This window comes from Homalodisca vitripennis, chromosome 5, assembly GCF_021130785.1.
Source record: "Homalodisca vitripennis isolate AUS2020 chromosome 5, UT_GWSS_2.1, whole genome shotgun sequence".
NCBI lineage: Eukaryota > Metazoa > Arthropoda > Insecta > Hemiptera > Cicadellidae > Homalodisca > Homalodisca vitripennis.
The window spans coordinates 115,747,185-115,861,478 of record NC_060211.1 but is presented as its reverse complement, the minus strand read 5'-3'; the positions used below and the strand labels follow the sequence as shown (position 1 = coordinate 115,861,478).

Below are 114,294 nucleotides of genomic sequence, written 5' to 3'. Positions count from 1 at the left end.
GTTCACATATGTTTTGCTTTGTTTCCGAATTGAGCTCTAAAACGATAACAATATTGATACTTACTAAATTACTTTCATTCTTTTAGTTATTTCATTATATTGCACTTGGCGACGATGCCTATAAGTAAATGGCAAACTAAATTCATTTTGAACCCGAAAAAATTAATTAAAAAACCATACATTACATAAACCTGTACAAAGATATTTGATAAAAATGCTGAATAATCGAGATTCTACATTCGATGGTTTGAGATTGAATTGTTCATACATGGTATACGGGAAGATGACAAGGTACGAGGACTACTGTCTTTGGTTAGATCGACCGTTTTCAGAACCCTAACTGAAATCTTTATCCATAAGAGGAATTGATAAGCAGGACCTTATCAATTTTTACAGTTCTTATAACTTATATTTTTCCAATAGAATTAAATTTGCCACCCGATTTAAATATGAAGGAGAACCATTAAGAGCGTACTTCAAAGAGAATTTGGGTGTAAATCTATCGCGAGTATATTTCAGTTTGGGAAATGTCTGGAAGGACATTTAATTTAACAAGGAGATCAAACTGTTGTAGGAATTAGTAATGCCAATTGGCAGGAGGAACTAAAAAGATAATTTCCTTCCAATGATATAACTTTTGATACTGAACGAGCTGCACTTTTTCTTGAACAAATTTCTGAACAACAGAATCAACTCAAAGATCTATATAAGATTTAAACAAACAAAGTAAATTTACATTTTTATAATCATGAAACGAAAAACCAGCAAGTTATGCTTTCTTTAAAGAAGTGTAAATTGTTTTCGCTGTGGTTTAAACTACATAATAACACTGATAATAGTCCAGCAGTTGAAAAATATGGTAGAGCTTGCGATAAAACAGGACATTTTGCAAGAGCATGTGTTGTGAAAGGAAGAATAGTCATAATCAACCGAACTTTAAACAGAAGGGAATCAATCGGTTCATAGGAAAGTATCAGGGAATCTGTTACAAATCTTAATAAAGTACGTTAAAGCGGCAATAAGGCTGATATTAAAATAAACGGCGTCTTGATAGCTATAGCTAAAGCTTTATGCTCCAGGAGCATCTAAAACGATTTAGGAAAAAAGATTGGAGGTCCAAAATTAAGGCAATCGAATAGGACTTTTGTTTCTTATGCTCATGTTCTCATTGAAAACTTGGGAAAGTCTACAGTTAATATTTGAGCATTTAATCTGCAACTTGCAATAAATTACAATTAAGAGTCATTAAACAAGATGACGTTCCTCTGTTTGGGTTTAGTTGGTGCCAAAGCTTCAATTAACCACTTCCGTCCGATAATCGTGTTTGCAATCTGAGTACAGAATCACGTTTCTAGACAATCTACAAAAAAGCTTGAAACGTTGTTTGATCAAAATGAGGTTTTGTTTGACGATGTTGTAGGAAATATCAGGGGTGAAACAGACATTGTTCATATGTATTCAGATGCATGTCCTAAAATTTGCTAAGCTCCATCTGTACCTTTTCCAATAAAAGTTAAAGTAAAAGAAATTGATAGTGTTTTAAAAGATAAAATAATTTAACCTATGGATACAATCAACGAGCCATTAGAGTGGGCTTTTGCTGTAGTTATTGGCCTGAAAGATGCGTATTTTCAATTGCAAGTTGCAGTACAGCCAAAGAAATGTTTTGTAGTTGCTTAAGAAATATTTAGGATATTTCTGTAATTGCTACCTATCTTTTGGGGTCAATTTTGCACCCGCATTATTAAACAAATTAATGAAATCCTGAGAGGTACTGAAAATTTTGGTTGTATGTTATAGATTATATTATAATACGAGGGAGAACAATAGAGGAACGTTTTAAAAATATTTGTGGAGTTCAAAGACTTCTGTAAATATAATAACGTTATTTTATTTTTGTCACAGAATATCATCCACGAAATAATGACGTAGTAAAGAATCCACAGGAATAAACGTTTTACAGGAGTTCCTAAAATGTTACAGACACGCACCTCAAGCCACCACTGGAAGATGTCCAGCAGAGCTGCTTCTATGAAGAAGACCAGGCCCGTTTTATACCCTGCCAGCGCCCTAGGCACAACGAAGAGTAGCGCCCCTTTTTATATCCCTGCCAGCTGATTACGCCCCCCTCCCACCAGCCCTACCATAACGCCTATACCCCGTAAATTTAGATTTAGTCTGAAATGCCAGTTTTGGTTCGGAAGGGACTTTAGATTTAATGTAACTCTCCTTTACAAATTATCCTGATTCTTTTCGAGAGCCTTCCCAGTATCCACCGCCGTGTCCCGGATTGGCAACCGTTAGCCGTGAGGTAGAAAGACGTGTAACATACCTCACGGCATCACGGACCACCCACCCTCCCTTCTTTACATTTGAAGTATGTACATTATTTACAGTATTCGTTTAATCACATTTTCTTTGGATTATTTTTGGTGTGTTGGCTTTCTACGAGACTGACTAGAGATTCGTACAATAGCTTTTTCTGGTTTTCCGTGTTGCAAAGTCGTCAAGAATGTTTTTGTAGTCTAATTTTAAAGTAATTTAAAATGTGTTTTGGGCGCACAGCAACAAAAAACCAATAAGCTTTTCATCAAACCATCGACGATCTAATTTCTGACTTCACTATTTTCACAGCTGTGCAGTTCGTCACAGGTAAGTTTTGAAATATCCTGAGAGCGACCTCCAAATTTGGGAAAGTGTTCTATAATATGTTTGATTTTATGTAGGCGTAAATTTCTTTGATCTTAGAAAAGTTCTTCAAAACCATGCATTCTTTGAAATGGTTACATTCCTGGGCAAAGTCTTGCCCATCAATATCGTTCTTGTAAACTTCTCCTAACAGTTTAGCTTCACAAGCCACCTCTTTGGAGTTTATTCTCTTCTAGATTTTGTAAGGTCGATATTTTTATACACATCCCTTCTTTCGTTGAGCTGCGAAGCTATGTTGTCAACAATGGCAATAAACACCCCAGTGTGAAATCTTTCTCGAAGAGATGTTTCTTCCATGCTTCTGTCCTTCTTTTCACCGGGAAATAACTTTTTTTTCTTACTTTGTCGTATATAGCTTCTTCTTTTTCTGCAAGTCTTAATGCTTTGGACTCGAAATCTCTCTTTTCACTAAAAAACGAGGATAGTGTTTCAAGTTCCTTTGTAGCACCAAATAGGTTTAAATCTTGATTTTGAAGAATCTTACTTGTTTTATCAACTCTCTCGAGAATTTCGTCCCAGATCACAGTTAATATAATCTCTAAATGGGAGACCTCTACTCAACAAAAATTATACAACATACACAACTCTTGTCAATATTTTCCGCCAATATTTCACTTCTTACTGGTGTTGGCTTTGAATTTGTATGGTAACATTACATGTGGTCTTTTATTCTTAAAATAAATTTCAAAACATTAGCCCTGTGGTCTTCAGATTTTTCATGTTTCTCAGCTAATGCAAAGGAATATTTCCAATCATTAAACCCTTTGCTCAAAGATGTGGATTTTCCCTCTGGTTGAAACATAAGGCAGAATTTACAAAATACCTGCCATATTGATTGCGAGTAAAAAAACCAGTCTCCATTGATCTTTTCTGTGATCGAAAGCGTGACAAAAAATAAGTTGACCTAGTTTTCGTCTCACCTTACTTTGTCCATCGCTGTGATATTCAAACTTTGAAAAAATCAGCTTGCAGAAGATTTTGATCAAATGCAGAAATTATTATTTTATTTACTTGCGATTCATTTTTTATATTCCATGATGCCGGGTCTTTAAGCTCAAAATCGCATTGGTCAACTGGGTCTTTGGGCTTCACACTTTCTACTATGAGGTTTGTATCTGAGTTTGAGTTACTGTCGTGCTCGTACACAATTGCAATAGTTGTATCTAATTCGGCCGATGTTGGAGAATGAATAGGGTTCTTCTTTTTAAGATCAAAATCATATTGGTCTTCAACTGAGTCCGTAGGCTTGGTTTTCGGAGGTTCTACTTCCAGAGTTTATTCTGAGATAGGTATGCTGTGTGCGATTGCAGTTGTTGAATCTAGTGCGGCCAACATTGATGGATGAATGAGAATTTCTAGGGGGTCATTGTTGACTAGATTACTTGAAGTGTAATATAGGCTTTCGGCAGTGGCGCAATAAATGCATGCAGATATAACCACGAAAATCTTTCCCATGTTTTTGCGCCCCCCCCCCCCCCCCCCCAACAAATGCCAATTGCCTAGCGCCCTGGGCACGTGCCTACGGTGCCTATTCGGTAAAACGGGCCTGAAGAAGACTCCACACTAGGCTTGATCTTCTCAGGTTTGATTTATTTTGAAAAATAGACAATAACCTGGTTTGTATCGTGTTTTGGCAGGCAAAAATAAGAAGGCCTAGGCATAGTCACACATTACATACACCGTAGAGGGTGCGTTACCTGGACGTCTGTTATGCGCTTGTGTGCTTGAGGAAGCAACGTAAGGGACGTCCAAATCGTTTAGTCTCATTTCGTGCTTTGGATCTACGGCGTTTCTACTCAAATATATGTCAAACGTGTGTTCTATTTACATTTTCCACACTGCAAGGTACTTTCCATATAATGCAAGGTGAATCGGGCGGGAGTCCCCCTAAACCGTAATATATTACACTGTGCAACCTTCCACATTTAATATTCATATACTCTGTCCGAGTATTCAACATTCCTCACCCCAAACGTTTTTGGAGCACATTCTGCATTTAGTGCCTTGAGTTTACAAGAATCTCTTTGTTGTGAGTCTGTTATCATATTTAAAAAAGTATTAACAATTTTTCCCGCCTATTTTTATGTTATCTACATGGGTACTTAAAATATGTGTTAAAATATGTAGCATATCTAACTATTACTGATATTAATAAAATAACACGAATGGAGCATTTATAAGGTATACCTTTATTTATATACAGTTTATTTTAGTATTTCTTCTTTCACTTATCATATATTTCTCACGAATGCTTTAAGGAATGTAAACTCACGTAATTTCAATAAAACGTTACTGCCTTATAATATTCTTTAATTAACTCATTGAAATTGCACTACAAATTTTCCCCATCCATTTTCTAAAGAAAAACATTACTTGTCGCGTGCTCATGGAGTATGAATTTAGGAAACACAACGTAAAAGTCGGCTAATATTACAATATTACCTCACATTTACAAACAAAACTATATCTGTTGGTAAATTTATAACCATAAAATATAAATGTAATAAGTATTAAATTTAAAAACAAGAATAAAACTATGCAACAATTGTAAAGCAGAACAATTTCCTGTGGCTGCGAGCGGGCCAAGTCAAGTCAAACCACAATATGTGCCTCCAGCAGTGGAATGTTACGACATCGCCTTCTCATGCATATTGCGTGACAGAATTTCCATTGTTCCGTAAATACCCTTTTATTTTTCGGTTTTAATAATATCTCTTCTATATTTCATCGGTATGAATGTAGGGGGACATATAAATCCATTAGTTTGCAATTCAATAAAAGATACAGTAAATTAATTTCACATGTTCCTCACTCTATATAGATATCTACCACTCCTCTGAATATTATTTACTTTTGCAAACAGTCAAGGTGTAGTCTGTCGTGCCGTGCCTGGCACAACTGGGCGTAGGGTAAGAATGTATTACAAAAACATTCAGTTAACACAAAAGTTTATTCAAAATTTGTCATAGATGGCAAAATACTGATTACAAGCGATAAAAGAGCATACAAGTTCAAAACAATAAAATTAAGATTATAAAGTTATAAAACTTACAACATACTTAAATAGTTCTACTAAAGAAAAACCTTTAACTCAAAGTATTAGATATTTAATAAAAGGCGCGCTTGGAAGTAGGGTCTTTGAGAGAGACTTGAGAATTTAGTTAAGTTATTATTATAAGTTAAATGTTTATACTTTAAACAACATGATGTCTTGGCAAAAAGTGAATGACGGCTATTTGTCTAACATCTGGGAGGGTTCACTTGTACTTGTTCATTACGTGCTGTCTCATCAGGAGCTCGACACCGAATCATATAAAATTATGCTTTTCGGCTGGGCTTGGGATCCTCCCCACTTCTATTACTCTACTTAGAGCTTATTGGTTAGTTCATGTGCGTCATGTATTAAATGCCCATAAATGGAAATGGTCAGAGTTGGACTTCTAGGATTGGTTCGTGGTTGGAGTGGGTTATTGCTCTACTTTTAGCGTTATCATTTACCCGCTTCCGTAAGGAAAGTTACTGAGTTATATTTTCTCATGGGAACAAATATTTTGCTCTAGTTTATAAATTATTGATAAAGAAAATATTAAATTATTTTAGAGAAATTTTATAATAATTAATTGGAGTTAAGTTAATTTGGGTACTAGGCAACAGCACTACAAGTCGAACTCATTTGTTAGTTTTCTAGTTCTGTAGTTTTGTGTGTAGTGTTTTATTGTATTGTAAATAATGAATCTTGCTGGTTTTACTCAATAACAGTTAAAATATCGGCAGATCTCTCGTCCAACAACAAATTCGTAAACAGATTGAAACGCCCTTTAATGGATATATTCTCAATCTCTGGAATACTATCTACGAGACTTCGAAGCCCGTTACGTGAAACCAGGCTTGCCAGAAATCGCTTTTTACACAACGTAGCGGTTATAGTAAAATGTTGAAAACAGTCTTTAACGTCATCAGCATATCAATGCCTCATCATTAATATAATACGTTTTAATGGAATTAAGAGCACTGAAGCAAGATAAACATAATATTAGATTTGAGTGTGAGGGCTGTCGAGGCCAAGAAACCAAACACATAAAAGTATTATAATAAATAATGGTTATGATATTGATAGGAAACAATTGCAATTATTATTACACAATGGATTTAAAATTTCCACAAACAACATTCCTAGTTATTGGAACAAGAACTGGGCTTACATCTTAAAATATGAAAAATTATATGCCCAACAGAAGGATTAAAGGTAACTCAGGTTCCAGTTCTGATTTAAAAGGTAAAATAAATAACGGAAATGTTAAATAAATTGATATTGATATTGTATATAAGACAGTGTCAAACCCTAACTTGTTTGATGACATTAAAAATAGTGTGCCACGTAATTTTGAGTTCAAGGAATTTTTGTAAGCTGTTAACAATCTGTAAAAAAGTTTTCCTTTCACTATTGTTGGTTTTAGAGATACGATAAAACCTTAGAAACATAAAAGTATTTTGGCCTTTAATTTTATGTACATATGGCTTGTTATTTAACAATTCTTACATATTTTGTGAAAATCTTCAAATGTTTAAAAAATCAAATTTAAACAGTTGGAAAAAGTGCCTTTATTTTGCAATTTATAAAAAGGCGATGTCATTAGGAGGACGTACGACAAAATAAAGTGTAAAAACAGTTTATCGGAGAATTATCAAATAATAACATTACTGTAGATGTTAAATCATATTGATTTGGGGTTAGACCTCTGAATATAAAAAGGAACGGCCTCAGCCATTCTTAAACATCCCGATTTCCTACTATAGAATTTTAATGTGGTTGTAACTACTAGAAAACTACATTTTTGTTGTTTAACTTTCAGATGGCTTAGAACAATGAAATTTGAAGTACGCGTGCTTTGTGCTCTCAACATACAAGGTAAAGATTTTACCTGGATGTAAACCACTTATAAGACGTGAAATATTTTTACCCTTAGAGGACTTAATTTCACAACTTTCCGATCATGTAGAAAGGTAAACATCCATGTTTATTGTGTCCTAAAACCGAAAAGAGATTATATGTCCAGAAGTACTCGCTTTTGAATGAAATATACTTTACAGATTAGCTTACGTAAATACTTTCCTGATCGTTACAACAAGACAGACGCTTCTACGACGGCATAAAATTCTTTAAACTGGAAGTAGATTAAAAAGTGGCCAGTAAATTAATACAATGGCCAGAGTACTTCCTTTTTTATGAAAGTAGGTAGACTTTTCAGTCCAACGGATAATATATTTTTTAATCGGGGGATCAATATGGACGCTAATACGACATAGGAAGTAAATTCAAATAGATGGAAGTAGTCCATTTTTACCAAAGTTGACTTTTTAGACTAAGATTTTCAATCAGGACAAGAAAAACGGTATTATGGAACCGGAAATACCTTATACAAAAGGTAGATTATTTTGAAAGTAAGTATAATTTTTCACTGAAGAATACTTTTCAGATCTATGTAACTACTGGCAGTTACCCGCTTCTTCGCACGCAACTTCGTAGGTTTTGCACCCTTGTGCGCACCTCTGGTTGTAGTGAATTTGATTTCCGACGCCAGTGTTGAGTTTGCCCACCACCACGATCAAGAAAATATGTTTGAAAGTGTATATTTATGGCCATTTTAATTTAATCCGGTCTTAGCATTTTTTGTTTCATAGTTGATTTTGACTTTTTCATGATCAAGAATATATATAAAGGGTGGGGCAGAGTGGACTCCCTAGTTTCAATCAGTCGCCGAAGAGCGCGCGCGTGAGGTAGCGGAGTGGGAGTGGTTTCATTTGGTGGGGGGAAAGACGTCATTTTTAGTAGTCACCATGCCGTGGACTGGCGAGCATCGTGGTTTTGTAGTCGAAACGTTCTTTAAAAATAAGGATAGTGTGGTGGCGACCCAGCGTGCATTTCGTAGACAATTTGGTTTGAATCGTCATGATAGTGTTCCTGATGCTAAAACCATAAGGAAATGGGATTAAAAGTGTACGGGCGACAGGATCTGCACTGCCTAGAAAACCAGTCGGACATCCAAAGAGTGTGAGGACACCAGAGAACATAATGGCGATGAGAGCGTCTATTGAACAATCTCCATCGCGCTCTGTGCGGAAACATGCTGCTGCTCTTGGAATGTCGGCCAGAACGGTGAGGCGAATTTTACACTCAGACCTTCATTTACACCCGTATAAGATGATGGTTGTTCAAGAATTGATGCCAGCAGATTTTGTTAAACGTACAGATGCTTGCAATGCAATACTGGCTTCTTTACAACCCGGCACTATTCTGTGGTCTAGTGATGAGGCACATTTTCACCTCTCGGGCACAGTAAATAAGCAAAACTTTCGTTACTGGGCAGCTGAAAACCCACGAACTCTTCATCAAAAACCTCTTCATTCACCAAAAGTGACTGTGTGGTGTGCTGTGTCCTCCATAGGCATAATTGGCCCCTACTTTTTTGAATCGGAAGGTGCAACCGTTACTGTGAACGCTGTACGCTATTGTGAGATGTTGGAGAACTTTTTTCTTCTCCAGAATTGAAGAGTATGGTGAGGAAAATAATATGGAAGCCTTTTGGTTTCAACAGGATGGTGCCACGGCTCATACTGCCCGTCGCTCTCGCCATCTTCTGCAAGAACGGTTTTCCCGGCCGCTTGGTCTCATTACGAGGGGATGTTTCATGGCCCCCTCACTCACCCGATCTAAGCCCATACGATTATTTTCTTTTAAGGAAGCAATTGTTGATGTTATCGCTGGAATAACGCCAGATATGCTGCGTAGAGTTTTTGAAAACTTCATTGAACGGCTGAATATGTGCATCGCTCGTCAAGGTCGTCACCTGGACGATATCATTTTTAAAAACTTAATAAAAAATAAATGGCATTGTATGAAGATTTCAGAAATAAAAAGCTTTTGTAATAATCTTGTATGGTTTTTATACAGTTAACCGATCAAATCAGGGAGTCCACTCTGCCCCACCCTTTATATACAGCTCTGAGAAGCCTACATCTGTCAAAAGGCGACTAAGAAAAGTTTTGTAACAGTTTTTTAAATTTATAGTGAAATTTAGACAACTTTGTTTTCTATATCTGCACTGCTAGCAGTTACCCGCTCCTTCGCACGCAATTTAGTATGTTTTGCACCTGTACGAGCACTTCTGATTCGAGTGCTAAGTATATATTTCCGATGCTAATGTTGCGTTTACCTTTTTGCCACGGATAAGAAAATACGTCAAAAGTACCTATATATTTATAGCTGTTGAAATTTACTTCGTTTTTAGTATTTTTTGTTCTATTGTTGATTTTTCCTTGTATCTTGATCAAGGAAATATATATCACAGATCAGATAAGCCTACTACATTTAAAAAGGCAAGTAAGTTGGATTTTATAACAGTGTACATTTATAGTAAAAGTTAGATCATAACTTTGTTTTTTATATCTAATACTTAATATTTGCTAAACATTTACAGTTAAAAGTTCATTAACAATTACACTATTTACGTGTTTGTTTCTCTCTAAAGTGACAAGTATTTCTAGTATTTTAGAACATTTAGAGCTTGAATTGGTCAAGTTAGTGCAAAAGCACAGTCTAACGAAATTTCTTGTAGCATAGTCCATGCCGAATGCTTCAAAAGGAGTCTTCTGAGTTAAATTCTGAACATCTGATGTTTAGATCATTTTGTAAGGCAGATGAGTAGCCTACCTACCTAATCGCTGAAATAATAAACCGCGTGGAAACTAATGGTTACTCCTTAGAGAATTTACACAATATAAATATAAACAACTTGAAAATAATGGTTAAATTAATTAAACGTGTTGTGACACTGTTCATAAAACAACGTTTACACAGAACAGTTGATAACGTTTGACAGGCTCTTTCAATTAATATTTGACAACTTTAGAGACGAAGAGATATGTGAACTTTGTTATTTTAAAGACGAGTGGAACGTAGTCAAGAGTGGTTTTTAAAATAAGAATAAGCTTATATTCCTCCCAGAGACCATAAGAATATCCATGTAAAATTTCAGTACAACCGGTTGAATAATTTACGCGTGAAAATAAAACAAACAAACAAAGGCACTTTCTCATTTATAATATTATTAGGATTAGGAAATATTTTCTTGATTAAGATATTATGAGATGTTGCAGATAAATGTTATGTATTTAATTGGTACTCATAGACGTAATTTTAGTGCTATAAAACACGATGCATTTTTAACGTAAAGTTAGATAATTCTGAAATGGATCGGGAGATAGGAAATATCTTTTAGTGATTATAACTTATTTTCAGATATTTTCAATTTACGCCATTTATTATGACGTACCTGTTGTTCAATAGGGAATCTCGTGTAAAGCCGCGGGTATCTGCTATGTTTATAATAAAACTTGTGTGTACATTATCCAGAAAACGTGTTCACGATCAAATTCTACTTCAGATTTACATTATTCGTATGTTTATACAATATAGGAATCCATCTGAAAAAAGAAACGTATACTGTTAGAAGATAAAACCTTACCAGGATTTTACCCAATCCAGAACGAGATTGTCCTCTTCTTCTCTTTGTCGTGTACTCTTGCATATTGCCAGCAATGGTGAACTCAGCTGTTCCAGTGGCAACCGATTGGAGTACAGTTCAGTCCATCCCCACCAAACAACCCCATTTCATTAGTCCGGTCTGCTACCGACAACTTACTTAATAGTTTGACCCTATAAAATAAACTATTTCGTAAACTATAATAATTAGAGTGTCTTGTTATTTTATTAATATCAATTTTTAACTATTAACCCAATCCAAACTAGATTTCGTTTTGGATTATCTAGCGGTCTCTAAGAAGATATTTCATCTAATGCTAAAACCTGTTGCCACTTGAAACGTGGTTGCGTGGGTAAAACGCGCTATGTAGTGGTAAACGAAAGAAAACGTAATTTTAAAATATAACAAAAAAATGATAAATATTATATTGAATAAACTCTAACATTAATAAAATAATACCCAACATTTAAAATACAATCCATAAAAATGATTTAACTACTAGTAGATTCAAATCTTTTAAAACATAAAAAATGGATTTGTAAGGCTCAATCAGCTACGCTCAAAACTAGCATTACAGAACAAAATTGAAATTACGTTAAAATGTAAAATTTCCGAAAACCAGTCTGAGTACGGGCCTGCGTAAACATCATACGATTTTGGATGCAAAGTATGTTCTTTTTACAGCCAAAGTTTGACGTACTATTTTTGTTTGTGGGGTTAAGCGTCAATTTATTTACATTTTTCTCTTGTTAAACTGTTACTTAATGTGAAGAATCTTGCGATTGGACATGGATATTCGCACTAAATTTGCAATAGGTCAGTTATTTCTTATCCAGGTTCAAAGTTCAAGAGTCATTAAATTTGTTGTTACATTTCCTACAACAAGCTATGTTTGTCATGTTTTTGTAAAATTAGTAATTCTAAATGTATGTATACATTACAAATATTTCAAAAAATAATATCTTTAAAAAGTCCTAATTATGCAAAAACACAAGAAACATACATTTTGCAGTACATGTATCAACAAATCAAGTGGTACTTTAGTTGTTGAAATCGGATTAATAAACGTATTTAGTAAACTATATTTGGTATATGTAGGGTATGTATAATGTTCATTGATATACTGTGAGTTTAATTTATATAATATTTATATAATATAATTACACTATTTTAACGCCTTAAATACTTGTATATTTGACATTAGTAGTAAAAAACCACAAACTGTATATGTATTCTACTGGAGTTAAGATGTAGGGAAAGGAATAGGAAGATACGTAGCTACATATACTGTGAAAGACAAATCTGAAGAGGAAATTACGGCAATAAGGCGGATCAAGTATCCGACTCCGTATACGCGTAGTCCAGCTACTTTTATGTTCCACCGTATACAAAACGTTCAGATACAGCTATTAAATGCTTCAAGTGATTTCTTTAGAGTGCTTCAAATGTACGAAGACTCGTATTAAAACTGATTTATATTTCCCAAATAAATATTGACTCAAAAAAGATCTACCAGCCGAAGAAATTTTACACAGCTTTGTCAATTTCCAAACATTAGACTATATAGGAAATGTTTATTTGGTTCAAGTGCTTATTACTCACATTACTAACAATGGAAAGAAATAATAACATTATTTGAATGCAACGAAATGGTCAATCCGAAAAGTAAACCTGTGTATTATATACTTTTACGAAATACAAATATAATTATATTCAATTTTTTATATTTTGTTACAGAAACCTTAGTAAAATCATATAGTTTAATTTCAATATTTCTTTATCTGTTAATTTGTGCAATACAGTTAAACTAAAACCGCGGAAAATAATTGAATTGTAAAGGAGCTGTTTATGGATTCCATCAGACATTCTGTCACGCTTTAAGAATGAAAGAATGGTAAGCAATTTGTGAAGCATTCTGGGACATCATCACTCCTTCCACTAGCTTCCCTCACATCGCGTACTGTAGCGTCGCCTCGAGTTAGTAGCAAGGTTTTTTTATGCGTATTCATACAATTTACCAATGATGAATAGTAAATATATAGGGTAATTTTAAATCCCTCCCCTTACTTTTTTCACATTTCTCAGATATCGGCTCCAGACTAACACTTATCATTGTTGAGTAGCTAGTACTTCATTTTGATTAAGCTTTTATTTGCTGTTATCTTAGATCCGCTATATTAGAATTAGAGCAAATGTAAAGGTTCTATGAACATGATCTTAATGTATTTTTTCAATAAACAAGATGCCGCAATCAGTTTATATATATATATATATCTTCAATAAGAATAGAAAAGAATAGAAGAAAAGATATATAAAAATTCTCTATATTTCGTCATGTTGCCAATAAACTCCAAGAGATATACCAATTTCAATCAAATTTCACAGCAAATATAGTCAACAAAGAAGACAATAAACAAAAGAAACATCATATGTCGTGAATATAAACTAATGAAGAAAAGTTTTCAAAGCGCCTGCAAATAACCTTTTGCAATTACGAGATAGATACGTAATATTAAACAGTGAAACACTATTTGATAAGTTAAAATTGTATAATTGTCTAAACTAAATTTTTGGTTGAACTTAAAGGTTAGTGGTAGACCACTTTGTATATATATATATATATATATATATATATATATAGCCTATATATCAGTAGTTATTCTCGATGTATCGGTACGTAAGTTATCCAAAGTCAGGTCTCCTACGATAATCCGAGAGTCTGGCGTGCGTTTAAACTGGTTATTATAATACAATATTTTAAATTATATTACCTCCTATCCCGTTCCTTTTTAATTTTTTGACAGTGGGAGTCAAAACAATACAATGTAGCACAGTTCAAACTCAGAGAAAATCACCATTTGTATTATAGCTGACTAAGAGATACGAAAGAAAGTTGAATTTAAAGACCACAACTGAACTGATATTGAAAGTTAAAGACAAGTTAAATAAAATGGGGAATAAAAGTTAGACGACAAAGTGGAATGATGATTAAAAATGAAAGAAGGTATTAGGAAAACTCAGTATATTAATAGGTAAGGCGATAACTTGAGTTATTATATAAAAGTAAATAAAGAAAGTGGCAAAAACTGAACTGAACCAACACAACGTGCCTCGTTGAATAGTTAATAATTTGTGATCAGAGATGCCTGACGAGTGTCAGAACTATAATGTTAATATTTCTTTAGCTTTCTAGGGTATTTTACGTTAGTAATTGTATTTTTACTTCAGAAAATTGTTTTTTTCAAAATATTTTATTATACTGTATTCTGAAAATTACTGTCTTATAATAATAATAAATATTGTATTCTAACTGTATCTTACATATACGATTTGCTGTACCTGCGAACAGCCTTTTGTATGTTTCAAGTCGAATTGGGGACTTCCTCTCAAGTTTCATACATCCTAAAAATATAAAACTTTTCGAACCGCAACTTTCAGCAACTTTAATTGGATCAGGATATGTTAATTGCAATTTTAAAACTAAATTAAGCTTAAAAATATGGATTTGCAAAAGAAAATAATTTGTAATATTCACCATAATTCTACTATTCGAACAGTTTTTGTACGAACACATAATAGGTATCTCACATTTTGGACTGAGAAATAAACAGGTCGTGAAAACTTGGTAATGAAAACCAATTAAAATAACTATAAATTATCATCTTCTCGGATCAAACTTCATCGTAAAACTGAAAAATGCAGCTAGATGGACGGTGGGTAAGCTATACCAGAAGTACGTGAAGGTACTCTTGGATAAAATAATTGAGATACCCGAGTTGAAAAGTTAACCATAAAGTAACTAGAAAAACTATCATAACAGGAGTTACATTAAATTTAGCTGTTAAATCAAACTTTAAAATTAGTAACTCGGAGACTTGTGATCCTATTAGAACCAAATCTGTATACAAAATAGGTATAAATGTAATGTTTTTGAAAAACACACACACACACACCGGGTGTCCCACGATGAGGTTTAAACGTTTAATTTCATATTACTTGCCAATTTAAGCATCGCACTTTTTCAAACTCTATACAATTCATTAAATAGGGTTTAAAAATATTCTGTGAAAATTTTAGCCCCCTAGCAAGTTTTGAATGACATTTGTTACATCCCTACCCAATCACCAACTCAAAAAAGTCTACGTCGAGTTGTCTCATATACCTTATTGTATGTATAAACAACTACAATATATTTTAATTTGTGTTGCACTTGTGGAAACGTTTAACAAGACAACCCATTTAGTTATATAAGCTAGTAAAACCATGCATATTGATCCAATCCTTGGACGCTGGTGAACTAGACACTCACTTGGGTCTGGGAGCGGTGAGATGTTAATGGAATAGCTATTACCTGTTACTCGTTAAGTTAAGATTTTAATGGTCGAACTGACGTTCACTCATGTGCAACACTGGGCCCACCATCTTTTATTTAGCAGTACGCTGGTTTGAGACAGCAGTTTAATCCTTCCCATACATAAAACCACAATCCTAAAATCCTGGTAGCAAGCACGCTTTGGTTGCTGTGAGAGGTCTCTACAAAATTTCCCCGGGGGAAGAGGACGCAGGCTGTTGAGATCAGAATAATCACGTTATTGCCATAACGCTGACCCAATGTTTAAGATTAGTATTTGCACTTGAACTCTTGAATGTTGGGTACGGCTGACAACCCCGAGATAGTACTAAAAAGGCCTAATTAATTGCTTGCGGAGTACAACGCAGAATTCATCAATAGAAGCTTGTTGCAACATTTACACAAACGAATCGGGTACTTCGCCCAAACGGGATGTGGTACCAGGATGTCGAAGCTGTTGAGAAAGTCGACAGTATTCAAAATTTCGCGTTATTCCTCGTTGGTATTGCAGGGTCATGTGGCTGTCATAAATATCCACAAGTTAAGTACCTCCTTACCTAAAATTCCATTCATTCCCTTATGGTTCTCTTTGTCTTTTCACAGAAGTAGGCTTTTTTTCTTTAGCCAACAATTTGGCAGCCTGGATTGTAGCAGACTTCTCAGAACTGATTATATCGTATAGACTTGTAACAAAAAACCACATGTTGCTGCTCTTTTCAATGATGTAAGTTTCATTGTTGCAAAGCGAAAATTACCTTCCGTATGATACTAAGAAATGTAGACAGTTTTTCTTTACCCTTCTAGCAATTAAGCGAATACTTTATAAGTTTTTTAAGTCAAGTGATGAGGAAATTTACATACATTTTGGGGATAGCTCAGTTCATAGGGAAGACGTAGATATAATTTTTGTCGAGGTTAAAGGTCTCGTTTGATAATTAAATATGTCATAGAAGTAGAAATGACAGCTTAAAATGAGTCGCTGGCCAGTAGGAGGATTAACACAAGGCAAATTGTATTGCATTCAGTTTTGATTATGAATTAGACTACCTTGATTGCAAGGTAACGATATAAATCGTTAATATATACATTAACATTTAAGTTTTATATTACATACATGATTCAGCTACATTATACTTTTGTTGTCAAGAAGGCTTAACTTCGAATGAACCGTGACTGATATCCGAGAATACAGTGTATTGTAAAAACGTACGAATCGAAAATATCTCACTTCTGAAATTTCAAAAGCTTTACGCTGTGTTTATAAAAACCGTTCATACAGACTAAACTGTGAATACTATTAATCAAAGTGAGGTTTGTTTTCGTATTGTGAAGCACAACACGTACCTATATACTTTGTTGTACCTAAAGTTTACAATGAGTTTAAGTTTAAGAGTTCCATAGAAGTCCATAGTCCAGGTTCAAGTGACCTCGTTTTTTATAATTTTCACAGGGTCTTAGGGTCTTTTGCGTTATAAGACCTCATTTCTTTAAACGTTTTCTACGTAATTTCTTTAGACACTGCGACTGCATTGGTAGACCGGGACCTGCGCCAATACCAGATAATAAAACCGGATTTTGCGATAAGATAAGGAACAATGATCACTGGTCACCGATCACTGATTACTGCTTACCTACTTTCATATATTGATGTAATACAGGTGTAAAAATGTGTTCATAGCATTATTGCATCAGAGAAACACTCTTATTAAACGTAAGAAACGTTTAAAGAAATGAGGTCGTATAACGCAAAAGACTCAGGTCTTATAACATCTAATATCTTAATTAATTGCTTGTGCCCCAAAATATCCTAAAATACATATTTTAGACACCTCTGGGTCCTAGTCTACTCAGCCCGTTTACTAAAGAAGTCCTACTTATTCGGTTAGCAAAGGTTATGTTCTTAGATTTCACAGCTCAGCGTTTCTAATGTAGCAACGACTGAAATTTTACCACGCATTCAATCTCATACCATGGAAATACATACCATGAATACAAATTTGGAAAAATAATATTTTAAGTCTCTATTATTCACATGTGTGACGAAGAACTCTGCATACACTCACATAATTACATAGCTAAACTTGAGACCGCATTCACATTGGAAGCACTCTTGGGCAAGTAAACTGGAAGCGCATGTTTGGCCAATCGTGTTTAAAAATTTGTAAATGTGCGTATAAGCTAGTAATGGCATGCCTGTGCGGTTCACATCGATCATCACTGCCAAGCGCATGTTTGGAAAAGCTCGCGTCACCTCTTTCAGGAAACAAAAAGATTGCTCTATAGGCTCACTTTTCTCCAGAATGTAAGGACTCGGCAGCTTTCTTTCCTATCGTTGAAATTCCAAACTTATTTGAAAACAACGATCGCATTATTCAATTTATAGTTCCAGGTTATAATCAAAACAATGTGATAAAAGTTTAGTTGGTAGGTATAAGATTAAAATATTTTGCGTGATATAGTGTTTACAAGAATAGTGTTATAGTAGTGTTAGTGTTTTTAGTTTTATTATAAATAGATTTTTGTTGAGTTTAAGTTGATCTAATACATCAATGATTGTTATAACTGCGCATAGTGCGACTGCACTCCTAGTTCAGTTATGCTTGGCTAATGATACACTTCCATTTAGTTTCTCAAGCGTGTTTCCAATGTTCGGCCTTATTAGTATTATTATCCAATGTTAGATCAGTATTATTTACACTTTGTCTAACAGTATTGATTACAATCATTGTAATTTATACAAGATTTCTTCCTCTATGATTTGTATTCTGAAACGCTTTCCCGCCACTTTCAATATAACATCTGTTTCCTTACTTATTTAACCTCAGCAGTCAGCATTCTATCTCAATTCGTCCGTGCTAAATAAACCAGAGAACACTAGACCAGTGATAGGTTATGTTGTGTGATTGAATGTTTCAAATGTTTGTTTTAGTGCTGTCAGTGTTGTGATTAAATCACTGGTGGATATCCATCAAGGCTGTGTCAGAATGTTATGTTATCTTTAGCAAAAATATGTCACAGTTATTGTTTGTTATTGTTATGAACTAATTACTTAGTCAACTATCATAATTACGCCAGTAGATTATAGTCTATTAACATACCTGGTATTGTCGAAATAGAGATTCTGCATTGACTGAGAAAACTATAGCTTATTTGAATAAAAATCAAAATGAATTCTGAAGAAACAGAGTCTTATCTATCTAGCATTGAGGATTATGTATTTGATGAGAAGAAAGTTGTAAGTATTTTACAAACTATGGCCTAGATAATAGCCTACCTAGTTTATACTAACTTATCTAAGTTTCATTCTTATCATTGTTAAATATTTTGTGTAGCAGTGTTGGGAAAGTATCAGTGAAGTTAATGGCTGAGTTATCAATTATAATTTCAAGTTTAACCATCTGACTGCTGATAGTATTTTCCTTAAACACCAAGCCGGTTTTTTTCCCAGTTTTGCAAGCTATTTTTCTATAATCTGAAAAAAAAAACGTGTTTTACCGCAAACATAACTGTATTTGGTATCATTTTTTTCCCAATGAACAGTATAATAGGCTATAAGGGGAGACTTTAATAAGCGGCCTACACTCGTTATTCGGTTGTTTTGTCGAATTGTTTGATATTATACAACTTCGATATAATAAACCGTACACAATAAGAGTGTTTGTGTACACAATACACAGTTTGAAATTGGCAGACGATATTAGGCCTACTTAATCATAACCATCGATATAATCAATCGATACTGATTAATTATTTTGAACAATTAACTTAAATAATCCATACCAACAGCTGTAAACACTTTTCAAATAATACTAGTAGGGTAATGTAATATTTCAATTTTATATAAGTAACATTTGATTATTAAAAATGGCTGCAAATTTTAGAAAACTACACGACATTGTTTTGAAAGATGATAAGACATGATTTTCATGACTTCAACATGTTGGACTCGTACCGAAAAAACCCATTATGTGAAATTTGTGGGAAAGAAACAACTGTAACTGTGAGATGGGCAAATATGGTCTTCTTCAGTTTTCCTAATTTTTGTCATAATAATTTGTTTGATCACTGTAAAATGTTAAATTCATATTTTAATTTAAAACATATGATTGTTTTTGAGGACTATAGATACTTTTATATCGATTGATAGTCTAGGATTGAGATGCGGAATATTAAGTATTGATGATTACATTCTTCGATATAAAAAACCGGGCCTACTTATCGTACCCTACCCGAATCTCGTTTATTACAATTTTAAAAAGATAAATTTAATACTAACATTACAAAACCAACTAAGGCCTAGACTTACAGATCAAAGAAACCGTACAATATTTATAACTTGCCCAGCTTGATAGAAATGAGTAACAGCTTTTTTTGTGAAATGGAGGAAAGAATTCTCCCCATTGGTTACCAGGAGCTAAACGTACATGTTGAAACCACTTAAACTAATCTCGTCACTTGTGAGAAATATCTCACAAATTTTCCTCATATTCATCGCCATTTTCAGTCTCAAAATATTAGTTACTTCTTGCTGTTTATTGTTTACATTAAAACTGCTATAAGTAATATGGTAGAATCATATGAGGCCTTCGGATAAAAAACATCGAACAATTCGTTAAAACAACTGAATACGAATGTAGGCCGCTTATTAAAGTCTAATCGGCTACAACAATAATAATACTTGGAGTAAATATTTTCATTTGAATTTTTTATAGTGAGTAGAGAATTTTTTTATTTGCATGTAACAAAAGGAGAGGGATGTGCTTGGAAAATATAATTCAGTATATAAATTTCAAATTCCAAGACAGCCAAAAGGTTACAAATTTAGTTTAATTTAAGAAAATGTATAGTTTTGTATTGGAGTCTTTGGGTACATATTTATTATTAGGGCATTATTTTTAGCGCAAAAAATGAAAATAGTACAAGAAGTATGGTTTTCGTGATTAAAAGCAGATAAATTTATAAAAATATTTATAAATTGTATTATCTGTTAGCCTAACTATATTTTATCTACAATAAACTAGAGAACTTTATAATAATAAATATTGTGAAATAACCTAAGGTTTTATTTTTAGTAAAAATCTAAATTTTTGTTATACATTTCTAAATAAAGGGATAATTGCCTGATAAAAATAGTTACACTAATAATGTTTTTGGATATTATAAAATGTTATGATAACCTAAAGGCCACAATTTTAGTATAGTTATACATAGCCTATATATGTAGGCTATAAAGTAATATTTTGTTATAAAACACTTACAAAAACAAAAAAAGTGGGTGGAACTTTTTTTCTGCAAAGACAAAAACAGCAACACCGTTCTAAAATTATTATTCAACAGAACAATAAAAAAACAGTGCTTTGTTCGTCAACTCTTTACCTTTCCAACAGTATATGAATCACATCAATACTTGATATATGTTATAAGAAATGAGATTTAGCAGGTGGTCCGGTATTTATTTACAATACCGTGACCATGAAAAATGGACTTTTTTTCATGGGTTGGGCATTTATAGCCAAGTATTATTATCACAGGTGCATATAAACTGGGGGGAAAGTATATCATTGTATTATATTGATGCCTTTCGGGCATTATTGCATTAAGGATGGAAAATAACCGACAAAATTTTGTCGAACAACACTTGGAGGGTTAAGGATCAGGGGCATCACGTGATCTGGGATTCGACTTTTGCAAGCTCGAGTTAATTTTTTTTCTAAAAGAGCAAGCACTGCGCAGCGGGCAGGCATCGTTGACAGGATTAACGTCATCATTTCAGTTAAAATTGCCAGAGGTACTGTCAAAAACAGAGTTTTCAGAGGATTTCAAAAAATCGTAACTCCTTTGATTTTCGTTGCCGACAAATTTTTTCTTCACTATTGTTTTCAGGAAAAAATTGTAGTTTTCAGGAAAAAAAATGAACATACCTTTCCATGGTCACGTTATTGTAAATTGATACCGGTGGTCCAAATTAACGTATAGCTGTTAATTGGCGTTTAGGGAACAAAAATAAACAATGGATATCCGTATATTTGAATAATTTAAATGGAAATGGTATTTTGGTTATACTTGTGTACTGTTCTTCTTGGCAATCTATAATTTTCAGTATTATTGTGACATATGATTTTTAGCATTATCTGTGTTTGAAAGCTTTTCTGAGTGTTCTGTGGTTAGGGAAGCTAAGTAGAGCACCGTCCAGTGTAGTAGCCTTCAAAAAATGTGTATGTATTATTTTCAAATTTCTTTTTATCCACACCACTAACCTATTGCAATTGTCCTCATGAACAAAACAATAAATAAATATTTTCTTAAAAGATAGTAGGAATTTATGGTTAGGTTAATTTACAATATTTGTTTGCTTTAAGTGGCGTTTCCTTATATATGCAGGGAGCTGGTGGTCCCTATGGGTCCGTATCCTACATTTTTTCAGGTGGAGGTCGCAGCCATTATGGAATGTGCTCGTGAGAATCTTCGTCTGCGATATAGGAGCAAAACGATCAATATTTTCACAGATAGTCAGACAGCACTGATGGCGCTGGACTCTCGTGTGTTCAAATCCAAACTTGTCTGGAATTGCAATCAAGTCGTTTCTTCCCTTGCCAGAATCAACAATGTGACTGTTTTTTGGGTTCCTGGTCATAAGGGGATCCCTGGAAATGAAAGAGCTGATGCCCTGGCCAACCAGGGCTCAGCGTCAACTATGACAGGCCCTCAACTCTTCTACGGTATTCCAAGGTGTGAATCCTTTGGGGCTGTCTCAAAATGGGTTCGTGCTGAATATGAGAGAAGGTGGAGGTTGCATCCGGACATGAGAATGAGCAGAATGGTACTAAAGTCGCTTTTCTCCAGAGTGGCGTCTGATCTTCTCTCACTAAATAGATCAATGTCTTCTCGGGTTATAGGTCTGATCACGGGACATGGTCACCTGAGGAAGCATCTTCACAGAGTCGGCATCCTTCAGGAGGATCCGCTCTGTAGAATGTGTGATGAGCAGGATGAATCTGCCGAACACTTGCTCTTTGATTGCCCTTCAGTAGCAAGGGCCATAGCGGTATGCCATCTTTAGTAGTTTGGACAAGGGTGGTGAATTTCCCCAGGAGGACCTGATAGGTTGTTTTCTGCAGTTTGTGGAACTGCTGAAATCATAGACTGGTAGGCCTCATGGTGTGCTTCCGTGGTGTGCAAAAGGCCCTTGAGGCTTAAGTCCATGGCAGTAGGCTGCCCCATAGAAGAAGAAGTGCGGTTAACCTCTGTGTAAAGCAGTAGGTCCTCGGATAGTGGTAGTCCTGAGCATGTGCGTGATATTCAAGTTGTTAGGTTAAAAGATAGTTCTTTGGTATCATCATAGAAGATAGCTGGAGTGACCAATCATAATTTCAACCTTATTAACATATTCTACTCATTCTCTTGAACAAATTTATTTATGGATATAGGAGGTTGAAATCACAAACAATGATGCTACTGGAAATGGAAATGTCATTCATTATATGGATATATTTGTATCTGTGTTATTCGGTGTTATATGTGTCCAATAGCTTATCTGTAGTCAGTTTATCATCTAGTATTATCGGACAATGTGGATAACAAGTTTCCTGATTGTTGAAACAAAATATGAAATACTGGGACTATTCCATGTTAAATCAACACACTCAATTTACCTCACCATTTTAGATTTTGCTAAAATTTGGTTTACTCATTGTAAGTTGCATTTTGGTATACCCAAATTGCAATGGTTTTTTTATACGTATATATAATATATTGCTCTACATTCAAGCCCAATGTGTGTTGTATCATAATAATTCCAGAATTATATTTTATTTGCTAAATGTAAATTTGTAAGTCTTGGTAAGAAAAATAGAAAAAATAATGAATTTAAATATACAAATTTTGTTTAAAATTTTGCTGATTTCATGTTGGTATTTTTTTTGGGAAAAAAGGTTTTGGCAATACGAATAATTCTATCACATAGTGTAGAATCTATGTTAAGTTTTTCATTGATATACATACATATTGTAAATATTCATTATTACCTGAATAAAGGATGTTGGTATATGATAGTCATACTTGGTAAGTTAGTCATGTTTGTTCTTGCAGGTTACATACAGCTGGCTCTCAAGAACTCTAGGACTCCATGTCAATTTGTCGAAACAGTGAGTTGATAAGATTTTTCTAAATAATGATATCTTCTAGTAGTAATATGGGTTACAAGCTCTTGTTTTATTTTCATTCTCAGAAGTGACTTAAAATTTACTTTATTATATTGTGTATTTTTTCTGAAACTCTTATTTACTACTTTTGTTTTCAAACAATTTAAGAATAATAGAAAACTAGATTTTGAAAATTGGAATCTATCTTCTTTTTTAGGTGTAAAAAATATTAATGTATATACAACAAAATCAAAAAACTAATCAATATAAACAAAAACCCGTGGACCCCTGATGCATGCTTGAGTTTTTTGACATACAACTTCTTCTTTTGTTTACGTTAACTTTAATTATAATATTGTTAGTTTGTTATGCCTAATCGTATGCCTACAGGTTTTTTTTTTACACCTGAAGTAAAGAATACATTCCAACCCTTTAAATGTACATTTCTTGTATGTAGTGATACAATGTACTAACTAATTATTCATACTCTTTTTCTATCATTGGACTTTAAATTACACATGCTTGCCCTTTGTTGAATTTGGTTTAGTCCAATGGTTTGTTGATCACTTTCATGAACTACCACCACCTCTTAAAATCTTCATTGCTCTGAAGTATAAATATAATTTTTAGGGCCCAAAATATTTGTAAACTTTAATTGTAATTTAAAATATTTTCCTAATTCCAAGTATTGTCAATTTTTTAATAGGCCTAATCATTTCATTTTGGAAAATAAAGTCAAATTAGTGTTTTTATAGATCAAATAAAAAAGTGTCTGTATCTTGCAAACTTTATCAACTCATACAAGCATCGTGTTTTGTTATTTGGACCAGTGATTAGCTAATCTATTGTCCCTTGAAGTGTTATATTTGACTTATGTAATAAATACTGTGTATAATATTTTTGTAAAAATTATTGTTATGAATTTAATTACTATAGGAATACAATGTAATCTGAATTTTGTGTTAATACTGTCTTTGTGTCACTTTTACAGATTGCTTTACACATTTTATGAAAATAATCCTAAGAAAGGCGAACTCTGTGCTACATATTTATTAATTGGAGTCTCAAATAATGGAGATACTAACCAAGTTCTGGTAGTTAAAGACAAGGATCTGGAAGAAATTGAGGGTTCACTCAAGTCAGTAACCTCAAAGCACATTTATAGTGTGCAAAAGTGTGTGGAGATTTCTGATTTAAATGTTCTGTACACTGCACAAAAAGAAGAAAACATTGATAACATTTCAAAAGGGTGAGTGAGAGTTATCTACAACTAGTACAAAAGCTTAATACTAGTTTTATGTACTAAGAGTATGACATGTCATAATATTATGACCTAAAAGCGTTCTATAGCCTACTTTCTTCTTATGTATAAACCTAACGTATTTAAAAATATATTCTGCAGTATAGTGTGATAGTATACAATTTTATCTGAAACATGCAAGGTTTCAATGTGGCAATAGCCAAAACTGATGTTATTTTTCACTGATATATCCTAATGGATTCATCAAAGTTAAAAAGTTGTTTTAAGTGGACAAGACAAAATCTAAAAAAGGAAACAAATATTCAGTATATGGGTGAATATAAAGTCAGGACCCCCCCTCTATTTTCTTCTTTAGGTAATATAAGGAGATATCCTTTGGGTAGTGGTGCAATGTGGAAAGGAAGTTTCATTTTATGACATTGAAAATTTTTTTTGTTCCCCAAAAATGCGAAATTTTGGGGGCAACCCAAAAATTTCAAATGTAAACCCCTATCAAGTGACCCCTCATTTTAAAGAGCATGAAAAAACTTAAATAGTAGTGAAAACCAGAGATTGCTATCTCATTCCTAATCCAAAATAATAGCCAGTATTACCAAAACAATTTTAATAACTCACCACGTCACGAAGATACGAAAGTGACAATGTTCCAGCTGCATGATCAGCTGTTGGTGTCAGCTCTACTGTCTATTATAAATAATAATGCATCAGCTGACTCATACTGCTTATTGTGTTCTGACGATTTATTTACATTGAGGTTATGTATACTGATGATAGTCCAGTTGATTTTGATGTGAATATTTCTTAATTTTTTGAAATTAAAAAATGGCACAGAGTGATTTAGAAAGTAATTCATCCAGTGATTTATTTGGAGATTTTTTTTTTTTTTTTTTTCAAAAATTAAGAAATATTCACATCAAAATCAACTGGACTATCATTTTCAAAAAGAGCTATTATTAATGATCAACTTGGATTGAAACAACTGTGTATGTGACATTTAAGTTGTCCAGTTCACATTGTGTCGAAACACAGGTTACACAATTTTATATTCTTGAAATATTTTGGCCTTGCTGTGGAGAGCCGTCTTCAGTCAACAGAATGTAAACAAAAAATTCTAAAAATAAGCATTCATCTGTTTGAGTGAGTTAAAAGGAACAGAGCTTTAATATGATTGCCTAAAGCTTAATCAACCAACTATAATCAATTTTTTTTTTAAAGGAGAAGCCGATCCCCTTTTAAGCCTTACTCTGCCCGTCCTCATGGGCCACTGGCCTGTGCGAGGATCTTATCAAGCAGAATAAGAGAGAGAGTCGATACAGTACAAGGTCGTTGATACTGATAAAAAGTGCAACGGTCACAGACAGGATTCGAACCCGCGCTATCTCTAACTCAGACACAAAGTCCAACGTCTTAGACCACTTTCTATACCGCCGTGTTATATGCTCTCTATAACAGGTTGTCAGCTTTTCTATGATTTCATGCTATCTTATCTGGTGTAGTTATTTTCTTTCTTGATTGTTTCAATGGTTTCTCTTATCCTTGGGTAATATTTGATTTTGTAAGTATTTTGTTTTGTCGTTTGTACTGAATGTTTGGTTTTGAGACTAGGTTCTGGTATAGCTGATTTTCCCGTAACTGGGTGATTTTTGTGACTAATGTGCTCACTCACTCATATAGATGATATCAAATTTGTCTTCCCACAACTACTTGGCATTTCATAGACTCCTGGTGTACACTGTGGAATGGTGTCCTTTACTGGTCTCAAACAGTTATTTACATTCTGAGCTGGCATGAATACAGTTTTGTTACTCAGTTTCCTCAATATCTTTCCCATTTTATTGGGCGTTCCTTGAATGTAAGAAAGATATGTCAGCTTTTGACGTTCTTTGTTTTGACTTTAATCTAAATAATATGGCACATTCTGACACATAATTTTTGTAATTCATTTCTTAAAAGATTTATTGATCTGTACCTGTTTTCTTATATAATATTTTGTATAATTTCCTGTTCTCTTTATTCCAGCTATCTTTATTTGATATATTGATCATCCGATTAATAAATGTATTCCGTACTCAGAATTTCCGGTCTGGATAGTGATGAGACTGGGTATTTAGATACATCTATTGTCGTGTGTTTGTTAATTGCCCATATTCCAAATGTCTTATACTCCTGTCTGGCTTCCGAGTTGTAATCATGTTAAAAATAGTAAACTTCTGTTGTTCTTTTATGGTAAATTTGATATTGGGATTTATGACATTTATATATTGTAGTTACATCAAAGCTGTCTTTCCTGTGACCATAATTTCCTGTAGCAAACATGTAATTTCTGCTTTTTCCATGCTTCTTTCAGGACTACTTTCTCAAAGTTTTCCATCTATAGGTTTACTGCTGTTATAGGTGACTAGCTTGAAGCCATTGTTACTCCATTGTTTGCTCATAGAAGATACTGTCAAAAAAGAAATCTTAAGTAGATTGGAGGCATATTTTTGGGAACTATTTCGATTATTGTCACTTTGGTAAAAAATTATTCAAAATCAAAACTGACAAGCATGTCATTTTCTTATGATTTTGATGAAATGTCTTAAATGTTGTTCATATGAATCAGTCTTTCCCACACAATCAGATAACAATTTAGATACATATTTGGTTACATTATTATGTAAGTGAGCAAACCGAGCTGACAAAAACTCTCTGTAGAAAGCCTTCTTTATGCACTTAGGCAAGCCATATAGTTGTGGTTTTGAGTCAGAGTTAATCAGACCTCTACGTCATCTTATCTTCTATATCCGTGTTGGATGTAACTACTTCTTTTACTAATGAGTTGAAACACTTAATAGGATTTCTAACTTTTCGTAGGGTCTGTCTTGTAGCTTACTGTTCATTTTCTCCTTATAACCACAGAATTATAAACCATAGAAATAATAAAGAAAGAAAATTACTTCAACAAAGAAAGTAGTGTGAAATTGTCAAACAGCTGGTAGCATGTAATAAAGAAGCCATATTGATCATAGTTAGTTGTAAATTGTTTTTCAGTAAATCACAATGATTCTCTGTCCCTTTCAACTCACCTATTATACAGATAAATGCTTGTGTTTAGCAATTTTGGTTTAACATATGTTGACTGAAGATGGCTCTCCACAGCAAAGCCGAAATATTTCAAGAATGTAATTGTGTAAGCTATGTTTGAACACAGTGTATGTGGGAAAACACGTCAGTCAAGACATATCCGTGTAAGCCAAAGAACTAACATATACTACGTATTTTAAGGTGAGTGTAGCAGGTGAATAAGACTTTGCCTTCTTACTAGCTACACTGAATTGAATTGAAGATTTCTTTATTTATTGAGTATGCATTTTGTATAAATCGAATAGCGTCATGAAAGCTATCTACTGGGTGAACTGGTTTCTCCAACTTGTTCTTAGTAAATAATATATTTAATAGTTCTTGGCTTACCAAAAACTTCTACCATTTTGTAATTATATATACATGTTGTTTGTTTTATGTTTGGAAATTATAGGCCAAAAATCAAAGAGATTATTGAATTCTTTCTAATTTTGTGATTACCTGCATTGTAATATTTTGCCACCAATGCCAACTGGTGTTCATAAATAAGATTTGCTCAACACGGTTTGATTTTTAAATTTCTTACACAGACTGTCCAATATGTTTTTGCTTTGTTAACCCTTCAAGTGGCAATCGCCTAAATAATACTGATCTGACGCATGCCCCTTGTGATATTTGTTATAATGCATAGTTATGTTATCATTCCTATCATCGCAATTCATATATCACTGTTGCAATCATAAAGAGTTGCTAATTTCAATAGTATATTTTGTTTTACTATATTTACTATAATGTCATGTTAAAAAAAAGAAATGGTTAAAGTGAAAAAATCGCATCAACTCATATCTTTTGTTTTAACAATATTTGGGCAATTATTTGATGAAATAATTTTTGTTATTATAAGTGGCTATATTTTCCATTTATATTACTTCTGGTTTTTTACTTCTAAATTCTTGATGTGAAGAAATATATGTAAAATCACATAAGTAGTACGCTAGTCCATTATAATATTGTGCAGTGTTATGATTTTTAGTTGAATGCGCTTAATTTATATGCATGTTATTTGGTATAACTTATACACGTGTAGTATTAACCCTTAAAGCGCCGTAAGCGCATATGCGCGCGAGGATCGACTTTGCTCTGAACGCCGTAAGCGCGTAGACGCGCAATATACTTGTTTTTACTATTTTGCACTGTTAGTTCAGAGTTTGTCCGCTAGACTGTGAGGGGTGTATGTTACAGTAGTGTAGCGGGGCTGTGCCACATCACGTGACAATCTTTGTGTTTAACGATCGATACTGAACAGGTTTTTGTTGAACAGCTGGCAGTTTGGTAGTATTGCTCAACGCCGCAAGCGCATTTATGCGTACGTCACTGCCTCGCCGCGCGCCGGGCATCTCTTGTGTTCTTCTTCATATCCTGTTGAAGCAGTGCGATTAGTTGATCGGTTAAACTACTGTGTAGTTTTATGTGTTATATGATCATCTTTTTATGAAAGTTATATATTTTATAAACTTTTGAAATAAACAGTTTCTTGAATGGCGATAAAAGTCTTTTTTCCTCGTAGAAATATTTTTACTCCTTATATTTATAATTATGTATTTTAGCTCTTGTTCCGAAATTCTACATTTATGTTTATTTTTTTTATTTAGGCTTGTTTTTACTCCAATAAGTGTTACAATATTTTATTTACTTCTATAAACATCTGAAAACCATTTTGTAATTATTATAAAAATAACACCCGTTAGAGGACTAAGAATTTGGAAAATTTTGGTTTTCAAATTTTTGGCATGTAAATTTAATTTTTTATTATAACTTTGTATTAAATATGTAATATACTTATTTTCTAGTTCTATTCTAGTACATATAAGCACGCAATGTCATCATTGATATACATAATAATAAAAGGAAACAGTAAGCATGGGGAAAAATTTATAAAGGAGCTGGAACGCTACATAGTAAATCATGTGTATTTTTGGCAATAAATATGATAAAAGATATTTTTTTGTAGTTTCTGTTTTATTTTGTAACCTAAAAAAAGAAATTAAAATTAGCGTTGAGAAAATCTAATTTTAATTTTTTATAATAAATGAGCGCTAATCCAGAGTTTAACTGAAACTGTTTGGCGCTTTAAGGGTTAAAATAAGGATTATGGTGAATTATAAAAATAAATACTATGGTGAATTGTTCATAGCAATTGTAAATATGTTAGAAAATTTAGCCGTTTTGTACTATTTGTGTTTGTGAATTAATATCAAATAGTTCTTCCATGAAACATGTACAATGTTATATATTTTATGAATCTAAATAAAATTGGCATATTTTGGCTACTCAGTTTTTAAATATTATTATAATGAAATAAAATATAAAATAAAACAAGTTGTAAACATTTAGTTGGGGGGGGGGAATTAATTATAAGAAAGCTCTTATACATCTTATTTATCTATATATTTTTTTGATAAAAGTATATTTTAATGTGTATAGCCTAACTAAAAATTGTCCAAATTTATAAATATTTTATTTAAAAATTTAAGATTCAAACACTATATTACATATTTTTACGCACAAATGAATGTAAGAAACAGGGCATTTATGACAGGAAGTTAATCTGATTAGCTGATAAACAAATAATAATATTCTACAGTTTCCTAGCTAATGTTTGTGGTTTTCTACATTATCCATGTGTGAAGCCATGCAATGTTTTATTAGTGTGTTTACTGTGGTTTAGCATTTCATTTTGAAATTTAAAAATAATTGTTACATTGTTTGTCTCATTACTAACACAAGTTGTAACGTTGTACCACAAATTATCCAGGTTTTAAATTGATTTTAACTGTTTTTATTTTTGAGTGCTATACATTTAACTTTTTTTCAGATTATCGTCAATAGATTTTAACTGCAATGAAAGAGACAGTACATTGATAGCAAAACTGAGGTTTAATGCTCTACCCGTTGTGCCTAATCAATCAACAGGATTTGGCAAGAAAACACAACCTCCACCTCCAGCAAACAAAAATAAAGTAAGTTTAGATAATTTAATGCTGGATCTAGCAGTTCTAATTCCTATAATGGCAGGCACTATTTTGCTAGTTATGCACACCTTCATTCAAACCTATGTAAAATGTTTATCATTGAAGTAAAATATACACTATTATATATTTTATTTTTAAGCACAAAACAAGAAACATTTATATGAAGTTGGATTTATTTTTTTTATTGAAATTTAGGTTTTTGTTTTACATTAAAGGTGAAAAAACAACAAGTAAAACAAACAGTATCCAAAAGTAAAGCCTTATAAAAAATAGAAATTTTTTTATTACTTTTCAAAATATACTTACTGTCTTAAAAAAGGTTTTTTTGCTAAACAAAATTCCGCTTTTTCTAAAATTTGTAAATTGTTTTTGGTAAATAGTCAAATGTTGTGTTTTTACAAAAAATTACATAATCACATTTTAACGTTTTTATATATTTTCTGTATGCTTATTATATTTTGAGCACTTTTCTATATTCTAGAGCATGAATATTCTGAAAATAAAAATTATTTGTTTTTTTTTTTATACTTTAATATGTACAAATGTTTGTTGCAAATCCCAATCAGTGCTTTTTCAAGAAATAAAAGTTGTAAAAAACACAAAATATATTGTCAGAAAATGCTGAAGTGAAGTAAATTTATTATAATAACAACACATTGTCTAACAATAATTGTTTGTTCACCTGACTTATTTACTAGGTCACTCATGATGTTCAATAAATAAGGAATGAAATGAAATTTGTAATCTAGGTGTAGGCCTAGTTATAACAATTTGTATATCACAATTTAGACTACAGACCTGTGGATTTCACTAAATTATTGTACAATAAATGAATCACAAATAAACCAATTTTCATGGTATAGTTTATACATACAAGCTTAGAATACACAAATAAAATTTAAGAATACATAATGAGTAATGCTGGTGCTTCAATATGGTAGCAATAGTCCTTTCGAAATTATAAAGTTTGATCACAAAATAAACACTTATAATTTATTTATTCCTTGAAGATATCTCACTTATTGCAAATTTCACAAGGAAAAGTTTGATATCGTTTGATAATAACATTAACATTTTATTAAAATCAGGACAAATTAATATAGCGTGATAGATGCCAGTCTTGCCATCATTACTTTTTTTGACATTTTGAGTTATGTTATCCATCTTCAAAAGAGATGGTATATTAATACTTATGAAAAAACATTTGATTAATTTTGAACCAGAACAGAGTATATCTTGTGTATCAAATAGAAAATTAGAGAACATCTCCCAGAAGAAAGGGATCAGGGAGCCTAACCCAGGAAGATTAAAAACATATGAGGTTTCGAAATAGTGTTTTGATTCATTTCTAAAGTGCAGGAAAAGATTTCTTGCACAAACCAAAAGTCCTTTTACCAGAGATATAATATAAGCAAGTAAACTTTCTGACATTGGAAAAAATTGTTTTGTTAAACTAGAATCATATATGGAATCACATACATACTGTGTGACTAAAAAAATGCCAAGGCAATGTTAAAAAAACAATTTTACTCACATAAATGGCTGTGTTTTTTCAGTGGATTGTTTTTAAAACATTATTGATAATAAATGTTGATAGGTAGATAACAAAATAAGTAGTCTTGTAGCTCAGAAATTGTGATGTGACTGGAGTGTATTATCAAACATAAATAGTAAACCATATTGGTTCTCAAGTTTTGCTTGACTTGGAAATAAGGGGAACTCTTCAAAATCTAATCCAATTTATTTTTTCTGAAGGAGTTGTACAAAAAGTACAATTTTTCATTTTTTGTCAATGATACTGCAAGTGCATACAATGAATTATTTCAAAAGAGTGGATAGATAAGCTGGTTATCAGTATGCGTCATAACCATAAATAATCAATATTACTTAACACGTTCATGACTATGACTTTTTTCTGGACTTTTTTATGTCGTCAAATTTTTCAATAATAATGGCAAAAATCCATAATCACTTTTTTGACGTCAAACGTCTAAGTATATGGTAAAAGGTATGTAGGCTTCACAGTTTTGCACAAAATCAATTATTTCATTGTGTTCTATAATTTTTTTCCGTGTACCCCAAGGGGTACCTACAAAAATTCATTTACCTTAAAAACGCCCGACAGGGTACACAATATTCTGAGGGATTTATTTAAGCATAGATCAAATTTAACAAACCACTAAGACTGGAAAACAATGAAAATGCAATAAGAAAATTCATAGCAATGTGTAGCTTATCGGGCACACAACACGCTTTATGAAAGCCCAACCAGGTTCACGCAGGTAGTTGTGAAAGATTGTGTGTACCCAATGCAGTACACGTCTTCGTGAACGTGTTAGAATGTAATATGAGCATAATAATTACACTTAAAAAGTATTATGATTTATTTATTTTTAAGTTGAACATAGATTTGTAACAAACCTTAAATGTTTGCAGAGCCCGGCAAAAGATGTAAAAGATGAAAAAACTGTAAAAAATACAAGTTCTGGGGAGAGCAAGCAGTCTGAAGTCAAGTCCGAAAGTGAGAAGGTGGTTGTTCCCTCCATGTTTAAAAATAACCCTGCACCTAAAAAGAAAGCTGGAGAAAAGGTAAACGGTTGTGGTTTTATTGAAAAAAAAAAAAAAAACTCAAGGCGATTTAAGTGTATTTTTTAAGAACTATTATTGGAATTACCAAAAACTTTTGCCAAAAATTATGTTACAAATTTTATTGTTTATAACTTAAACTGATTATCCTATACAATCTTATGTTATAAGTAGTTAAATTACTTTCCAAAAATAAAATGTGTATATTGCTCCAATTATCAACTGAATATTCAATAATTCATTTCTTATAGTTCTTTGAATAGTAATAATGAATATTACAGTTAAATACAAATAATTGGATGGATCTAATTTTTGGTGATGGTTAACTTGCAAATGTCAATAATCTTCATATATCTGGCAAATGAGGCACAGCAACTAGTCTCAACAGTGTCTACCTACAAGTTTGTTTAGGATAGAAGAGCATTTAACAGAACTGTAGCATACATATTTTACAAACTTATCTGACTTCATTTCTATACTAATTGTTGGTAGTCCAGTATAGGATTTTTGGATGAACTGTACTTAGACATGTGCAGATGTTGGAATCATACAGCTTTAACTTCAATTATTACCTAAACCCACTTCAGTAATTATGGACCTGTTGTAGTTATAACCATGGGTTGCAGTATCTACAGTGTAACAATGTATGTTTGTTATAGAAACATTAAGGGTGTTTGGAACCCGAGTCTATCAATTTAATCCATATCGATCACAGTATTTACAAATTAAAATACAACTCAATATAATTAAATGTACCCCATAACACTCACAGAGTTTCTCCCCTTCGTTATGAATTACCATGTCAACTTTAGTATATCCAGAAAAATATCATATCTGGATTTGAATTGAGTCTTCAATTTTTGATACAATAGTAGGTAGGATCATTTTGGCCGTTTATGGATCTGAACACATTTACAACGTAAATAAACCTTAATTTTATTGCGTTTATAAATCAAAGATTCAGTTCAACTTAGAGATGCATTAAAAAAAAAGTTAATTGGTGATAGTTGATGATTTAATAAGTTATTCTCTTAATGATTTGTGATATTTTCTTGATTCAAGCATTTCTTCTGTTTTGATTGATTACAGGCAGCAGCTGTGAATAACAAACCTTCCAAAGGAATAGGAGCATTTTTCAGCAAGACAAGTAAACCCATCAGTGAACAAAAACCAGTAGTAGATCAAGAAAAGAACAACAAAGAAAAAGAAGTGGAGACTAAAGAGGAAAGGTTGTCACCACTAAAAGAAAATAAAGCTACATTAAATATTTGTGATCAAAATAAGAAGAATTCCAAAACAGATAGTTCTCCTAAAGAAGCATCAGCAAAAACAAAAAAAAGCAGATGCTAAACCAATTAAAGAAACTAAAAAGGTAATTTTTCCAAACTGATTTATAGATTGACACATTTGGCATCATCAACTTCGATAAAACATGACATTAATACGCTACACACAATCTTAAAGTTACCCTTACAATGTTAGAGGTGGGATACAGTATGGTGTAATGAGACAAGGGTGAGGACATTCATTTGTGGCCGTACAGACAAAAACTGGTTGGCCGTGCACATGTCGTCACTTAGTTAACAATGACATGCTCACTCCCTCCACAATACAATGTTCCGTACTGTTCCTTGCTGTATTTTAACGTAACAAAAATAGTATGAAAGTATTGTGATGAAACATACTTACTTTCTGAATACGCCTTGTATCAACAATTTATTGTTTAGTTTTACTTGATATTTCTTTAATTTATATTTCTAAAATATCTTTAATTGTGTCAAAACTCTGAACAGTCTTCATCTATAAAATGCACACATTCCTTTATAGTAATATAGTATTATACACAACTGCTTAATTTTTGCACTCATTTGTATTAAAAGGAAGAAAATAATAATATAAGAATTTTGCTTTGTAGCAGAAAACATTTATTAGTACATGTTAACTTTTTTTATTTCACTACCTTTTTCTGTGTAGTAAATTAATTTTGTGTTCAGTAAGGCTGAAAATTAAAAAATATGGCAACAAGATTTTCCTCACTAAAACTAGGTAGTTTTATTTTTTTATACATATAGCCTATGTATTTTATTTTGTAATCAATCTTTTGAGAAATTAAACCGCTTTGATCAGGGTACTCAATTTGCAGAGAATTAAATTTTGGTTTCATTCAGTAAAATAAGTTAATATAATCCTGGGTAAAGATGGAATGGTTTGAATATTTTCATGATATAAAGAAATTGGATTGGAACCATTGTGTTTCAATATCAGGTAAAACAATTACTGTAATTGTGTAAGAGAAATATGCTCCGGAGTCTTAGCCAAGTATTGTTTTAGTTGTAATTAACCTAACATGAACTGCTATATCACTTTGTTATTTTAGTGTTCATAATTTTCTTTATTCCTTCTAGAATGATTCTAAACGTTCCACTAGTAAGAAAAAGGCAACCAAAAAAGCAGACAAGGATGAGAAGAAAAGAAAACGCCTTGTCGTTCTTAGTGACAGTGAGAGTAATGAAAGTGAAGGTTTGTTATCAGAATATAAAGCTAATTTTAGAAAATTTTCGTAACACATTTTGTAAACTGTGGTGTTTATCTATTAAAACAAAGGTAAATGTTTCTGTTACGTTTAGAAACATATTTTCTTAGCTTTAGACATGTGTCTAACTGACAAGAATGTCTTGTCATCTTTTGTAACTTATATAAATGTGTATATTATTTCAAAATAACACATGTGAAAAAAAACAAATACCTAAATACCATGTTTAAAATATATTTACTTAATATGCTAGCAATTACAGCTGCATGTGTGACTGTCTCACGTATACAAATTCTAACATACGTCTAGTAGTGCTAGAAACACGAAACTTGCCATGTAGTTGGCTTTTGCCGTAGAACTATCGGGAAAAGTCTGAAAACCGGAATTTTTTAATTCTAAACCCCTTGAAGAAATTCGAAAAAAACCGTTAAATTGGACTATTAAAAAAAAAACAGAGAAGGTGTTGGCAAGCTGTATATGGATAAAAATTATAACATAGTTCTAGAAGTGCTGGAAACTTGAAGCCTAGCATGCAGGTAGTTTTTGCCGTATAACCCATAGGAAAAGTCTATTTCTACTTTTAAAGGAATTTTTACTTTTAAACCCCTCAAAAAAATGTGTGAATTTTCACCCTTGCAGATGTTTCGTTCAAGCTTGACAGTCCACTTTCTGGTACACAAGGCTCTGTACCACCTAAACTGGAGGTCATAGCTCAAATCCAATAGCAGAATCAAAAAGTCAAAATTAAATTTCCTATAGAAAAAGTCCAGTCACTTTTTGTCATATCTCTAAAGGTTAAGCCAAAAAACGCAAAAAACACTCTCAAAGTCAAAAGTTTGGTTAAATCTGCAAAAATTAACAAACTTAGGCTAACTAGGCAAACCTTTTTATATTTATATTTTCAATGCGTTTTGTGGCTTTATTGCTAAAAATATCGTAAAAAGTAACAATTTCTTTATAGTTTCATTCCGATATTTGGTTCTGATATCACAATTTGGTTTTGCTCTCTAGTTCGGCTGCTATTGAGCTTAGGAAAAAGGCCTGCACAGGTGAAAATGAACCCGCCATTTTAATTTTCTTAGGGGTTGAAAAATTAAACTTTTTACTTTTCAGACTTTTCCAGGTGGTTGGTTACATGGCAAAAGCAACCTATGTGCCAAATTTTTAGCCCTTGTAATGTAGGTTAGAATTTGTGAGTGAATGAGTTACTCATGCAACTTCATAGTGTGTGTGTGCGCGCATGTGTGAGTGGGTATATATATAGATAGATATATATAGATAGATTTTAGAATGATAAGTTTACATTAGTTACTTCCTTTTGACTCTGAGAAGGAACAAAACTTTTATAGCTTCAGGGGCAGGTTTCATGTCTTATCATGATACTTATCTCTTTAATCATAATTTTATCAAACTACTCTCTACTCTTTACAACTCTCTGTTCGAGTCCTATCTCAGATATGGCATTGTCTTGTGGGGCGCTACGGCGAGTGGCAACCTGGAGCGTGTTCTCATCATTCAAAAAAAGGTTATAAGAATACTGGCTGATCTTGACTGGAGAGACAGCTGCAGGTGTGCTTTTAAAGAAATCGGAATATTGACAGTCACTAATATCTACCTGCTGGAAGTGATCTACCTGGCATCCTCAAGACAACTGCAGCGCCACATGGATACTCACACCTACCAAACCAGGAATGCCACAGACTTTGCTCTGCCGATTCACCACAGTGGTCGCTTTCAATCAAAGCCTTCATATGCTGGAGCCAAGTTTTTCAACATCCTTCCTGACACAATCAAGAGAGCTGACCCAATTATCTTAAAGAAAAAACTTCAAGCTTGGTTGCTCCAACGACCGTTCTACACCATAAATGAATTTCTGGACTGGCCAAATTTTACTATGTAAAGCAAGTTCTGGACTGAAATTACCATAACAAATGTATTGTACTAAGTGACACCATTTTCAATCTTGAAGATTGTAAAATAAAGATATTCTCTCTCTCTCTCTCTCTCTCTCAAAATAAAAGTTAGATAACAGGATTGGGCCCTCAAAGTCTAATCTTGTTTTATTATGTGCTATCACTGCCTTTCCACCTTTGATACATAACAAGTGGAAAGTTTACTTGTACTTGTACTAGAGCTGTTATGTTATATGTTAGGAGGTTTAATGATGTGATTGTTATAGAGTGGATACCTTTAAAAAAATATATTGTACAAAAAGTATTATTATGGAGGGGTCATAAAAGAAGACAGCGGGTAGAATTTGGGGGAAGGGCGCTGAAATAATTTCTTACGTTGAGTTTCTATTTCAGATTGCCTCGGTTCTATAGCATTTGGTAACGTGATCTCTAGTAAAGAGATTTTATTACTTTCTACTTAAAATATAAAGGTTAATGAGATGTAACACTGTCAGGCAAAATAATTTACTCATCCTCATGTATAAAAACAAAGAAATGCAAGTGTAACAGTTTGTTTTTGACAATGGAAAGATTGTGAAGGAAACAGGATTTTTGCGAACATTTGCCATCGTTCAGTGATACAAATATTTTCTTTGCAAACATTGTTTTACACAAATTCAATTTCACAAAAATTGTGTCACTGATTTATTGTATTACTAAATGATGACAAATGTCCGGAAAAATCTTGTTTTGTGAAGTGTAACACACCACAGGTATTCTTTTCATTGTTCAGAAATCCTTATAAAACATAATATAGATAGAGATGTATCATAGTTTAACACATTGACTGCTTCGGAAGTATACTAATACTATCTCCACTGTCCTAAGGTTGGTACATGTACTGTGCTGCAGAGAAGGTGTTAAAATCTTATAATCAAGCTAGATATGTATCATAGTTTAACACATTCACTGGTTCGGACACATACTGATACTACCCCTACTATCCTAACGTTGGTACGTGTATTGTGTCACAGTGAAGGTATTAATATGTGAATTAGTCAAGCAGTGGTCTTCAAAATGCAATAATATTATATCAATGTTTGGCCATTCATCTCTGTTGTGCACCATAAAAACTGTTTATATCCCTCTACAATCAGAAAATCCATGGAATCTAATGATGATGAATTATAAAATATTCATAATTCATAGTATTTAATATATATAAAATATATAGTTGTTTTAGTAAAGATTTCGAACAAGTTCAGAATAATTAAACATCTTAAAAAAAGCAAACATATTATAGAGCATATAGAAGAGCTTTCTTAGTCCTTTCAGTCAATACTACAAGACTAGACTAAGAAGTAGTGATTACCCTCTGAGCTGAGTAGGACTACGTTGCTGACAAGAGATAACCCAAGAGCAAGTTCTAATCGTTAACACTCGAGAGTAAGTACCCCGACCACAAGAGACAACCTCCTACTTAAACATGGACATGTTTTTCCTCATGATTCTGCGCCAGGTTATGAATCATCAAGAGGAATCTTAGTATCCTTTGGCGTTGGTCACAGATAACATAGTTTGTCTGTGGAAACACATTATTGATATGTTTTAAGAATTATACTTTATGACTTATAAAATTGAAATTTAAAATTAACCCTTCGCGCGCTGTTGACAAATATAACCGCCAATATTTACTTTGCTAAAAACGCTGTTGACAAATATATTCGCTTTTAAACATTGAGGTTATTATTGGGAGTAAGTAGTTCCCAGTTTTGCCGGAGGAGTGCAGTAACTACTGGAGCATATATCCCTCAATAGAAAAGCACAGTAATAGTTGTCCCCGCCTCCCGGTTTTTATCCAAGCTGCAAAATGGCGGCGCACTACCCATGCCACTGCCTGTTTTGCCAGACACTAGCGCTACTGACGAAATAACTCGCCGGTTTAGTTCGTTCGCGGACTGCGAGTGGAACTGTTGTGTTTACGTTGTCAAATTGGTTTTTGACATATTGGGAAGATGTGTTGTGTGTACACGCAACGGTTTACGCAAGGAGACCATTTACGTGTGCGAGACATGCACCGCCCAGCCGAACCTGCACCCGGATAGGTGTTTCAAGACGTACCACACGTTGACGTTATCTTGAACACCGTGATGGCTAATTTTAGGTCTTTTTATACCCATTAATGTTTTATTTTAATTGTATTATATACATACTATACATATAATATACTATAATATAATATTATACACGATAGTAAAATTTCGTTCAACATTTCGTTAAATTTGGTGTATTTATACTGTTTTATAATTTAAATAAACGTATTAAAAAAATTATACTTTTTTCGTCCCCAAAAGACTTTTTATATGGTAACAAACTCAAATACAACGTTAGCGTTGACTTTATTGAAAAAAAATGTTTGAGGTATATGTAGCGTTTGGGTATGGTGCGTCCCAAATTGCCGTAGCGCGGGAAGGGTTAAAAATAAATATTGTTTGAATGTGTGTTAGTTATATATTTAAAATGAGACAAACAATTCTGCGGGCAAAAATAAAGACAGCAGTGTTTGATATTTAACATAAGTCCTACGGGAGAAAAATCAAGGTTATTACACATAATTTACATCACATGAAATCATAATAACAACATGATGATGTCCCTATAGTTATTTGGTTCATTTTGCATTATATGAATCCTCATCCTTAAGCTCTCAATATTACATGAGAGCTTTCATGTTATGTAAAGGTACTGTTGGAAATCTTACTGCTATAATAATGTAATAAAATATTACCTAAATTTAATCTCAATCAAATATATATTTTCTTTGCAATTTTAATATGTCTTGCTCCTGGACAAGTTCCTAGTCTCCAAAAGGATTTTCATATAGAGCCAGTCATATATAAGTCCAGTTTTCACACTCTAATTTGTTTGTACAATTTTATTTGAAAAAAAAAATGTTGTCATAACGTGTGTAGGAAATATCAGTGCAAATGATTGGATTGGAGTGAGGTTGGGCGGAGAATGAAATTTTCTATAATCATGCAATCAGATTGAAAGGATGATAACGCCTTTGGCTTGCTGTGGATTTTACCTCTAGGCCCCTATTTGGGTGTTAGTAAATTCAAGGGTTAGAAGAATTGGGTTATGTATTTAACACTATTGAGAAAGGTGTAAATGAGGTTGTCTAGTAAATTAATCGTAATGTTCTAATGAAATATTAACCTTACCCAAACGTCTGATTAGCACAATACCACCACAAAACATGTAACAGTTAACTCTAAACAACGTAATACACAAGTGTGATGACCATATCCACAAGTCTAACTAAAGCTAATATTTTTTGAGGGAAATGACAGGTACACTGCAAGTTCGTATAAGCATAGGCAAGGTGCGGCACAGGCAGCCAGGTCTAGCGTGACTTCACCGCCAGCGCTCGGCTCAGTGTGGCCCACCTCCTATACTCTATACATCTTAAGCATGGCCCTCCGAGCTGAGGGACAGGACGTGGTTATAAATCAACGACCTGAGGCAGAGAACAGCCATGGCTATTGTTGTGGCCAATGAGAGGGTAATCATATGAATTTGATGGTGAGCCTAAAGAGTTAATATTTGTTCTCTATGCAAATTCAAGTTCCTGTAGTCAAAAGGATAAAAATTAAGTTTACATAATTTTTCTAAAATTGCTTGCCAATTTTTCATACGTTTTGAGTACCCTGTAACCCCAATTATTCCTTACAACCAATTATACCCATACAAATTTGTAAAAGTATTTCCTTCAACACTGGCCTTTCTATTTGCCTTTTTCTAATATGCACATCAGTACAGTACTTGAAACAAATCATGAACCTTATGTATTTAAATTTATAATCATTTGTAGCTGATGAAGAAGTACAAAGAGAACCAACACCAGAACCTGAGCCTACCATGATACCAGATGATGATGATGATGATATCATTCATGGAACTCCAGAGCCATCTAGGAAGAGAAAGAAGAAACTTATCAGTAAAACATTTATGACACCTGATGGATACATGGGTATGTTTCTTAAATTTACCTTGTGATAGATTATTTTTATTTTTTTTAATTCTTTTAGAAACCCTGTTATGAGTATTTTATCTTAATAGAACACTAGCGTAGTGTGTTAGTTTACAATCATTATAACATTGTTTTTTAAATTAAGTGTTCAGAATTATGTAGGCTACATGTTGGCTGAATATAGTGAAAATGAGCCCTCGACATGCAGTGATAAATAAATTTTCTCTATCAATGTGTCAATCTATTTGTATTAACACTAAGGGCCGTGTTTATGTCTGATTTTTGCCAAACTTCTTATAACATTTTCTCCTATAAATCCCAAACATAAGTTTGTTATTCAGTTCAATTTGACTCAAGGAGACGTAGCGCCTCAATAACAACTACATCCTGCAGTTATTATATAATAAGTATTGGTATTGAAGTGATCTTAATAATATTTGGCTTAATAATGTCATAGGTTATTTCTAAGATCAATAATATCTTATTTCAGTCAAATATTACATGAGGAGTTGAAGTCCTAGGTTAGAAACAATAAATAAAGTGATTGGTCTGAATCTTTTATTACTGGATGGATACTGTCTAAATTTCCCATGAGTATATAGTTTTTGGTTGTGTGTTAATCAGGATTGATTTAAAAAATTTATCAAGAACACGGTTTTGGTAATTTTGTTTGGAAAGAAGCTTTACGTTACTATGATTATTATGGATTGATCCCAAAGTAAAGACACTCCTTAAGGAAAAGAATAAAGCCATTTTAAAATTTCATTTCAAAGTCAAGTCCAATTTCAATCAAATATGGCCAAAGGAGTTTAAGGCGTACGACGGAACCGATGATTCAAGTGACTATTATATTTCTTATTTTTTTTATTCAGGATAAATCAAGTGACTGGTCTGAGCCTGAACCCTTTAAACAACTTGCACTATAAATAAGAGTCAGTGTGTGAGCTTTTATTCTGTCTCATAATGACTAAAATACTGTAGTTGTTTCATCTAAAATCTGATATCACATTTTTCCTTCAAAATACTATCATATGCAATAAAACTCAAGTGACTTATAGGGTTATTTTTTATTGTTAAGTCACAAAACAGCCTCTAAGACAGATTTAATGGATCTCATATTTTGAATGTATATGCCCGCTATGACAAATATTCTGCCATGGTTCTGGGATCTTCATGAAGGTATCTCAACAAGACCGAACATAGTGCATTATGGATTTATATTAACTTGAAGGAAACATTATAATCAAAGATGACTAGACATTTAACCTCTAAAACATAAGGAAAATCACTAGGACAGGAAAGGAAGCCTATACTGCATTTAAATCTAAGGTCATTTTGCAGCTCTGAAGTGATACGATATTCAAAATGAGTAAGATGGGGGATTGGGGCCACCCCCCACCTATCCTACTTAGGTCCCATGGGCCACCTCATCAGGAGAGATAGTGTGCACCTCTAAGCCATGCCACCTTTATTGTTACTCCCTTTACAACAATCTCCATTGACTCGATGTACTGTTCTCAAAGAATATGTCATTAAAGTATATTGTTCTATTTTTACCAGTCAAACCGGGCATGATGAGTTTTTCGCTGAAGTTTAAGCCTGCATTAATGTTAAACTATGGGAGATTTTTGTGTGGATTTGAATAGATTAAGAAGTAAAAACTGCATTTGTGGTTTCAGCATAAATTCTCTAAATTTTTTAAATAATTTTAAATTCATAAATGTCTCTAAAATTGTGTCTTGTTTTGTTAATATTTTCATAATAAAACCAATCTAATGTTGTCCTTATGCAGTGAAAGAAATACTTCAAACCTTTATCACTGGGTTTAGTAATTTGTTAGGATATTTGAAAAACGTTATATTGTAAATATTTTCTAAAGGGGTAATGCCTATTAGATCAATCTATTCACTTGCTGTTTATGTCAGGAATTAATGCTAGTTACAAAGCGCATCCGGAAAGTGCCATTTCACTGTAATGACGCTATAGCGTTCTGTTAGCGCTCTGAACATGTATACTTTTCTTCTTTACTTCATCAGCTTCACACTGACGCCTTAATTGTCGATTAGTCTTATGGTTTACTTTAGCTGTTTATTGTTCAAAAATATTGATGATCATTCAGACTAAGAAATTTGGTCTGTTAGTCAGTTTTTCAATGCAAAGAATTCAAGGCAGATTAAAAACATCACCAGATTATGGAGGTTTATAGTGAAGTTGAAATGACTGATAATGGTGCAAGTGGAATAAGACAGTTCATTAAAGAATGGAATAATGTCCACAATGAAACATAAGTGGGAAGTCTCTCTGTTGTGGGCAGGACTTGGTTAGAAGAAGGGGTATGAAAATCAAAGAGAGTTGAAAATTCACTATGGAAATCTTTCAGATGAATTTCCACAAGTTTTGAGAACTCTTTTGAATAAGATTGTAATGATTACTTAGGTTTTCATAAACTCTGTTCCCACTGGGTCGTCTTTACTGGTGAGGTGTTTCTTTATAGAAGGTCACATTTCTTAGATGGTCACATGTTATAAAAGGTGCCTAAACAGTGGTGAAAATTATGATGAAAAATAGTGCATTGTATAATCTTTTATGTAAAAATAAAAAAGTTATATTAACACAAATTTGTTTGTTTTTTCAAAAGAATGATTAGTTTTGGAACACCTTCGTAACATTACTCTATTTATTCTGGGCTTATTATTTTGTGCAGTTACAAAATAATGATTTATTTTCATGACAGTTACAGAAAAGCAGATGGTGGAAGCAAGTGGTAGTGAAGATGAAGAAGGCGCACCTGAGAAAAAACTCAAACAAAGTACAACGGATGATGAATCTTTGGCCACAAAAAATGACTCTAAAATTGATTCTAAATCAGCAAAATCTGAGTCAACGGAGAAGAAAGTTTCTCCTAAAAGTACAAACCCTTCACCACAAAAAACTAAACAATCATCATTAATGAACTTCTTCAAGAAGAAATAATACTAACATTGATTAATCATTGTACTTTTACCATTTTAAAATTATATTTTACTTAATTAAAATTTTACTGCATACTGGTATCTGTTACTATTTCCTTTAATCTTTGGTGTTATAATTAATAATTAAAACCCTGTGAGTTATTTTGGGTAACAACAAACAATACTATTAAAACTCATTTATCAGCATACATTTAATATTTGCAAACAAATATATGTGGCTTTCCACAAAATTAAACATTCAATAAAAATGAATCTAATATCTGTAATTCTTGGAATGAGTTATTTTGTGTGTAACTTAAATACGAGTAAAAAGTGAGAGTGGTATAACGTTAATACATAAAGCTAAATAATACGAGTACATAATAAGCTATTTAGTAAAAAGTGCAAGCTAGGGAGGATAAGATAATTTCTCGATTCCTGCAAATATCTGAACCCTCTTACCCCCTGTACTTGTAGCTTGACCGAGTACAGCCCACTCCAAAATCAAAGCATGACTGATAGTAAGTCACTCCCGCCCCTGACAGTTCTACTTTTGGTTTAGATGTATCTCATGTGCTTTCATGTCAACTGGCTCATGTGATGGCCATACTAAATCGTTTGATCTGTATTTCACCGTTCCAAAGAACATGGTAACATATTATATTTTTGAGAAAACTGAAAACTACACAACAGATTTAATTACTGGGTGAGCGTTAGCAAAGCCTATCACTGGAGGTTGAAAAAACTGTCATTTCTATCAGTCTGACTGTCCACATGATATCTCGAAAACAAACTGACCTGTAGATTTGAAATTTTGTAAGAAGTTCATTTCTATCTATATAAGCAACACTGTTTTTGATGATGGTATATGTTCCCCCTATGGCATTTGGATGAGCATTATTGAATATCTTTACATTGGTCTCATGGGTAACCATAATGGCAATGAGAAAATAGCAGAATAAATCAATTTGAAACAAACCGAGTACAATCATATGAGATTTTTACCATGTGACATGTTTTAGAAGAGTGGAAAATCAATGTTAAAACTCAAAAAAGATTTGATTTCTGTGCACTCTTCGTTGTAGTACTCTCCCTAGTCTACTGAAACTGATATTATTTCTAACCTAACTTAATAAACAAAAATGGGAATGCATTATGTGGAAAGATGTCTCAAGAAAGATTTTATCTGTTGACTTTAAATTTTGTATGAAACTTCATTTCTACATAGATAAAAATGAGTTGTATGATAGCACTATGTGACTATGGAATTTGGCTGAGCATCGTAGAAGGCTACTTACTACTCAGTAAGCTGACACAGTTTTTTTTTGTCTGCTTATAAAGATTTCTCTTAGCAAAGCCTGTTACACAATGTGAGGTGTGGCGTTCTCTTAACTTGTTTATTTTAATGGCTAACAGCCCGTTTACAGTTATACAACAAGATGTTATACATGGATATGGTATATCTTTTTACTAATGGAGAAACAACAATCGTCTAACAAAATTAATTTAACTAGTATAGTTTCATAAGTTTATACACTATCATGTATATACCAAGATTCTTAATTCTGAGAATTATTTTCTATACGATAGTTCCACTTTATTAAACAAAATGTTTATTGTTTTTTTCTGAATAACTAGTACTTAGTTAAGATTTGTCAGTAATTATTCAAACACTGGAATACTGAAAATAATATGTGGCTGGATGTGTGAGAAATATAATGCTTCAATGATTTATCGTGTTGTTCAATGAAAAAAAGTACAATAGGCCAAGTCTCAAACTACAACAAACCATGTAATGTTTACAGTCCATCTAAGCACCTCTCAGCCATGCCACCTTTGTTGTTGCTCTCTTTACAATTATAATCTCCATTGACTCAATGTACTGTTCTCAAAGAATATGTCATTAAAGTATATTGTCTATTTTTAAGAGTAAAAAATTGCATAGTTAAAAGGATATCATGCATGTTTATTCATAAGTGTAAGATATTACTTAAGAATTAATTTACATTCAGTGCAGAGTCAAATTCATTTACACTGCACAACAATGTTGTATACAGTTATTTAATTCCTCAGTTATTTAATTTGAGGCAGGTCTGAACTCATGTGGAAGAGTGTTAAATATTATTAAATCTAAAACAGAAAAACAATTAATGCGTTGATTCAATGTCGCATACTTTTTTCTGGATCTCTTCAGACAAACATGACTCCCAGATTCCAGATGCTGCTCTAAGAGGAAGGTGAACTGGAGCTAAACTTTCGGTCGAGGCCGATCTCCACGGGGTCAGTCGCGCCAGCCACTCGTTACGCCAGGTGAAGTTGCGCCTTCATCGCGACTGCCGACTGAGCCCGTGTGGAGTTGGACGACCTGCCGTCCCCGCGCGTACCGGCAAATCCGTCGCCCCGAGAATCGGGGCACGGGATACGCTGTATTCCATGGCAAGCTGAATGTTTTGTAATACAAGAGTACTACGAGCGGACGTTGGGCCAGTAGCGACTTTAACATTCACAACAATTTAATGTTTTACTTCATGTCTTTTTTTAGTTACACAACATTTATGATTGTTTCTTATGCCATAGTTACGTACATCTGCTTTGGTTAGGAATAGACTTAAGAATCCTTAATGGCATAAATTCGTTGCCATTTATAGACACTAAGTACTGTTAAGATTCCCATCTGAGTGAATAGAGAGATGCTTTATTTACTCTTCTGAGTTGCATTAAATCCCTACGACCTTTTGAAACAACAACACATACTGGGTGAAACCAAAGCCTTGTTTTACAACTAAGATAGGAATGAAAGAAGGCTAAATAGACCGTTTTTAGACTGTGAGCACTGAGTTCATTGGATAGTTTTCTTAACAGAAAAACAGCATGATTTAACGTAATACACAACAGATGTATATAAAAGTCCCAGATCAGGACCTAATCAAGAGTAAATACAAGGAGTTTCAGAGTTTGAGGTATTTTTTGTGAGCATGAGTCAGGTAACTGGTTTTGGATTCATTAAGGATTCTATCCTCTATAACAACTGATATGTAGGGATTACAGATAGGTATTGTAATTTTCAAAAAGCTCAACACTATCTTTTGACATTAATATAATATAATCAGCAAAGAATAAGGCTTTGCCTGATACTGTATAAATATCATTTATAGTAACTAAGAATAAAAGTATCCCATTACCAACTAACATGGACTCGAAACATTTTCCCATTCCTAGTTGACAACCTATTTACAACTGCTTAAATAAGATACAATCATTCTGGGGAAAACATTCCTAGTCTGTAAATCTTGAGCTGAATTGAACGAGAATCATATTACTGTTTGAGATGCAACCACTATGACTGTCAACCTCTTTCTACAGAAGTCAAATTTGATCCGAACCAGGAGACTGTAAATAAAAATAGTTGTAGTTGGTGAACATCGTTCAAATGTCTTCGAAAATACAGGTATAGAGATATAGGCCTGTGGTAAAATAAATAAAAATTATAAACCATAAGAGTTAGGCTTTTAAGTGTATTAGGAGGCAGCGAAAAACTATTTCAGGAGGGGAGACTGTTAATTTTATCGGAGAAACAGAGAATCTACTTAGCGTAGAAAACAAAACATCCAAGAATATTTTTCAGTGAGGCTTAGTCTTTGTGAGTCTTTGTCAAGCGTGGGTTTCATCCTCTACAGGTCAGGTTTAATGGTTCTGTAGCTCACATGGTCTCTAAGAATACACACAGTTTCTTTGAAAAATACAGATTTTTATTCATTAAATCTTACTTTTTCGTCCATTCCATAAATCTGAAAAAAAGTCGTTGAGATAAACAAAAGTTCGCCAGGGGTGGTCTTTATCGATAATAGTTGATGACGTGTTGAAAAAAAGCAACACCATTTTCTTAAAGGAATCTGGTAAAAATAAGTTTTCCACAAGCTTCAAAAGCTGTAAACTTTCTCACCTCCAAAGAAATAGGGATCTGGTGATAAGCTGCTTGTAAGTTAATAGTGGAAAATAATTTGAATTTTATGGGCTAGCTTATCAATTTTATGTAGATAGGTGTCTAACAAGGTGGATTTATTTGTTATTTGGGATTAGTCGATAGCCGGCCTATTTTTTAAAATTTTCACTTGTAACCAATCATTGCACACTTCATGAAGAGTTACTTTTTACAATTAATCCTTCGAATTGTAGTTTGGAAATTTCAATCTCCTTGTGAGATGAGTCTTGATCGAGTTGCGATAGGTTTGCAATCGCTGGTGTAAGGTTGGAAAATAACTTAGGTGGTGTGCAAAGATAGTATAAAATTTTAAATTTTACCTCCAAAACTAATTTCGATATTCTCATAATCTTTCAAAATATCGCTGCCAACAGCACATCTGTGCATAATTCTTTTAAGACACAAAACTTAATTTGGGGATAGTGAAAACTTGCCACCTTCATATCTACAATAACAAAAACTTAAAGTCTGGAAGTTAGACTAGCGGCTGTTGAGACATGACCGACTTCAGAATGGATTTTCATTTGTGTTGTACAAATTGCAAGTTAACGTAACTGTGAGAACTACCTGTCAGCGAGACTGGTAGCTGAGGCGTTAATTAAATATACTTCAACAACGGATTTTCATAGGGAATCAGGAGGTCTTGATCTCACAGCAGTTCCTATGATTGAGGAAGCAATAGAGCTTTTAGAATTAGGTTTAAATTTAAAGACTTTAGAATAAAGTAATTTTTTCTTCACCAGTTACAAGTGGCGTCTCCTGCAGTGCATCTGTTACTGGGGTGAGATTTGCATCTACAATAATAACATTTAAAGTCAGAAGTGGATGGAAGAGTCTTTGGGCAAGAAGCTGCAGAAACATTTTGATCGTCAGAAAAATAGTGCTGATTAGAATGGTATGAAGTTGGTTAGTACAACCCTTGGTTGTGAATCTTTCTCAGAAGGATTCATAATCAAAGGTATTGTATACCCAAACTGAACAGTGTACTGATCCTCCTGCTTTTCAGCAGACTAAGGAAAAGGCCTGTATTACTGCATCACTAAGTTCTAAAGTTTGATTTCCTTACAGGAGGATTGAAGGCCATTTATAAAACAATCTCTAACACAGAGATACCTACCTTAAACAGAATTTATAATTACAAAGAGATCAAGTATTATGTGATAGACTCACTATTTTGTTACCGTCAATTGGTTAACTGGTACCTAGTATATAATATCACTTTTGTTAGGAACATAAAGCTGGTCAAGTACAGTCAGAGTCTCATAAAAAGCAGTGCATTCATCTATTTATTCGTAAACATCAGCTGTAACATTACATTCCAAGACACGATTTTTGTTGTATTCAATTAGGTCTAGAATGTTGAGAAAAATCTTTCTCCAATATTTCTATTCCTTTACAGCGTTAGGTGAGTTGTGCTCAATTTCCAAACATTTTGGTTCAATGTACTTGTACATCACGCAAACAAATTAAGTAATTAAAAAAATTGTATAATAAAGACTAAGTATAAACCATGACAAGTAGGATTTGAATTACATAAAATTTGAATATGGAATATAACTGTAAACAAAATTAGCAATGCTAAATAATAGGTGACAAATGTTAAACATATGACTATTAGAAACAAATGGTTAAACATCATCTCAAGGCTTAAAGCTAGGGACATTGGTTTGAGACACTTTCACTAAGATACTAACAATCCTAGAGCGTTTTAATACAGGAGATAAATTACCATGCTACAAGATAGCATTCAACAGGTAGGTGAAGTCATACAAACATTGCATAAAAACATTTTTATAATAACACTGGTCATTCCATAACATGTACATGTTAGTGATAGACTGTCTGTCTTTCATCCCATATGCTATTGTGAAATTTTATGAATTTAACTATTATTTTTAATCATTTTTGTCCCCACACAAACTGTAATCACCAGACTGTAATTTAATGTTTCCATTCTCAATATTTTGCATAATTTTAAGATAATAAAGTAATTTTCTCTTTCATTTGGTAACAAAACCAAACAAGTGTTTTTATTGATCCCAATAATTATAATTTATAATTAAGTAAATATATAAATTTATTAATTATTTTAGGAGTAAACATCCCTGCTATCAGAAGCCTTGTCTACACTCAATGTCATATCATAAGTGTTTATGTTGCCATATTCAGGTAGTCTGTCATTTAGAGGTTGGAAGGAAATATTACCTAGGATCTTCTCATCAGATTGCTAAATCCAACAATTTAAATGATCCGCAGAAGCAAAGTCAGAGGCGGGAACAGTAGGCCTAAGTGGCAGATTTTTCAATAGGCTCACTAAAAGGACCACAAACTTGTTGAGTTTTTTTGTCACGTATAGTGACTTAAATTGTTTACTTTGTACACTGTCATACTAATGATAATTCCATTGTTTGGTTATTTGAACAATACTGTACATTCTTTTAAAATGCTCCAAATACAATAAAATTATATTTTATAAGATTATAAATTTATTATTTAAGTAGACAAATTTCTACAAATAATTGTTTTTAAGAATAACTTTTATAAAAGTGAATCTAAGTGAGAGGTACTTAAATAAAAAGTTCCTCTTTTATCTTTTTAAAATTAATACTAAAACTACTTACTACTTATTACTTGTTTTTGTATGTTTTGTAATTTACAGTAAACATACAAATATTATAGTCTTTACTAGAAGAAATGTTATAAAAAAGTAAATATCACGTTTTTATGTATCTTTTACCATTTTAATATAATAGACATTTTAAAAATGACAAAAGATTTATTTTTTGGTTCTTACATTCTCTTAACTGCCTGTCCTTAAGTTTGTGTGCAATTTGAGGTAATTTTGGGTTGACAAACTCAACCAAATAAACCAACATTATAAACTACTTGGTTTTCTCGACAGTCAATAACAAAGTCGATTTTCTTTGATTTAAAGAACATACCTACATGTTTCTTAATTAAATAAGGTTTAATTAGTAGAAATAAGCCTAACCATGGACTAGCAGCCTTTGTGTACATATCAATACTAATGTGATATTATTTAAATGAAAGAAATTGTAAGTTTGAAAAACCTCATGTTACAAAAAATGGTATTAAATGAATTTGTTATAATTATTAAATTAGTAGGAAAGAATAAAAATGAAGGACCAACAGCGATTGTACGGAGATGAGCAGAACACAAAGAAGTAAAGTAGATTAGAACTTCCTTTTTTAGCAGTGGTTTGAAAGAACCCAGCTACAAGTAGATATGTAGACGTGTTATTTTTGTGAACTTCCTTCTCAGAAGGATTCATAATCAAGGGTACTAGTTAGGCGTTGCTAGACTAAATGATCAGGGGGAAAGTAAATTGAAATTCAAGAAGTTTAAGGCAGGTCATCCCACAGAGAATTGATAAAATGTCCTCAGAATTAGTTTTAAGCTAATTTAAATTTAATAATAATTTTCTAGTTTGAATAAATCATACAGACAAAGATTTAAAAGAAAACAATACCAATTTGTCAAAATTAGTGAACGCAAATAGATAAAACAATGAAAATGAATATTTTTAACGAAATCTTTTAAATTTAAAGTAATACAATAATTGGTCATAATGTAATCTTGATAATTATATAGTTTATTATGTTTACTATCAATCTTAGTAAAATAACTAAATTGTATAACTAGTTAAGACTATAGTAAAAGTTTGAAGACGAATTCAATTGATAAATCTGAACCGATTCTCAAACATTTGACTCCTTAGCAAGAACCAATAGCATAATATGACAATGTGGCAGTCATGTTTTTTAAAATTCTATTAAAATACATACCAGTGGCATAGCAAAAAGGGATATTAGTGTGCCCCCCCCCCTGAAAGCTTAGAAGAAAACATTTTTAAAGAACAGTAAAAAGTCAATAGGCTAGAAAATAATATAATAGCTTAAAAGTTTGAAAATATACTGTATAAATTACTATTAGTAATTAATATGTAACTATATCATTATTAATGGACAAACCTAATCCTGAACAACCCTACCTGATAAATAGGTGGTCGATTTAGATTATCGGGTCTATGCTACAATAGGTTGTAACTCACACTCATTGCAATTCTACCAAGCACCTTTGAACAAAAGAGGCACTTCCATTGATTGCTTAGTGCTCGATAGCACATTTATGACTTAGGGTCTACTACCGCCTTTTGATTGTGCTATCTAACAAAATCAATGCTACTACCCAAAGTGATACAAGTACAAATATTATTTTTCGTTGTCAACATACTATTGTTTTTTTCCATTGTTGCTTCTACAATTTAAAACTTACTTCTATGAGTTTATTCCTTCACAAGCTGTGAACATCACTGATGAAGGTGAGCGGGCAGGACAGCATTACCAGACGCAGGACAGTGTTTAGGAATGCAACAGACAGACGGAATGCAGAACACAATTAATTAAAATTCTCAAAGAAATCCACACCATGTCTTAGAACGATTATCTGCTTTTAGAAGACCAGTGGAAATTATATAAGTTTTTCATAATCCAAGGATTTTTTTTACAATACTTGCATGCACTGTAGCTCTTTTTACTTCACAGAGATGGACATAATCATAAACCCATGTTGTCTCAATTGACTAATTAGTGTGAATATGCCTCAACCAAAACTAAATAACGCACTAAAAAACTAATTTTGGTAAGAATCGAATTATAAAGACTGTAAGGCCAACAACACTGCAAATGACTTTCACACCATTTTCTGGTACACAAAAAGACATTTCATAAAATGAAACTTCTTTTAAAATTAAAGTACAAATTCATCGGCACCTCTAATGTGTGTCCCTAAATGGCGAGTTATCGTAATATGATCAGTTATATTTAATCAATGCCTCAGTTTCAACTAATATACAGCAGCAACGGAATGGACCAACTTAACATATGTACTAATTATTACGCAAATTTCTTCAAAAAAGGCAACGGATATATTGAGCATCAAGGGCAAAGCCTGAGACGATTAAATACGAGATTAAAGACTCGTAAACCCAACGCTGATAAAATCACTGCAGTTCATTGAGTGGCAGCGGCTACAGAACCTTCTTGTTAGTAGTTTACCACCGACAGGGTGGACCCTAATTTGTCAGTTATAAACCCTCACTGAGACCCGCTGGGTATCCCCTTCTGTTTCCTCGTGGAGAACCTGGGTATAATTAAAAAAAAAAAAAAAAAAAAAAAAAAAAAAAAAAAAAAAAAAAAAAAAAAAAAAAAAAAAACATGACAGAACAGTTATACAAGACGAAGGAAACGTGAATAGCTTACAATGTGCGTCGTACAGATTAGATAATGGTGAGTGCGCGTTTCTTACGTATTTACCATTAAAAAGCTCTTCCAGCAGTTTATACTAAGCATACGCGTTTGAATGATAGGCATATAACCAGATTGGACTGCATATAACCATCAGGACTCCAAAAGAGGACATAAATCAGAACTGCGTATCAAGCATTACAAGGTGCTACAGGACTTTGAGTTTAAAGATAAATTTTACGGTAGGTAAAATTGTAGTGGTACCACCTTAATTTGAAGGTAATCATGGGACACGATAAAAATATGAAAATGCCAGGGCAATTTTCCAAATGTTTGGGAAGCCTAACCAAACTAGCCAGGAATACTTTCACCTCTGCCAGGAGATCGTCCTAACATTGTTTCTAGGGCGATCAGACTACGCCAGTGGAAATTAGTAGATTAGATAATTCCTACTTTAAAGATTGATATTTTAATTACAATAATGTAAAATTTCGTAACTTTTCACAAGCAATATATTACCGAAGGATGAATTTACATTAGCGTAACAAATATTCTTATATTATGTATGTGTGTGTGTGCATTTTTAGCTGTTGTGAAAAATTGGCATATTATATATATATATATATATATATATATATATATATATATATATATATATATGCGATGCAACTGTATCTATAATGCTCTTGCAAATTATGCAGTTTAAATAAAAATGAACATCACAAGCTTATGTAATGTGAAATAATTCAAACAATTGTTTGTGCCATTCCTAGGACAAAATGATCACAACTTTAATTTTGGAAGCAATGAGTAGCGATATAGAGTTAAGTCAAACATTTTTTAACGGAATATATTGTTGTTGGCCTTTTAATGCAAATCCCTCTGTTATTTACATTTTGAAAAACCATATCGCCTATCAAAATTTAAATTGTGCAAGTTTAATTTCAGTTTGGAAATATTTGTTCTGCATACTGAGAATAATATAGCTACCTTTTTTTGTAATTTTTCAAGAGTGCCGATAAACAAAATGCCTTATTCTCTGGTATTAAACAATCAAATAAATGAACATTTTTATCATATTATTACATTTAAATTACAGTATAAAAGTATAATGTAAATAAAAAAACTAGAAATAGGTGAGGAAGAGTTTAACCTAATGTTGAAAGTTTAAATACAATTATTTTGAGATTTTAAGAAGATATTAAAGTATTGAATAGTCTAAAAAGAATATTTATTCTCAACTTAAAAAGAAATTCAATTATGGTATCAAAAGTATTATTATTGGAACATGCATCAATGCAACGAGAAAAGTAAAAAACCTATTGTTTCAGATATTCGCAATGTATTGGGCTAATCACTGAAAAATAGAGACCCTTAATACTCGCACAACATGAAAAGGCACTCTTGAAATCTCATTAGTCTATAATAGACCGGCAGGAGAGAAGCCAATATACGGTATGTGGCTATGTTATAAAATAACAAATTTATTTTAATGCAATCGATAGAGAATCTACCCTTAAGAAATGAATCGACCTCTAGCCTCGCTATTTTTAATGGAGGTCGAAATGAGATGGTACTAAAAAGGTTAACTAACTTAAATTCCATTATGATGCAATATACATAGATCAAATGAATTATAGATCTATGAATAATATATTTTGTACATTATTATATTTTAACTATTAATTTCGTAAAGGTTACTTAACCAACTGTCAGACATTAATAGGCAGTGCCCGGCGACAGGATTCTCGGGCCCCTATGCAATCATGAAGACCGGGGGGGGGCGGGGGGGGGGGGGGTTGGGGTGGGGTGGGTGGGGTGGGGGGGGGGGGTGGGGGTGGCGGAGGAGGGGGGGGGAGGGTGAGGGGGGGGGGGGGCGGTGGGGGGGGGGGGGGGGGGGGAGGGGGGGGGGAGGGGGACGGGGGGGGGGGGGGGGGGGGGGATCGAGGGGGGGGGGCGGGGGGGGCGGGGGGGGGGGGGCGGGCGGGGGGGGGGAGGGGGGGGGGAGGCGGGGGGGGGACGTGCGGTGGGGGGCGGGGGGGCGGGGGGGGGGGGGGGGGGGGGGGGGGGGGGGGGGGGGGCGGGGGGGGGGGGGGGGGCGGGGGGGGGGGGGGGGGGGGGGGGGGGGGTGGGGGGAGGGGGGGGGGGGTGGGGGGCGGGGGGGGGGGGGGGGGGGCGGCGGGGGGGGGGGGGGGGGGGGGGGGGGGGGGGGGGGGGGGGGGGGGGAGCAGCGGGGGGGGAGGGGGGGGGGGGGGGGGGGGAGGGGGGCAGGGGGGGGCGGGGGCGGAGGGGGGGGAGGGGGGGGGGGGGGGGGCGGGGGGAGGGTGGGGGCGGGGAGGGGGGGGGGAGGCAGGGGGGGGGGGGGGGGGGGCGGGGGCGGGGGGGGGGGGGAGGGGGGGTGGTCGGGGGCGGGGGGGGGCGGGGGGGGGGCGGGGGGGCGGGCGGGGGGGGGGGGGAGGGGGGGGGAGGGGGGGGGGGGGGCGGGGGGGGTGGGGGGGGGGGGGGGGGGGGGGGGGAGGGGGGGGGGGGGGGGGGGGAACGGGGGGGGGGGGGGGGGGGGGGGGGGGGGAGGGAGGGGGGGAAGGGGGCGGGGGGGGTTGGGGGGGGGGGGAGGGGGGGGGGGGGGGGGGGGCGGGGGGGGGGCGGGGGGGGGGGCGGCGGGGGGGGGTAGGAGGGGGCGGGGGCCGCCCCCCCAAAGATTCAAACGAGGCAACCAACCAATTACATTAAAATTCACCCCCCCCCCCCAACGTTAGAACAAAATTTCCCGGGATATTGTTTATATTAACATAGCAAGCAGTATTTTAATCAAAACTACTACTCCATAACTTGATTTACTTATTGTTAAATGATTCACTCGTCAAAATTATGCCAAATCCGTGATTTTCCTTATTTACTTCAATTTAAGTTATATAAATAAATGTTGCTAAACAAATGGAAAGAATTGAGGATTAGAATTATGTATGATTATTTTTTTACTATTAAATCAATACAAAACAAAACTCACTGAACTTAATTAAAATCAAAAACACCATCCTTTAAAAAATATACACTAATGAACTAAATTGACATAACATAATTAACAAAGAATAAAATCATTAAAATTAAAGTTCAACTCGTGTCGCTCTCCTTTTTAGTAGAACACAAAACTTAATGATAGGTTGTCCGGAAAAACCTAATGAAACAAAGACTAAATAACATTGAACAATCACTTAACGAACAAAACTAAAAAAAATTAAATGAACAAAACCTAATGAACATTGTCCAAAACATAAATTGAAAATTTAATAAAGAAAACATTGGCTATGTTACTCCCTAACATTTAAACATGACTAAAACACAAACCGTCGGCCTTCTTCCCAGCAAAGTCTTCTATAATGTCGGTCATATTTCAAACTACGTGCCAAAAATCTGACTCCCTGGCTAGAATACTCAGGTCATGTCATGCGGTCTGCGTCATCGTAGAACGATTTGCACTTTAATACTTTTTTCATCAAACTGAAAGCTCCTCTCCCCTTGCTGACAGATACAGGTATGCAACAAACAACCGGATCGCTGTAGTGATATTTGGAAATAAACTATCTTAGTTTTTTTTTGTTCTTCCTTAGAGCGTTATTAGACTTAATGTTGAAGAGTTTTGTTCCCCAAGTTAGTGCGATGAATCGATTTCAAATTTTTAAATTCATTTTAAAAATTCCATCTCTAAATCCTCTTTGTATTTGACACAGACTCAAACATTGCTGCTCAATAAAAACTGTCGTCTTCACACACTCAATATATTTCCAAAGACATTGGAAAAGGTTGCTGATTTTTCACAAACTCGAATCTCTGAGACAGTCCCCCCTAAGACTGAGTCTAAAGATCTTGAAGAAGACATCAATCCTAAAACGTTCCCTCTTGTTTTAATTGATGTTCCGTGCCGTCCCCTTGTTTCGATCATGAAAAAATCTTTCTTTTCTTTAATCTTATTTTCCTTAAAATCAGTTTCCGAGCAAATCTACACTCTCAGCCATGTTGCACTGCCACTAGCTTGGCCTCAGTGTAAGATTGCTCCATCTGTCTCTCAGTAACTTTTAGTTCCTCTATTAAATCATTTCAGATTTTTTTGTTTTCAACGTCTAGAATGGTTGATCGGGCTTGTAATAAGTTATTTTTGTTTGTCTATTGCTAACAACGCACCTTTAGCCAGATTGTCGACATCATGATACATTCGACGATTGAGTAGATAATTCAATAGCCTTTCCAGATCTGTCTTGCATTCTGCAATAGATTCAGTACTTTACAATTCATTGAGGCCATTGATGATGAGAGGCAAATGCTTTAAGAAAGGGCGCACACTATCTACTCGGGCTGACCATCTCGTTTGAGAAATACTGTGCAGAGAAAGCCTATTCTTGTTTTTCTAAGTACTCCCCATCTTTGAGGGCTCTAGAAAGAAGTTATACGTCTTTTGCAGCATGCCGAAAAAAATGTTTGTAGCTTCTCGCAGCATTCAGCAGCATTAACCCCACACAGGTTGAGGCTAAGTGCGCACAGGGTTATTATAAAAAAAGCGCCAAGAAAAATTGGTTGGTCTCCAATTATGATGGCTTGGGCACCTTTTGTATATTCACCATATTGGGATCCATTGTCGTACCCCTGCCTCTGCATTCCTTCACGGAAATTGGAGTGTTTGGTTGAGCTCGCTAATAATCAACTTAGCCACATCCATTCCAGTTTTTTTTTTACGTCAACAAAATTTAAAAAATCGTTATCGCAAAATTTTAAATTCTGATCCACAATCTAAGAGATATCTCAAGATCAACGTTGTTTTGCTCATATGTGAGGCATCGGGGGTAGAGTCAGCAATAATAGCATAATATTTTGATTTCTTCCTTTTCTTCCAATACCTTCTAGTCGCACTCTTTCCACAAACCTTGAATGGAATTTCATTTTGAGGAGTCTTTAGACAGATAAGAGCTTGAACACGTTTCCCCTTCTTGGGCCTTCTTTTACTTTTGCAATATGTTCTCTTCGTAAAGGGACATATTCCGCTAACTGCTCTATCAGACCCAGAAAGTTTCCATTTGTTGGATCCCCAATTTTTTCAGAGGTTCCCCTCTAGAGCTAATCCTCGCTCGCCAAGAAAGAAGACCACGGAGAGCAATCTTTGAAATATATCCCTCAATATTGGTTCTTGAAGCCAGTTCTAGTCGAGTTGAGAATGTATGTCTGATCATCACTTACCTCCTTTCTAACTCTCTCCATTGGATGTAGCACTTTTTGTGGGAAGCGCTTGGTTTCATGCAAAGGTAGCTTGTTGTAAAGCTTCCGCCATCCATATTCCTTTTCCCCATCCACTCGTTACTTAATACAAAACTGACTATTGAATTCGTGTTTTCCCCCCCACTAGTATTATGAAAAGTCTAACATGAAAACAAAATAATGACTCGCATCTCCCTCCATACAAGGCCAATCTCTTCTGAACGCTCTCTCCCGTTCGGCCTTTTTGAAAAAAGAACCGTTTTTTTTTGGAAACCGCTCCTTTTTCCATCACTTGGCAGATCTGACGGCATCAAAGATGACACCATTTTTCACTAAATCCTCAATCACACTGTCAGATCACCACCTGTTTATTCAGAAGTCCCAAATCTGAACTGTAATTATAGTTCCTAACCCCGAATCACATAGCATTTAGAATGTCACGATGTGATCTTCCAAAACAAGTAATCATCTTTAGATCATGTTTCTGAGGTACAAGCTACCCTACCATTGTTTTCTCCTTCATCAGCATTAGCTACACTTTCAAAGAGCTTCGCTGTCTTCAGTATTAGGGTGTTCATGAAAACTGGAGAAACTTCGCAAAGTTTTCTCCTGGCGGCGCCAGGTCGTTAGGCCGCTGTTAGAACTAGTTTTGTAGACTTACGTCACTTTGATTCCAACGTCAAAATATGTCCTGGATCCTTTATTTGAACTTTCATTTTTCTTGCCTTTCTTTACGTTTTTTGAGCACCAATTATGTTGTAGTGTCCCATTTTGAGAATATAACGGTGTGTTTATGCGAAATGATGATAAAATACGGGGTGTAATGGACTCTAAAAATAAGAGCTTGGATTAGTCAAGAATAATAAATTGATTGGGCAGATCATGAAAATAATATTTGAAATAGAATTTTAGAACCTAAATATCAAAATACAAATTTAAAATGTATCAAATGATCATAAACACTATTAGACAATTAAAAATTAGTAATTGAATACTAGGCCTAAACCGACAGTTGCTAAAATAAATACGGAATGTACATTAATCAAACGCTCGTTTAAAGTATAATGAATCTCAAACTGGCTAAACTAATCAAAAACACGACAGTGCAATCACAGGACACGTGAGGGATGGATGATTCATTGACTATTTTCGGTATACTGTATCGCTTGCTGCGCTCTCCACTCCGATTTCCAAGGTCAAGTTTTTTAAGACGTTCACCCAGCGATCTCTATTGTTGTTACCTGTCTTGCAACAATTGGGGTTTACTTCCTTTTCTCTCTCTGTTTATCCTGTCCTCACTCCCATTCCCTCGCGTGAACTGCGCACGGAGTGTTGCGATGCGTACCGCCTCAAGTTGGTTTGTCATAACACCAATAATATTCAGCAACGAGCCAACACGAAACAATACCAAACTATGTCGTCATTGAATAATATTTTCTACGTGCTAATGTGCATACTGCAAACAAGCATGTGAAACCAACCACAAAATGAGTGAGTCGATGAGCCGTCGTTCTCTCTGATTTTTAATAGGAACACTGATTAATTGAAACTTAAAACGACGTTTTCAGTAGAAGTAGCAAACGAATTTATGTGTTGTTTTTTTAATTTTTAACCATCCTACTCCCTCATCATGTTTAGTTTAGATTTTAGATACACAGTAACGTCAGTAACATTTATAATTCACCGTCTTATTACATAGGTACGTTTATAGACGAATTACAACGTCCTCAAATTTTTGCAGCCATAATAAGTAAGTTTATTTGATTTTTTGCCTGTTATGGAACCTTGTTTGATCGTCTTTAAAAGGTAACGCATCCCTTGGATAATCGGGAGTTAACTGTAACCTAATTTATTTATGAAACTGATTACTGTATAATTCAAATTTATAATGAGGGGTAAAAAATCATGGCTCCACATGGTTTGGGCGGTGGACCCCTGGTCCCCAGGCCTGGGCCCCCTGGGGGCCCGGCTCTGTTCCCCTAATTTATATATTTTAACAATTTTTTATTTTATATGTTTAATTATTATCATCAGTTAAAATAAAAAATCGCCGTTACATTAAAATTAAAAAACGCATGTTTTAATTATCCCCTACAGCATGACAAGTGAACAGAAGAGAGCGGGCCCGTGAGCCTGATCCTGTAACAGGGCCCGCATCAAATGTGGGATCCATGGTACAATTTTTATTCAGTTTTTTTAATTTTTTTTCGGAAATTTGGAACTTATTTTCTAAAATTAAATGATAAAAATATTTACCTAACTCACCTGTATGTTTTTCTTTAATTCACGGTTAAATCAATCTCAATCTCCTTAAACAACAACAACGAACAACAACAAACTAAATTAAGCACGACAACAAACTAAACTAGAAGTGTACAAAACAACCAATCACGATAACTTAAAAAAACCATTACCACCAGCAAACAGCTTAGAAATGCAAGATTGAAAGAAACTTAGTTTATTAGCGTGTCGGTATCAATGTCAATACCGACGCTCAGGTTGCAACTTGTAGTGAGCAAGGAGGGAGGGCCGGGAGGGGAGGGGTGAGAGAAGAGTCCCACTGCCTCGCGTCCTGGGCGAGCGGACCCCGGCCCTACGTCCTGGAGCAGCCACAACCACAACGTTCGCGCCACCTCAGTGTTTTAACAATTTTATTGGTTAAATCGGAGCAAAGAAAAGTAATTTAAATGAACATTGCATTATTTCCTGAATATTTTCACCGCATCAGGCCCTGGGCCGATGGTAATGGGGCAATTGATATAAAAAAAATAAAAATACATATTTTAGTCGGCCCGGTCCCCCGTGGCCCCGGCCCCCTATGCATTTGCCCCCCTTGCCCCCCCCTGTCGCCGGGCCTGTTAATAGGCTACAATTAATATTAGTGTCAGATAGAAAGGACAAAGGGACTGTAAATGCACCTAAATTCAATGGCGAGAAGAGCATTTAGTGGGTGCAATTTTCACTAATTCATTGTCGATAGCAATAAATGTAGTATGGAACACGTGCTGAGTTTTATTGCTCCTGCACGACCTCTATTTTCTGAAATGTTAAAGCTTTGGACTTTGCTATGTATATTATTCATTACTAACCTTCCTCTTCAAGTAGTATAAAAAACAAGCAATATATTTTTGTACACGAACTAAGCTACTAAGATCTAATTTGAGCTCAGCTCGAACTAAGGTTTTATGAGAAATCAAATATATGTCTGCATTGATGTGGCGACAAATTACCATTCTTATTTTGTTCCCTGGAAGTTTACAAAACAGATGAACCGGAAAGATGGATAGCGCGCATGTGCAAAGGTTGGGATGGAGCAGGCATTCGATGTAGGGTAAAACAAATTTAAAAAAATTATTCTTCAACGTTCATTAACATACACATAAAAATGGTCTCAAACATTACACTGCTATATCTTACTTGATACTAAAACTATTAGAGAATATTTTTTTCATTTCACTTTTGAATGAGTTCTCAAGGTGGTGCGATCGATTTTTGGTTTGGAAATTTCTTTTTATATTTTAAATTCTTAGCTCTTTAAGAAATTGCTCTGAAGACAGAAAGAGCAGAATTTTGTTTCAACTTGATGTGGGATTACGTTTTTAAAGTAAGAAATGTAGGCAATTTTGTAATTAAGTTCAAAAACAACTGAAAAAATGTGAACATTTTACGGTATTTACATGAGTGAGACGTTTTACAGTTTTTATTACTAAAGGAAATTATATTTTTAAGTAAAATAATCTACGTAGAGTTCCCTGCTGCCGTAATATTGAAACTATGGTCACATATGTGTTAATCACAGTCAACAGTGGATATGTGAGGATTAAAATGACTAACACAACATGTACTAACACGTTTAACCATATGCAAGTTTAATCAATATACCCAAGACCTAGAAGACTTTAAAAGCTGCCAGCATCATTACAGAGATCTCTGCTGCACCAGTATTGAAATTATAAGCACATTTATGAGTAAAGGCGGTGCAGTAAGTTTTGTAAGAAATGTTTTCTCTTAATTTTCAATGAACACATTTGTTTGTCACGACCTTTTAAAATAGCTTTTTTAGACTTGAAAAGTGAAAGAATTTGGTAATTTTTCGAGGGCATTTAAAGCAAAATTTAGGAGCATCTTATAATTAGACTCAAATAAAACTGTTCTAAGTAAGGATATGATCTTTTTATAGTACGTACGTAAAATGTGGCTTGAGGGAGTAACATGTTGATTTTTATAAACAATATAATAAATCAGGACAAAAAATAAAAAAAGTTATTCCCTATGTTGTAACTGTCAAAACTTCACATTAGAGATAAACACAGCTATTATGTATGATATGGGCCTGATTTCAAAATTGTCTAATTAGGCTATTTTAATTGGCTACTTATAATTTCTTCTTAAACTATAAAAAAATGTTTTAAGGGGTTATAAATTTAAACCGTAACAAATATTTTCTTTACCAAAACTCGATTTTTCCAATTCGCTTTAACAGTGTTGATATGCTATGTTTTATCGACTTTATATATATATATAAACATAAAAAGAGTGTGGATGCGTGTTTATTATATTTTTAAAATTATACATTCTCCATAACGCTACAGTACAAAATATGGGCGTAAAAGTACACGAGGTTTAACATTGCTGTTATGGGAGAAAATTCAAGGTAGAATACTGCCTGTATAATAATAATAATAATAATAATATTTTAATAATTATTGTGAAATTGTTTAGACCTTAACACGAGTATTCGACCATACAGTACTGTATATTCTGCACTTTAATTAGTCCAAACTCCAAAAATAAACTGTAGAAGTGACCTTAAAATGTGATTAATAAAATTAATTTTAATGTATATTTTTGAAGACGAATTATTTCAAATGTGTATATTAATAACATGTCGTTTTACAAACGCCTCTGAATACAACGAGGTTGGGGTTTATTTTAATATGCCGATATTAAACAGAAGACAGATACTGTTCTTTAACCACCCAACTATTGATAATAAACGTGTTGGGAAACTGACAGAAATGTCTTCCCCAGAGGGTGGTGCGGGAGGCGCGCTACGACGCGGTGGTGGCAGGTATCAGTGTGGCCGACGCGCCGCGACGTTCAACACCCCACTCTCACTGCAGTGTTGATGTTACTACGGCGGCCGTGTAGTGTTCAATGACTGCGAACAATGTGCTGTCTTGGCGCTCTATTTCTGGCAATCACACTCCTTAAGGGTGAGTAGCCTAAACACTTAATCACAACTTGTAGTTCAACCCTATTTTAATAAACTTTTAGAATACCCATTTGAAAAGAATATTACAACTGGAATGATTCAAAAAGTATGTATGTGTATATACGCATATACAATGTATATACGAATGCTTATTCCGGTTCTTTCAGACATCAATATGTTAATTTGAAATACACTCTGGCCACCTTATAGGCTTTTGGTATCACAAACATTTAAAATAGCATATTCTGATTTGAATTATGTCTTATTAAATACTGATGCTTCTGCAGTTACTTACATTCTCCATAGGGTTTGAGACTCTAAAATTATAAATAAGAAATTTGTAAGAATCATCAATTGATTAGTATAAATAATTAATTATTTAATCCGAGCCAAAATAAACGTAAATAAAAATAAAAATCGTTAAATAGTTCGTTTATAATTAGATTTAGTTACGATGGATTAAATCAAACACAATTATAAAAAAGCTGAGTACAGTAAACAATTCGAAAGTGAAAAAATGCATTAATCCATTCACATCGACTACCGTTAGCTAATAAGCCAAATCAAGTTGTAATAGATTTAAATTTTGTTATTTGTCTAACTAAATAGTACTGTACACACGTATTCATGGATAATTAAGATACCAAGGGACTGATAAAAAAAAGTACTTGTCGGCCCACTCACAGATCATATAGTTTTTGTGGGGACTTTTCACTATATATATATATATATATATATATATATATATATATATATATATATATATAGATAAGATATATATATATATATATATATATATATATATATATATATATCTTGTTAACTGATCTCGTAGTGTTGGAATTGCAATTGAGTATTGAAAATTGCAGAGTTGGCATGTTGCAACTTTTGGAATTTACGAATTATGGAACATTTTTAACCATTAAAATTACCTTTTTTTAATAAGTTATTAAATTGTAAACATGAAATTACGATAAATTGTAGTAGCTTCTCATGTCACATGTATTTGTAGCCTAAATGTATCTGTGGATAAAGGCAGAATCGCATGAAAGAAAATTCCCACAACAGTAAGAATTCTCAGTTGTTCTTCGTGTATCCATCCATTAAGATGGCATTTTCAAATGTTATTACCATACTCGTGAAGTTCTTGATTATTAAAATATCTGAAAATTGTCTTTGACTATTATGATATTCATAACGGCTCAGAAATTCAATATAAATTCTTAGAATAAAGTGTTGGAATTTAAATTATGTATGGTTAGACAAGCTTACTTATTAGTTACAACTATAGCACCAGCTTAGAGTACTTTTACTATCTCACTTATATGAAAGTAATAGTTTTTGTTGCAACGAAGTGTACGTTCAAAAATAAACTTAGATGAAGTAAAAACAATAGAAAATAAGAAGGAAATATTAGGGAATGAATTATTTTCATTACAAAAAAGAATGAATGATAGTTTATCTAATCAATAATGTTATATTTTAATATAACCTTAGAAGAAACATGTTTGTAAATTAGGTCAGAAAATAGTAAAACAACACGTCCGTGTCCAATAGGTCATGTAATGACAAACAATAGTAACTTATTGTATGAGTATCTGTATGTTTGATCGTATTGCAACATATCAAGTGTATAAAAATGGGGAGCTCACAACTACTGTAGGCAATCTTTACTGTTTTATTTATTTATTTTCTGACCTTATGAAGTTTATAGGTGCTATGCGCAATTGATTTTTGCTTTACACAGCGTGGGTCAGGTAGGTCCTTATACCGTGTGTTAATGTACTCATCGAGAAAACAGTAGGAGTAACATTCGTACATATGTCAATCGGCGTATTTTTATAATGTTGTGGTAGATTCATATAACACAATACAACCTTATGCTATCTATTAATGTCCCATTGAAATAAATATGTTGTTAAGATTAATTTTCACTATTAATGTTAAAGTGAAATAAACCTAAAAAATGAGTAAAATAAATATATAGTTTAGTATTTAAATGATTACCATATTATATACATTGAATAGTAGTACAAAATACAAAAAATAATGAATGTCAGAAAAAGTGACAAAATTAGAAGTTTATTTTAAATTAAAATCTTCTTTTGTTCGAGGCAACACTGGTTTCAATGTCACAACTATTCTTATGTAGTAGTTATGTTTTAAACGTATTCAGTGAGAAAGGTTTCTGCTGACATTTCGTGAATCGAAGAACGGCAACAGTATATGTATTCGTCACTGATGAATAAAAACTTATGTGTATCGAATTAAAGGTTTAAACGCACGCACATTTGCTTGGCAGTATGGAAATCTCAAGCACCTATCTTATTTTACTAACGTCTTTGGATTTTATCAATTCTACAGTAAATTTAGCAGACTTACTGGTTGGATAAATCTATTCAAAGCTAAAGTTCCTCTTACACCATTTAACTTGTTCCGTCGTTTCATTCACTACGTCCAGACTGAATTGTGCAGAATAGTGTGAATAGTGTGGCCGGACCTAGCCGTACCGAATTTGCCGAACCTTTTGGTTTACACACGCAAGCCGCTGTAAGCCGGACTTGGGCTTGGTTTAGATCGTCACTTGGATTTTTGGCCGACAACTTTTCATATTGTATGTTGAATCCTCTGACCGACACTTGAGCGTGCTAACTACAGGCAAGCCTGGTACAGTCTGGTGAGTCGGACTGAATGTGATAGTGTACCCTGCATAAGTTGAACAAGTAGAACTTTCTCTGACATGTCACTTGGGTTTTTGGCCGAAAACTTTCCATATTGTATGTCGAATCCTCTGACCGACACCTGAGCGTGCTAAACTGCAGGCAAACCTGGTACAATCTGCTTAGTCGGACCAAATGTGATTGTGCATAAGTTGAATAAGTAGAATTTTCTTTGACATGTTCGTGTTTAAACTTTTATACAAAAACGAGACTTTATGGATTGTATGGAGAATTGACTACATCTTGGAAGTGTTGCTGTTCTTAGTTTCACTAAATGTCAGCAAAAAAGAGAACGCTTTTAAACGGTACAACTTCTACATAGGAACATGTTTGATGTTAAAATTCGAGTATGCCTAACCTCGAAGAAAATTAAAATTACCTTCCAGATTTGTAACATATCCGAACAATAAGAAAACATTTAAAGCTATTTTTATTTGGTAATACTTTTCAACGTTTGCCGCGTATTAATTGTTTGGATGCTGTACTAAATTATCTACATACGTTTTCTAAACGAGAACACACTTTCCAAAGAAGAACACACTTTTATTTATACATTTATTTTAGGTTAACAACAAAAAACTTTATAAAGTAAAAATGAGTACCGATGCTACACTGGGTTTAGTATGGCTTTCAAGTGGCATTGTTTTCTTCTTAAACTCTTCTCACAAGAACGTAGCCAGAAAAACACTTTGGGGGGTCCAGACAACTGATATTTTCCCGTAGGGGGCAAAGAGTAAGGTCCCATAAAGTTCTTGGGCTGTTTCTTTGTTGATAACGATCATTCAGCAGTACATGTCAGTAATATTGCCGAATTCTTTAAATAATAATAAACGTTTATTAAAAGAATTTGGGGTCTGGACCCCCTTGGACTCCCTCGCTGGCTACGCCCTTGTCTTCTCAATATTTTACATTTAATTACTTAGATTCTAGAATTTATTTAAATAATATGGAGTTGTATGTTTTTTTATTATGCATGATTGTTATGGATAAGTTTATACAATATACTTATGTTACATAGTGTAGTAAAATTCTAATTAATTCGGAAATATTTCCTACTCCCTCATCCTTAATTACTAGAAATCCCAATTAAAAATATTCTACTACCATAAAGAGCAAAAACGGTGGTACTTCCCGGATTACTCCTATACTTGTTCATTTGAAAAAAAGGCAACAAAACTTGAAACTTGCATGGACACTATTATGTTCAAATGATCGAACCTGGGCCGCTTGGAACATGTGCACTATGTAAATGACTAGAGAGAGAGGGCGTGGTTACCGAGGTACCGCGTGCTACGAGTTAATATGCGTTAGAGTGCAGTCTGCACTCATTGCGATATATATCATTTGTAATAAACAAGAGTAGGATTGGCAATAATAATACAGAGAGCTCCATTCAATTACTTATTTTAATTGTGGTCTGCAATCTAATGGCTGATTTTACAGTTGGTTACAATACAAGATCAGATATGGCCTACTCTAATCATAAAACACACAGTGCAGTGAGTAAAAATAGTATTCCTTAAAAAATTAAATACAATTTAAAATCTGTTTTATCTTTAGTCTTTTACCACTATTGATATGGCTTTGAAGTATATTGTAGTTTACTTTTGAATACATCTAAACTTTCATCTCAGTGTATGTTTGAACAAAATATTTGTAGGTACTAAAAATATACCAATGAACAGTTTAGTTATTTTTACTGACATTTTTCTAAACAATAAAGATTTACTTCGACCTTTATACTAATTTGTTATTTTCAGATTCAATATTAAAAAAGTTTGGTACATCAGGATGCATGTTGTTACATTCTATTACGTAAATATCTTCATAGATATTGACACAATTATAAGTAAAAGGTCTTTCTCAAGAAGTGCAATATTTAATGAAAAGCAAAACATGAGTACTATACAAAACAATCCAATTTTAAGATAAAGAGGGTTTTAAGTTCAGTTCCAATATAGGTCGTACTGTTAGAGATAACCTCTCCACACTTTAACTCTATCCGATTAGACACATAGTCCTAATTGTGTGTAATCGCAGTTGCGTGAAGTATTCGCTATATACTGGATAAACTAGATTGTTAAATACCGTTAGTTTATTACATGTATCATCTTATTTTTATTTGTTTATTACAATACTTTTTTAATTGAAATATTTGTTTATTAAAATGTATTTTTCACTTGTTTCTCACTACTCAAAGATACGCTTTTCTCATATAAACGTATGGGATTAATGCCTCTATACTCTCCCACCTCTCTCAAATAATCAAAATAACTTATATGTACAAGACAGGAGTACGGCAAACCACTTTTCGCTGTGGCTGCATACTCAATTTTAAATACATGTTATTCTCGAGATATCATGCAGACAAATCTACACTGATGGACAACAGAAACTATTAGAATACATAAATTTACACATACATCTTATTTATACAGTACGGAGAAAGAATAATACAGTGGCAAGTTCATTTTAAAATTTTGTGACAGTGAACTCTTTCCTTGTAGTATCCTCCATACATTACCGGAACATCTGTTATTGATAACTGCTATGAAACCTAACTCAATAGAAAATGTATTATATAGCAAGATATCTCGACGAATACCATCTGTTGTAATAATTGATAGCACAATGTTTTATCAAACCTAATTTCTACAAAGACAAGAAGGAGTTCTATGATGAAACGTGCCCAACTATAGAATTTTACAGATCGTCAATCAAGCCTGTCACTCAGTAGACACAATTTCCCTTTTATTAGTGGACAGGATGTAAAAGTTCTTTTCTATGCACAATTGAGTCCATGACATTGTCAGACTCTAGACACTTCCCTAAGAAAAAGGTGAACTGGAGCTAAACTCGACATTTGTATTGAATCAGCCCTTCCAAACATAGCTACCAGTCGTATAGATTAGGAAATGTAAAATGGCATAAAATACTGCATGCAACGTCATCGAAAATGTTTTACACGAACTAACAACAAAAGTTTATTCCAGAATTAAAAAACGAGTTAGAGAACTATTTTTGTGTGACTATTATATGCTACAGATACCAAATAATTTGCCTTTCATCTGTTCCAACCCACAAGCAACTATATCACATAGGCCTCTGTAAACAAACGCTCAATGACCACCAATCTTACAACAGAGCTTGTGTTTAAGGTTTCGATTACAGACAGACACAGCGTTAACCGATACATGAAGAATGCCAATGTTTAGCGAACTTTTCTGAACAAGTGATATTCTCTTTACCAAGTACAGATGTAGCAGTGACAGCCTTCATGTATCATATTCAATATCGACAGCTAAATAGAATCCTCTCAAAAACTTTTGCAGAAGTTGGTTGGTTTAGACAACAAAGTTCATTTCAACATCCTTATGATGTGCATCGTCTCTCTCTCTCTCTCTCTCTCTCTCTCTCCCCTCTCTCCCTCCCTCCCCTCTCTCTCTCTCCTCTCTCTCCCTCTCTCTCCCTCCCTCTCTCTCTCTCTCTCTCTCTCTCTCTCTCTCTCTCTCTCTCTCTCTCTCTCTCTCCAGGTCAAAATACATTCCACAGCTCCCGTGAGTGTAAGTTGGTAAATAAGTTATAAGGTTAAACCTGGAAGACTTCATCTTAACACTCCTTGGGCGAAAAAGAAAGCATTCAAAGCATAATCCTTCAGTCTACTGACAATATCGATGCAGATCTCAGGGCAGAATAACAATGACCATGGAGGGGGGATAGATGTAATATCGTCAGGGCACAAGTCGATTTGAACATAGTTTTGTAAGTATGATATTCCGACCTCAATGGAGATATGACAGATTCACGATGTTCAAATGTAATGTATTTTATCCCAGTGGATAATTAATAATACAAACTATGTTAAGAGGATAAAATATCACTCATCCCAATTACAGCTAGACAAAAGTCACCCATCATCAGACTGTTACATTTAAAGAATTTAAATTTCCTTATCAAAATTTCGAGAAGTGTTGAGAAAGAAAGAGGTATGCGTAGTATTAGTAAAACAAAGGCCTTTATTCTTACCTGGAAGTATGTGAACACACGTACACGAACACTTCATGTGCTTGTTAGTAGGATCCCTTAGTTTCATTTGGTAGTTCAATCTAAGTATATTTATATGTTTGTTTATACATATATAAATTTATTTATGTATAATTCATTTATACATATATAAAATATTATACATATATAAATGTATTTATATTTTAACAGTTTTTACATTACTTAGTGTAAACAGTTTTCAGTTTTGGATTCATTAGTTGACATTAAATTTCATAGTTTATTATATCCAATACGTATATTATATCGTCCTAAAATACGTGTAAACTATTATAAGAACACCTCACCTAGTGTCAATCGAGATCATATTAGAATGGTGAGTGCCACTATTGTCTACGTAATCGTTATCGGTTCTGAAGTAGAGTATGTTATCGGTTCTGAAGGATTGTACATGAGAATAGAGTATGTTATCGGTTCTGAAGGATTGTACATGAGAATGGAGTATGTTATCCGTTCTGAAGGATTGTACATGAGAATAGAGTATGTATCCGTTCTGAAGGATTTTACATGAGAATATAGTATGTTATCGGTTCTGAAGGATTGTACATGAGAATAGAGTATGTTATCGGTGAAGGCAAGGGCAGGTCACAATGTGTGCGATGTTGTTGGCCCGAGTCCAAGCCCGGCGCCTTCTGCCCTTAACGGTGTCAAACTCCCGCTTAAACGTGCTTTATTTGTTACTGCATCTATATATTCTGTTTTCTTTTTGCGCCAAATAGCCTACACAGTGTTTTTGCCCACGATTCTCACATTCGGCATATTCTGTGCTATAAACACATTTTCTCTCTATATAGACTGACAAACTTATCCATGCATTGTTCACTCTTTTTGCGCCAAATAGCCTACACAGTGTTTTTGTCCACGATTCTCACATTCGGCATATTCTGTGCTATAAACACATTTTCTCTCTATATAGACTGACAAACTTATCCATGCATTGTTCACTCTTTTTGCGCCAAATAGCCTACACAGTGTTTTTGTCCACGATTCTCACATTCGGCATATTCTGTGCTATAAACACATTTTCTCTCTATATAGACTGACAAACTTATCCATGCATTGTTCACTCTTTGTCTCCCATTGCAATAAAGTTCTCCGTTTAAGTGAACCAAGTTAACGATAGCGTAAAATTATAAATACACTGTATAAAAATCATAAATAATGTTTAGAAATGTGTCGTTCTTAAACTGCTAACAATTATAATAATAATACCTAATTTTCAATACACACATAATTTGTCGCCCAAGGGTGAACTGAGTAAGTAATAAATTCATATTTCATTGGTTCAAAAAATAGTAGCTATATGTAAAATTGTCTTTGTTTACATTTTTTGTGTTTAACTTATTCTTGATTACCTGAAACTATAATAGTAAAAATTCAAATTTCGACAGTTTGAAAACCACAAAGGTGAGTTTAATGAAACTAAATATATCAATTTTGTATTACAGTACTTACTTATGTACTTTTCATACTTATGGCAAACATTGTGTGTGGGACAATTAAATTTCACCCAAATGGTTTCACGGGAAGTGAAGGTATTAACACTGAGTACGAGTAATTCCTTCATACCGATCATCACCGAATCTCCGACTCTAATCTCGAAACTCATTCTTGAGCTGCTGAGAGTGCTTCTGAGTCAGCAATGGCAACTAGAGAAATCGACTCGCGTTTATCTCGCCATTTAAAACATTTCCAAACAAATGGTTCTAACTTTTAACTCGCTCTATCAGGAATATATTTTTTGTTATTTTAATTCAAAATTTTATAATTGAAACAAAATGCCAAACTGTTGAATATTTTATAGTTATATGAGTTGCAGTTTTGAACTGCATTAACAAAGTTTTTCATTAAACACTTTTTACCATTCCCTCTGCTGTGTTATGATAAAGTATTGTTATAGCAATTATATAGGTGCCGGTTAGACAACAAACCTTATATAAAACCAAATATACAATTATGATGGTATTATTTTACTCCATTATGAGATGAGTTTTTAATAGATACACACATATAAACAAACGAGGCAATGGTCTGTGAATACACATTGGTAAATGTTATAAAATCTTTAAAAAGGAAAAATAATATATAATACAAGGTTCGTTTTCTTACTATAATATGAAAATAGCTAACATTAGCACTTTTATTTTGTAAATAAAATGTGCTAATGCACAAACATTACAAACATGCACAACAAACAACTCTCTAGTTTACTTGTTATCGGTCCTAAACAATGACGAGTTCATCTTTTGGCAGTTTGAGAACTAATTTTACTAACTCTCTTCACTGTTTGATTTTATGTTGTGTTTCGTGAAATTTTGAGACAAAACTATAACGATTTCATTATTTTTAAATTAGAAAAAATATTATTTAAATTATTTGCAACAACTAGTTGTAGTCATTTAAAACATATTTCCAATTTCCTCCAAGAGTCTCCAATTATTGTTTGTTAGTTGCTAGGAGCTATTGTGTAGGAAATAGGAAACAGGATTTTTAGGATATTTGCTATCTTTTAGCGCTGCAAATATCACCAACACTACGTTTCTAGAACTGCAATCTGATTTCTTCTTCAGGTAAATAACTAATCTAACTCATAATTAGAAACTAGGTTAAAATAAACAAATCATATGCATAAGTCACGTTGTGTGTCAACTTCAGTAATTCTCAAGATGTCCAGACAGACAGACAATCGATCAGAAAATGTTTATATTCCCCGGTAGACATAATCAGCGAGGACAGAATAATATGTGCCAGCCGACTAAATGATAGATAGGCTTCAAGGACGCTCAGCCAAATCCCATGGCTAGACATGCACCATAATAGAACTAACTCATTATTGTCTACGTAGAAATAAGTCTTTCTCAATATACCTTGTGAATAGTTAGGCTACATGCCATGTGTATGCCACGTGTTAAAATGTTATATAATTATACTCAGTTTATTTACAAATTAATTTATTCTAAGATTTTCTCGTTGCCGTCATGATTATCCTAAAGACAATATTTTACATTGATGTCCATAAATTATTTAAAAAAATGTTCACTAAGGTAATTCCCATATAATATATCGACCATCGTCAAAATTGACGTCTGTACAGAAATAAAGCCTATTATTGCTTGTTAGGGAAATGGTTCTTCATACTATATATTTACTAATTAACTCAAACAATGTTCTATAATAATAATTATTATATTTTTGGCATTATATTATACGAGTACTTCTTATATAGGCCTAAGAGTAGCTTAGTTACGCAAGTTATCGATTTCTTCTATGCCATCACCAAGGACAGATTTTAAAACGTATTTAATTGAAGTCTTTAAACTGTTTGAAGGTTGATATAAACGAGCTATTTTGAGATTGATTGTAAAAGCCAAAGTAAATTGAATTCCCGCGTGATGAGGAGCGCGGCGTGGCGGTGTTCATCGCTTATCATCGTGTTCATCGCTTATCATCGTGTTTATCGCTTATCATCGTGTTCATCGCTTATCATCGTGTTTATCGCTTATCATCGTGTTTATCGCTTATCATCGTGTTCATCACTTCGTTCCGATAATCATCGACACTACAAAAACTTCAATATTCATGTTGAGAATAAAAATTATGAATATGCTAAAACTTGGTGTAACAGGTTTAACATGTGGTGTATGCAAGGATCTATTCTTGTGCGTAAGATACAGTTCTGTACAAGAGTACCTTTTAAGATGAAACGGTCTTGAGGTTGAGAAGATAAAAGACTTGACTTAGTGAGGCAACACAAATTTCTGAGCTTTGTTCCGAACGACAACACATACGCGAAGGCGTCTTAAGACGATAACGTTAGAAAAAGAGAACAGAACAGATTTATGTTAAATTATCTTCTAGAAACCATTATTTACCTAAATGATGATAGAAATATTTCGTTGTCAATGTCAAGGTTACAGACATTCTGTGTATGTCGTGTTTGTTGACATATTATGCCTTGTTACAACAAACACAGTTTGACTTTTTCCAATGTTAATTAATGTCGGAGTTCTAGATGGCCGTTCTCTAAGAGGCAATGTGAACATAACGTGAATATACTAGAGAGAATAGATCGTAAATAAATATTTTCTTCCATTGCCCATTATATACGTCAGTTATGCTAGTGAACATCCATCGTTCATGTCAGAGTTTAAAGTGACGATCCTCCAAGATAGTTTAAAAAACACTTTTTTAGAGCAGATAGCTGATTTCTATATAATATGTATTTATATTTATTATATATAAATATATATATATATATATATATATATATACATAACCATTACCAAAACACACACACACACACACACACACACACACACACACACACACACATTTATTTATTTATATAGAGCAGATTTATATATTTTTATTGGAAAATAAGTTACTGAGATGGAGGTTTCTCTAGAGGTCTGTCATCAACGCTAGGATGTGAGGGAAGATCCCTTTAAGACCTTGCACTCCGAATAATGGTTGGGGTGCATGCCAAATAAGTGGGTGCAGCGTCACGTGATGAAGTAGTTAGTGTAAATGGGTCAGGTGATGTAACGTCTACTAGGAGATCTTTAAGCATATGGTGGAAAATGAGAGAATCGTGATAACAGCACAGAATGGAGTATATATCACAATAAATAAAACAAAATTTTAGGTGAAGTAATTTAATGAACACAGACTCACGCTTTACGTAAAGTAATTTTATAAACTAAAAATGTGTTTTCCTCTTTTTATAAAAAGTAGAGAGCAATCCTCTATTTAACCTTATTTTGTCCAGTCCTTATGGACACCTGGGATTTCATCTTCAGGTACTAAGGTATGAAATCTATCGTTGAAGATGAAATCCCAGCTTTCGAAATGTACATAGTATGAAAAATAAAAGTTAAAAAAGTGTTAAAAGGTTTATACATATTGTGTTATATATATTTATAAAACACTTTTCGAGGCTACATCTCTAATATAAATAAAATATTGCTTGGCTTTGATATTTTTATAAATATGAAGGCGAGTAAGATGTTCTTACGGATTCTTTGGAACACTGCACTTATTTCTATATTTCTATATTTCCCTTGGTGAAATTTTATAAAATGATACATACTTTATTTTCTTTACAATTGGAAATGACCATGTGGGAAATTTTTTACCAAGCAAGATGGACCTGATAAACCGTGTAAGGAATCCACAATTTAGATGTAGAGTTCGAAACGGGACTAAAATTTCGAAATGCACGTTGATCCAACTGAAACTACTAGAAATACGTGTAAGCTGGACACGAAATAACGGTGTCCAGGAGCAGCGTACACCGAATTCTTGACTCTTAAGAGGCGAAACATAACTTAATTGGGCAACCAGACCTCCGTCTCATATACTCCTAAGCACATCACTGGCCGCTAGATTGCACTACTGGTAAGGGCATTTTATTCTTTTACAATTTTTAAATTTGATTCTTATGCTATGCTCGATTTATCTGGACAGAATACGTTGCAGAACTAAGATTACATTCAAATCAATATTGGCAAGAAAAGGTTCAGTGAGTGGGTTCCGGATATTCTATATTTGAGAATATGCATAACCTGTAATTTAGCAGGAAAACTAAATAAAATGTAGTAATCTAGATTCCCTTACCGTATTATATCACCTTTTATGATGTTAGGTTTATTACCTTCCCCTATTCTCGACACAGTTTCAGTTTTCCCGTAATGGAGTCGTCACGTAAAGTCTGTTATAGACTAACCATGCAATGAGGTTTACGTATATGAATTTTCCAGAGACCATTAGGCTACTTACTTCAGTGAAGGCTGACTTACTTTAGTAAAGTTTTTGTCACTAACGGTTACGTTACAGTCTAAATAGTATATGTATATTAGTTTTAACGCTGTAAAATGTTATATTGATGCAATTTTATTTCAAACTATTTTTCAGAATACATCACATGAAATGTATAAAATAAAGAATTGTTAGGAAATGATAATAATATATTAAACTGTATAATATTGTCTGTTGCAGGGACGTGGGGGCTGCGTAACGTGACTCTGCTGATCAACCCTCCCGTGGTGGAGAGGGGCAAGAACGTGGAGCTGGTGTGTAAGTACGACCTCCAGGGGGCGTCCCTCTACACTATCAAGTTCTACAGAGGTAATCACGAGTTCTACCGCTACAATCCTATGGATGTTCCGCCAGTCAAACTTTTCCTGTTTCCTGGGCTTGATGTTGATGTAAGTATGTGCCTCTGAAAAAAGTAACTTATTCAGTGTTACGAGCTAAATATATGAAATTATTCTTATGCTCTTCAGCAAACAATTCACAATTTACAATAAGATTTACACCATAGTGCAGGACTCTTTTACATTGATTGGTAAACAAGAGAAAATTTCAGTATATCAATACCATAACTTCCATATGGCTATTATAAATAAGTAACTGTTTCCAAAGAGCTAAGGTAATTTTTAATGTCACGTCACTGCAAATTTTCAGTAAAATCTCACGGGAGTATGCTATACTCAGATCATTGGCTGAGCGTTAGCTAAGCTTATCACTCAGGGATAAAATATCTCTTATTATCTGTATGTCCGCAGTTTATCTCGAAACCTAACAGAGCTATCTATACAGTTGAAATTTGGAATGAAGGTTAATAAATATAGGCAACATTGATTTGGATAGTCGTTCCATTGCAATTTGGCTGAACGTGAGCGTAATATAACTTTCCGCAGGGCAGATAACACAAAAACGATATTTTTCTATCACTTCATTTTCTTACTGTACTCCCCACGATGTTTCAGAATTATGTACACCGATTTTAGAGGGTTTTTTGGGGGGGTTACATAATCCATACTTACTACATGATAACTTGAGAACGAACTTGAAGTATAGATGTTATATTTTGCATGAACGTTCATTTCTACATAGAAGAATCCAGTTCGACTTCCGTCCATGGTATTTCAGGATGATATTACGAGAATGAATTTAAAATTGCATGAAACTTTCTTTTCACTTGGGCAAGGTCGAGTTGGATAATGGCGTATACCCTCACCACACGGGATTTGGCTGAAACTCAGCAAAGCCTAACTGTCTTTATCATTGGGCCTTCACTTAGAGGAGTATATTTGGCAATATTTTAAGTTTACTTAGTATTTTATATGTTCTACTTTCGATACTATCATAATAGGCATTATTACTACGTGAGGAGATTTTTGCTGGGCAAAATACTGTCCTCGCCCTCGCAACGATATCGGTAACCTTCTTCAGATAACTATGCAATAGTCGTCTTGATTAAAGTTATGATATCATGTCCCCTTACCGATTATAGTGTCTCAAAAATGTAAACTCTTAAAAAATAATTATAGTTCCGTTTTAAAATAGGCCAGATACATTGCTGTTATTTGCATTTGTGTTCACGTTGCCATATTTAGAAAAATTTAAATCTTTAGGCCTATTTTTTAAGATTTAAGATCTATTTTCAACCTTTTTACGTCTGTTTTGAATGGTTTCGAGAATTTTGTTAAAATTAGTACTAATCAGGTTTTATAGCAAGATTTTCTTCCATTCAATACTATTTTGGTGGAGGGGTTTTCTCATTGGTGATATGCATTCCTTTATAAGTAATGAATAAGGCGCAGAAGACAAAATTTTACTAGTTTTCCTACTCTAAAATGGCCTTATTAGTTAGTCCTACAGCCATTCATGCTAACTTCAGCCTTACCGTCATGCACTATAACATACTCTCAATCTGTTGGACTAACTTTTAGCCCGTCTCTAAATCTCTAAATTTCCATTTAAAGAGTTCAATACACGGCATATAAAACAACACACTTTTGAAGAGGATCAACATAGCCTAAGTATCAAACACCATGTTAATTCCGTAATTTAATTTCCTGTGGGTTTGTTTAGCCACTTTTCCACTGTAAGTATCTATCAAGAAGGTCTATAATGATATCTATAAGTATTTACATAAACAATATAAAGACCATGAAATTGTTCGATCTAGCCCGATTTCATGATACTCGCGCGTACGCCCGAAAGCTCCCAAATGTGCGTCCGATATACGAGTAAATAATAATTACATTTCTGACAATTATCATATTTATTTCTGGATATGAGTAAATGGTATCTGTTTCGAACCAATTACATTTCTGATGCTACAATTGACTTCGCTTGCTCTGATGCCCCATAAAGAATATATATACTCCAACGTATATATGAAATGAAAGAAGGTTTATTTCCGTTACAGTTACAAAACTATTACAATCAATTTTAATATCTGAATTTATAATTAATATATATATATATATATATATATATATATATATATATATATTATATATATATATATATACAATAAATAAATAAAAGTATTATACATAGCGTATGGAAATTAGCCTACATGGGCAAGCAGCCTGTGCGTAGGCTAGAGTCGTATTATTAATAAATAGTATGTATATAAAACTAATCCCCAAGGAATGTAGCACTGATATACCTCTTACAGCAAAGTTACTGTAGTCTATATTAAATAAAAAAGTTTATCGCCATTAGTGTATTCCAGTACCTGTCAACCGGTTTTTTTTTTCAAGTTTACTGCCGAAGGTGGATGTGAAGTGGGAGATACATGTAGTATTCAGTAATGTCTACTGTAGTAGTTAGTCGTACGTAATTTTATAATCATGAGCAAACAGTTGGTACAAGAAATGGTCATGATCGCCCACACTCGGACAGTAACACGGCCTCGGCCACCTCAAGTCCAATATGCAGTAGAAAATTTGTTAACTTTATGTTTGAATATTTCAATAGACTACAAGGTTCGAATAAACAAATGTTACTAAATTTGTTACATATATTTCTAAATAAGGTATGAATTATATAACATGAGTTAATAATTGGATATGATTCAATTAGTGGTATAACAGAGATCCCCACTCTATTAGAGTGCCTTATAAGTGCCTAGTATTATAAAAATGTGACGTTAAAGAGAAAATTGAAGAACAATTTTTTTATATATGTTTGTTAATATACTTTTTATTTACAACTGGCGTAAGGAAAGAATTGCTGTTTCATGAAACAGATTGTAAGTCGGATATGTTTTACATTTCCTAAACCCTGCTTTTAAAATACTTTTCTGGATAACAATAAGAGGTTCAAAGACCGATTTCCGAGCTCCGAGCTCGGGATATATATATATATATATATATATATATATATATATATATATATATATATATATATATAAAAGAGCCAAATGGGTCCAGTCATTCTCGAGATTAGCGCTTAACAACACAGTTCGCAATTCATTTCTGTTTATAACAATATTCTATGGTTTAGGGTGTGTTTTATACCTTGGAATTTCTTTTGGTCACCCATTTTTTTTATTATTTCATATTGATACAAAAATATAAAACTCATCTGGTAGTATGGTGTAAGCCAAATTTACTGATGATTCATGGTTAGTTCTCTAGATTACTTACAGGTTAGTTTGATCGTACGTTTGACATATGTGGCTTATGTTCTGTATGATATTATGATGTTACAGCCAAAAATCTTGTTACTCTAAAACCAAATTTTCACCTGTTATTACAGCTGGACTTGTCCCACGACAGTAACGTCGTGATACAAGGCGCAGACTACAGCCTGGCGGGGAACATCAGCTGTGAGGTGTCTACTGATGTGCCGCCACATCACCACTGACATAGCTACAAAACTGTCTCTCAGTAGTCGGTAAGTTATACAATCAACTAGGCCTATCTACTCTACACTATTATTGGCTCGATGAGGAGAAGAGCAGTCCTAAGCCAACCTGATGTTGATATACATACATTCATAACATCAGCTGTGAGGTGTCTACTGATGTGCCGCAATCACCACTGACATAGCTACAAACTGTCTCTCAGTAGTCGGTAAGTTATACAATCAACTAGGCCTATCTACTCTACAACTATTATTGGCTCGATGAGGAGAAGAGCAGTCTAAGCCAACCTGATGTTGATATACATACATTCATAACATCAGCTGTGAGGTGTCTACTGATGTGCCGCACATCACCACTGACATCACTACTAACTGTCTCTCAGTAGTCGGTAGTTTATACAATCAACTAGGCCTACTCTACACTATTATTGGCTCGATGAGGAGAAGAACAGTCCTAAGCCAACCTGATGTTGATATACATACATTCATAACATCAGCTGTGAGGTGTCTACTGATGTGCCGCACATCACCACTGACATCGCTACAAACTGTCTCTCAGTAGTCGGTAAGTTATACAATCAACTAGGCCTACTCTACACTATTATTGACCCGATGAGGAGAAGAGCAGTCCTAAGCCAACCTGATGTTGATATACATACATTCATAACATCAGCTGTGAGGTGTCTACTGATGTGCCGCACATCACCACTGACATCGCTACTAACTGTCTCTCAGTAGTCGGTAAGTTATACAATCAACTAGGCCTACTCTACACTATTATTGGCTCGATGAGGAGAAGAGCAGTCCTAAGCCAACCTGATGTTGATATACATACATTCATAACATCAGCTGTGAGGTGTCTACTGATGTGCCGCACATCACCACTGACATCGCTACAAACTGTCTCTCAGTAGTCGGTAAGTTATACAATCAACTAGGCCTATCTACTCTACACTATTATTGGCTCGATGAGGAGAAGAGCAGTCCTAAGCCAACCTGATGTTGATATACATACATTCATAACATCAGCTGTGAGGTGTCTACTGATGTGCCGCACATCACCACTGACATCGCTACAAACTGTCTCTCAGTAGTCGGTAAGTTATACTATCAACTAGGCCTATCTACTCTACACTATTATTGGCTCGATGAGGAGAAGAGCAGTCCTAAGCCAACCTGATGTTGATATACATACATTCATAACATCAGCTGTGAGGTGTCTACTGATGTGCCGCACATCACCACTGACATCGCTACTAAACTGTCTCTCAGTAGTCGGTAAGTTATACAATCAACTAGGCCTATCTACTCTACACTATTATTGGCTCGATGAGGAGAAGAGCAGTCCTAAGCCAACCTGATGTTGATATACATACATTCATAACATCAGCTGTGAGGTGTCTACTGATGTGCCGCACATCACCACTGACATCGCTACAAACTGTCTCTCAGTAGTCGGTAAGTTATACTATCAACTAGGCCTATCTACTCTACACTATTATTGGCTCGATGAGGAGAAGAGCAGTCCTAAGCCAACCTGATGTTGATATACATACATTCATAACATCAGCTGTGAGGTGTCTACTGATGTGCCGCACATCACCACTGACATCGCTACAAACTGTCTCTCAGTAGTCGGTAAGTTATACAATCAACTAGGCCTATCTACTCTACACTATTATTGGCTCGATGAGGAGAAGAGCAGTCCTAAGCCAACCTGATGTTGATATACATACATTCATAACATCAGCTGTGAGGTGTCTACTGATGTGCCGCACATCACCACTGACATCGCTACTAACTGTCTCTCAGTAGTCGGTAAGTTATACAATCAACTAGGCCTACTCTACACTATTATTGGCCCGGTGATGAGAAGAGCAGTCCTAAGCCAACCTGATGTTGATATACATACATTCATAATAACAACATAAAAAATATAAAGAATATGTAGTCAATTTCATTATACGCTATATAATTGTTTTAAAATATATAGTTGATAAGGCACAGAAGTTATATTCTTTGTATTTGTTAGGACATACGTCCAAAGGTCACAGCGATAAGGGTGTCCTGCATGTACTTTACCCAATGTGACGGCAGACACAATAAACCTACAGTTGAGCGAACACGCTTGTATTTTATTTGCCACTTACCATATGACATATACATACATTCAGACCGTCCCCGATGAGCTTAGAGTGAGATTCAAATGTTGCTTCTCTGGGCCTTCTTTATTTGAAAAACATTAACAAAATCTTGTTAACTTTAAATTAACAAATTGTTTCTTTTGGCACTGTCACAAAAACATTTTAACACGTCTCTGTATAAAACTTCAAGAAAACGTTACTTCCCTCACTACAAGCCTATAGTATTCCCAAGATCTTATTGACTAGCAGCTTGAAATTATTATACTTCACTGATTCTATAATATGGGGGGAACGATGTTCCCTTCTCGGTAAATATTTTTTATATATAAATTACTTAAAATTTAAAACAGAATATCTTTTAGGGAGATTATTAAAAGTTTTGCTACTTACAGATAAATATCGGAAGTATTGATAGATAATTGTAAGAAATGATTTAAGGTGAATTTTTGTATAATCATATTTAGACTAATATTAAATATTTGTTTAACAGTTTTCGTGTTTGATTTGTTTACTCAAAGTTGTAGAACTGTAAGTAAAATAATGTTAAAACATATTAAAAAGGTGAAACCATTAAATAAATTTAAAACACTCGTTTTTTGAAGTTAAAAAATTTTTAGATATATTGTTAAGGCCTCGTTGCTTTCGAAATGTGGATTGAGTAGCCTTAACGTGTGTTACTTATTACACACAGAGCTAGAAACTCTTAATTGGTAGAAATACCTTATATTTGTTAACCTATAGTGAAACAGTAAATTTATAGAAAATAGTTATGTATAATTACAAATAGTTCTTATAATATCCTGCGCAATACAGCCTTATGTGCAAAACAAATTAATGGAGGTATACTACTATCATGTTACACGGATGCATATGATGTCCCATATTCAGCAGGAATTATATTAATAATTAAACTTAACACTGTTATTCTTCCTCTGTCGTAGTAAACATGTATATTACTCACCCATTGTTCCTGCAAAGGGTGACTCTCCAGAAGTTCCATTCCACCCACAACCCATAACTGGGAATTATAGTCAAAGTTGAAACGTGACGCTGCTCGTCAGGTCAATTGAAGCAGAGACAATTTTGTGACAACAAATTTGACTTGTTATATTACGTTAGATATTAAACGTTACCATTAGAAGTACGTTAACTTTAATGTAGTCATTTATTATAATAACCATGCCATCCTGTTATTTATTTATAAAATACAATCTTAACTTTGCTGTTTTCAATTTTTGTAATGTTAAAAGTCTGTGAGACTTGTTATAAGATGTTATAAGACTAATGTACGATTCAGTTTATTAATTTGAGCTGAAAGTCACCGCTTGTCTCCGAGCGAGGAAGTCTCGACAGGGTAATTAATTGTGCCCTTTGTTCTATGCAAGGGACAGCCTTGGGCTCCGACCTCTCCCTTCCCTCTGTTCTGTTGTCTTTCTCCAGAACAATTGTCTTAATTAAGTGGATGATATCGTACACTTAGACATACACGTGTTCCACTGACAGTTTGTAAACAAAGCGTGATTGTCTTCCAAGTTCACCAAAAATGTTGGTTGTGTTGTTCTTGTTTTTAAGAGCGTGTTTTAGTTGTGTATTAAGACACATTGTTGCACTGTGCAGAGCTGCCTAAGGACCCTCCATACATCAGTCCTGAGACAGTGGACAGACAGTACGGGGCCGGAGACAGACTGCGGGCCAAGTGTACCTCAGGGCCGGCCAGGCCCGCGCCCACTCTGGCCTGGTTCATCAACGACGAGCCGGTCAGTTGTTTTTTGTGGTAAAGGCTAACTTACATAGGACTTACTTAACAAATTAGAGACGGACTTTAAGAGCCTAATGTAAAATCAACACATAGTATAAATTAAAGTTGATTTTTGTGTTGGTATGTTTGTGCATCGGTATTTTCTAACCTACTCAAAGGATTTTGTTACGGTTTTCACTGTCGGTTTCGTTCTGAACTAACGCAGGTTCATAGTTATATGATACATAAATATTTTAATCATAGAAAGTAGAGAACAGTTTTTACAATGCGAAAACCGAGGTTTTCGAGAATTCGGGAAAAATAATTATAATATATACGAAATGTAATTTAAACTTGACCGACACAAATAGCTGTTGGCCCTTTCAGCCGAAGTTCACCAAAGACGTAGACTCATTTTATTTACTCTTTAATTTTACAATATATTAAATATACAGTGCATGATCAATAGTGTAATGCATATTGCAAAGTTGAAGTTAATATCTAATTCTACAACATATTTAACTAGTGACGAATTTAAACCATCTAATGCATTGGAAATCTATTTAAATGCTTTTATAAAACCCACATGACCCAATGAACAAAGCAGTGAATGTTTGCACATACGGTACTTGACATTGTGTATGATATTTTTTCTGAAGCTTAAGAAAAACAAAGATATAGCTCATTCTTACCCTTATAACAAGCAACGGAAGCAAATGCTTTTTTTCGAAGACTTTTTAAGCTTATGATGTATAGTTTCTTTACCGGTGATATATGTATATCTATGTTTGAAATATTCCATAGTGCTACATCATAGCATAGTGTGGCTTGTAGGTTGTAGAATGCCCTTCCCCACACAATTACTTCCATCGATAGCCGTTTTTGGTTTGTGGCGAAACTGAAAGATATGTATGTATCTTAAGCGGTTAGCCGAGACAGGTTTGGTCTGAGATGCTGTGGGCGTGACAATGCTAGAAGGATGAATGTGAGATTGTGTGTAATAAAAGTTAGGACTTCTTAGCAATAACTAGTTATAATAACTACTTTAATTTTATGTGTATATTAAAAGTATAATTTTATTTAATATATTTTCAAGAATTACAGAAGTAGTTCATTTATTATTTTGTTAAGTTTTCATTTTTAAATGTTAAAATATGAAATTGATTTCTCCACGTTGTTTATATGCAATTATGTCTTTAATCTTTAGTCTTAAGGTAATATTTCATTCATTTTTTAAAACTTTACGTTCTCGCTTTGCAGTGTAAGAAAAGGCCATGCGGCCCTACATTTGCCTGTATAAATGAAAGAATTTTTCATTTAATTTCATTTTACATCATAATTGCTTTCAGTAAGTAGGCTAAGTCCTTCAATTTTTAAAATTGCTTGTGAAGCCGCGGATCCAAAATAAGACTGTTTTGTTCAAAGACTATAAAGAGCTATGTATTTATATTTTCAGCACACATTATATTTTTGACAATAACAAATAATCGAAGTTAACTAAACAAATGGGTTTATGTGAAGTATTTATTAAACTAGATTAGCCTAAATTGTAACATTCCGACAAAGTTTTCTTTTTGAGAATTATGGAATGCTACAAAGTTAGATTTTACGTGATGTAAAAGAAATATAATTTCTGAAATGTTTGCTTAATTTTATCTGGTTTAAGAAAACCCAGTTTGAAACTGGGAACCATTCGTACCTTTTCCGATCGAGAATTGATTTCGTATAGTTCAGAAAGCTAATTTCACTTGTATAAATGTACTAAAAAAGTATTAAAGTTATTATACCACGTTCAAGACGCGTTATCTGCTCACACGCTAATTTTAATGTGGGTGTCTGTGAGACGGACGATAGTAAGGATGTGGAAAAAACATCACCACATTTCCTGTAAACTAGTATAAGTGTATTTTCGGTTTAATACAATGTATCGCAAAATGAGTTACGTGTAGATTATAATTAATTGTGTAATTCGTCAATTTCAGCTATTTGGTACAACAAACACATTAGCACTTACAAGAGGTTTGCGCGGTTTGACGTACATTATGTAACCGTCTGATCATGATTTAATTCGTTTCAGTAATCAACTTGTATAATATGAACAATGAAACAAACCTTTGATTTATGGCGTTTCTTACTCAACAGCCGAACACAGGAGTTATTGTAACGCATTGCTATGATATTGTCATAATTTTATTAAACTGCAAATACTATACTGCAACAAGTTGTGTGTTTTTACCTCATATAGTAGTCTAATGCTCCATAACAATGTCATTGTAGAAGCTAAGAGTACTTACTTTTAGCCATGAATTGCAAGACGAGCAATGCATTTACTTAAAGAAGACGTCATACAAACTCAACATTTAATTATAATGGGTTTTTTCCTTCCTGCCCCACTATGCATTAAAAAAGTAAAAACATTTTACGGAAGTATTTCGAGAGTAACACAACTAGTTTTACATCACGATAACGGTACGTATGGATTATTTCAAAATTAGTAATATGCAATATACATAAAAAACCCTTTAACTGTTCCAGCTGATAACCTGATGACGTTGCTGTTGATGACTCAGTCAACCAGGAACCAGACTGATGGCTCGCTGGAGACTCGGACTATCACGATGGACACGAGTTTGTTACCTCTGTTGTTGCAGTTGATGACTCAGTCCACGAGGAACCAGACTGACGGCTCGCTGGAGACTCGGACTATCACGCTGGACACGAGATTGTTACCTCTGTTGTTGCAGTTGATGACTCAGTCCACGAGGAACCAGACTGACGGCTCGCTGGAGACTCGCACTATCACGCTGGACACGAGATTGTTACCTCTGTTGTTTGCAGTTGATGACTCAGTCCACGAGGAACCAGACTGACGGCTCGCTGGAGACTCGCACTATCACGCTGGACACAATAGTGTTATCACGTCACGTGAGCTCCGGTCGGTTAGTCCTCAAGTGCACTGCCTTGCTGGCGGACATCTACAAGGAGACGGTCAGTATGGTCCTGCAGTCTCAGCAGCCCTGCGAACCAACTGTGGGGGTGGGGGGGGGGGGGGGTGGGGGGGGGGGGGGGTGGGGGGGGGGGGGGGTGGGGGGGGGGGGGGGTGGGGGGGGGGGGGGGTGGGGGGGGGGGGGACTTGAATAGTTTTTTGAGTAATGGCTGGTATAGTATATTTAAAAACTAATAACTAAAAATACCAAGCATTCTATAAAAAAAACAAATGTTACATCTCACTAATTTGGGCTGATGAAATTCTACAGTTAGTATAGTATCAGTTATACATATTCTACTAACTATAGAATTTTATCCATCCAAATTAGACAGGGTCTGTTATAATAAGTAAACCGGACTGAGCCTGCCCCCGCTCCGTCAAAAAGTCCTGCTAACCGGTATCTGGTGCTGTAGTGGTGGTAGGGGGGGTTCTAGTGAAAGGGAACCGGGCTGCAGCAGTTGGCCTCCCAAGCGCTTGGAGAGTCAGTATCGAGCGAGAGCAGAGTGCATGTTCAGTTACCCACGTCGGAGTTGAAAATGGAGAGTACGATCGGAAGCAACGTTTTAGCATTAAATTTTAGTGTCGAACTCAAGAAAACGGCCACGGAAACTCTTCAAATGATTCAAGAGGCTCTTACGGTGAGGATGCTCTGTCCAGGAACTCAGGTGTTTCAGTGGCACAAAAAATTTCCGGGAGGGCCCGCGATGACGTCCATGACAAAACAGCGCGTCGGTCCTCCATAAAACGAGTCACACGGACACAAATGTGCAAAAAGTGCGTGATGTGTTGAACAGTGATAGTCGTCTGAGCATTCGGGCTATCGCAGATGAGGTCGGAATTGATAAGATGACCGTTCAAAAACATTATTAAGAACAATCTGGGCATGAGGAAGATCTGCGCGAAGCTGGTATCCAAACACCTGAACTGACGAGCAAAAGAAGCGTCGTGTTGCTGTCGCTTCGGAAATCCTTGATCGACTGCAAACCGAACCAGAGTTTTTATTCAACCACGTTTATTACAGGAGACGAGACGTGGGGTTTTTGAATACAGATCCTGAGACGAAGCGGCAGAGTTCGGAGTGGCACACACCGGCGTCACCACGACCGACAAAAGCGCACATGAGCAAAATCGAAGGTGAAGTCGATGCTCATTGCTTTCTTTGACGTGAAAGGCATTGTTCACAAAGAGTTTGTGCCACCCGGTCAAACTGTAAACGGCCAGTACTACAGAGAGGTGCATCCGTCGACTAACCGCCCGGGTTCACAGAGTCCGTCCGGAGATTGCCGTTTCGTGGATTCTCCATCACGACAATGCACCGTCGCACACCTGCCTGCTCGTCACCGAACAGTTGGCAAAACAGTCGAGGGCAACGTTGGCCACAGCCTCCTTACAGCCCGGATATGGCACCACCGGACTTCTTTCTGTTCCCCAAGATCAAGAGACACCTTAAGGGGAACGTGGTTCGGGACTCTGGAAAACGTTCAAACGTTGCTACGACGAGGGCTCTAGACCAACATCGAGGTTGCCGACTTCCAGGGAGCGTTCAGGGATTGGAAAATACGGTATCAGCGTGTTATCGACTCCAATGGGGACTACTTTGAAGATTTCTAAAGAAAAATTGTACATATTTTGCCAATAAAAAATTTCCTGCAGTCAGTCCGGTTACTTACTATACAGACCCTGTAGATATACATATTATACATAAATTATGTATTTAAAACTTCCAAATTGCTTTTATGTTTTTTTATATTAATACTTTTTGTCTTATAAAAGAAATACAACAGAATTTGACAGGATAAGAACAAATAGGTCTATTTAGGCCTATAAATCTTTGTGTATTAAAATACTAAAAAGCTTTCAAAAATATGTTTATACATTTTTAACCAATCTTTTGGCAGTATAAAAATTTGCAAAACTTTATAAAATAAGAATAATGATATTAAAACTAATTGTTATGTTATGAAAACTTCCTTTAACAATTTAGTGATTTTTAAAAGGCTAAGATTTTACATAGTTGTAATAGATTAAATTGCATTTGCACATAAAGTGACATTAGTTCAGAAATTTCTGAGCTTGACAGCCAGTTTAAATGTCAGTAAAAGTAGTGGAAAACAGCGACCTTTACCAAGAAACTAACACAAATTGATATCTACTCAGTTTGTTTAATAACTTTCACTGCTGTCTAATTGAAAAAATATATAAGAAGATAAATTGTTTACAAAGCTCACAAGATGGTAGAATTTGTTTGTATATAGCGTTACCATGACCCAATTGTATTAAAAGAAATTTCGCTTTTCGAAAGATGTATTGTCAAATGTAAATGTGGTGCAAGTGATGGAGATTGAACGAAAAGCCTAACAAAACACACTTCAAATATTATCAGCAATATATTTTTGTTGTTGAAAACAATAAAAATGTAAAACAAGACTTATTGAACTCCTTCATTTAAAAATAGGTGCATACTCAAATTAGTTCATTTCCATAAGCAAAATGATTTAAATTTTATAATAAATTAAAACATAAAGAATCTAAAATAAAATAATATGTTTTTACTAAATTATCTTTTAGAAAGTAATTGAGGCCATTACAATTTAAACTTTGAATTTAAAATGTTAAAACAAATTTCTTAGACACAAGTCATCTTACAGCGACAAGTCATGCAATACCTGCCCACGTATTACAAATATATAATTAGTGAAACTTTGCATTTTTATTTTCGCTACGTTACAACCAATAAATGATAAAATAATTTTTTTAATCCCAAAATTAAGGTCTACCAGCAAACACAACTCTGCCTGTTGTGTTGTGTGAGAAACTTATGTTGTCATGTTATGTTGAAACATGTAGACAAGACAAAACACCCTGCTGCTTTACACTTTATCAAGAGTTTGCATCTCATAGATATGCGACAAAACCACTTTTTATATATTATATTTATTTTTGTTAAATATATTTGTCGAGTTATATTTGAATTCCGATACCTTGCGAATGGAGTTTGTGGAATAGGATCGCGTGGCCGAGCGCGTACGCGGGTTTTGTGTTGCCAAGCAAAGATCTGCACAGATAAATCGCATATAATCTATGAATAAAAATATTCTATTTGGCATAAAATCTTGAAAGTGTTTGTTAAAATGTTTTTAACAGAAGTAATTAATCGGTTGTTTACTAACATAAGAAACTATACTACATTTTAAAACCTAAAAAAGTCATTTCTAAATTGATTTATTTTATATTTTACATAGTACTTTCTGGATCGAAGAATTCACACAGAAAAAAACCGAACACTATAGGAAAATATGCACAAGAGCTTAATTTATAAAACAAGCAGTTAGTGTGTTATTTCAAATCATAATAGCAGATTATTTAAATATAAAAAGTGCATTGATGGAACAGAGAATGAAAAAAAATTCTCACAAGACTAGGCTAGACTGGAAACCAGTCAGTTTTAGGTTAATTGTACGTATAGGTGTTGGAAAGGCATACTCAAAATAAGTCAAATATCCATGTATATGGGATGTATCATCTACAAATTTTGATATATTAAGACGGATGATAGGTATGAAGGCAACAGAAAGTAGTTGAAACACACTAAAAGTGAGATTGGACACATTCAGTGTAAAATAAACAGTGAGCGAGAATTGAGGAATTAACAACAATACTAAGTTAAGAACACCTAACATAATAGAAAATTCCATAGCATAAAATAAATAGATAATATAAAATAATGGGATTCTTAGATGGTTGTTATAGAACAATATATAGGACCAGGACCAAGAGATTGAGTAGAAGAGGGAGTGTATGTTGGATAATGGAGAGAATGAAAAAGAACACTAAAACAATACAGAATATTATACGACAAAATATTGTATAAAGGCTTATGTGGCACACAGAACACTGGTGGAGTGCTATATCTTCCACCTGATCATAAAGTAAGTTATTTATCAGAAAATATTACTGAATTCTTCTTCTTTAACCCTCTCCCGCTCGCAAGGCATGAATCGCCATATAGCCACTGCAGCTTAGATGGCAAAGATCGGCACGCACTGCTTTACCCACTAGAGCCGATAAGTGCTGCTCTCGAGTACCTATATTTTGTACTACTACGGTTTGTTTGATCAGGAGACCATTTACTTTACTTTTACAGTAGATTTATTCCTTTATTTTGCTATTTATATTAGTTGTGCGGAAACAATGGCGGGTAATAGTCGTACACTTCGAGACAGTGAAATCGATCTCGTTATTAGTAGTGATTGCGACGATTCAATTGAGTGTAGTGATGTACCAGATCCTTGTGAAGTGGTTGGTGTCATTGAGGACGTAGTTCGGAGTGATCACAGTGGCAGTGACGTGCGAGCCAGCCAATGACCTTCACCAAGTAACTGCGCAACAAACAACCCCGCACCACCCTGGTCTCGTACAATCAACTTCATCTTCACTGAACCAATATAGTAAAATAATTAATATATATTATTATAGTTAATTACAATGACAGAACGTGTGTAAGTTGAGGCGCCGCGTATTTTGACCGATTGCGACCGGCAGAGCAAATTATTTGAGGTTAGAAAAAGCACCGTGAGCACCTGGAAACAATGCGAGCGGGAGAGGGTTAAACAAGATCCATAAATAAAGTTTCTACAACTGGTTCTTATATTCAAAGTGGGTTTAATGAAAGTGAAATTTAATTCCTACGCGATTATAGTGAAGAGTAAATCAATCTATTTATATCTTTCTGTTTATGCAGTATGAAGGTGTAGGTGCTTCTAATAAGAGTTATATTTATTAGCCAAAATCTTTGGTTTCATTCAAATAACTGTTGTTTTGTCTGAAATTCATAAAGAAAGCACTATTCTAGTCAGCCACCAGACACAATTTTTCTTCAAGAAGCTATATAATCTTTTTGTAAGGTGGATACCATTCTCAGAACCATGTACAAATGTAATACATGTTTAAAATTATAGCGAGCAATACTGTGAACATTCCAAGATGAGAGACAATAATATTCCTAGTAACCTAATTCAACTGTCAATCCACACAATCAACATTGTGATATACAAAGTAAATGGAGGGAGCACTCACTTTAAAGGCAATTTTTTTTAATGATTGCTATGATCTTGACTTAATCATTTAGGCTACTTCATACTAATTTTTAATTAAAAAATTACTGTACAATTATTTAGCATCTAAATGACAGCGTCTAATAGTGATTTTTTCATTAAAACCTAAATTTGATGTTGTATACATAGCTCTCTATGAGCAAGACTTTAAAAGTTTGATGCATAAAGAGACCTTTGTTATATAAATTAAAAGCAACTTGAAATGGAAAGAATCCCAGATGGTTTGGTACTTGCACGTACCGTGTTAAGAAAACATTATGTGATCAATTTTTTGTGAATATATAAATAAAAAAATGTATATTTTATGCACAAACAGGGTGGCCAGTCAAAACCTTTTGTCAAATTCCCGGTTTTTTCCCAGTCGAAAATATTGGAATCTCTAGTCTATTTCAAACCAAATTAACAACTGTAATAATGTATTTGAATCTCTAGTCTATTTCAAACCAAATTAACAACTGTAATGTATTTAACCCTTATGCTGAGTTCAACAGTGACGGTTCTTTATTGTCACCAGTGTATTTGCAAGAAATGCCACAAAGCTTTGGTGCTCTAACATTTTGTTCCCTAGCGATATGCGAGGAATTCAGTGACGATTTATCGCTATCACTTATTTCAAACCGTGAGGCAGACTGCAGTCCAGCATTACGGGTCAGAGATCTGCGGTGACCGAACTTCAAAACAATCAGTAATTTGCATACTGCCAATCAATAGTCATCTGGGAATAGAATTTTTTTTGGATTTGAGATTCAGCTTTCCCAGATGAGTAGTATATTGAGAAATCGTGATTTTTTAAGTGTATTTATGCACTTGTGTTGGTATTGGAATCGAGTAGAAAGAAACCCGATATTGAGTATCGGAAACAATCCAACCCTACTAAAAATTCCAGGGACAATATAAAAATTCACACGTTTCCCTGGAGTCCAAAATTCATGCGAAATACACGCTTCTCAGATTCTCATCATTAGATATAGCCCTGGTTAGAGTCCCGCGAAAGTATCGTGGTTCTCAATATATATCCCACTGACGGCAAATTCATAAAGAATGCATTAGAAAGTTATCTGCTACAGAAGTTACCGAAGTGCGGTTTGTCCGCAATTTGTAGAATAAGTACATATACATCAGTACAGAACAGTACCTTACACAATTGCACCCAGAATACGAGCACAATCAATGTTATCAATTTACTGGCTCCTAAATATTTTGTGTCAGCCTTTAATATAATCCAAGAATATAATCACTCCATCACGACAAAACAAAACTACAATGTAAAAAACGCACGAAAGGCTGTGGTTTTGTCATGTGATCGTAAGATTATAGTTATGGACTACGAAACACAACATGACATAAGGCTCCTTATACATGTTGGACTATTTGGTTTCAACGGTTCGAATTGTTCGGCAGATCGTCACGTGTGCGGGGAAGTCTTCAGGTAAATAGTTTCGGAGAACTTCGGGATTTCCAGTCGTCGTCCACCCAAATCCCGCTCTGACAACGACACTGACGTGCATGTTTGATTCGGTCGGCTGGCCGTCTGTTAGACTGGCGACAACATAAGCTGCGTTTACACTGGTAAGTAAAGTTACGAGAGAATTTGCACAGCTACTGTCACATAATGTAAACAAGAATAAATAATTTTAGTAAGGAGAACTGTCACAAATAATGTATAACTTGCTATAGTTGTATCGCTGGTTGTTCCGAGAGTCAATACGAAGTCTGTTTACTCACGGCAGAGATGTCTCAGCAATGTTTAAGATTGAAATTTTAATAGTCAGAACCTTAGAAACACCTTTTACGCGCTACTTGATGTCTACCATGTAGTTAGATTAGGTTTAGGTTTTAAAAGATAATAAATTCAATTTTTCAACAGAAATAAAAAAAAAAAAAACGTTTAAAGAGTAAACATGTAAAATTATGCCCATTTCACAAAGCGAGAATGTATTATGGCCAAATGAAGAGTTAAATGTAATAAAAGTTGTCATTTCCAACTGGTGTTATAGCTGTACTTAATATATATTAATGTTTGTGTTAATTTCTTTGAAGAAAATTAACTGTATGTTGCATGTGTTATGATGGCAGTATCTGCATGTTATTTTACTCACTGAAAAGTATCAGTGTGTCAAACTACTACAATTTGTAAAATAAATTGATATGTTGCCTCTAGATAACACAATCATACTTAAACAGGATTTGTACAGATACTATCAAAATAAACAACAACAAAAAATTGTTACTATGTTACAAATAAGTGAGTTAAAATATTATATCAGTTGTAGTTTACAACTGCTACGCTTCTTGTATCTAGCCTAGATGCCGTATTGTACAAACACGTTTTATCACAAAACTGTACAGCCATCTAACATGAATGAAAAAAAGCCACCCTACAATAACATTAGAGAATCGTTGAAAAAATCTTGACTGACTGTGAAAACAAAATATATAATTTGATTGGATTGATGAAATAAATGTTTTATTTGGGTAATTGTCTGTTTTAAATGGATTTGTATCAATATTGTCTGGATTATGATAAAAAAATTTAATTCTCATAGTGTACTTCAGAAAACCTAACTTTTATCAACTGCATTCTCAAGTGCATCGAAAAAAACTAAGGGAGTTTCATTTTCAAGACTTTTTTGCAATTATTGGCCATTACATAGATTGCTTAACTCCTTCTTTAACTGGAAATCAATATTGATTACGCTGTGTCTAAAACTGGCATAAACAGAGATTTTGTCGACTTACGTGATTACCAACATGATTCATATACCACTATAAATTAGAAGAAATACCTATTTTTATTCTTCTATGTCAACTGTGACGTCACAAAAGTGATGATGAGTAATTTCCTTAGTATTGCTTTGCAAATCTTTACTTGGTCAAGAACTGTAATAGCAGTATAGTTTATTTTAACTTTCTATTAAAGCACTATTCCATTCATTAGTGTATTATTCATTGAAAGATTTTGTTGGAATGAATTCTTTTTTGAATAGTTTCAATGAATGTTGAAAAATGTGTTGCGATAATTAAAGAAGTGTTATAAAAATAACAGGTTTACATTTGAAGGTAATCATTATACGCTATTTGTAGGCAATCTCTTAAGCTAAATTTTAGTGTAAAATGGAATTCTGTAGTCGTAAATATAATTATTTTATAAAGTTTTAAAATTAATTTTTCAATGTTTGCAAATAATGCATTTACAAATTATACCCTATTGTTTTTTAGTGCATAAATAGGATATATTATGTAAATGTTTTATTTGCAAACATGGAAACATTAATTATAATGGGTGATTAAAAAAGAGCGCCGTTTTAATATATCAAATTAAGGGATTTGTTTTAATGAAAATCTGAAATCAAATACATAAATATGTTCAATGGGTGATTCAAAAAGAGCGCCGGTTTAATATATCAAATTAAGGGATTTGTTTTAATAAAATCTGAAATCAAATACATAAATATGTTCATCTAACCTTCCGATTTCATGTATGAAAAATAATGTCATGCATGTGTCCTCCTCTGCTACGCTGGCACACAACAACTCTGTCCATGAAATTAGCCATGACTGCATGACAAGTTTCCACTTCAATTTGGCTGACAACCCGTCGAATTTCCTCCTTCAACTCATTGATGGTTCGGGGTTTATTGGCATAAACTGACTTTAGATAACCCCAAAGATGAAAGTCACAGTGTTAAGTCACACAACCTTGGTGGCCATTGATGGTCGGAATTACGAGAAATGACGCAATCCTGAAAAGCGGTCAAGGAGCAACACAATTGTTTCACGGGCAGCGTGGCAGGTGGCACCATCCTGCTGAAACCACAACTGGTTAATGTCTATGTTATCCAAATGAGGCCACAAAAACTCCTTAATCATCGTACGGTATCGGTCTCCATTCACTGTCACAGCTTGCCCTTCCTGATCTTAAAAAAAAATAAGGGTCGATGACGCCGCCTGACCAAAAGCCGCACCAAACTGTCACTCGTTGTGGACACATTTCCCCTTCATTAATCATGTAAGGGTTTTCTGAACCCCAGATACGGCAGTTCTGTTTAACAAATCCATTCAATTGGAAGTGCGCTTCATCACTGAAGATGATATTCATTGCGAAGTTTTCTTCCTCCTGCGAATTTTTCAATACCCAATCAACAAACTGTTGTCTCTTCTGGTGATCTGCCACTTTCAATTGTTGCGTCAGCTGAATTTTATAGGGGTGATATTTGAGATCCGTACCGAAGAATTCTCCGTACAGAAGAACATCTTAAACCTAATTGTTGGAGAACGGCGACGTATTGATTTCGCTGGACTAACATCCACACTGTCACGAACCACCTCAATGTTCTGTTCAGTTCGGGCACAACGACGACGTCCAGAACGACTGTTGAACCCGTTTTCTTGAAACTTTTTCATGAGTCTGCGAACTGTTGATTCATTGGTGCTTCATTACGTCCTAGAGTACCGCAAAGTCGCCTAACAGTATCCGCATAACTCTCCCCACTCTGATAAAACGTTTTCACTATCAAAACTCGTTGCGCACAAGTAAACTTCTCCATGGTTAGACACAGAATGCACTAATGAGAGAAATATCAGCTGCGTCAAACAATCGGAATGTAGTCAGAAAATAGAATCAAGGTCAAACATTGTTGCCAACCGATAAAATAAAATTTACCGGTCTTTTCAAAACCGCGCTCTTTTTTTTTAATCACCTATATATATATAAGAGGAATATAATTATATATATATATATGTATATATATATATATATATATACAATTATAATTCCTCTCTTTTTGAAATATGTACATATTAAGTATGGACAAAAATAAACATTCCATTCAAAGGTGCTGCAATATTTGTTAATTATACCAAACTGAAAGCAATGTAATAGTAAAACCTGTCACATCCAGCCTATTATTTTAGGACAAATTTACAAAGTCTATTCAACAGGTGCAGCAATATTAATTAATTTATACCAAACCGAAAGCAATATATAACAGTAAAATCTGTTATTATATCTAACCTAATCTTTTAGGGAAAATGTACTGTCTATTCAACAGGTGCAGCAATATAGGTTAATTATACCAAACTGAAAGCAATGTAACAGTAAAATCTGCCATATATGACTCTGAAATATCTAGTCAGATAATAAATAATAAGAGGTTTTGTATGATAGTAAGGAATCCCAATGGGCAAGATCAGATCAGTTTTCTTGCTCATAGGCTGAAAGAGTGTGGCAGGATGGTAAGATTGGGTCAACCTCACCTGTAATGTTTTTTTAGAAACACTGACCTAGCGAAACATTGATATTAAAAGTGCTCGGGAGTGCTGCTTTTAATGTAACAGTAAAACCTGTCATATCCAGCCTAATTGATATGTCTTATAAGTCAAAACCTCAAATTTAAAATATTACATTTACTGTATGTTTCACTTTTGCTCCAAAATAAAAACTGTATTACACTCTTTAGAATCGTGTTTCATTGTACATATATAAACACATGAACGCTCAACTAAAAGTGTCTGCTATAGTAGTTAACTTTAGCAAGTTTTAAAATATTATAAGCACTTGTACCATAAATCTACAAAAATTCACGGGAAGCAGTTAAAGTACAGTATTTGTTTTTATAGTTACATAGTGCATTTAAAAAGTTTAACAGAAACAGCAGTAATGTATCTGGTATATAAATCGCTTATGTCGTAACTATATCCTGCTTTAACTAAATCCTAGCACAATATTAAGCCACGTATGACAGGTTTTACATAACCTGAGTAAAATAAAATAAATGAAAGCTGTTCAAGAGGTATCATATAACCTTCTGATAGCCAAGTAATTACAGATTAGTAAATAAAGACACAAACCATGTTACCATCAGCCACTGATGATGTTACAAGCCAGTAGGAGGAAATCTAGATTCACAACTTAATACGGTTTTCAGCCATCTTGGAATTGATATATCGCTTAATTGGTAAACCGATTTACACTTAGGACATTGAATTGAACTTTAACCCATATTATTTTTTCATAAAGGTTAAAAACTAATGTATGGAATACCAGCTATTGGTGTAAATACAAAAATAGGAAGAAATGAGCACAAAGAAACAAACCTTTGTCTCCATATTCCTAAGCTGAGTAAAACCAAATTTTCTAAAGGCAATTTTTTGAACTGTTAATTCAAATAAACACTATAATAAAGTCCAGTTATAAACACAAACACATTCACTTTAAGCTAAATTATGTTTCACTAGTCTATCATAAAAAACCCAAAAAACTTATATCTAAAAATCATTTAAAAACAGAAGTTGAACCGCCATAGCACTTAATAACTTGTGAAAGAGGACAGTTGACAAGATCCAGATGTAAGCGATACTGGAACACAACAGACTAGAAACTCTTACAACTAAGCATTCATTATATTATACAATACACTCATATCAGCAACATTACACTTAGCTTCCTCACAATGTCAAAACAATGTATTACGCTTCTTAGTAATATACTGCTATCAGATACTATTTGTTCACAAGATTGCTCTTTTACATGATTTTTAAAAAAGTGGTGTGTGCTAGAGCCAGTTATTTCATTATGGCTTTAGAAGCCATATGAAGTAGTTAAAATTTATGACAATTCCTCAATATTGCTTATGTGATGAAACTGACATAGCATACATAGAGAATTGATAGTGGAGACCAAGCAAAAACTGCTTGATTAAGTGTCACTAATTGCTTGATTATGCAAAATAATCAGATGATTAAAATAAAGGCTGTAGTTTTAACACTGAAACTCAGATTATCAGCAACTCACGATTAACAGTATAAACATTAATTAAACCATGTTTTTTAGAAGCAAGTAAACAGATAATAGTTAATATGTGATTAAATTATGGATATCAATTTCAGCATTTTTATAAAAACAAAGTCTTTCAATCATTAAAATATTCATAATGAAAAACAATGGATAAATTTTAAAATTAATACAAGACCACTTATTAATAAACTGTTCAATATTTCTTAAATATTAAAGTATATTGTGATCAACTAGCCAAGGAAGATCATACAGATGAAAGATAAGCAATTAGGTGTGAATATCTAGACCTAATTACACTATCTCAATACAAACTGTATAGAGTGAAGCGTCGACAAACAAAAAATAATAAGAATTTCCATTGGAGGGGAGCGTTGTTGGAGAAGGGGACGCCACGGGGCGGTCCAATTCCACAACCCCCACTCGTTCCATAGGAGCATTACACTCACCACTTCAGGTCGGCTGTGGAAATCATCTGTGAAAAACGGAAGGGCAAAATATTTTGAGCATGGAGTTGACAGCTATATTAGACAGTAACTACACTACACCAATACTTCTAGAACTATCTATAATTAGTAATTTAATTGATACATTGTAATTTGGTAAAGAGAAAAATCAGGGGTGGCCACTCAAAACCTCTTTCAAATTCCCTGTTGAAAATTTCCGATTTTCTAGTTTATTTTCAAACAAAATAAACAATTGTAATAATGTATGTTTATGCCGAGTTCAGAGTGACATTTTATTGTCCCTAGGTATTTGCAAGAAATGCTCACAAGCTGTGGTGCTTAGCATTTTGTCACTAGAGATATGCGAGATATTCGGTGACGGATTTATCGCTCTATCACCTATTTCACGGTTCTTACTTTTCTATCCCAGTTTTTCGATATATGTCGAGAATCATCGTGTATACCTAATAACTTTCTTTCTGTGATGTTTGGAAAATACATATATCCAATACAGAATAAACAAAGATAACAATGGAATACCAACACAGTGCTACCGTGGGGTAGACACCAGACCTTTATTTTTTTTTATTTTTTTTTTTTTATCTTTTCAGATCTACATGCGCACTCACCACAAGTTTCTGCTCGTTCTCTTACAGAGCAGTTACCACTGGTAGAACTCTGCTCCTATTAATGTCCCGAGCTGTCGTTGGTATTCGCCGATTATGTTATCAATGTTTACAAATTTCTAATTCGATCACATACCTAAACCCCACCCCCACCCACCACCCCCAAACCCCCCACCACCCCACCCCCCCACCCCCCAAACCCCCCCCCCCCCACCCCCCCCCCCCACCCCCCCCCCCCCCCCCCCCCTCGTTAATTGTAGAATACAAAAAAAAAAACCGTAGAAGTAACTCTACGGCTTACTGAACTTTCATTCAAGTAAATTCTAATTACTCAGTCAGGTTGGAGTTCATCATTCTTTAATAAACAATACTCAACTGAATCCATGAGCAAATATTATGTGAATTAAAGAGAATAATAAACCTCTTGACGGTCGCAAATAAGATCTATATGTAACAGCCCCTTAGGGTCAGGTGTGTGTGTTAGTGTTTTGCAGGCATATATTTGCTTAGTCTAGGCGAAGGGTTTATTTCTGAAATTCTTGGGTGAATTATGTGCATGTCCAGTCAATCTCGAAAACTACGCTAAACTAATAATTGGTGGACTGTATTGAGTCGCTCTGGGTAGTTTTACCACACACCCCCCCCCACCCACCCTATCAGAACTCATACAAATTATATTGAATAGTTGTTACGGGACTGCTTATTGATTATGATGGTGTACGTTTACTGACATTACATATGTCTGATGTGTATCTTGGTCGAGACTTCAAGGTTACATGTCCCCCCCCCCTCCCCACCCCCCCACCCCCCCCTCAGTCAGGATGAATGATTTGTCGGATTTCCTTAGATTGTTGTCATGATATAATTGTTTTTGGGGATTGTCGGATAGGAGAGTCAGCTTGAATTCTCTGCGTAAGTTATATTCCTTATGTGCCCGCAACACCATTTTACCCCCATCTAGTTTGTTGTTCGCCTATCTTACAATCCATGATCGTCCATTCCAAATTTTCAAAAAATAAAAAACCTTAACACCCCCCCCCCCCTCCCCCCATAGCCCCCCCCTCACCCCCCCCCACACACCCCCCCCACCACCCCCCTAATCACCCCCACCCCCCCCCCCCCCCCCCCCCCCCCCCCCCCCCAGCCCTGCCCCCGCACCCCCCGCCTCTTGGTTCAGTTGAAATTCATGCCGGGATTGGCCGAGATACTTCCTTTCACACAAAAACCCCCAAAACTGTGTTTAAACCTAAAAAGTGTTTGTACTGGACATCGTACGAATTTTTTTTCATTCTGTCGTGATTGTTGAATCTTTTGATTTTTTTATACGTAATCTCGCGAAACCTAGTAATGCTGTTGCACCACTAACATTTCGTTTTATTTCAATTCCTGACTTACCACTATGCCTTCTTTTTTTTCGGAGAGGGAGAGGATGAGATGAAGTAGAACCCTTGTATAAAAAAAAGAAAGTACGCGTATAAAAAAAAGTACTTACATGACTGTCTTCTTGTTTTCTTCTTTCTTCTCTTTAGATTTTAACATTGTTAAATATTTTGTTGAAAATTTAATTATGAAAAAAGGTTTTAGCTTGATTATTCAAGAAAAAATTTAGTTTAAATGAAAGTCTGATATCAATCTCTCATTAGAACACTGCATATGTCCATGATTATTATGTATAAAATGTATTACTTTTACTATTACCTTTTCAGTACACATTTAACCCTTAAATGTCATTGAAATTGCATTTGACGAGCTGAAGGAAATTGCATTATGTAATTATTAGTTTAATAACAAACATTAAGTGATTGGAAAGGGTAAGGGACCACACATTATCAATGTTTTCATTGGAAATCGAGGTTTCAATATCATGCTGTCCTTGCATCTAAAATCTTCTTGGCCATCTTTCCAATATTTAAAAATCTGTTAAAATGAATGTAGGATTAATGTTATTATTTTAACTGCTCTAAACCTATCTATAATTTCTTGAGCTTTTCATAAACTGTGTAAAAATCATAATGGTTGAATCATTGTATCATCTATTTGGTTACTTCACAAGCAACTGAGATTTTTATTATGTATGCAAAGTAACCAATTCATATCTTTTATATGTTTAGTATACTTTCTCTCATTTCTAATACATCGTGCTTAGAAATCATGTTCAATATAGAAAGTAACATAAAATCAAATTAGTCCATATTGAGCAGTTTAGTTTATTATAATCTAGTTCTCTAATCTAATTTATCTCTCTTAATTTTGCATTGAAGCTTGATGGTTAATTATTTGATACGGTACTTGGTGATGGGTGTAATTGGTTATAATAACAACATTGCACTTACCACGATACCTGAAAATCAGCACATCAATCTCCTAATTGTGGGAAACTATTTTCTGGTGTGGGTTGAGTTTTTATGTAGTTGGGAACATAACAAATTCACATAAGCTATAAAAATAGCTATATAAGAAGTTCCTTTCATATTTATTGTTTAGATTGTATTTGTTGTCTGTATTGTGAAAAGCAATACTTAAAAATTGTTATTCCAGAATATCAAAGATTATTTCAATTGGCATAGTCTACAATCTGTATTTCAATCTATTGTTATGAATAATATAATCGGAAACTGTTTTCTCGTTTTAAGCATATATTTCCCAATTATTATATCAAGAAACATTTTTTATGAATTAACATTATCATGCACAGAACGTAATTATATTAGATTTATATAAGATATAAACAAACAATTTAACTATTTTATTAAAACTAATTATGATTTAATAAATTTTGTAAGTAAATGTAAGGGAAATTTGATGATTCTATCATCAAGTGCTTAAACTGCAATCCAACAATTCAAAATCAATTTGCAGGTTTTTTTTATTACTAAACCTATCTTTGATTTTATTTTGAATTATTAAGTGAACTATTAAGAATTATTGCAATTATTTTTAATTTTTAAGAGAAAGTTGTGATTAAAATTAACACTCCTAGGTAAGGATAATTATACTTTTTTGCAGATTAATATAGACTGCTGGTGTTAAGTGTTATATAGCGATATGCAAAAATCAGAAATATGTTATTCTTTTTTTTCTGTTTTAGGTCAGTTTCCATACTCTAAGCACTGTATTCTATTTTTGATATGTTGTTTACTTAGCAAGTCCCATACTATATTCAGACACACCAATATATTTGATACTCATAAATAAATTTGTTTCACAATTACTAAGAAACTTAAAATTGAATATGAAAATTACGAAATTCTGGCACCAGGCTATAACAAGCTATCACAAAGTTTGAAATTTATAAGTGGCTAGAAATATGTTTTATTACTATTTGGATTAGGATAATTATAACGCATGAGCCATTCGTGGCTTATGCCGCACATGACTTATTTCCTTACGTAGTCATTTTTTTGTGCGGCATGTGAGTAGACATATACAGTTGTATCCCATATTCACATAGGTTTCATCTGATGTCATTGTCTTCTATATCAGCCATCGAAGGTACAGGGTAATCTTTGTCATGTTTTGGAGCTTTAGTCAATTGCTCAGTGTTGGTCTAATTGAAGATTTTTTACTGGTTAAATTTTTTGACCATAGTGGAAAATAATAAAAAGTTTGGTAAGTAACAACTTTGGGCAATTGAACCATCTGAAATAAACAAACTCACAACGAGTATATGACAGCTGGCTGGTCATTGATAGCACATGACAAATGTGATCGTAATTTTAAAGCTAATTTAATCTTTAAACTAAATTCTGTTATCTGTGAAACGGCAAGTTAACAATGTCCTAAATTTTCTAACTAAACTAATAATAATAACATTTTCTAATAAAATTGATGTTTAATAAGAAAATGTGTAATTATTATTATTTGTAACATTGAATTTAAAATTAATCCAAGAATCTTCTACTAATATCTAGTTTCTTTGTGACCAATCTGATTTAAACCAGAACCTAGAATATGTGTTTGAGGTTTACTTCCTGTAATCAAACATTGGCATTTTTCAGTGTCCAGTCAAACAGAACATTGGCACTGAAAGGCATAAGTAAACATAGTTAAAAGCAATTGATGTTCTTTAATCTAATAACTGATTATCATAATAAAATCTATTTACAGTGCTACCATAAGTAATGGCAAATGAATTGTTTATTATGAATTTTTGACCGCAATATGAAAATAAATTATGCTGTGGAGGAACAAAATATTGTAGTTGAAATTGCAGCAATATTTTACTATAACAGAGCCTTACAGTGTATTCGTGGTTAAAACGAAAGATGAGATAGACTCGTCTTTCACCACGTAGTCCTGATATAGCAGGAAAAGCTCAACTTGACAATCCTCAAGGAAGTAAGGGTTTACTTAATGTGATAAAGATGCAATGACAACAAATCAATCCCTGAATTTTATTCTCCTGTCCTATCCGGCAGACCTGTTTCAAACTGCCTTGTTTTTTTATATTGTGATTTAAGAGGTTTTTACAAGTACAGTTAAAATAGTTCTGTATTTGTTTCATACAATTAATCGTTTAATTTAGTTTTAAATCTGACAATGGAATATTAATGGTATAAAAATAAATGGTGAAAAAGTGTGAAATAAATGTTTGTATTTCGGTAAGTTAACACATTTCACAAGTGTTGTAATAGTATTAGTTATGATAATTTTAATAAGCTTCTCGTTTGAAGAACGTAAGCCCAAATGTTTACTGGTATATTTAAAATTAAACTATTTAAATTTTAAAATGATTTTGTTTACGTCGAAGATAATATTATCTAAAGATGAATAATATTTTGTGTCATTGGATATTAAGTGTTGATTCCAAAAACCTGTTTGATTTACTTATGTTATTCATGTTCATATAATTATGCTTATAGTCATTTTTAAATGTGTTTAAAATTATTGTATATTAAGAATGTTAAGATGTAGCACCAAAAACTCTCTAGACATTTTATAGTGGTATTTTAAATGTTTTATCTGTTTTAAATGTGTATTTATAGTTTTTAGTAATAATTTGTAATGTTTGCTGTTCATGACGCATTTAAAACTGATGGCTACATATTAATATTGAATACAGCAGTGCTATTTTTATATGGTAAAGATCAAGAACCGTTCAATTAGAGATTGACTAATTATTGTTAGTAAGTAAATATCTATCTAGAGAGTAATTTTCTTAAAATATTAAGAATTTAAAAGAAATTTGATGCTGGAAAACATTTTTAAAACGTTATTTATCGCTTAAGTTTGGAAAATACTCTACATTACATACTCTGCCATTTATTAAATTCAACATTTATACGTCAATAGTATAACAATGAATAAATGTGCATAATTAACATTGTTTAATATAATCATTACAGTCATTATATAACTTTCAATACCAGATAATTCCAGATTTCAATAACATCTCAAACTTATCTTCTAAATAAATGATTACAGCTTTTGTCTGTTTTCTATTTCTTTGTAATTTGATGTGTAATTAACTCGTAATAGATTATTGTAATATATTTCCCTTTTTTTATTTAAATGATCTAAATAAATCCAACAATTCCTTTGGTCTCTCATCTAGCTAAAAAATTTAGTATGCATTTTTGTACATATAAAAGTTTGTTATGGACCAAGGGAAAACAGGAAAGGGTAATTTTGGAGATAAGTAACATAAGTATATTAGTTTCTTACCAGAGCAATATTGTTTAAATAAGGAGTATAAATGAACCTATATACATCCTTAATATTGTAATAATCAAAGTCTTATATTACCTCAGTTTCTTTTAATTATTTATAAAGAAATGTTCCAAAATGAGTGTTAACATTTTGAGACAAACGCCAAGTACAAAGGTAAAATTAAAAGCTTTTTACATTTTTTATCTTGTCAAAATAATTTCAGTAAGCTTTAGTTATATAATTTTTAAAGTTCTTGACTGCTTGTATACAATAATACAAATACTGTAAACTGTGCCATTTAAATGATTTCAAAGTAAGCTGGATGTGTTCTTCTTTTCTTATAGAAAGGGCTACTCAAAATTTTCTTGGTGATCTGAGAATTTCATATCATGAGTAATAGAATTATGAATTATCACCAAGAAGACATTAATCTCACTTTTCCCTGAGCTTTTTATTAAGCTGTGTAACTTTTACAGATAATACAATGATAAATTTGGTTTCAGAACAATACAGCCGATGATACTTGATCAGCACTACATTGCTCTCAAGACACAAGTGATCAAAGCTGAGCGAAGAGTTCTAAAAGAACTTGGTTTCTGTGTACATGTGAAACACCCTCATAAGGTAATTATACTCACTTCTAACTTATGGCATTTTCATCCATTTTCTGTGACATGGAAAGCTCTCTTTAAATGTAAATGATTGCTTAGAGAACAATTTTGAATTTTTCAGTAATTTGTTTTAATTTTTTGCTTTAATTACTTGTTGGTAGAATTAATCACTTGTATTTTTATATCACTACTCAACAATTCAATAAATCAGTGAAATAATCATAATAAAATATTGGTGTGGTTGTTGCAGATCATTGTGATGTATCTGCAAGTGCTTGGATATGAGAAGAATCAATCAATTATGCAGCTGTCTTGGTAAGTATTTTTCTCTTTTCCTCTTGTTCATCTAGTATGACATAAAGTGTTCTGATCAATGTAGATTTGAACGTTATGAAGTGTTCTAATCAAAGTAGATTTTAACGTGTGCACTCTTAACAGAGATTCAAAGTCCAACTCCTTACATGATGTACCATTAACCAAATTGAGAAAAATCCTCTTGAAAATGTTTTTATTTATGCTAGTACAAGTAAAGAGAGCAATTTTTAAATTTTAAATAATTTACTGTTAATGAAAAAGTGTCAATTTGCGACTTATTGGTTAAGTAAATGTTAAATTTTATGTTTAAAAAATGTTTTTTTTTAAATATAATTAGGGGGTTTAGTATAACAGCTCACCCCACAAAGCGTACAATAAGTGACTATTATTGCATAGCCCGAGGCTAGATATTTTTTCTTGATAGCCCTAAGTGTTATAAATCTTTACTGCTCAATATGTTGTTATTATTACTGATAAAATTGTTATTCATCTGACTGTTGCAGGAATTACATGAATGACGCTCTTAGAAGTGACGTTTTTGTGCGATATGACCCAGAAACTGTGGCTTGTGCTTGCATCTACCTCTCTGCCAGGCGTCTGCGAATAACACTGCCCAAGGTGCCGTCTTGGTACTCACTGTTCCATGTGTCACAGACTCACATTGAGGATGTCTGCAAGCGAATTCTCAGGCTCTATGCTAGGTCAAAGGTAATAATAATCAATCTCTCTAACTTTCACTTCTAAAATGGTATTGGCTAAAACCTAAATGAATTAGATGTATGAATGTATTGTGCGAAATAAATGCCAATACAAAAGTTAAAGTAGTAGCTAATATTACTGTTTTTATATGTTATATGAAATTAATGAGTTTAAATAATTGATTCTTCTCTACAGGTCAAAGCTACAACCATAAATTGCATTTTTCTAATTTTTCTGTTTCTAAAAGATTATAATTTTTGCATTATTACGGAACATAGCACAACTATCTATAAATTATCTAAAGCAAGTCAATGTAATTATGTATTTCACTAACATTTCCTGAAGGTGTGAATTCCTCAATAGTTTGTTTCTTAAAACTTGTTCAAATTATTCATTAAATTTGTAGTTAAAAATACTAAATATTACACCATTTGTTGGCAGCCAAACTCAGAGGAGCTGGAAAAGAAGGTGGAAGAGCTGCGGAAGGAGTATCAAGATGCTCGTCAGCGTGCCAGAGGAGTGGTGTCTGGCAACAACACGCCCAATAGTGGGGCGTCACCAGTCAACAATGTGTCACCCAAGTAAGTATTAACTCAAAACTAAAAATTGAATGCACTTTTATTGGGAACCTATTTAAATGAACAACAATCATCTTTGGAGTGTCTTATGTAAAATAAAGAAATGCCTGATAGAGGCCAGTTAACATCATAATCTAAATTGTTTTTGAAGTCTGATAAATTACATTAGTTATACAGATTTGATATTAATTTGAATTGTTGATATGCATTGATTATTATTTTTCAGGAACAACCATTCAGACAAACATAGAAGTAACAGCAGGAGCCATTCAAGGTCTCGGAGCAGAAGTAGGAGTCCTTCAAAGCACAAGCGTTCAAAAAAACACAGGTTTGTGTCTATTAATGAAAAATTAATTTTTTAACATGTGATAATCTTTATATATATATATATATATATATATATATATATATATATATATATATATATATATATATTGATATATATTGTGTGCATATGTATGTCACTCTACTCCTACACAACTAGACCGATTTTGACAAAAATGTTTTTGTGTGTTGAAGGGATTCAGAATGGTTTGGATTTACAACTCTGTCCAATTTAAACTGTTTATGTTTTATTAATGTTTTATTTTTAAATTGTTGTTGATTTTGGAATGCTTTACCTTCGATCTTGCAGACTGCATTATCCACACATAATACAAAGTGAACTGATACTTAACAGCTGTTAATACTTTCAGCTGAAGTTCATCAAAGAGGTAGAAACATTTGTTTACGTTTGAAATTAAGAAAATTATTGTAAAGTGCTCTTGACCAGTAGTGTAATGCAGATTACATACAAGAAGTTATTGCCTAATTTTTAAGTTTAGATTGCACCAGTGATCATTAGACTGTCTAATGCAATGAAAATACTATTAAACGTTGTTATAAAAACCACCTCATTGTACAAAGCCATGAATGTTTGCACATAAGGTAATCGAATTTGGTTAGATCGAATCGTAAATGAAAAGAGCTGAAAGAAGACGCTGGTTTTCGTTGATACATTTTTTTGATCGGAGCACAAGGCAAACTCCACAATAATACTGGAAATATCTAAGACAGAAAACTAATTTTAACAGACCAAATTTGATTCTTTATAACCTAATTAGTTTATCGAGATTCCTCCATATAAATTACTTATACTGAATGACTTATCAACACCTAGCAAAAATGAAAGATATAGGCAGGAAATATGGTACATACCTTCATAATGCACCCAAGAGACTCACGAAGGGACAACTATCAATTATCTCAGGAATGTTTAGAATGTGATAGAAAAAGAATACGTGAATATAGTGTACTGTTTTTCCACAGGAAATTGCGTGCGAAGTGGGCAACTGCTAGTTTATTATTATAATTAATAATTCACATGATATTGATGTTGTGAACTGGCAAAACTTTGATCAAATTAACGTGGTGGAGAATTGTTATACTCTTTTATAGTAATCAAATTTTGTATTACTCAAATTACCTTGGTTGAACAAGACTCGTATTTGTTACTTGTGCTTTATTTTACAGTTTTGACTCGAACTTGAAATAAGAGTTTGTTATATTTTATTTTATGTATTAACCCAATTTGTTAAAGTAATGTATTATTGTTTCAGTCGAGGCAGATCAAGGTCTTTGGATCGCAGGAGCAAGAAGTCACACAAAACTCGCCGTAGCAGTTACACTCCGTCCCCTTCCCCGCCCAAGCGCTCACGGTCAGTATAACAGAAATGTTTTCATTGGCAGTACTAATTTATACTTATATGTACAAATAGTTTCAACAATTTGAATGATAAACTATAAGATGTCTAGTTTCCTGTACAGTTTCTAAATAATTTTATTTACTACAAGTACCATTTTTTATCATTACTGTAATAATATCATTTGTTGTTAACCCATTGCGGATCGTATTGTTTTGGCGCGCGGGCACGAATTAATTTACGGTCAGCGGCAACACTACGGCAATGGTGCGCCACAGTATCGCTCGCTATCGTATACTAGAATATTGAGCTGTGAAGGTATTCATTCAGATGGAACAACGACCTGCTGAGGTATCCGTGATGTAGGAACGATAACACGCGAGCAAGGTTCCGGGGTGGCAGGGATGATGTCTGAATCATAGTCTGAATAAAGCGGCTCGGGCGAAGCGATTACAACATCCGCGCCATTGTCTATACTAAATCCGCCAATATGTACGTCTGCGTCGTTTAGTTGTGTCACTAACCTCAAAAGTATTATAATAACAACTTAGGAAAACACCCAATCAGAAGCGCTAAAAAGCAGAGAGTAAACTCATATGAATGATTTTTCAACTTCGACATACAACTGCGATCTGTAGGATATTTATAAAACTTTTGAAAACTCTAAACGTAGACTGTTGTTAAACACTCTTAGTAGACAAGTGAAGACGATCGCTCGATCTATCAGACATTAAAAGAACTATTTGGAGGGAAATTTAAAAGCAGACTGCTTTTGCGACCTGAGCTCGTCATCGTGCCGTTAGGCCCGGCCGCCGCGTGACGAGCTGGGCTCGTCAGTGATCCGCAATGGGTTAAATTAGCAGACCCCTATAATTTTAACAAACTTTTTTCTGCCAAATAATTATATCTATCCATTCCATTCTCATGATTTCTTGATGTATAGCTATTTATTGATTTTATAAAATTAACATAGTTATTAACTTTTTTAGTTCTCACCGCCCAGTCTTTAAAATAATTACACCATTTTGAATAACAGTGAGAAATAACCAACTGATTAATGTTACAGTGACAAGTCCCGCTACAGGTCACGATCTCGCACCCCCGTCCGGTCTGGGAGCTACGACAAGTACTACTCAGGAAGTGATAGCAAGAAGTCCCGAGTGAAGCACCGAGAATCCCCAACCAGAATTCGCAGCCGCCACTGACAGTTTCCCCCATCCTAGATCTCTATTTGTACATTTTCTGATGATGCAACTTTTATATATTTTGTATTTTTCCTTATTATTGGTAGTTTGTATTATTTACAGACCATTACTGATTTTAGGATGGCTATATTACCCTTTTAGGAGTTACGTGTCTCTTATAGAAACACAATATTACAAAACTAATTGTTAAGAAATGTTAGTACAATGATAACTTGTAATAAATGTTTTATTTCATTATTTGTATCAAATAATGTAAAAGAAAACAAATCAACATGAAGATATTTTTATCACTTTACAAGCGTTATTATCTTTATAAAAGTGTAGATCTCTAAAATGCCATTGTTTTTTATTTATTTGCCTGGAAAAGAAGCTTAATATGGGTAACTAATATTGGGACCTTAAGTTCTATTTTTATGTTTTATAACTTCAAGAATTGATAATGATTTATAATAATAGGATGTTTATACATAACAATTTTATTTTAAAATTTAAATTAGTACAATAAAATATTAATTTATATGGTTTAATCACTTCATAATAGTCAAATCATTAAGAATCAATCCATAAAGTACATTTGAAGGTATTATAAGGGCGAAAGTTGCAGTCAGGCAACATTAGAAAGTTTAGGTTTACTGTCCTTTTTAGTGCTATTAGAAGATAGATAATAACGTCTGTTAAAAAGATTATTCTATATTTTTATAGAATAATCTACTGCCATATATTTGCCACTTCTGTACTCAATGGTGATATATCAACAGAGAAATAAAGCTGTAAATAACAATGTGTCTTGAAACACAATAAGACTCAAAAATATGGCATTGAACTGTCGTGTATGAAATGACAGCAGAATATCTAGTTTTGCCAGATGGTCAATCTTGAATACTTTAAAGGAAATGCTTTTTAACAATTCAACAATAAAACAACATAGTCTGAAGCCACAGTGAGTTTAATGGTGAATGTAAGTGGTGCTTTGCAAAGTAGATCTTTGCCTCTCCTGTAAATTTACAGAATCTTACAGTGGTGGTATTTTTGTTAAGTTGACATTGGGGAAAAATAAAATTGCAAAATTATGATCAATTATAATTGTGAATTGTAAATGTGAAACTAGAGGTTTTGCTGTGTGGGTAAATTTGTTATGGTCTCTTAATAACCTAAGTTGTACATGTTTGAAATGAGAAATACATGAAGAATATTTTATTATAACCAAATTTTACAAAGCATCAATGACAACTTATTTTTGTTTGCTCACCTTTTCTAGTACATTTTTTCCTATAACAAATGGTTTCTATTTTCTTTTTATATGATAACATACTTTTAAAAATCTTTAAATAAAATCAAAGTAGCGTATCCTGAATGTTTATCTGAAATTGTTTAGCAAGAGACATGAATAAAACTGCAAATCATTAATGAGAAGAAATCATAGTACTTAATTAGATAATATTCAGTATTTGGTTTGATTTCTTCAGTGCCTACTGGTGTTATTTTCTACATTAAACTGAAAAATTTTTTAAGTTTGAAGAAGTTTTTAGGAGTTTAAATTCGTTGAGATATTGTTTTTAATATTGATTAATTTTCATGCCAACAAAGATTGAAACTGTAAATTGTAAATTCTACATTAACCGAAAAGTCAGGTCATTGTAGTGTCACTGCTTTGTGGGTTACATGACCTATTCAGCTTAACTAGTCATATATGGTATCATTACAACCAAAAATAGTTGCACTTGTTTGTGTGTTTGCATGCCTAGGTAAGTGTAAAGTGTAAAATAGTACAGATTATCACAAACTGTTCAAACAAATGTTATTTTCAGACTCATCTCTTCACTGGGCAAAATATCATGTTGCTTTGTAAAAATTTTAAGCATTAAGTAATTGTAAATGTGTAAATATATTTGATACCTAAACTGTACCAAAAGATAGGAAAATCAATAAAGAAAATTATAATTTTTTTAAATTGTTGTTTTCCTTTTACCGTTTTAACTGAAAATAATGAGAAAACTACCTACACAACATATTAGCAAAGAGTATGTTGTAGTAATAACCCCTTTTATTCGTAATTAGCAGTTACACATGGCTTCATGCAATTACTGAAAAATATGGGCGTATTGTCTTTAAATTACATTCTACTCACTTCTGAGATAAGTTAAGTTAGTGCAAGATATACCAATCTCCAGATCCATTTTAAATTTAAGTTTAAAGTTTTGCGTTTTGTGACCCTGAAGTTGGAGTTTCATAAGTACCTATGAAATAACTCAAAAATTGTTTTCCAATATTTATTGAGTAACTTCAACACTTGAACTATTCAAATGAATTACATTTCTGGCGTCATAGTTAAGGTTACTTCGTTGACCTGGTATAGAAAACATACATACCTTGGTCTGATGCCCACATCTCTCCAAAACAACTAAGATGGGGTTTAAAACATTCAGACTGTAGCTGAAGTTCATACCATACCAAAT

General features: G+C 33.9%; 3 protein-coding genes across 3 annotated transcripts; all 3 read left to right on the top strand.

Moving 5' to 3' along the window:
* Window positions 1–18,441: 18,441 nt before the first annotated feature.
* Window positions 18,442–42,109, top strand: LOC124362770 (DNA polymerase delta subunit 3-like). Its single transcript, XM_046817540.1, has 8 exons — window positions 18,442–18,838; window positions 23,692–23,747; window positions 24,736–24,993; window positions 30,941–31,085; window positions 33,534–33,686; window positions 34,773–35,055; window positions 36,089–36,203; window positions 41,983–42,109. Exons 1-6 carry the CDS (start codon window positions 18,770–18,772, stop codon window positions 35,031–35,033), a joined length of 942 nt encoding a protein of 313 aa, XP_046673496.1. The 5' UTR covers window positions 18,442–18,769; the 3' UTR covers window positions 35,034–35,055; window positions 36,089–36,203; window positions 41,983–42,109.
* A 22,565-nt stretch (window positions 42,110–64,674) lies between these two features.
* LOC124363589 lies at window positions 64,675–88,863 on the top strand. Its single transcript, XM_046818846.1, has 7 exons — window positions 64,675–64,802; window positions 77,581–77,789; window positions 81,142–81,228; window positions 81,942–81,990; window positions 85,011–85,150; window positions 87,970–88,167; window positions 88,636–88,863. Exons 1-7 carry the CDS (start codon window positions 64,757–64,759, stop codon window positions 88,861–88,863), a joined length of 957 nt encoding a protein of 318 aa, XP_046674802.1. The 5' UTR covers window positions 64,675–64,756.
* Window positions 88,864–103,975: 15,112 nt separating this feature from the next.
* On the top strand, window positions 103,976–113,789 carry LOC124362769 (cyclin-L2). The gene is made up of 7 exons (XM_046817539.1): window positions 103,976–107,372; window positions 107,610–107,674; window positions 108,178–108,382; window positions 108,815–108,954; window positions 109,178–109,279; window positions 110,550–110,648; window positions 111,700–113,789. The coding sequence occupies exons 1-7, from the start codon at window positions 107,265–107,267 to the stop codon at window positions 111,836–111,838; spliced, it is 858 nt and encodes a 285-aa protein (XP_046673495.1). The 5' UTR covers window positions 103,976–107,264; the 3' UTR covers window positions 111,839–113,789.
* The last annotated feature ends 505 nt before the right edge of the window (window positions 113,790–114,294 follow it).

Coding starts and splice junctions, on each gene's coding strand:
- LOC124362770 (XM_046817540.1), top strand. CDS start 18,770: ATGAATTCTGAAGAAACAGAGTCTTATCTATCTAGCATTGAGGATTAT. Junction 18,839..23,691: donor TATTTGATGAGAAGAAAGTT/GTAAGTATTTTA, acceptor TTGTTCTTGCAG/GTTACATACAGCTGGCTCTC. Junction 24,994..30,940: donor ATTGATAACATTTCAAAAGG/GTGAGTGAGAGT, acceptor ACTTTTTTTCAG/ATTATCGTCAATAGATTTTA.
- LOC124363589 (XM_046818846.1), top strand. CDS start 64,757: ATGTGCTGTCTTGGCGCTCTATTTCTGGCAATCACACTCCTTAAGG. Junction 81,229..81,941: donor GCTGTGAGGTGTCTACTGAT/GTGCCGCCACAT, acceptor GTGTCTACTGAT/GTGCCGCACATCACCACTGA. Junction 81,991..85,010: donor TAACTGTCTCTCAGTAGTCG/GTAAGTTATACA, acceptor TGCACTGTGCAG/AGCTGCCTAAGGACCCTCCA.
- LOC124362769 (XM_046817539.1), top strand. CDS start 107,265: ATGATACTTGATCAGCACTACATTGCTCTCAAGACACAAGTGATCAAA. Junction 108,383..108,814: donor GGCTCTATGCTAGGTCAAAG/GTAATAATAATC, acceptor ATTTGTTGGCAG/CCAAACTCAGAGGAGCTGGA. Junction 110,649..111,699: donor TCCCCGCCCAAGCGCTCACG/GTCAGTATAACA, acceptor TTAATGTTACAG/TGACAAGTCCCGCTACAGGT.